Below are 144,179 nucleotides of genomic sequence, written 5' to 3' on the forward strand. Positions count from 1 at the left end.
GGTTTAACCTTCTGTCAAATACTCAAAGAAGTCACAGACTGACGCTGTTGAAACATGACATGGTTCTTGACTATATTTTAGCCAAACAAGGTGGCTTATGTTTGGCTATGAACTTGACGGGGGATGATTGTTATACTTTGATCCCCGATAGTTCCGATAATATCACTAGTGTTATAGGTGCATTGAAGAATATAAGGGATGCGTTTTTGTCGATCTGAAGGAGCTGGATGGTCAGCGAAGGCTTGGTTGCAGGATCAGTTAGGCCCAGTGGGAGCAGTGATAGTTCAGATTTTAGTAGCAGCTCTTGTAGCGCTGTGTGTGATGTTTTGCTTTTGTACTTTGTTATTGACTTTTGCGAAGGCTATGATATTGAGATGGGTTGGAGCTGTGATGCCTGGAGACAACACTCAGATGCCGTTGTTAACTGTTACTGATCTAGATGGAGATAAACAAGTGGGACTGGATGGAGTATTGATGGATAGATATCCATTTTGAATATCCGATCATTTTTCATGTCTTTACATATTATTGTGATATTTAGTATTTTCTTATGAATCAAAGGGGGGATATGGAATGTGATTAATTTTATATATCATTTTATATATCATTTTTATATTATTGTTGACATTGATGTTTTAATTTGCATGTGTTGTTTTGCAAAAGATACTGGTTGGTGTTTTCTTTTCTTCCAGAAGCATATGGGGGATGTGTAGAGTGGGATTCAAATACTCAAACATGGACAATATGAATGGACTGGAGGAAGTGGAACAAGGAAGGTGTGGAAATGTTCAGATTCCATCATCAACGTTGCATTAAAAGTCGACACTGCTGAGGAGATGCAGTGTAGTGGACTACATTCCAGTGTCTGCAATGATATATAGACATATTTGTATGTGTAATACATAATTTGTGTCATATTCTTTCTGTATTAATTTTTGAAGAATTATGTTTTCTGTTGTTGGGTACATGTGGGGACCTCAGATGTTTTTGTTTTTTTCGTGGATGCTTAGGGATATTGGGTCTAGGCAGGGACAGAGAGAATCCACAGGAGGGTCCGATGGGTCGACCAGCCTGAATGTGAACAAGTTTGATTGTACTTTGTTTTCTGAGGTTTTCATGTGTTTTCAATTGCATCATAGTTTAAAATGCATTGATAAAGATTTATAAATTGATCTGGAGTACTTAGGTGGTCGCCTGGGGCAGAGGGGCCGTGAGAGAATTTTACTGTCTTTATTGATTGATGGATATTTGGAAAGAAAGCTGCCAGACAGGTTTTTCGCTCTTACACTCCATAATGATTTGTTTACACTTCATAAAAATGTGTTCACACTACATACATTTTGTTTTATTGTTAAAGTTACACAAGATTTGTCATAATCCTATTCTTTTTGTTTTCAAGACTTAATTAGTCTCGAAGGGGGGAAATATGTAGTATCTAAACAGTTTATGATTTTGCTGACGTTTGCAAATGGTGTGTTAGAGGAACTTGGCTCTGCTTGCGGAAACATCTGGGAAACATTACTATAGGGGCCCCCTAAAACAGAGGAGAGTCTGCTATGTAGAGGCCAGGGATTGGCCTATTAAAACCACCCATATTATGCTACATAGGATATAAATACCATGTTTTTAAACAAAGGACGGAGAGAAGCACATATTAGAGATTGGGTCAGTTGTTCTCCAGATTTCTGCAAGAGTCTGTAAATTGATACTGTAATCTTTGATGTAATAAACCATTATAATCAAGGACAGTGTCAGCGGATTTCTTGTCATCACAGCATATCAGCATCGTTGTCTCGACACCACAAACGCTACCTGCCCCAATGCATAGTGCCAACTGTAAAGTTTGGTGGAGGAGGAATAATGGTCTGGGGCTGTTTTTCCTGGTTCAGGCTAGGCCCCTTAGTTCCAGTGAAGGGAAATCTTAACTCTACAGCATACAATGACATTCTAGAATATTCTGTGCTTCCAACTTTGTGGCAACAGTTTGGAGAAGGCCCTTCAGACACATGTAAGAAGCGGTGTGTTATGATGAGCCTCTGTTGGCTGTCATGGACAAAGTGGCATTTTTATATTATGGTCTGTCGTGGAAATTACCACCAGGGACACCTGAAGTCAATATTAAATTAATCATTCTTTATTATCAGCAAGCTGGAGAGGTTCCAAAAAACGTAATGCACCATAGTACACGTCGGTTGGGAGCTCCGCCGGGGCTGTCCCGTTAATTCTCTTATATACTGCTTACACAGACAAGTTATATTTGCATGATTTACATTATTCATTATTTATAATTAATTAATCATTAACTTTTAGTTCATGCATGTGACCGACCAATACCTCACGAGGCTTCTTCTCTCCAAGCTGAGACCTTGAAACTGAGATATCCCCTTCCGTTGTGATGAGTGTGATAGAAGGAGTCAGGCGCAGGAGGGTAAATCACTGAATACAGAGTTTATTCCATCGTACACAATTGCGCTGGATAGCGACAAACGAAAACAGGCACAGGGGAAACTATCTACTCTGGCAATACACGGTACGGGTAGCTCCAACAATATACAGGCACAGGGGAAATATCTACCCCGGCAATACAAGGTACGAGTAGCTCCACCGAGCTACACTACTCTCACAATAAACAATCACCCACAAGGACAAGGGGGGCAGAGGGAACACTTATACACGGACTAATGAGGGGATAAGAACCAGGTGTGTGTAATTGACAAGACAAGACAAATGGAATGATGATATATGGAGCGGCTGTGGCTAGTAAGCCAGTGACGACGAACGCCGAAGCCTGCCCGAACAAGGAGGGGATGCAGCCTCGGCGGAAGTCGTGACATCCGTTCTCAAAGCAATGTTCTGGGCGTACTGCCAAATTGCTTATACTGATAGTGAGGATTCCTCCCAGGCACGATCAATCAGTCACTTGCATGAACCCAGTCAAATTGGTTATTAGAAAATCACAAACAAAACATTTCTTCACATTCCCTCTTATCACTTTGTGATAATTATCGTAAAATGTTGAGGTAAGCATTAGATTATAGCTTCTATCAAAAGGAGGTTCTGTACTTCTATTAAATTAAGCGAAATCAACACACAAATCCAGACACATCATCCTTTCAAACCCTTCACTCTGGGTTGTACAATCTAAAATATACACAAGGGATCTGTAGACTCAAATTGTTTCCATAGCTCTTACCTATAAAACCAATGGACATATGCTTCATTACACATTTATGGATTCTGGCAATGACATTTCAGCTGGAGCTTTTGTCACCAGTGGCATGTTAATGACAGATCGGTATCTCAATGCATCTTTTGTCTAAATTACTATACATTTTGCAGTGTGCAGACCTCCACAATCAACCTGATACCCCAAATAAACAATTTTGGACAAGCCTAAATCAATTACGGGCACGGTTAACCATCCCCCTCCTCCCCGGCACTCATTCTTCTGGCGTTTCTTCATTTTCTTCTTCAGATAGTGTTTCAGTTCGTCCTCCCAATGGCACATATTCAAAGTGGATGGCCCTTGATAATGTCCCAATTCCAATATCTGGGGAATAATCTAATTTTCTCAAGCAGACAAATCTCTCACCTGAGCCGCCACCACCCTTTACGGTCCATTATGCCTTGTCCATTTTCCGACCAGTACACCAGCAGCATGAGAGATATGAGAGAAGTTTGGACGGGATCTCTCTCCATGCTCACTCCACATGGACTCATGTCACAATCCTGAGAGAAAAGGCATGAGAGAAAAGGCAGTTGATAGCTTCGACTGGATGCTGTGTACATGTTGCTGGCTCGGACTCCGGTAGAAGTGGTGAAGGACAGGGCCATAGTGAACGCCATTGTCGCCATTACTTCAGCCGGTTAGAGGGGGTGAGGCTCACACTGTCCTTGGTCGAATTATCCTTCCATGTATCTAGATACCATCTGTGGTCACCTTCGCCATAACCTCGAGAGAGGACAGACCAGAACAGCAGTTGAGTTTAGGGCATTTCTGATTCAGGAAATCCAGACAAACTATTCACTCTATGACAAATTATTACTTCTACCAATAATCTTAATACAAATGTCTAAGACAAATGTCAAAGAGAATAACAACACACAGTTGAAACCATTTTTGCAAATTGGCTCATACTCCCCTAACATCTTGGCGAACTCACCGCAGAGTTACAGGTCAGGGAGTTAGAGGGCTAATCCTGAGGGAGAAATCCCGACCATCCAGCAGATCCAATCTGGTGAGATTTGTATTGAAGCAAGACAAAAATAAAAAAATAAAAAATAAATAAATAACAACAACAATACACACAAAACAAACAATGCAAATAATTACAAAAAAACTAACAAAAAACAACAATACACAAACAAATAAAAAAACAACAACAATACACTTCTTCCCTTTTGACACGACTCACATCGTGATTCACGCGTCCCAAAAAAACAAACAACACTGCTGGTTAAATCAAAATAACAAATAAAATTAGAATTACAACCAGGGACGGCCTGTTCAATAGGGCGATATGGGCGACGCACTGCCAAACGGGAAAAGGAAGGGATTTTTTTCTAATCAATTATATCACGGCAACAGTACTAGTTATCAGTGTTCTAATCTGATCTGACTGCCACTAAATGTCAAATCAGGCTAAAGTCGTGCTTCAAATGGCCCCGCCCGTTTTTGGGGCGATTTCAGTCAGGTTGAAAATCGCCCAGAAGTCTCTCATAGCCTGTCATGTAAAATCTATTTTTTTCAAATTTCAAAGCTTTCAATACATTCTCTATGGGTGTCTGTGGGCTTGCACTTACGCGCTTTCGTCATACGTGACGTAACCATGAACGTAACTAAGAAAATAGCAGCTAGCAGCGTCTCTGTTGCGACCTGTAGTGTGGCGTTATTTTATGTTTTTAATTTGTAGACTTAGTTTACAAACATTCTGCCAACCATGGATTTTTACAGTGGTGGGTTTTGGACTGATCTTGTTGATCGTGTACATACCCGCTACGAACGGACTAAATAATGAAAACGCTGCTGGCAGCGGAATCCAATACAGCTGGGAGACTTGGCTGGATGACAGAGTCCCGGACAGAGAAGTGGAGCCGGCCGGCTTCACCCTGGTCAGAGCGGACCGCGATCCTGGTAAGAGAGCGACTCTGTACCCCCCGACATTGAACTGCTTTCTGTGTCACTGCGACCTTACTATCTGCCCCGTGAGTTCCCCCAATTGTTTGTTACCGTTGTGTACTGTTGATAATCACAAGTTTACTGGAGAACTGAGACCAAGTAGAGACTTTGGACAGGGTGGATATGGTATAATAAAGGCAGTTTATTCAGAGGTAAAGATATCTGGAATCGCGTGCACGGACCCGTTCGTCAAACTCTTAGGGAGCTATCTGAAGAGAGCCCCGAAAACATTGTGTGCAGACATTTTATACAATAAATGATGTAGGTTGAATCTAGTAGTTCTGATCTTCTGATTGGTCCTGATGAGTTGGGCGAGGTCCCCTCCACTGTTGCATTGGCTCTGAGTCGGGTTCTCTGTCTTCAAATGTTCAGCCTAAAGAGAGGGGATTTTTGTGTGTGTGTGTGTGTGTGTTTAACAGTGATGATGTGTGTGTGTGTGTGTGTGTTATCAGTGATGATGTGTGTGTGTGTGTGTGTGTGTGTGTGTGTCCTCAGAGCAAGAACTCGTGAGTTGGAAGAACTGAGAGACCTATGGCGTGGGTGTTGTCCTTGGCCACCTGCTGACAAGGCTGACAAGATAGGACTCTTTTGTCCATTGTTATAGGATAGGAACAGCATTGATTGAAAACAAACGCCCAACACAAAATGGGTCATGCACAAGATTTTAGTCAGACCAAGCTATAACATTATATATTTACTACGACAGTACATTCAACCAAAAGCTAATATAACAAAGGCATCAGAGATTATTTATAATCTGTCACAGAAACTGGAATCCATCTCCCCAGATCAGTCAATAAATGCTTCTGGTATTGACTTATATGCTGCCCCTGTCTTCATGTTGTTGCTGGACATATATTTTTTAAAATGTGTGTAGGTCACCTAAATCATCAGAAAAATTGCCCCTCCTGAGAATTTTTTCAGGAGCCGCCACTGATTACAACCCTTGATAATTCCATCTTAAAATAATTGTATCGCATAAGGTAATTCAAGAAATAGTGAAATAGACTAGAGACAAGTGCCCCTCATTCAGCGGCAGAGATCTCTCTCTGTCCTTCTCGTGGTCCGAATCACACATAGGACTATTGTGAAACTTATATTAGTGTTTACATGTTACATTTAAATCTCACCCAATGTCTCTAGCCTTTCTAGTGAGGGTGATCAGGTCTCACCAGAAAGTCAGAACAAAGGTCAGAGGTCATTCCACCCCATTAAGTGAGTATTTCTTTCCCTTTTCTTTCCCTGTACCTCAGACTCATTATTTAAAGACATTTCAAACATTGCAAACAGTTTGTGTACCAGGTTTACATTGGGTTTTTCCAGTACATTTCTTATCAAGAGAATGTACATGTGTGCAATCAAAACTTAGACAATAGATACTTCCGAAAATGTAATGTGTGTACCCCTTAAGGTGCATCCTTTCTAACCCATTAAAAACCCACTAAAACCAAAATAAATAAAAATCACACAATAAACACAGTATTAACACCACTAACAAATATTCATAACAGGTGGGTTGTGTGTGGGTGCTGGTGTGTGTGGTAAAACGTAGGGTAAAAATAAACAAAATGGCCAGGCCTTACTTAATTTGGGAGCTCCCATAACAGCCGGATCTGGGTACCTTTATACTGTATAGTACACAGTCTCAATAACTGCTCTCCTAAGGCACCCGCCTCAGGAAGCCTTTCAAAGGGAGAGATACAGAATCATTGGTAAACTTGGTAGTGGACATTCATCAGTCGTGGAAGAAAAAAAATAAACATGTACTTAGTTTTCACTATGCTATTTTTCAGTCAGTCCTAAAAATTCTTAATCTTAATCGAGCTTACTGCATCTTGGGCAGAAAGTCTTGATAAAACCATGCGTATACAGAATCATACTTTAGCACCTTCTAAAGTAAACAATCCTAGAGCCCCTTTCTTGTAATCTTGTCATTTTTACCTGTTGCATTGATATATGTCCTGTACTGACATTGTATGGTTTAAAAACAAAACAAAACAAACATGATCACTTTCTGCTTATTGGAAGGCATTGTTTTCATTTTAGTCTACCCTAACAATGTTACTGTTAATATGTATTACCAATTTCTGTTGGATATTCACTTTCTGCTTCACACTTATTAAATGTATATTATTTTAAGATTAACATGCAATGCGCCGAAATTTATAAAATACATCGGCCAACTCAGAAGGGAAGAGAAAATCTTTCTGGGATCAACATGTATTATAACTGGGCTGTCACTGTCTATCAGTTCATTGTAGATGAAGTGCTCTGTCCATAATGAGTCTGGCACCTGAGACAGGATAGACTGGGCCTTAAGTTTAGTTAATGTTCAACATTAATTGGTTTTATTTAACAGGGAATGGGTTTCGTTTCAAAATGTATTACCGGGGTGGAGGAAATCCCATAAGCGTTTACAGTTTTATTGGTTAGGGATAAGTCAGGTCCTGTATCTTTACCAAAAGTAGATATGCGCCAATCTTTCTCTGAGACTTTATTTCCCAGACCCTTTAGACAGTCATACAATGCTTTAACCTTATCTTTATCAAATGATCCATAAAGGGACCGCCCTGAACTTCTCAGAATACGTTTTACACCACTTACGTACGTCTACGTGTGGGTGTGCAAGTTGTATATTATTTAAATAATAATAATTTCTTCCATTGTTATCTCTAGTAACCCATTACACTCTTCTTCACAAATTCCTCCTTAACACTAGAGTCCTATTCATACAGGGGTTTAAATATTTACACTAGTGTTCTATTTAACATCGTATTCAGGAATAGTACTCTCTCCTTTCATATCTTCACATACAGATTCCCTATATAACGTTATAAATCAACTTAGGTATTTACATCCACACCACCAGCAATGATCACAGCGCAGCCAGCCCGAGACGTACACATATTATGTTCTCAAGAACATATCTGTGTCCGGGGGCATCAATTAACAGCCCTTAACATTTACATTTACATTTACATTACATTTACATTACATTTTAGTCATTTAGCAGACGCTCTTATCCAGAGCGACTTACAGGAGCAATTAGGGTTAAGTGCCTTGCTCAAGGGCACATTTACGTCATTTAGCAGACGCTCTTATCCAGAGCGACTCACAAATTGGTGCATTCACCCTATAGCCAGTGGGATAACCACTTTACAATTTTTTTTTTGGGGGGGGGGGGGGGGGGGTAGAAGGATTACTTTATCCTATCCCAGGTATTCCTTAAAGAGGTGGGGTTTCAAATGTCTCCGGAAGGTGGTGAGTGACTCCGCTGTCCTGGCGTCGTGAGGGAGCTTGTTCCACCATTGGGGTAACCATCTTAGCTGTTACCAACTCAAACTTTTCAATGGCTTGTCCTGTCAGTGTTCACTACCTGTATATCGACGGGCGGTGGTGGACAGAACCCCTAGATAACATCATAGATCGAAAAACTCAGCTCACACAGAACTGGTTGGGGTATTCATTCAGACACGCACCTCTTTCACACCGGAGCTAGTCCCCTGACAGCTCTCATTCACTCAGTACTTAATAGTAATAATATCTCTTATTATCTAAATTTCAAACCTCTTAATATCCACATTTCAATCCTCTTATTATCCCAAATGTAAAACCTTTGTTGAACTCATCTTACCACTTATTATCCAAATTTCAATCTCTTAACACTAATAATGTATTTTATAATCCAAATTTCAATCAGCTTAATATCCACATTTCGATCCTTTTATTATCCAAATTTCAAATCAGCTTAACACGTCCTTTCCACACTCACACAACTCTCACATCCACATTCACTTAGTACTATTCCCAAACACACTAAGTAGTCCCAGACTACAGTAGTCCCAGACCACAGTGGTCCCAGACCACATAGACAATTCCCAGAAATGCCTATAGACTTGCCGCTACTTCCTATACATATAAAACAACACCCTGTGCTCAAAAACACCTAGTGCTATTACTAGTAGTCCCAAACTACGATGGGTGGTACAAAATCCAATGGGGTTTCCCCGCACAGGTTCGAATCCTTTTCGTGACGCCAAATTGTTGTGGAAATTACCACCAGGTACACCTGAAGTCAATATTAAATTAATAATGATTTATTATCAGCAAGCTGGAGAGGTTCCAAAAAACGTAATGCACCATAGTACACGTTGGTCGGGAGCTCAGTCGGGGCTGTCCCATTAGTTATCTTATATACTGCTTACACAGACAAGTTATATTTGCATGATTTACATTATAAATTTTCATTATTAATTCATCATTAACTTTTGGTTCATGCATGTGACCGACCAATACCTCACAAGGCTTCTTCTCTCCAAGCTGAGACCTTGAAACTGAGATATCCCTTTCCGCTCTCAAAGCAATGTTCTGGGTGTACTGCCAAATTGCTTATACTGGTAGTGAGGATTACTCTCATGCACGATCAATCAGTCACTTGCATGAACACTGTTGAATTGGTTATTAGAAAAGCACAAACATAACATTTTCCTTCACAGGACAAAATTAGGTCCATACAGAAATGTTTTGTCGAGATCAGTGTGGAAGAACTTGACTGGCCTGCACAGAGCCCTGACCTCAACCCCATCGAACATGTTTGGGATGAATTGGAACGCTGACTGTGAGCCAGGCCTAATCGCCCAACATCAGTGCCCAACCTCACTAATGCTCTTGTGGCTGAATAGAAGCAAGTCCCCGCAGCAATGTTCCAACATCTAGTGGAAAGCCTTCCCAGAAGACTGGAGGCTGTTATAGCAGCAAAGGGGGGACCAACTCAATATTAATGCCCATGATTTTGGAATGAGATGTTCGAAGAGCAGGTGTCCACATACTTTTGTAGTGTATCATTCTAATAAATAGGGAGAAAGCTAGAGGCATGTTTTAAGTGGTAGCCATTTTCTTCCGGTCAGTGGCTGGCATAGTTCAATGTCAACTAGAAAACTGTATAGATGTAAGATCTTAAATTTGATCACCCTGTTGCAGGAGTACTTTCCAGGAAATGTAGAACTTGTTTTGTATTTGAGGTTTTAAAAGGCTTCTGAAGTTTGTAATTTCCACATTGAAATTTCAGATTTGTTGCTTCAGGATTATTTTCCTGCTGTAGCAAACTGGCTCAAATTAAGATCCTACATCTGTAGTTTAGGTGCAGAGCTGGGGTCAGGAGAATAAAAACTATTGTTGACTCTGAATATGATGTTGGTATTTGGAACAGTGTGGATAAGAGTTATCGTTGTAAAGATGAACACAGTGAATTATTTAATGATAGAGTTTTATAAAGAGGGGAATGAGGAGGCATTGTTGCTGTCTGAGTGCTGATACTGTACTTTCCCTCAGTACAATAATCTCTGTGGTGCTAAACATTGTTACTGTCCTCTCTCCATCACCACAGCAACCGGCCCGGCAACCAGACTGCTAACAAAATCAAATTCAACTTAGCTTCTGTGACACATTACTCTTTTGATTAGGAGTTGGATGACTTGTGACTTGTGTTTGCTGAGGTTGTGCCTGCTTGTCTTCCGCTGTCATTGATATGATGCTTATATGTTGGTTTTCAGCGCATGTACTCTGCACGTGCACACACTCCTAATTTCCTCCTGGCCACGTGTCAATGGGTTCATAACAGGGTCTTGATGTGAATAAACAACCCCTACATTCATTACTCCTCATATTGTTATGGATCAAATTGTCCACACGCCTTCAATCTTTACTGTCCCTCCTCCAATCCCACACTGTTTCCAGTGCCCTCCTGGCCCCCCCGAGGCACCCCAGGCCCCAGTCACGTGGCTGTCTCCACTGACTGGCTGAAGGTTTAATCTCACTAAAAGGCTCCACACCCTCTATCTGGACCACTCTTATCAGCAAAGCCATTAGGTCTAGGATCACTACCGCTCTTATTTCCTATCACTATGTCATATCAGAGGAAGGATTAGGATTACAATAGATTATTCATAGATATTGATATTGTTTTGAAAATACGTAGTTTTGTTATTTGGTGAAATTATCATGTGTTGTATTAGGTTCTGTCTGCTTCCTGTGTCTTACCCATATTAATCCAACATATTTTGGTGTTTGAGGAGGAGTTGAGGCCAAGTGACAGCTGTGGTGTACTGGGAGTCAGTGTGTGCGTGTCAGCAGGAGTGAGTGGGAGACTGGGGGAATCACGTCTAGGTAAAACACACCATTGCATTACACTTCATTACACCCAATAGAGTAACTGACTGCACAACCTTTCAGTCTGTTATCATAAAACCATTCAGGTCAGGAGTTTTACTTTCATATCTAGACTGAACGGGTGAAATATCAATGATTCATAGAAACTCAATCTATACACAATAATGTAACCTAACCTCTGAGAGAGATGTACCATTTTTGTTTCTTTAATAATTGATGCTAAAGCAGGTTTTGAATCTCTGTGCAGCTAAAAGCCGCTGGATTGTTAAGTTGTCACTGTGTATTACGAGATAAACTGCAGAGCAGAGGAAGGAGTGCAGTGTAAACATTTCCCACTCTATAGAGAGCTACTGTTGCCAGTCAGTGCATGAGAAGAGTGTACAGTAAAAGTGTACATTTGAAGTAGGTTAAAACGTTTTCACACATGCTCGACCAGTGATTACCAGTGACAGTTGTCCATCCATGACCTCCGACATGAGAGCCAGAAAGCCATTGAATCACCTAACCATAACAATAGGCAGATTCTGAAACCTGACCAGAGATAGCCAGCCACTCCCAAAATGTGTATAGTTGCTTATCTCATACTCAGAAGACTGAGTGAGATCAGTTGGAATAAGTCCACCTGGGAATATAAATGTCAGACAGGAGAGTGCTGCTGTCTGTCGCTCTTCCTGGACTGCATGAATCATAGTCTTCCTCACACACACACACACACACACACACACACACACACACACACACACACACACACACACACACACACACACACACACACACACACACACACACACACACACACACACACACACACACACACACACACACACACACACAGCTCAGTTCACTGAATCCTCCAGTGGGGACACAGGCCATAAGCCTCCATCAAAGAGCCCTAGATGAAAGCCCAAATCAAAGCACCTGGGTTGTGATTTGTGATTAGCGCTTGGGTCAATGTTTGGATTTGATCAAAGCCAGAGCCTGTTTGTGTGGATGTCTCTGGTCTGCTGTGGACTCTGCTCATAGGTCTGCCTTATGATGTGTACTGAGAGGATTTTGGGGCCATGGCAACTAACTCTGCCTGGCTGACTTTGTTTAGCGTACTTATTAATGTTGTTTCCTTTTCATTACCAAGTAATTCATGTTTGCCTGTGGTTTGTTCATGTCTGGTCTGGGTACATAACTTTAATCATACTTTAATCATACCCTGTTATTAGAACAATACTAACATTGTCATAAAGTATTTGCACGGAAATTCAAAGTATCTATGCGTATTCACTACTGTATATTTAAAGTTAGGAGTTCACCCAGTTTATTATATCATCAGTGCCTATAAATGTGCTGCTGAATGTTGGTATCCACTCTGTAAACACATCCTAGTCTTTCTGCTGCTCAATGTATGAAACTGTCCTCTTGATGTGATTTTAACCTTGTGCCCTCTCATAGCCTGCATACTGACATTGGGTAGAAAGCTGAGGCGTTTTGATAATTATGTATTTATTTGTAATTTTTTCCCACATATATATTATTGCTGCAATTCCGGAGCCATTCCAATATTCGCTCCCCATATCCCCATAACAGGCTGCTATGTTCATATCTGATATATCATTTTTCATCTTAACGCATGCTGATTATTACATGTCACAGGAGCAGGATGCAAATAAATTAAACAGTCTATTTTTTAAATTACATGTCATGACACAATCTATCCATTCTATGAATACTTCAGTAACATGCCTTTTTCAAAGTCCATAGGAGAAATAAACATACAGTTTCCATTAGAGAACAAAATCTTTACGAAGAGCACATTAATATGATATATTCTTAAAGCTGGCAATCTATGATTAATCTCCAGCTCCACCCAAATCCCAGCGCCCAACCTGACGCACGCCATGCCCCCCCCCCCCCACCCATGCCTCATAGGTCAAAAAGAAGACTTTATGCAATTATTATTACATTAAACTATTTACAGTAACTTGGAAACATGGCACCAAATTTGGTAATAAAGAAAACAACTTGTGGGTTACACGTTAAAATATTATGTGAGTAAATACTTCTGTTTCATGTGTAATGGAAAAAGAAGGGCTTGTTGGAATTCCATTAATTCCTTTAGTGCTTCATACTGTAGTCAGTCCATTAAAATAATGCATAATTTTACATTTTAGTCATTTAGCAGACGCTCTTATTCAGAGCGACTTACAGTTAGTGAGTGCATACATTTTTCATACTGGCCCCCGGTGGGAATCGAACCCACAACCCTGGCGTTGCAAGCACCATGCTCTACCAACTGAGCTACAGGAGGGCTACATAATACAGCGCGAGAGGAGGGTGTGCTAGTGGGGGAGCGGGGATGGGGAGAGGAGGTTTCCAGTTTGTGCTGAGGTATAGTTTAGTGTTGATTTTTGATTTTTTTTTTTAAGGTGCATCTCCTCTGCTTGGCTCCTTACAGTGGAGCTGCCGCAGGGAAGGAAAATAACTGAAAGAAAGATTTCATTCCCTCAGCAACTCAACTTTGCCCATCATCCCTGCTCTGACTCTGCAGAACAAAGACATACATACTACCTTATCTCTCGCACACACACATGCGCATGCATGCACAGGCATACGTTCTTGCATATGCACACATACTTAAAGAAATGAAGGGACTATGTTTGACCTCTCGCAAAGGCAAAGGATATAATTTTTTAGGTGAGACTTATTTCTTAATTAACTATCCTTATTTCATAGTCTTACAGTAATTAGTCCTATGTCCTCTTTTTACAGTGTGTTCTCTTGGAAGGCACCCAGTGTCACCTAGGATTCAGAGCACAACTCCCCCAACAGTTCAAATCTAACTTTAGTTACAGCAACAAAACTGCCCTTGACATACTTTCTCTCTCTTGTAGAGTCCAAAAAGCTCTTCTCTCCAATAATCCTCCAATATGACCATGTGAAGTCCCTCTGCGCTCCTGAATAATGTTGCAGTGTACATAGAGTTAGTGCCCCTCAGGGTGTGGGGAGCTGGGCTGAGTGTTTGTCCTCCCCAGAAAAAGCTTGCTTGTTCCAGAGGTCCAGGTCCCCCCATGTGGAGGAACCTCTGTCAGACGTAGGCTGACTCACTGGACTGAGTCCTGCCCAGGTTGGGGGCCTGGGACAGATGCGGCACGTCCTTCTTACGCACCTCACAGATGGACTTTCTGCGGGCCTGAACACCCCTGACGGCCGTCTTGATCTTCCTCCAGCCCAGGTGGTTGAGCTCGGCCAGGTTGAGCAGCACACAGATGCCGCTCACCGCAAACATGAAGATCAGGAACACCGTCTTCTCTGTGGGGCGTGACACGTAGCACTCCACCTCCTTCACACAGGGGTAGCGATCACACTCAAACATCCCTGGTACGTTGAAGCCATACAGGAAGTACTGGCCGGCTAGGAAGCCGATCTCCAGCACGTTACGGAACACCACCTGGATGACGTAGAAGCGGGAGATGCCCTCCTGCCGCCGCACCTTGGCACTCTTGGCCTGTGTGAGCCCTCGGGACACATTGGGGATCTCCTTGACCTCCAGATCCTGCTCCTCCTTGCCACTGTCGGGGTTCTGCACCAGGATGCCATTGATGTTGCGCAGCTTGCGGGCGTGGTGATCGCCTCCACGACTGTGGTGACTTGCGTGACCGTGGTCTATATAGGGGTGCAGGATGGAGTAACTGCGGTCACGCTGCTTGGCGGACTGGTGTACGGAGTAGGTGATGAAGCACAGGCTGGGCGTGCACACCAAGATGATCTGGAAGACCCAGAATCGGATGTGGGATATAGGGAAGGCCTTGTCGTAGCAGGCCTGGTTGCAACCCGGCTGCATAGTGTTGCAGATGAACATTATCTGCTCGTCCTCATAGACCTTTTCACCCACTATACCTACTATCAAAATACGGAAGATCACTACTACTGTCAGCAGGATCCTGGAGAGAAAGAAAGAGGGGGTAAGGAAGGGGGGAAGAAGAAGAAGACATAATTTCAGTTGTGTGTTAACAGGAGTGTAAAATGTCCCTGTAAGAAATGTGTCACAGAGCAGAACAAAGAATCATTGTAAGTACTGTGATATTGACAGTATACTGTATGATGTTACTGGTCTATTATAATTCATTAAAATTGCCTCGGCACTGTGTTCGCATGTTGGCTTTGGCTTTTGTCATGCGTGAGTTAGAGTAACATCATTTGTCTTAAGCCAATAAAGGCTGTGATTATGTACCTCAGCAAATCAATAGAGACAAAAGCAGCTCTCACACCAAGAACAAGTTTTATCAGATGTGTGTAGTAGTCTGTGTGTGTGTGTGTGTGTGTGTGTGTGTGTATGTGTGTGTGTGTGCGTGTGTGTGTGTGTGTGTGCTTACGTGTGGATGAATCCCTCAGCTGCTGCAGTGTGTATGAAGGGGTGGAGTTGTTGCGCTCTAAATAGCATGCTCACGTGAACACACTACTGACTGTGCACACACTGCTTGAATCAACGCTGTTTCAATGTAATTCGTCAACATATTGTGACGTGTAATCAATGTGGACAATACATTGGATTTAAAAAAAGTCATCAGTATGGAAGCTGATCAAGGTCTAAATGTGTTGATAGCACAGCGGAAATTAGCACAGTTGTTTCCAAAGTAAGGCAGGGTACATAGAGGTAGGCATCTGGATGTTCTCACTGAAGTGCATTACCCCTGATATATCAGTATGAGTCACTGTTCAGACAGAAATCATTGGATTGTGCCTTCACATTTTATTTAAATATACCTCTTTATTTAGGTTGATAGCATGACTTTGAAACAATGATGTTGATTTAAACATACCATTTTACTACCAACATTTGAAAAAGGAAAATAAAATATTTCTAATCAAATCTAAAATTCAACATAATTTAATACCAGTTGAGGTATACCAAACCTTTTTTGATATACACAGTGGGCCGTTTATACAGTGCCTTGCAAAAGTATTCATCCCCCTTGGCGTTTTTCCTATTTTGTTGCATTACAACCTGTAATTTAAATGGATTTTTATTTGGATTTCATGTTTTGGACATACACAGAATAGTCCAAATTGGTGGAGTGAAATGAAAAAAATAACTTGTTTCAAAGAATTCTAAAAAATAATTAACGGAAAAGTGGTGTGTGCATATGTATTCACCCCCTTTGCTACGAAGCCCCTAAGAAAGATCTGGTGCAACCAATTACCTTCAGAAGTCACACAATTAGTTAAATAAAGTCCACCTGTGTGCAATCTAAGTGTCACATGATCTCTGTTCTGAAAGGAGAGTCTGCAACACCACTAAGCAAGGGGCACCACCAAGCAAGCAGCACCATGAAGACCAAGGAGCTCTCCAAACAGGTCAGGGACAAGGTTGTGGAGAAGTACAGATCAGGGTTGGGTTCTAAAAAAATCCAACATCCCACGGAGCACCATTAAATCCATTACAAAAAAATGGAAAGAATATGGCACCACAACAAACCTGCCAAGAGAGGGCCGCCCACCAAAACTCACGGACCAGGCAAGGAGGGCATTAATCAGAGAGGCAACAAAGAGATCAAAGATAATCCTGTAGCTCAGTTGGTAGAGCATGGCGCGTGCAACGCCAGGGTTGTGGGTTTGTTTCCCACGGGGGGCCAGTATGAAAATGTATGCACTTACTAACTGTAAGTTGCTCTGGATGAGAGCGTCTGCTAAATGACTAAAATGTAAAATGTAAGGAGCTGCAAAGCTCAACAGCGGAGATTGGAGTATCTGTCCATAGGACCACTTTAAGCCGTACACTCCACAGAGCTGGGCTTTACGGAAGAGTGGCCAGCAAAAAGCCATTGCTTGAAGAAAAAAATAAGCAAACACGTTTGGTGTTCGCCAAAAGCCATGTGGGAGACTCCCCAAACATATGGAAGAAGGTACTCTGATCAGATGAGACTAAAATTGAGCTTTTTGGCCATCAAGGAAAACGCTAAGTCTGGCGCAAACCCAACACCTCTCATCACCCCGAGAACACCATCCCCACAATGAAGCATGGTGGTGGCAGCATCATGCTGTGGGGATGTTTTTAATCGGCAGGGACTGGGAAACTGGTCACAATTGAAGGAATGATGGATGGCACTAAATACAGGGAAATTCTTGAGGGAAACCTGTTTCAGTCTTCCAGAGATTTGAGACTGGGACAGAGGTACACCTTCCAGCAGGACAATGACCCTAAGTATACTGCTAAAGCAACACTCGAGTGGTTTAAGGGGAAACATTTAAATATCTTGGAATGGCCTAGTCAAAGCCCAGACCTCAATCCAATTGAGAATCTGTGGTATGACTTAAAGATTGCTGGAGCAGTTTTGCCTTGAAAAATGGGCAAAAATCCCAGTGGCTAGATGTGCCAAGCTTATAGAGACATACCCCAAGAGACTTGCAGCTGTAATTGCTGCAAAAGGTGGCTCTACAAAGTATTGATTTTGGGGGGGTGAATAGTTATGCACGCTCAAGTTCTGTTTTTTTGTCTTATTTCTTGTTTGTTTCATAATAAAAAATATTTTGCATCTTCAAAGTGGTAGGCATGTTGTGTAAATCAAATGATACAAACCCCTAAAAAAAATGCATTTTAATTCCAGGTTGTAAGGCAACAAAATAGGAAAAATGCCAAGGGGGGTGAATACTTTCGCAAGCCACTGTAGCATGTTTTAACCACTCCTACAGTGAGGGAAAAAAGTATTTGTTCCCTGCTGATTTTGTACGTTTGCCCACTGACAAAGACATGATCAGTCTATAATTTTAATGGTAGGTTTATTTGAACAGAATAACAACAAAAAAATCCAGAAAAACGCATGTCAAAAATGTTATAAATTGATTTGCATTTTAATGAGGAAAATAAGTATTTGACCCCTCTGCAAAACATGACTTAGTTAGGCTGAGGGAAGGAGGTTCTCACCCAAGATTTGACGGTACATGGCCCCGTCCATCGTCCCTTTGATGCGGTGAAGTTGTCCTGTCCCCTTAGCAGAAAAACACCCCCAAAGCATAATGTTTCCACCTCCATGTTTCCACCTCCATGTTTGACAGTGCGGATGGTGTTCTTGGGGTCATAGGCAGCATTCCTATGACCCCACTTATTTTCCACCATAATTTGCAAATCAATTCATAAAAAATCCTACAATGTGATTTTCTGGAAAAAAAATTCTCAATTTGTCTGTCATAGTTGACGTGTACCTATGATGAAAATTACAGGCCTCTCTCAACTTTTTAAGTGGGAGAACTTGCACAATTGGTGGCTGACTAAATTCTTTTTTTCCCCACTGTATAAGCTGGAAGTAGAGACCTAAGCGTTGTTGTTCACTAGTTTACTCCAATTAGTGTACCCCACCTCTTTAAGGAATACCTGGGATAGGATAAAGTAATCCTTCTACCCCCCCCCCCCCCCCAAAAAAAAAAAGAAGAAAAAAAAAGAAAATATTGTAAAGTGGTTATCCCACTGGCTATATGGTGAATGCACCAATTTGTAAGTCGCTCTGGATAAGAGTATCTGCTAAATTACGTACATGTAAATGTAAATTAGGGGAGGGGTGGCAGGGTTAGAAAGTAATAAAGGAAAATATATATTTTAGAAATGTCCTTGTTTTCAAAAGAAAATCAATTGTTTGTCCATTAAAATAACATTAAATTGATCAGAAATACAGTGTAGACATTGTTAATGTTGTAAATGGCTATTGTAGCTGGAAACAGCTGATTTTAATGGAATATCTACATAGGCGTACAGAGGCCCATTATCAGCAACCATCAGTCCTGTGTTCCAATGGCACGTTGTGTTTGCTAATCCAAGTTTATCATTTTAAAAGGCGAATTGATCATTAGAAAACCCTTTTGCAATTATGTTAACACAGCTGAAAACTGTTGTGCTGATTAAAGAAGCAATAAAACTGGCCTTCTTGAGACTAGTTGAGTATCTGGAGCATCAGCAATTGTGGGTTCGATTACAGGCTCAAAATGGCCATAAACAAATAACTTTCTTCTGAAACTCATCAGTCTATTCTTGTTCTGAGAAATGAAGGCTATTCCATGCGAGAAATTGCCAAGAAACGGAAGATCTCGTACAATGCTGTGTACTACTCCCTTCACAGAACAGCGCAAACTGGCTCTAACCAGAATAGAAAGAGGAGTGGGAGGCCCCGGTGCACAACTGAGCAAGAGGACAAATACATTAGAGTGTCTAGTTTGAGAAACAGACGCCTCACAGGTCCTCAACTGGCAGCTTCATTAAATAGTACCCGCAAAACACCCGTCTCAACGTCAACAGTGAAGAGGCGACTCCAGGATGCTGACCTTCTAGGCAGAGTCGCAAAGAAAAAGCCACATCTCAGACTGGCCAATAAAAAGAAAAGATTAAGATGGGCAGTCTGAGATATGGCTTTTTCTTTGCAACTTTGCCTAGCAGGCCGGAGTCGCCTCTTCACTGTTGACGTTGAACGGATTATCTCCACATGTGTAGTTCCCACCATAAAGCATGGAGGAGGAGGTGTTATGGTGTGGGGGTGCTTTGTTGGTGACACCATCTGTGATTTATTTAGAATTCAAGGCACACTTAACCAGCATGGCTACCACAGCATTTTGCAGCGATACGCCATCCCATCTGGTTTGGGCTTAATTCGACTATCATTTGTTTTTCAACAGGACAATGACCCAACACACCAGATTAAGTGAATGTATTTAAGTTGAAGTTTTACCCTAATTTCAATGTTTACAACTTTAGATGAAAACAGTACTGGTTGATGACTTTTTTCAAATCCAATGTATTTTCCACGTTGATTCCATTTCACAATACGTTGACAAATTACGTTGAAACAATGTTGATTCAACCAGTGTGTGCCCAGTGGTTATGCCTGATACGGTTCAGGTGGAAGAGGAAATAGAGGGGATTTCACACTCATCAACACTCCTTAGCTGAATGAGAACAAACAGTCACAGAAAAACGATTCAGAGTTACACATACAAATGTGTGTGTGTTTGTTTGCATGTATGCATGTGTTTATGTGTGTGTTGCTGTGTGTGAGTGGATAGAGAGAAGGAGAGTCTCAGTCATTGCTGTGAATAATGAACATGTGGGTCCCTGCATGAATATCCATTATGTTGCTGGCTGAGCGTACCCCCCCCCCCCCCCCATCGCCTATCCAGCCAGCATTTCCATTCATTTTTCAAACATTAGACAGATAAGAGATGAGCTCTCTCCCTCTCAGCTCTGCCTTTGGAGACATGAGCTGAGAGCCTAATCCCACACCCCCTCAATCTACCCAGAACTACTACATCCACACACAGACACACAAGATCTAAACACCATTATATTGTAGGCTACAGTACTTTATCAATGCTTCCTCACCTAAAAATTGTTTATGTACTGCAATATGCACCACTGGCATCAGTGGATATGTAAACCAAATGACATCAGCTATGTATAAAATTCACTGCTAGTGCTGCCCTGGAGCAATGCTCCGCCCCTCCTGCTTTTTCTCCCTCCCTTTCTGTGTATTGATTATTTAGCACACAATATTGGTTTGACTGATGGGGAAGTGTTCAATGGGACATTGATTGAGTGTGTGCACTTTATTTGGACCACTAGCCTGTAGAGTTCCTCAGAAGATGCAGACTTCCATGTCCACTGTAGCTAAGCAGCTTAGATAGACTCCATTTACGTGCCATAGGCAGCTACCAGTGGCTGTTCAATTAACTGTAGCATTGCTGAACACATGTGCTGTCTTTTTCCCCCTCTCTCTCTCTCTCTGTCCCTCCCTCCCCCTCCATCTCTCCTGTTCTTTCTCTTCTAGTTTTTTAATAGCGCAGTGTCAAAGGAGATCCCGGTGTGTCTTTAAAATTAGCCCCACACCCACTCTTCATGGTTGGTTACCACAGCAACCACCTACTGAACCAGTCAGAGCGGAGGCTCAGAGAGAGAGAAGAGAGAGCAAGAGATGGCAGGATCATCAGGGTCGAAGGAGTAAGAGAAACAATAATTGTGTGTGAGGGGGTGGGAAGTGACATAAACCTAGATAAAGGTAAGAGACAGGCAGATGTAAAATTAGAAAGACATGCTGAAGCAGACGGAAAGAGAGGCAGAGGTGATGGAACAGATTCCTAGCCGTGCAGCAGAGCAGAGGCAGACAGGGTATAACATGTGTTACTGTGGTACAGATTAAATAGAGCAGCATGCTGCTGTAGGACTGTTCTCACACCACCTGGGCCTTGTGCGTGTGTGTGTGTTTGCGTAAGCGCATGTTTGTGTGTGTATGTGTGTTTGCATATGTATGTGTATGTGTGTGTACTTGAATGTGTGTGTAAGTGTGTGTAAGTGTGTGTGTGTATATTCCATGTGTATCCCTTGTTTGTGCAAGATGGCATGTGCGTCTGGCCGTTTGGAGCAGCTGTGAGTGTGTACGCTACACTGCCTCTCATTGTGTTTGAAAATAAAATAAAAGAGATCTTTATGCCTTTGGTATTTCAGAGGTGAAATGCATGCCATGTACATGCACATTGTCACACACTCCCGCTCTTACAGTACACAAGTGTATGCAGGGAATAACACAAGCAAACACACAATACACACGCAGACACACAGCCATACATACAATACACACACATTCGTTTTCTCATGTACAGTTGAAGTCGGAAGTTTACATACACTTAGGTTGGAGTCATTAAAACTCGTTATTCAACCACTCCACACATTTCTTGTTAACAAACTATAGTTTTGGCAAGTCAGTTAGGACATCTACCTTGTGCATGACACAAGTAATTTTTCCAACAATTGTTTACAGACCGATTATTTCACTTATAATTCACTGTATCACAATTCCAGTGGGTCAGAAGTTTACATTACCTTTAAGCAGCTTGGAAAATTCCAGAAAAGGATGTCATGGCTTTAGAAGCTTCTGATAGGCTAATTGACATAATTTGAGTCAATTGGAGGTGTACCTGTGGATGTATTTCAAGGCCTACCTTCAAACTCAGTGCCTCTTTGCTTGACATTATAGGAAAATCCAAGACCTCCGAAAAAAATTGTAGACCTCCACAAGTTTGGTTCATCCTTGGGAGCAATTTCCAAACGCCTGAAGGTACCACGTTTATCTGTACAAACAATAGTACGCAAGTATAAACACCATGGGACCACGCAGCCGTCATACCGCTCAGGAAGGAGACGAGTTCTGTCTCCTAGAGATGAACGTACTTTGGTGCGAAAAGTGCAAATCAATCGCAGAACAACAGCAAATGACCTTGTGAAGATGCTGGAGGAAACAGGTACAAAAGTATCTATATCCACAGTAAAACAAGTCCTATATCGACATAACCTGAAAGACCGCTCAGCAAGGAAGAAGCCACTGCTCCAAAACCGCCATAAAAAAACCAGACTACGGTTTGTAACTGCACATGGGGACAAAGATCGTACTTTTTGGAGAAATGTCCTCTGGTCTGATGAAACAAAAATATAACTGTTTGGCCATAATGACCATCGTTATGTTTGGAGGAAAAAGGGGGTTGCTTGCAAGCCGAAGAACACCATCCCAACTGTGAAGCATGGGGGTGGCAGCATCACGCTGTGGGGGTGCTTTCCTGCAAGAGGGACTGGTGCACTTCACAAAATAGATGGCATCATGAGGAAGGAAAATTATGTGGATATATTGAAGCAACATCTCAAGACATCAGTCAAGAAGTTTTATTTTTTTTATTTTTAGGGGGTAGATCAGCTTTAATATTTCAGATAGATTGTAATTGTCTGCATCACTTCCAATCCCCCATATGTTTTTTATCTCGCAAATATATATATATATATATATATATATATATACATACATACACATTACATTTACATTTTACATTTAGCAGATGCTCTTATCCAGAGAGACTTACAGTTAGTGAGTGCATACATTTTTCATACTGGCCCCCCGTGGGAATCGAACCCACAACCCTGGCGTTGCAAACACCATGCTCTATCAACTGAGCTACACGTATATATATATATATATATATATATACAGTGGGGAGAACAAGTATTTGAAACACTGCCGATTTTGCAGGTTTTCCTACTTACAAAGCATGTAGAGGTCTGTAATTTTTATCATAGGTACACTTCAACTGTGAGAGACGGAATCTACAGAAAATAACATTGTATGATTTTTAAGTAATTAATTTGCATTTTATTGCATGACATAAGTATTTGATACATCAGAAAAGCAGAACTTAATATTTGGTACAGAAACCTTTGTTTGCAATTACAGATATCATACGTTTCCTGTAGGTCTTGACCAGGTTTGCACACACTGCAGCAGGGATTTTGGCCCACTCCTCCATACAGACCTTCTCCAGATCCTTCAGGTTTCGGGGCTGTCGCTGGGCAATACGGACTTTCAGCTCCCTCCAAAGATGTTCTATTGGGTGCAGGTCTGGAGACTGGCTAGGCCACTCCAGGACCTTGAGATGCTTCTTACGGAGCCACTCCTTAGTTGCCCTGGCTGTGTGTTTCAGGTCGTTGTCATGCTGGAAGACCCAGCCACGACCCATCTTCAATGCTCTTACTGAGGGAAGGAGGTTATTGGCCAAGATCTCGCGATACATGGCCCCATCCATCCTCCCCTCAATACGGTGCAGTCGTCCTGTCCCCTTTGCAAAAAGCATCCCCAAAGAATGATGTTTCCACCTCCATTATTCACGGTTGGGATGGTGTTCTTGGGGTTGTACTCATCCTTCTTCTTCCTCCAAACACGACGAGTGGAGTTTAGACCAAAAAGCTATATTTTTGTCTCATCAGACCACATGACCTTCTCCCATTCCTCCTCTGGATCATCCAGATGGTCATTTGCAAACTTCAGACGGGCTTGGACATGCGCTGGCTTGAGCAGGGGGACCTTGCGTGCGCTGCAGGATTTTAATCCATGACGGCGTAGTGTGTTACTAATGGTTTTCTTTGAGACTGTGGTCCCAGCTCTCTTCAGGTCATTGACCAGGTCCTGCCGTGTAGTTCTGGGCTGATCCCTCACCTTCCTCATGATCATTGATGCCCCACGAGGTGAGATCTTGCATGGAGCCCCAGACCGATGGTGATTGACCGCCATCTTGAACTTCTTCCATTTTCTAATAATTGCGCCAACAGTTGTTGCCTTCTCACCAAGCTGCTTGCCTATTGTCCTGTAGCCCATCCCAGCCTTGTGCAGGTCTACATTTTATCCCTGATGTCCTTACACAGCTCTCTGGTCTTGGCCATTGTGGAGAGGTTGGAGTCTGTTTGATTGAGTGTGTGGACAGGTGTCTTTTATACAGGTAACGAGTTCAAACAGGTGCAGTTAATACAGGTAATGAGTGGAGAACAGGAGGGCTTCTTAAAGAAAAACTAACAGGTCTGTGAGAGCCGGAATTCTTACTGGTTGGTAGGTGATCAAATACTTATGTCATGCAATAAAATGCAAATTAATTACTTAAAAATCATACAATGTGATTTTCTGGATTTTTGTTTTAGATTCCGTCTCTCACAGTTGAAGTGTACCTATGATAAAAATTACAGACCTCTACATGCTTTGTAAGTAGGAAAACCTGCAAAATCGGCAGTGTATCAAATACTTGTTCTCCCCACTGTATATACATACATCCATACACAGACACATATCCTTTTTTAAATTATATTTCCCTTCATTACTTTTCAACCCCACCACCCCTTCCCCAATTAGAGTAAACTAGTGAACAACAACGCTTAGGCCTCTACTTCCAGCCCATACATACTATATACATTTTATGGACACAGTCAAATTCTACAATAATTATATTTTGTTTGTTTTTACTCCTGAACTTCCTCCGATCATTTTCATGACGTCCATCTGGTTTGCTTCTATATGCCATATTTTTCTAACTGTGCTCTTTCACAAAAGCTCTCAACCTATAACCTATATACGTATTATGGGCACAGTATGCTTTACATGAGTTATCTTGTTGTTATTAGTTGTTGTTATTAGTCCCATCCTTCAGCTCCATTCAACACCTCCCATCTATCTCTTAACACCAACCATATTGGACTTCTATTTGCTATATACAGTGGGGGAAAAAAGTATTTAGTCAGCCACCAATTGTGCAAGTTCTCCAACTTAAGATGAGAGAGGCCTGTAATTTTCATCATAGGTACACGTCAACTATGACAGACAAAATGAGAAAAACAAATCCAGAAAATCACATTGTAGGATTTTTAATGAATTTATTTGCAAATGATGGTGGAAAATAAGTATTTGGTCACCTACAAACAAGCAAGATTTCTGGCTCTCACAGACCTGTAACTTCTTCTTTAAGAGGCTCCTCTGTCCTCCACTCGTTACCTGTATTAATGGCACCTGTTTGAACTTGTTATCAGTATAAAAGACACCTGTCCACAACCTCAAACAGTCACACTCCAAACTCCACTATGGCCAAGACCATAGAGCTGTCAAAGGACACCAGAAACAAAATTGTAGACCTGCACCAGGCTGGGAAGACTGAATCTGCAATAGGTAAGCAGCTTGGTTTGAAGAAATCAACTGTGGGAGCCATTATTAGGAAATGGAAGACATACAAGACCACTGATAATCTCCCTCGATCTGGGGCTCCACGCAAGATCTCACCCTGTGGGGTCAAAATGATCACAAGAACGGTGAGCAAAAATCCCAGAACCACACGGGGGGACCTAGTGAATGACCTGCAGAGAGCTGGGACCAAAGTAACAAAGCCTACCATCAGTAACACACTACGCCGCCAGGGACTCAAATCCTGCAGTGCAAGACGTGTCCCCCTGCTTAAGCCAGTACATGTCCAGGCCCGTCTGAAGTTTGCTAGAGTGCATTTGGATGATCCAGAAGAGGATTGGGAGAATGTCATATGGTCAGATGAAACCAAAATAGAACATTTTGGTAAAAACTCAACTCGTCGTGTTTGGAGGACAAAGAATGCTGAGTTGCATCCAAAGAACACCATACCTACTGTGAAGCATGGGGGTGGAAACATCATGCTTTGGGGCTGTTTTTCTGCAAAGGGACCAGGACGACTGATCCGTGTAAAGGAAAGAATGAATGGGGCCATGTATCGTGAGATTTTGAGTGAAAACCTCCTTCCATCAGCAAGGGCATTGAAGGTGAAACGTGGCTGGGTCTTTCAGCATGACAATGATCCCAAACACAACGCCCGGGCAACGAAGGAGTGGCTTCGTAAGAAGCATTTCAAGGTCCTGGAGTGGCCTAGCCAGTCTCCAGATCTCAACCCCATAGAAAATCTTTGGAGGGAGTTGAAAGTCCGTGTTGCCCAGCGACAGCTCCAAAACATCACTGCTCTAGAGGAGATCTGCATGGAGGAATGGGCCAAAATACCAGCAACAGTGTGTGAAAACCTTGTGAAGACTTACAGAAAACGTTTGACCTGTGTCATTGCCAACAAAGGGTATATAACAAAGTATTGAGAAACTTTTGTTTTTGACCAAATACTAATTTTCCACCATAATTTGCAAATAAATTCATAAAAAATCCTACAATGTGATTTTCTGGATTTTTTTTCTCATTTTGTCTGTCATAGTTGACGTGTACCTATTATGAAAATTACAGGCCTCTCTCATCTTTTTAAGTGGGAGAACTTGCACAATTGGTGACTGACTAAATACTTTTTTCCCCACTGTATTTTTCAACTGTACTGTGATGTTTTACAAATGTTCTGAACCTTTCTATTCTCATTGTTTCTACAGATCGTGAATTGAAAATAAACATTTTTGCTAAAAGTACTATTATATTATTGATCGATTGACTATGACTTTTCAGATCACCCAGTAGTGCTATCTGCAGGGTTAGTTCCAGGTAAATATTGCAATCCTTTAGCCATTCCTGGACCTGTGTCCAAAAACAAGCTACAAATGGACAGTACCAAAACAAATGATCTAATGATTTTGTCTCTTCGCAGCAAAATCTGCAGAGCTGGGAAGATTGTATCCCCCATATAAATAACATTCTATTGGTAGCAAGAATTTTATATAAATAATTTAAATTGAATAATTATACGTTTTGAATCCGGCGTCGTTTTGCGTATCAATTCATAAACACTATGCCATGGAATCGGTACGTCAAAAATCTCTTCCCAACTATTTTGCAATCTATATGGGACGGCTGTCAATCCTTTGGTCCTTAAATTAAACTGGTATACTTTTTTATTTATCACAATTTTCTTTAACCAATTATATTCTTTAATGCAAGGCCGACAAGTTCCTTACTTTTTCCCCCTTCCACTTTCCTTTTCCGTTTTTGCGGTAATGCTGCAATTATTTGGTTGTAATTTTGGGTAGAGCAGACATTTCCATATGTTTTTGTTAGCTGCATGTGCGACATAACTCCACCAGTCCTACCGATAATACCATTTACGAAGATTATACTTTTTTTTTAATTTTGTCAAAAAAAAACGTTATCATTTAGTATATTTGAGTTTAACCACAATATTTGTTGCATTATTTGTTCTATCGTTTCTGGAGGATTAAATTGAAATTGCAACCAACTTTCTATGGCTTGTTTTAGAAATAGTGATATTTGGGAGATTATTTCCTTTTCAAATAACTTAAAGTGAGAGGTTGTAATCTGAATAAAGGGAAAAAGGCCATTCTTGAACATTGGGTGAGACAATCTTACTAATTTGCTAGAGAACCAGTTCGGATTTAAGTATAACATTTGTATGACTTAAGCTTTTAGTGATAGGTCTGATGCTTTAATATTTAATAATTTCTGTCCTCCGAATTCATATTCATTATATAAATAGGCCCGTTTAATTTTGTCTGGCTTGCCGTTCCAAATAAAATTGAATATTTTTTTTCTCATATAATTAAAAAAACTGTTCGCTAGGTGTAGGCAAGACCATAAGCAAATAGGTAAACTGGGATAATACTAAAGAGTTAATCAGGGTGATTTTTCCACAAATTGACAGGTATTTACCTTTCCATGGTAGCAAGATCTTATCTATTTTTGCTAACTTTCTATTAAAATGTATTGGAGTGAGATCATTTATTTAATTTGGGATATGTATTCCGAGTATATCCACATCACCATCAGACCATTTTATTGGTAAACTACATGGTAATGTAAAGATTTTATTTTTTAGTGATCCAATATGTAATATAGTACATTTACCATAATTTGGTTGTAATCCAGAGAGGTTAGAAAATGTATCTAAATCCTCTATGAGGCTGTGGAGGGATTCAAGTTGTGGATTTAAAAGAAAACATGAATCAACAGCGTACAATGACACCTTTGTTTTTAAGCCCTGGATTTCTAATCCCTTGATATTATTGTTGGATCTGATTTTAATAGCTAACATCTCGATAGCAATAATAAATAGATATGCCGATAGTGAACAACCTTGTTTCACACCTCTTGACAGTTTAAAACTTTCTGAGAAATAGCCATTATTTACTATTTTACACCTAGGGTTGCTATACATGATTTTAACCCAATTTATAAGAGATTGTCCAAAATTGAAATGCTCCAGGCATTTATATATAAACCCCAGTCTTACTTTATCAAATGCCTTTTCGAAGTCTGCTATGAATAGTAGGCCTGGTTTCCCAGATTTTTCATAGTGTTCTATTGTTTCCAGTACTTGCCTTATATTATCTCCAATGTATCGCCCATGTAAAAAACCTGTCTGATTAGAATTAATAATGACCGACAATACCTTTTTAATTCTCTGCGCTATACATTTTGCTCAAATTTTTGCATCAGAACACTGAAGTGTAAGGGGCCTCCAATTTTTTTAATGGACTGGATCTTTATATTTTCCACTTGTATCCTGTTTCAGTAATAATGAAATCAGACCTTCTTCTTGAGTGTCTGATAATCTACCATTTACATAGGAGTGGTTAAAACATGCTAATAACGGTCCTCTGAGTATATCAAAAAAGGTTTGGTATACCTCGACTGGTATGCCATCCAACCCTGTCAAGAAGTTAATGGTTGATCGCAAATGGGTCTTCCAAATGTACAATGACCCCAAGCATACTTCCAAAGTTGTGGCAAAATGGCTTAAGGACAACAAAGTCAAGGTATTGGAGTGGCCATCACAAAGCCCTGACCTCAATCCTATAGAACATTTGTAGGCAGAACTGAAAATGCGTGTGCGAGCAACGAGGCCTACAAACCTGACTCAGTTACACCAGCTCTGTCAGGAGGAATGGGCCAAAATTCACCCAACTTATTGTGGGAAGCTTGTGGAAGGCTACCCGAAACGTTTGACCCAAGTTAAACTATTTAAAGGCAATGCTACCAAATACTAATTGAGTGTATGTAAACTTCTGACCCACTGGGAATGTGATGAAAGAAATAAAAGCTGAAATAAATAATTATCTATACTATTATTCTGACATTTCACATTCTTAAAATAAAGTGGTGATCCTAACTGACCTAAGACAGGGAATTTTTCCTAGGATTAAATGTCAGGAATTGTGAAAAACTGAGTTTAAATGTATTTGGCTAAGATGTATGTAAACTTCCGACTTCAACTGTAAGTGTTTGTCTCCTTGATGGTTTGACTGGACTTGGAGGTTAGTCTCTATGAAGTGAGGGGTATTGATGTTTCTTCTCAGCAAGGCATTTGACAGACACTGCTAGATGAGGAGCAATTGGTGTCCTGTTCCAAAAAGCCAATGGCAAAGACCCTTATTATACCTCCTGTATCTCTGGGCTTTGAAATGTGAGAATGTATACAGCTGTGGCAGCTGATTGTCCTGCCAATGTATTGAATGTATAATAGAACAAGACAACCTTCTGTAGGGGATAGTGAGGTAAGTTGAGCCATTTTAACATTCAGCATCACTCCGTCAAGGGAAATATAGTATTATTTCTAACAAAGACATCTACATATATTTCAGGATGTTGTGTATCCCTGGGAAATAATCAGAATTCATGGAAACATTACAGTTTAGAAAACATCCAGTTTCCAAAAAAAGTGGTCTCTTGGGGTAGGTTGAGCCACGGGACAGGGTAAGTTATGCTGCCTACACATTTCTGTACTGATTGAAATATTACCATGTCTATCTTTATTTCCCAAACACAATTCAACACAATCACAATAGGTTCTTTGTTATTTAATAATTGAAAGCATATTTTAACACCGGCTTAACACCTAACAAACACTGTACTTTTTTTTTACACCTTTAACATAGGCCAGGCCCTGTTGTTACCTCATATCCCAGCCATAATGCCTTGCATTACGCCTAGGAAGAAAACACTTACATTTACTGAACTTGGCATTGGCTCAACCATTGGCTCAACTTACCCCAATGCAAACATTTTGACTATATTAGCCCACACAGCTACAAGGATGCACTAGGTTTAGGACCTCATATTGAAGCTTATAGAGACCCCAACTGATGTATAGAACAATCTTAAAATCGTAAAAAACTATCTACTTTGGTTTAGATACAAGCATCATGAAACCTCTAGCTCAATAAATTCATTTGACTTGGTGAAAATCCGTTTTCTGCACTGTCAAGTCTTCGCAGAAATGCTCTGAGTGAGTTTGTGTTGCAGCAGTTCCCTTGGTGCAGCCTGGTCACTATGAGTGATTGTCATGATTGTTCAAACACCTGCTGTGTGCTGCATCAGTGAAGCGGGCCCTGCCCAGGCATGCGTCTCCACACCTACACAACACTACACAAGCTGTCTGTTCACACTCCCACTGCATAGGACTATATGGTTTCTAACTCCTAACCTACCTATAATCAACATGACGCATGTGTTCATTATGCCTCGTTAGGGGTCATCAGAGACATTACTGTAACAAACCATGTTAAGTTTGGCATTGATATCTTTAAAAAATAAGGAAACTATTAACAATGAACTTTTTTGACTATGTAACGCTAATGCTTAAAATAATTGTAAAAAATCTTCTTCTCATGGACTAAAAGTCAGATTCACTACAAATTTGGTCTTTGCACTCATCACAATAGTCCCTGAAGAGTTTGAGAAAATAATATTGATGCATTCAAAGATGGCCATACTATACTAGTTGATGCGTATTAGCACATACGCTAATATGCTAAAATAGGCTAAGAATACTTCAAAACTCTTCTCATGAACCATATATAAATAGTTGCTGCATTCAAATATGGCTGCACTGTACCTGTAGATGCATGTTAGCTTATATGCTAATGCTACACATACTTGTAAAATCTTCATCTCATGAACCATAAGTCAAATTGACTCCAAATGTGATATATAGACTCAATTAATTAGCCACTACATGGCACCATATCACACCAGGGCTATAAGAACTGAACCTATGGACATGGGGCCATGAAATTTGGAATGTAAACCTTATGTATATGTCCTTAGAAGCTGTGTGAATATAAAGTCACTGCAACCTTAGATGGCTGCACCAGACCAGTTGGTGGCACTATAGATGTCATTGGCACCAGTGGCATAGGATACTAGAGCAATAACTATTGACCGAGTGGACTTTGTCTCATGCAAATGAATGTGAGATTTAAATTGTGCAGATGAACGATGGGAAATATAGTGAAAATAACATTGAAAATATTTCACAAATCTGAAACATAAACCATTAGTCAAATTGACCCCAGAATTGATATATAAACTCAATACATTAAGTAATGACTTTAAAAATGATTACCTGGTGCATTCAAAGATAACCACACTACAGCACTAAACTAAACTTCACTTGTGTCATCCTTGTGGTATTGAGAGATAACCATAGTAATGCTTTCACTGATTGCACATAAAGGAAGATAGTTCCTACATGATAGAATGCTTGCTTTGTTATCCAACTGATCTTGTGTCCTTTCTGTCATCCTGTGAACCCCGTTCATTGCTGCTTACAGCTATATTGTTTAATATATTATTGTATTGAATAGGGTTGGATATTTCCATGTTTTGTATTTCCTTAGAAAGGCACAGGTCATTAAGTTTCCCTCCCATCTATTAGACTCTGCAGAATTCCCAGGGTTGCTTTTCCTGCAATGTTTGACTAGGGATATGTGATGGTGGTGCACAGTGTGAGTTTTACTGCAGTACTGAACTGTTGGTTTATGCAAGTGTTGGACTGTCTGTGTGTAGGTGTGAGATGGTTGGGATTCCGTGTGTGTGTGTGTGTGGTATTCTGCTGTGGAACAGGATAATGAGCATTGAGTAGATTGCTGCATTAGCAAAAAGCAGTGGAAGAAGGTCATCTACAAACATCAGAGTTGTTAAACCATGCAGAGAGAGAAAAGCCTATACATTAGAGCAATTTAAGGCAGGAAGGCCCTTGGGCCCTCACCAGCAGAATATCCAATGCCCACTGCAGATGATCAAAAATATTTTATTCTATCATTAGAAGTTCGCTGCTTTTTTGGAAGCTCTTCAATCAAGCCAAAGGCGTAATGTACACGAGGCCATTGATTGGTCCAGAAGATCAAGGATGGGGATCCAGGCCCCACATCTACACAGCGCTGTCCTACGGCATCAAAGCTCCGGCCTCAGATCACTCACAGCAAGACAGGCTGAAAAATTATCATGTCTTACATCAGTCAATCTAACACTGGCTGCGTTTACACAGGCAGCCCAATTCTGATCTTTTTTTCACTAATAGTGCACTTTTGACCAATCAGATCAGCTCTTAAAAAGATCTGATGTGAAAAGATCTAATGTCATTGGTCAAAATACCAATCAGTGGAATAAATATCAGAATTTGGCTGCCTTTGTAAATGCAGCCACTGAGTGCCCTACAGTGTGTCCTAAACCCTGTACATGCGTCCTTTGTTCTGATTGTGTCCACATCCTGATTGTGCCCACATTTGTAAACAGGTGTAGACGATCAAAAGACACATAGTGACCTAATTATGATCAGATCTTCCTGACGACCTCCGGAGGTAGTGAGGCACGCATTGTGTCTGGATATCTCACAAGTGTAGACAGATCTGGACAGTGAGTATGGTAACATGCACACAATAATGAGATTATTGTGGATAGTCAGATTAATATAATAGTTCGATTTAATACATTTACATGCTTTGCAAGAAGAATGATTTCCCTAAAAATCTTGTTTACATGGACACATCTGAAATCAGGCTCCCTGATGGCACTCTGATAAATGCAGAAAATCATCAATCAAAATAAAAGTTATACCACAGCAACCATGTTATTTTTAGGAAACATATTTGAGTTCGGACATAGAATTAGTTTTCACATACACACTTTATAAGACGCATACATTCAGTTGTTCTGAACTCACTTCACTCACGCTAAAGAGGGAGGCTCGCTCATCTGGTTCTAGCACATGTGCAGATCAAATACACCGCTGGAATGTCAATTAAGGTGTTTACATGTCCTAATAATTCAAAAGATTGCTCAGAAAACTACGTCTTAATCGGCATATGCTTACTTCGATTTTGACCTTACGCTGATTTAAGATAAGCAGAGTAAGGTGTTTACATGACTATTGCATAATCTGCCTACTGTCATAATCAGTTTAATATCAAATTATTACTGTGCATGTAAACGTACTCAGTGAAACCATTTGAATCATCATTATTCCGCATTAAAATCATTTACAGATGGCACCATTGACTTATGTCATCAATGTGTCTTAAAATTAATACATAAATATTATTTTAGAAATAATATCTGTCAAATAGTAGTCCCCTGTAGCTCAGTTGGTAGAGCATGGCGCTTGCAACGCCAGGTTTGTGGGTTCATTTCCCACGGGGGGCCAGTATGAAAATGTATGCACTCACTAACTGTAAGTTGCTCTGGATAAGAGTGTCTGCTAAATGACTAAAATGTAAATGTAAATAATTTCCATACAGGGAGGGACCAGGAATTTTGGTCTCAATGCGGACACAGTGGACGGATGAGAGACACATTTTAATACCATGTGTAGATGCATATCTGAAAATGTGGCACAATCAGAATATAGACAAGTTCAGGACCAAGGATGCATGTTAGCGCCAGGTATAAACGAAGCTCTAGAAAGCCACAGGATCGACGTAAGTGACGAAATCATACTTTTCAAGGTTTAACATCTTCAGATCTGCATATGTATTGCATTTGATCAGTGCTCATAATGAGTATACACAGCAACCAGTGTGCTTATACACAGTTGTGAGTTACTATAGAAACAGCCTGTCCAGATGAATGTACCAGTGATGAAGGCGTTCTTGGCTGGTATGCAATGTGATGTGAACCACCCTGCAGCCTCTAGCGATCCACCACAGCCAGGTCTCTAACTGGAGACCCAATTTGCTCATCCAGCTAAAGAGCATGTCTGATTGCAGCCCAAGTGGATAATTGAGTCTCAAAAGCTATCTTTGGATTTAGGATGATGTCATAATCATAAATCGGAGCAGGCTACTAGAGCTCTTAAAGTTATGCTGAAAGGTAGAAACAGCCAGTACACTGAGCATAGAGCCGGTGTCTGTTGAAATATCTGCAATGTGAAAATGGTTTATACTTGAAATGGTGTGTTGGTAGTATTGTATGGCCTTGAAGGCTTTATAGCCAATGCATTTTATGCATAGCCTCTAAATGCTCTGTAGCTGTCCTGTATTGCTTCTACAGTATACTTCAGTTTAGCTGATGTGTAGGCTGTCTAACCTGTGTGTTTATAGCTCCAGTGTTAGGTCCTATGGTAGCTCCTGTAGTAGCTGGTGAGTTGGCTGGACATGCAGGCCCTGGCTCTCCCAGAGGCTCTCACACACATTCATCCACACAGCAGCTGTTGCTGTCAGCCTCCAGGGGCAACACCGGCCCTGAGCACTGACACCAGATGAACTGAGAAAACACACATCACACAAATGCGCGCGCACACACACGATGCTCACAGACTCATGTATACACAAGGTCATGATCTCACATGCTATGTATACATACACTGTACATATCAAACACATACTAGCACTCACAAATAGGCATGCATACAGACAGAACTAGCAGTAACATATACATTATGGACAGTGCACTAACACCAAGGGCACAAAAACAGAGAGCTGTCACATAATGTTCAGCCACACATACTGGACACCCAGAGTGAAAATGTAATGTAATCTCATATGGAGCATATCTCCATAATAAGACACAGCTAATTTCATAATGAACGAATCTCTCTCTCTCTCTCTCTCTCTCTCTCTCTCTCTCTCTCTCTCTCTCTCTCTCCTCTCTCTCTCTCTCTCTCTCTCTCTCTCTCTCTCTCTCTCTCTCTCTCTCTCTCTCTCTCTCTCTCTCTCTCTCTCTCTCTCTCTCTCTCTCTCTCTCTCTCTCTCTCTCTCTCTCTCTCTCTCTCTCTCTCTCTCTCTCTCTCTCTCTCTCTCTCTCTCTCTCTCTCTCTCTCTCTCTCTCTCTCTCTCTCTCTCTCTCTCTCTCTCTCTCTCTCTCTCTCTCTCTCTCTCTCTCTCTCTCTCTCTCTCTCTCTCTCTCTCTCTCTCTCTCTCTCTCTCTCTCTCTCTCTCTCTCTCTCTCTCTCTCTCTCTCTATATATATATATATATATATATATATATATATATAAACACAACTTTTACTCCACTACATTCCTAAAGAAAATTATGTACTTTTTACTCCATACATTTTCCCTGACACCAGAAAGTACTCGTTACACTTATCAAGAGAACATCACTGGTCATCCCTACTGCATCTGATCAGGCGCCTACTGCATCCGATCAGGCGGACTCACTAAACACAAATTATGTCTTGAGTGTTCCCCTGGCTCTGTAAAAAAATATATATATAAGTAATGTGAAATGATTTATACTTTTACTTTTGATATGTAAGTATATTTTAGCAATAACATTTACTTTTGATAGTTAAGTATATTTAAAAAAAAATACTTTTAGACTTTTACTCAAGTAGTATTTTACTGGGTGACTTTCACTTTTAATTGAGTCATTTTATATTAAGGTATCTTTACTTTTACTCAAGTATGACAATTGGGTACTTTTTCCACCACTGCATGCCACTGATCATGATAACAACCTGTGCTGCCAACTCAGATCGTCTGCACATAGAACCATCCCCTCTTTTTCTCCCTCTCTTCCCTCCTTCCTATGTGTATTCATGCTCCAAACCCCTCTCTTTCCTCAGCCTCTGCAGCTTTATCCCTTCCTCCCCATCCATCCATCTCCTCATTTCCATTGTTTCATCTCTCCCTGATCTCCTAGTCCTCCATTATCCCCTCTCTCCCCTCCTCTCTGGCACTGACCCCACAACAGCATTGCAGTGTAGAAAATGATGCATCAACACACTTCCTTTCTCTTTTACCTGCAAGGTGTTTAACTCTGATTTAATACAGGAACCCCCAGGCTTATTTCTCCCTTACAAAGCATTACAGCTTTGTAAGGGAGATCACAGGTGTGTGTGTTTGTGTATCTCAAATGGAAGCAGAGAAAGAGGGGGAGTGTGTGAGGAGAAAGGTTATAGAGGACAGTTAGGACAAACACACAGAGAGAGTATACACCACAGTGACTGCAGGAGGAAGCAAGAGACTTGATTTGAAGTCAGAAGATAATCTAGTCAGCAGGATTATACCAGAACGGTCATATATACATGCATTCTAATCAGACCACTGCTAATTAAATATCCTTCCACATAACACAAGTGACCTGACCCTGAAGTATAATGAGTCTACCAGAAACACTTCTCTGAAATAGCAGTCTGACCACATGAAACACAACTTCACAGCCTTACACCAACACATTACAGTAGCCTAAATAATCATCCTTTATACTAGCTCGACGACACACTAAAATATTTCCGCTGCTCTGTCGTTCGCTACATACAGTACTTGAAATGAGACCGCCATCATTGAAGTCATTTGTGGTGACGAGGGGCACGAGGGGCGTTGTACAAAACAAAGTCATCAGCGATAGGATCATCTCTAACCAATCAGAGTATCAAGGCCAATTACGAATTCTCAAAACGCTGCTGTACCCACATGTGTTCTGGCTCTGGCCCAGCCCATCGGTTTCTGCACCAATCAGATGGCCCCGAATGTGTTCGCATTCAGTGAAGGGTTGGGGAGGTACTCAGATCCAGACTCATTGCGGAGAAGAAACGAACGTCCGTGGGCATAGCGTTTGCCTAGAGCAAGGAGTCTGGGTAGCCAGGCAACCTGTATACACTATGAATGTATCTAAACACTTAGTCCCGTAGCTGCAATAGCTATAAGCATCTAAGTTCACACAGACAGGCATAATGGACCACCACAGAGATATCAGTTACTGCTAATGTCTAGAGGCCAAACAGACAGTTCTGTTGGCCAAACAGATTGAACATGGCCCAAACACTAAGGGATCATTTACAACACACCCTCATGTCCTCCCAAGCAGCATCGACCGACCTGCAGGAGCAACCAGAAGAATCTAACTAGGCTACTGAGGGACAAAATGTACAAACTTCCAGCCATCAAATAGGAGACCAAAATCTGTGGTGCACTATAGGGCCAACCATTTCACATTACCACTTTAGTTATTTACATTTTACATTTTAGTCATTTAGCAGACGCTCTTAAAAGAAGTGAAGTGTAAGTGAGTGTTAGTTCACAAAAGCAGGGGGTGGGGTGGGGGGGGGGGGGGGTGAGAAGGTGATGTGCTGTGGGATTATTTAACATACTCTTTCAGATGTTTTCGGAAGATGGGCAAAAGCACTGTGCAAAGTGAAAAAATTACCATAAACCTCATAATAATCTGGCAACATGATTTCATTTGAAACTTTTCTTAAACAATTTGTGTTATGAAGAGGCTATTTATGTATTGCTCAGTTTAGTAAACTCAAGTTAAATAATCACCTCCAATTTGATTATTTAGGTGATTATGTAACTGAAGTTTAGTAAATTGAGCAATACATAATTCATAATGCGCATTGTTGAAGAAAAATTTCTAATTAAATTATGCTTCCAGATTATAATGAGGTTTATGGTAATGTTTGCACTTTGCACAGTGCTTTTGCGCTACAAAAATGTCCTCTTAGTCTCTCTATGTAGCCTAGGGGAGAGTGGGGTACAGTGGGGTAAAAAAAGTATTTAGTCAGCCACCAATTGTGCAAGTTCTCCCACTTAAAAAGATGAGAGAGGCCTGTAATTTTCATCATAGGTACACGTCGACTATGACAGACAAAATGAGAAAAAAAAATCCAGAAGATCACATTGTAGGATTTTTTATGAATTGATTTGCAAATTATGGTGGAAAATAAGTATTTGGTCAATAACAAAAGTCTCTCAATACTTTGTTATATACCCCTTGTTGGCAATGACACAGGTCAAACGTTTTCTGTAAGTCTTCACAAGGTTTTCACACACTGTTGCTGGTATTTTGGCCCATTCCTCCATGCAGATCTCCTGTAGAGCAGTGATGTTTTGGGGCTGTCGCTGGGCAACACAGACTTTCAACTCCCTCCAAAGATTTTCTATGGGGTTGAGATCTGAAGACTGGATTGGCCACTCCAGGACCTTGAAATGCTTCTTACGAAGCCACTCCTTCGTTGCCCGGGCGGTGTGTTTGGGATCATTGTCATGCTGAAAGACCCAGCCACGTTTCATCTTCAATGCCCTTGCTGATGGAAGGAGGTTTTCACTCAAAATCTCACGATACATGGCCCCATTCATTCTTTCCTTTACACGGATCAGTCGTCCTGGTCCCTTTGCAGAAAAACAGCCCCAAAGCATGATGTTTCCACCCCCATGCTTCACAGTAGGTATGGTGTTCTTTGGATGCAACTCAGCATTCTTTGTCCTCCAAACACGACGAGTTGAGTTTTTACCAAAAAGTTCTATGTTGGTTTCATCTGACCATCTGACATTCTCCCAATCCTCTTCTGGATCATCCAAATGCACTCTAGCAAACTTCAGACGGGCCTGGACATGTACTGGCTTAAGCAGGGGGACACGTCTGGCACTGCAGGATTTGAGTCCCTGGCGGCGTAGTGTGTTACTGATGGTAGGCTTTGTTACTTTGGTCCCAGCTCTCTGCAGGTCATTCACTAGGTCCCCCCGTGTGGTTCTGGGATTTTTGCTCACCGTTCTTGTGATCATTTTGACCCCACGGGGTGAGATCTTGCGTCGAGATCGAGGGAGATTATCAGTGGTCTTGTATGTCTTCCATTTCCTAATAATTTCTTCAAACCAAGCTGCTTACCTATTGCAGATTCAGTCTTCCCAGCCTGGTGCAGGTCTACAATTTTGTTTCTGGTGTCCTTTGACAGCTCTTTGGTCTTGGCCATAGTGGAGTTTGGAGTGTGACTGTTTGAGGTTGTGGACAGGTGTCTTTTATGCTGATAACAAGTTCAAACAGGTGCCATTAATACAGGTAACGAGTGGAGGACAGAGGAGCCTCTTAAAGAAGAAGTTACAGGTCTGTGAGAGCCAGAAATGTTGCTTGCTTGTAGGTGACCAAATATTAATTTTCCACCATCATTTGAAAATAAATTCATTAAAAATCCTACAATGTGATTTTCTGGATTTTTTTCTCTCAATTTGTCTGTCATAGTTGACGTGTACCTATGATGAAAATTACAGGTCTCTCTCATCTTTTTAAGTGGGAGAACTTGCACAATTGGTGGCTGACTAAATACTTTTTTTCCCCACTGTATGTTGAGAATTTTTTTACATTCAGCATCACTACATCAAGGGAAATATAGTATTCTTTCTAACAAAGATAACTACATATATTTCAGGATGTTGTGTATCCTTGGAAATAATCAGAATTCATAATAACAGTTTTGAAAACTTAGCTTAGCTTAGCAAAAAAAGTGGTCTCTTGGCACAACTTACCTCGGGTATGGGGTAAATAGAGCATAGGGACAGGGTAAATAGAGCATAGGGACAGGGTAAATAGAGCATAGGGACAGGGTAAATAGAGAATAGGGACAGGGTAAATAGAGAATAGGGACAGGGTAAATAGAGCATAGGGACAGGGTAAATAGAGCATAGGGACAGGGTAAATAGAGCATAGGGACGGGGTAAATAGAGCATAGGGACAGGGTAAATAGAGCATAGGGACAGGGTAAATAGAGCATAGGGACAGGGTAAATAGAGCATAGGGACAGGGTAAATAGAGCATAGGGACAGGGTAAATAGAGAATAGAGACAGGGTAAATAGAGAATAGGGACAGGGTAAATAGAGCATAGGGACAGGGTAAATAGAGCATAGGGACAGGGTAAATAGAGCATAGGGACAGGGTAAACTTTTTAAACACTTTGTACTTTTTAAAAACACCTTCAACATAAGATCAGGCCCTGGTGTAACCTCATATCCCAGCGATAATGCCTTGCATTACACCTGGGAAGAAAACACTTCAATTGTGGCCTAGAGGGGGGGCGAACCCAACTGTGGAAGGCATTTTTCATAATTTGAACTTGACTAATCACATGAATGCAAGGTATCTTCAAAATACTATCCATATTATGCATAAAACAGACAAAATGTAATCATCATTTGTATAGGGTATATTGATTAGCCATAGGCTCAACTTTCCCCTGGACAGATGGCACAATTTACCTTAAAGCTACCATTTTTACTAAATTAGCCCACAAAGCTACAAGGATGCACTTTCATGCTAGGTTTAGGACCTCATATTGTACCTTATTGAGACCCCAACTGATGTTTAAAACATTATTTGAACTATCTACTTTGGTTTAGATACAAGCATCATTAAACTTATAACACAGTAAATTAATTTGACTTTGTGAAAATCAGTTTTTTGGACCTAACTTGCTTACCACTTTTTCCATGTGGTTTCTTCCTTCACAGACTCCATGAAATGACGACCTCTTCCTAAATATTTGGTCACATGATTTTGTGTATGGTTTCCTAGAAACAAGGGGTGCCTCAACTAACCCTTTGGCACGACTTACACCACTCTCCTCTACTGTATATAGCCACATACTCTGATAGACATTATGTACACACACATACACAGACACACACAGAGAAGGATGGGAGAGGAGGTCAGGCGTTGCCCTAGCTGCAGGGGACTACCTGGGGTTGAGGTTAATGAGCACAGCAGTGTAGTTGGCCTCCATGCTAACACAAGTAGCCAAGCTCTGTAGCCAAGCTCCCCAGCTCAACACGGAAGGACAGAGAGAGAGAGTACACTAGATTTATTCTCTACTGCACTGTACTGCAATCTGTGTGTGATTATTCCATACATAGGGCGAGTGCAGTTTACCAGTAACTCACATTGTGGTTAATGGGTGGAAAATCACACTTTGAATTTGACTAATCATACAGGCGAGAGACAATGAAGCAGATTTTTTACACCCCAGAAGATATTACATGTTTGTCCTCAATACATGTCTCCACTGCTAATAAGACTCCAATCTGCTCATGCATGACCTTCTACCACTACACTGCAGTAACTAGAGAACACACAAAACCAGACTTCAGTAGACAGCCTCAATTTACACAAGAAGCAATCTCGTCCTTGCCAAGTTCAGAATAATTTCTTCCACCTTCAACTCCATCTCCGCTCTCTTCCACACCTCCATTTCTGTCCTCTGTCTTGGTCTGTCTCTCTCTCTCCTCTTCTACTAGAGATCCCCCATTGCCCCTCCATCAATACCAGGGCCAATAGTTGGAATCAACACAGGAGCTCGGCTGAATTAACCCTAATGCCTAGTAATACCAGCTATGTATTATGTGCAATTAGCTTATCCCTTAACTAATGATGGGCACCAGAAGGGCAGGGAGGGCCAGTGAGGGGAGGGGAGGCTGAGACTAGAGGCTACTGATGGGACACACACACACTTTCAATCAGAAAAACACAATCATCACACAAACATACAAAAATTAAGAAGAAAAAAAACTTTTACACACACATACACACTGGTGATGAGTGGCAAGAAAGTCTTACCTCCCAATCATGGTAGAATGTTGCTGGACAGCAGCCTCGAGAAGCCGCTCCAGAATGGTCCACTCCCCCATGGTCATCGAAAGACAGGTTCAGCCTACAGAGGAACAGGGGCTCCGGGGCTCTCCTCCTCTTCCTTCCCCTCCTCCTCCCCCTCCTCCTGGGCTCAGCGCTCCTGACAGTCCCCAGCCGGGGGGGGCGCATCCACCCCCGTCCTGCACCAGCTTCTCCTGACCCCTACTCGTTGACCTGGCCGATGGTTCTCTGTGGGAGTGAACGTGTGTGTCCTCCCTCGGTCCGGTCCTGTTCTTCTCTTCCTGGCAGAGGAGCGGTGCCGTCTCTCTCTCTCTCTCTCTCTCTCTCTCTCTCTCTCTCTCTCTCTCTCCCTCCCTCCCTCCGCAGTGAAGCTTGTCCTCCCCGTGCCGCACCACTCAGATCTATGCTATAGCTCACTGTATCTGACAGCCATGATCTCGCTCTCTCTCTCTCCCTCCTCCTTTATATCTCCCTCCTCCCCCTTTTTCTCCCCCTCACTCTCTCTATTCCCTGCCCTCTCTCTCTCTGTCCTCCACCCTACACCCAGGTCTCTCCTGGTACCTCAGATGCACTCCTTCCCATCGGTGCGAAGCTCTTGTCCTTGCACTGTGTTCAGTACCTTCCCTGTAACCTTCCTCCTCAAACCCAGCACACTGTACCCAGCTGACCCTTCTTCTGCTCACCTCCATGCAGAGCCGTAGACACACTCACACACAAAAACTCGATGACCGACTGTCACGGCCCAGGATCCTAGCTGCATTTACGACACTAGAATGTAAAGACACATTTGCACATAAAGCTCCTGCCATGCACAGTATTGCTTACTGAATTTCCTTGTCATGAGAAACGGTGGCTCCTCCCCCAATCACTACAAGAAACTGTAAAAAGCCCGCCGGCACATACACATACACACTGACACACACACTCCCTCAGTAACAAATCAACTGCCTTGTTGCATACACTGAGGCAGTGGTGCTGCAGACCTGCTGTCCTGTATCGTCCCTCTGGCTAATTTCAGCAGAGTCCTCCGCCTGGAGTCATGTCTGCCGCAGAGAGCAGGGATGAGTGGCTATCCTCCTGTAAAACTATTTCTGGACTCCATCATCTCGCTCCTCTCCTTTCACTCTCTCACTAGCTCTGCTCTTTTTCTCTCCTCGCTTCCTCCTTCCCCCTCTCCTTGTGTTTGTGTGTTGAGCTTAGTCTCTCTGTGATTACTTATTTCTCTCTAGGTCTCACTCCTTGTTCCTCACTATACTTTCTGCGCTCTCGCTCGCTCTCTGGTTCGCTCTATCAATGTCACACTCCGTAAGCATGCCACACTCCCCCCCCATACCTGCTCACTCTCTTTCCCTCTCTCTACCCTCTTTCCTTCTCTAGTAAATGTGCTTGGATTGCTACTTCACTTGTGCTTGCAAGAATTCCTCCCTCCCTTGTGCCGTTCTCTCCTCCTGTACTATTGGAATAAGCAATTCTACCGCCACCTCTCCTTCCCTGCTTTTTTTGGCAATCCTCTGTCTCAGTGTGGAGTCTTGGCAGAGCTATCTTTCTCTCTCACTGTCGCTCTGTCTCTAATCACCCTCTTGTACACATGGTCGCTCTCTTTTTTTCTCTCACTCTCGTTCTTTCTGTTACACATCACCCGGCTCTGGCTTTTGTTGAGAGGATTACAGGAGAGAATCATGGTTCTGCACCTCCTCCCTACCCCCCTACACCTATTTATCTCTGCCCTCACCTTCTCACCCTCTCCTCTTACTGTATTTTCCTCCCCCTCCTCCTCATTCACTTTATCACATTCTGTCCATTTCCCCTTCTCCATTCCACCCTCTTCTCTCTCTGGTGAGATGAGCACAGTACAGTATTCTGCCGTGACATTGAAATCTGCATTCATTAGATTAATATTATGGCGGTGTGAGACTGGCTTGGCACCTAAAACCCTCACAAACTTTTACAGATGCACAATTGAGAGCATCCTGTCGGGCTGTATCACCACCTGGTACGGCAACTGCACCGCCCGCAACCGCAGGGCTCTCCAGAGGGTGGTGCAGTCTGCCGAACGCATTACCGGGGGCAAACTACCCGCCCTACAAGACACCTACAGCACCCGATGTCACAGGAAGGCCAAAAAGATCATCAAGGACATCAACCACCCGAGCCACTGCCTGTTCACCCCCCATTCATCCAGAAGGTGAGGTCAGTACAGGTGCATTAAAGCTGGGAACGAGAGAATGAAAAACAGCTTCTATCTCAAGGCCGTTAGACTGTTAAATAGCCATCACTAGCACATTAGAGGCTGCTGCTGCCTATTGAAATCACTGGCCACTTTAAGAAATGGAACACTAGTCACTTTAATAATGTTTACATATCTTGCACTACTCATCTCATATGTATATACTGTATTCTATTCTATAATATTCTACCGTATCTTAGTCCATGCCGCTCTGTCATTGCTTGTCCATATATGTAATATTCTTAAATTCCATTCCTTACTAGATTTACATTTACATTTTTAGTCATTTAGCAGACGCTCTTATCCAGAGCGACTTACAGTTAGTGAGTGCATACATATTTTTTTTATTTTCATACTGGCCCCCCGTGGAAATCGAACCCACAACCCTGGCGTTGCAAACGCTATGCTCTACCAACTGAGCTACATCCCTGCCGGCCATTCCCTCCCCTACCCTGGATGACGCTGGGCCAATTGTGCGTCGCCCCATGGGTCTGTATTGGGTATATGTTGTGAAATGGTTAGATATTACTTGTTAGATATTACTGCACTGACAGACCTAGAAGCACAAGCTTTTCACTACACCCGCAATAACTTCTGCTAAACATGTGTATGTGACAAATAAAATTTGATTTATATACTGTAGGCTACCCCCACCCATAGACAGACACACACACACACACACACACAAACACACTCTACCACACCTGTGTATAGCCAACAGTAACAGCATAAAGGGGAAGACAGGGCAGACAGAGATATGGATTCTTGGGCCATAAGGTGAAAGAGAGGGATGTGAGAGTTAGGGAGAGAGGGAGGGAGGAGTGGGGGTTGGGGTTCAGGTTGCGTGCAGGTTTGTGAGAGGTGAGTAGGACACGTGCATGTGTGATGTCATGGTAACAGTGCATGCATTGTTATTGCATTCCCTTTTATAAAACCAGCCACGAATTCAGCAGGCAACCAGGCTAGAGGGAGCAAGTTCAGAACCACAGCCCTTACACAGCAACATCTGCAGTGACTCAAGGATTGACTTATCTAGCTCTTTGTACATGTGTATGTGTTTGTGTGTGAGAGCAGATAGGGAGGGAGGGAGCATTGTGTGTTCAGCATATTGGGCGAGGGGGCTCATCCTCATCCAGGACACATGGTTTATCAGTCCTGTGGCAGGCAGACAGAACGCAACAGCTCTGACTGAGGCGCATCAGTGGAATATGTTTGGGCCTGGGTTAGTAGTTAGTGACAGAGAGAGGTTCTGGAGAGCTGTTGTCAGCTGGCTGGGGCTAGGACTGAATGAGCATAAAGCTCTATGGCGCATGAGAGAGAGACGCAGGTGTGTTATCAGTGACCTGGAACAGCCAGCTTAAACACAGACACATACGCATACACACACAGGCACAAGCAAACAATGAAATACACACACAATATTATTCATACAGCAATGCATTTATGAATTGCATTAATGAATTAACAGGAAAATGACATCTTAGATTAACGGATATTCCAAAAAGACTATTTTAAAGCTGGAATTCTTATGATTTTCTTGTCACAAAGATGCTGATCATTAATAATAGATGTTGCTATTCCCTTGTCATAATCCTGTATTGATCATCCATATTTTGGGCTTCAAGCTTGAATGTTGATTATGAATCAAATAGGATGAAAAGAACTCTGACATTTAATAACCCAAAGTGTGAAGTCAGGAAGAATTATCCAGCTACCCCTACAGTACTCTAGAGAACACTGTTCACGACCTCAATGTAAGCAATTTAGAATCTATGTCATGAATAGAATAGGGGTCACTTAACAAAAATAATAATGATTGTGTATGAACTACGTAGGTCAATGTGTCTCTGAAGGGAGGGGGGATGCAAGGATTGGTGTGCAGCAGACCTCAGGGGTGTGTAGGTAATGTTAATCAGGGAGCAGACTCCTCTAAACACTATCGTTCTCCTGTGGATTTTTCTGCACATGGGCCCCTGTCCAGTCTTTGGAGAGGCTGCCATCTAGTGGCTGTACAGGCTCTCAGCAGGACAGTAAAGGGATGAGCTCCAGTTGATTAATACATCAGTATCAACTCAGCTACCCTTTCAACTTTAGGTGAGTTAAACCAAACCCAATAAGAAAATGCCAAGTAAAATAAACTGTGATAGCTGGGAGGCTGTAATCACCAACTGATATGAGAGCAGACAAATGGTGGTCTTGTAGCTTACTGGACATTGAGGTTGTCAGAAAGTGGATGCAGTGTTGATGGTGAGTGGAGACAGGCAAGATTAGAGTATACATTCTGACATTACCCAGTAACTTCCCCTTGAAACAGGATGGAGCCTGCCCTGACATCTAATCCCTTGTCGGGGTGCCTTGTAAGGATCCGACGGCGAGCGAGTAAACTGCCTCTTCCATCAATCCTATTAGCCAATGTTCAATCATTTGAAAATAAGGTAGACGACCTAAGATTACGGTTATCCTTCCAACGGGACATTAAAAACTGTAATATCTTATCTTTCACCGAGTCGTGGCTGAACGATGACATTGATAACATACAGCTGGCGGGATATACGCTACATCGTCAGGATAGAACGGCTGACTTCGTTAAGACAAGGGGTGGCGGTCTGTGTATATTTGTAAACAACAGCTGGTGCAAAAAATCTAATACTAAGGAAGTCTCAAGGTTTTGCTCACCTGAGGTATAGTATCTCATGATAAGCTGTAGACCACACTATTTACCAAGAGATTTTTCTTCTATATTTTTCGTAGTTGTCTATATACCACCACAAACCAATGCTGGCACAAGACTGCACTCAATGAGCTGTATAAGGCCATAAGTAAATAGGAAAACGCTCATCCAGAGGCAGCGCTCCTAGTGGCCGGGGACTTTAATGCAGGGAAACATCAATCCGTTCTACCCAATTTCTACCAGCATGTTAATTGTGCAACCAGAAGAAGAAAATAAAAAAACTCTAGACGACCTTTACTCCACACACAGAGACGCATACAAAGCTCTCCCCCGCCCTCCATTTGGCAAATCTGACCATAACTCTATCCTTCTGATTCCTGGTTATAAGCAAAAACTAAGCGGGAAGCACCAGTGACTCGGTTAATAACAAAGTGGTCAGATGACGCAGATGCTAAGCTACAGGACTGTTTTGCTAGCACAGACTGGAATATGTTCTGGGATTCTTCAGAAAGCATTGAGGAGTACGCAACATCAGTCACTGGCTTCATCAATAAGTGCATCGATGACGTCGTCCCCACAGTGACCGTACGTACATACCCCAACCAGAAGCCATGGATTACAGGAAACATCCGCACTGAGCTAAAGGGTAGAGCTGCCGCTTTCAAGGAGCGGGACTCTAACCCGGATGTTTATAAGAAATCCCGCTTTGCCCTCCGACGAACCATCAAACAGGCAAAGAGTCAATACAGGACTAAGATTGAATCGTACTACACCGGCTCTGACACTCGTCGGATGTGGCAGGGCTTGAAAACTATTACAGACTACAAAGGGAAGCACAGCTGCGAGCTGCCCGGTGACACAAGCCTACCAGATGAGCTAAATTACCTATGCTCGCTTCGAGGCAAGCAACAATGAAGTATGCATGAGAGCACCAGCTGTTCCGGATGACTATGTGATCACGCTCTCCGTAGCCGATGTGAGTAAGACTTTTAAGCAGGTCAACATTCACAAGGCCGCAGGGCCAGACGGATTACCAGGACGTGTACGGCGAGCATGTGCTGACCAACGGGCAAGTGTCTTCACTGACATTTTCAACATGTCCCTGACTGAGTCTGTAATACCAACATGTTTCAAGCAGACCACCATAGTCCCTGTGCCCAAGGAGACTAAGATAACCTGCCTAAATGACTACCGACCTGTAGCACTCACGTCTGTAGCCATGAAGTGCTTTGAAAGGCTGGTCATGGCTCACATCAACACCATTATCCCAGAAACCCTAGACCCACTCCAATTTGCATACCGCCCCAACAGATCCACAGATGATGCAATCTCTATTGCACTCCACACTGCCCTTTCCCACCTGGACATGAGGAACACCTACGTGAGAATGATATTCATTGACTACAGCTCAGCGTTCAACACCATAGCGCCCTCAAAGCTCATCACTAAGCTAAGGATCCTGGGACTAAACACCTCCCTCTGCAACTGGATCCTGGACTTCCTGACGGGCCACCCCCAGGTGGTAAGGGTAGGTAACAACACATCTGCCACGCTGATCCTCAACACGGGGGCCCCTCAGGGGTGCGTGCTCAGTTCCCTCCTGTACTCCCTGTTCACCCATGACTGCATGGCCAGGCACGACTCCAACACCATCATTAAGTTTGCCGACGACACAACAGTGGTAGGCCTGATCACCGACAACGATGAGACAGCCTATAGGGAGGAGGTCAGAGACCTGGCCGTGTGGTGCCAGGATAACAACCTCTCCCTCAACGTGATCAAGACAAAGGAGATGATTGTGGACTATAGGGGAAAAAAAGAGGACTGAGCACGCCCCCATTCTCATCGACGGGGCTGTAGTGGAACAGGTTGAGAGCTTCAAGTTCCTTGGTGTCCACATCACCAATGAATTATCATGGTCCAAACACACCAAGACAGTCGTGAAGAGGGCACGACAAAGCCTATTCCCCCTCAGGAGACTGAAAACATTTGGCATGGGTCCTCAGATCCTCAAAAAGTTCTACAGCTGCACCATCGAGAGCATCCTGACTGGGTGCATCACCGCCTGGTATGGCAACTGCTCGGCCAGGCGGTGTCAGAGGAAGGCCCTCAAAATTGTCAAAGACTCCAGCCACCCTAGTCATAGACTGTTCTCTCTGCTACCGCACGGCAAGCGGTACCGGAGCGCCAAGTCTAGGTCCAAAAGGCTTCTCAACAGCTTCTACCCCCAAGCCATAAGACTCCTGAACAGCTAATCATGGCTACCCGGACAATTTGCACTGTCCCCCCACCCCCACCCCGTCCCCCTTTTTTACTCTCCTGCTACTCTGTTGATTATTTATGCATAGTCACTTTAACTCTACCCACATGTACATATTACCGCAATTACCTCGACTAGCCGGTGCCCCCGCACATTGACTCTGCACCGGTACCCCCCTGTATATAGCCTCCCTACTGTTATTTTACTGCTGCTCTTTAGTTATTTGCTTTTATTTTTTTTGCTTAACACTTTTTTTGTTTTACTTTGCATTGTTGGTTAAGGGCTTGTAAGTAAGCATTTCACTGTAATGTCTACACCTGTTGTATTCGGCGCATGTGGCAAATCAAATTTGATTTAATCATACCTGACAGAAGGCCAATACTTTGTCCTTCACCTTGTCTGAATTTACAGCACCAGAAAACACTCCCTCTAAGGACGACAGCTAGTTTTGGCCATGTGTCATAGACTGCTTAAACATTGCCCCATATGACCCAAATATGTTGTGGGGAAATGATTTACAGACTTAAAACATTCAATTAAAATATTTTCCACACTGACAAAACACCAAGTTCACAGGAAATAACCAGACTAGTCCCTCTTTCCAGATTGTCTTGTCTAGCATTTATCAATTTATTATTCAACTATCAAAAAAATGACATTTCAGTTAGTAAATGCAGACCTTTCTTAGGGATGTTGATAAGACACTGATGAATTCTAGCAGTGCAAATTATGAGCTTCAGTGCACAGCGACGTGGCGGCGCATAGCAGTGACAGTTTATCTCTAACATCCAGTTAAAACCATTCCAAAGAAAAAAGGTTACGAACTAAGACACTACAAAAAGAAAGTGGACTTTCCTCCAGAAAAATACACACAAAAACATTGCACTGTTTTTTTCTTCAGTTAAATCAGCATTTTGGGGTGGAGTAGAGGGGTAGTGATGTCACCAGAAGAGCTGGGGGACATGTTCAAAAATCAGGTGGTTGACAAAATACTCTATTAGCCGTTTAGGGATCATCCCAACAACAATAGTATTAACAGTAATAAAAATGAAGAAACAATCTATTAGAAATAAATATTACAAGTCATTATTATAATTCTCATTAACAAAAGATCAAAACCAAACAAAAACAAGCAAAGAAAACAAAAAAACTCTAAAGTGTCGATACTATAACATTAAACCAAACCTAACAAAGCTAGGAAAACTCAAAACCATGGAAGCCCTCTACAATTAACACTTTTAAAAGGCATGTCAGCATATATTATGAAGTTGGGTTTGTGTTGAATTTGATACTTTTTTCAACATACAAAAATCTTTTCAGAAACACTACTGTTCTCCAAAGCAATATATTTTCATCTATGATCATTGGACTCTTTAGAAAAAAGTAAAGACCTAACCAAGAGATAATAGAAAATGGCAGCCAAGGTGAAGATAGCATTTATTCATTTGTGAGGACAAGGGGACAAATTAAGGACGGTCGTGTAGTGCTAGTGAGACTGCCCTTGTGTTGTATTGTGTCATGTTATTGTGGTGAGACTAGTTCTTGTGGTTTCCCTACATTGTGTCGTCATGCCATGTTTCTGTGGAGTGACACAGTATGGCTGATCTGTGCTGGGACTGGCATTAGAAAGGGAGGTTGTTATGCTCAACTTTCACCTGTCACCCAGTGAGTGATATTGATTGGGGGCTGCTGAGCTGTAATAATCTATTCAGGACCCACTTATGGCAGAAACATTCCACTCAGTATCTATGGGTCTAGGTCCCTCACAGGCTGCCATCATAGATTAGTCCCCTGTAGCTCAGTTGGTAGAGCATGGCACTTGCAACGCCAGGGTTGTGGGTTCGTTTCCCACAGGGGGCCAGTATGAAAATGTATGCACTCACTAACTGTAAGTCGCTCTGGATAAGAGCGTCTGCTAAATGACTAAAACGTAAATGTAAAATTGTGCAACCAAACATTTCCGTATTACAGAAAAACAGGATACAGTCTTTGAAAAAACAACAACTATTGCCCAAGTAGAGTGAAAGTTCAACTGAAATAAAATAGCATTCACATCCATACTGTGCTTGTTAAGCTTAAGGTCATCTCAGTGAGAGAGCGGGTTACCACAACGACAAGGATGATGGACAGGTAGTGTTCTTCTCTTTCAGGCTGGGGAGAAGGAGTCAGGATTCAAGGGGTTCAGACAGAGCGGAAGAGCAGTGAAGCAGAGAGAAAAGGTACAGTATAGAGAGACATAGGGGGGATTGAATAAGCCAGGGTGAGAAGGATCAAGAACAACAAAGCGCAGGAGAGAGAGAAACAGAGTGATAAAGAGAGTCTTGAGTTAGCAGGAGCAGCCTCCTTCGCTGATGGGCTGTTCTGGGGGCTTCTCCAGCTTTATGTCAATCACTGGGGGAGGAGGGATTAAGGACCAACTCAAAGAGCTCAGACAGGAACACGAAGTATTTTCAAACACTTTGCATCTTCTCAATATGTTTCAATAAGTTTACAAGCTAGCCAATAGTTGTCTGTAAATGTTTGAATACAATCTGTATTGCCACTGAGTACAATCTACTATTGCCACTGAAAAACATGCATAGTCAGTCACACACGTGTTTCTGTGTAGAGTAAGGATACTGTCTTCTCTGCTCTTGTCCTGTGTGCTCTCCATGCCAGGGAGGGCAGCAGCCACACGTCGGAACAGCTGCAGGAGAGAGAACAGACCTTGTCTGTCAGAGTCAGAACACTCCAACCTTCCTGCCTTGACATCAGGCCTGCAGCTTTGTGTGCTCTCAGTCTTCTTAGCACATTGTCATTGGTAGGGCTGGCACAATTACCATGGAACTGACGGTTATGAATGAAGACTGTCATGAAAATAAAATAACTAAGAAATATATTTATTTGTCGAATGAACAGCTGGCTGAAGACGGGACGGCCGGGCATTTGCACGGTTGAGTCGGTTTCTGCTGTAACATGGACTCTACAACGTTGCTCCTTGCTGAAACAAGCAAGGTGTTGTAAAGTCTTAGGTTGCCTAGGCATCACACCCACTCCCTGCAGCCTAGGTTGAAGATGAAAAAAGACAAAAGGATTCTAATATCCCACAATGGGACAAGCTATGCTAGTTTATTTGCCACATGGAATAATAACTTGTCCTAACCTTTGTATTTTTTAGGGGGTAGATCAGCTTTAATATTTCAGATAGATTGTAACTTCCATCAATGTAATTGTCTGCATCACTTCCAATCCCCCATGTGTTTGTTTTCCTTGCATACATACATATATATACACATATATATATATATATATATATATACACATATACATATATATACACATATACATATATATACACATATACATATATACATATATATATATATACATACATACATACATACATACACACACACACATATACATATGGGTATGTATATATGTATATGTTTATATATATATGTATACATACACACACACATACACATATACATACAGTGGGGGAAAAAAGTATTTAGTCAGCCACCAATTGTGCAAGTTCTCCCACTTAAAAAGATGAGAGAGGCCTGTAATTTTCATCATAGGTACACGTCAACTATGACAGACAAATTGAGAAAAAGAATCCCAGAAAATCACCTTGTAGGATTTTTAATTAATTAATTTGCAAATTATGGTGGAAAATAAGTATTTGGTCAATAACAAAAGTTTCTCAATACTTTGTTATATACCCTTTGTTGGCAATGACACAGGTCAAACGTTTTCTGTAAGCCTTCACAAGGTTTTCACACACTGTTGCTGGTATTTTGGCCCATTCCTCCATGCAGCTCTCCTCTAGAGCAGTGATGTTTTGGGGCTGTCGCTGGGCAACACGGACTTTCAACTCCCTCCAAAGATTTTCTATGGGGTTGAGATCTGGAGACTGGCTAGGCCACTCCAGGACCTTGAAATGCTTCTTACGAAGCCACTCCTTCGTTGCCCGGGCGGTGTGTTTGGGATCATTGTCATGCTGAAAGACCCAGCCACGTTTCATCTTCAATGCCCTTGCTGATGGAAGGAGGTTTTCACTCAAAATCTCACGATACATGGCCCCATTCATTCTTTCCTTTACACGGATCAGTCGTCCAGAAAAACAGCCCCGAAGCATGGATGTTTCCACCCCCATGCTTCACAGTAGGTATGGTGTTCTTTGGATGCAACTCAGCATTCTTTGTCCTCCAAACACGACGAGTTGAGTTTTTACCAAAAAGTTATATTTTGGTTTCATCTGACCATATGACATTCTCCCAATCCTCTTCTGGATCATCCAAATGCACTCTAGCAAACTTCAGACGGGCCTGGACATGTACTGGCTTAAGCAGGGGGACACGTCTGGCACTGCAGGATTTGAGTCCCTGGCGGCGTAGTGTGTTACTGATGGTAGGCTTTGTTACTTTGGTCCCAGCTCTCTGCAGGTCATTCACTAGGTCCCACCGTGTGGTTCTGGGATTTTTGCTCACCGTTCTTGTGATCATTTTAACCCCACGGGGTGAGATCTTGCGTGGAGCCCCAGATCGAGGGAGATTATCAGTGGTCTTGTATGTCTTCCATTTCCTAATAATGGCTCCCACAGTTGATTTCTTCAAACCAAGCTGCTTACCTATTGCAGATTCAGTCTTCCCAGCCTGGTGCAGGTCTACAATTTTGTTTCTGGTGTCCTTTGACAGCTCTTTGGTCTTGGCCATAGTGGAGTGTGGAGTGTGACTGTTTGAGGTTGTGGACAGGTGTCTTTTATACTGATAACAAGTTCAAACAGGTGCCATTAATACAGGTAACGAGTGGAGGACAGAGGAGCCTCTTAAAGAAGAAGTTACAGGTCTGTGAGAGCCAGAAATCTTGCTTGTTTGTAGGTGACCAAATACTTACTTTCCACCATCATTTGCAAATAAATTCATTAAAAATCCTACAATGTGATTTTCTGGGAAAGAAAATCTCAATTTGTCTGTCATAGTTGACGTGTACCTATGATGAAAATGACAGGCCTCTCTCATCTTTTTAAGTGGGAGAACTTGCACAATTGGTGGCTGACTAAATACTTTTTTCCCCCACTGTATATTTGAGTTTAACCACAATATTTGTTGCATTTTTATTTTTTTGTGATCCAATACATAATATAGTACATTTACCATTATTTGGTTGTAATCCAGAGAGGTTAGAAAATGTTCTAGATCCTCTATGAGGCTGTGGAGGGATTCAAGTTGTGGATTTAAAAGAAAACATGAATTAACAGCGTACAATGACACCTTTGTTTTTAAGCCCTGGATTTCTAATCCCTTGATATTATTGTTGGATCTGATTTTAATAGCTAACATCTCGATGGCAATAATAAATAGATATGCCGATAGTGGACCACCTTGTTTCACTCCGACAGTTTAAAACTTTCTGAGAAATAGCCATTATTTACTATTTTACACCTAGGGTTGCTATACATGATTTTAACCCAATTTATAAGAGATTGTCCAAAATTGAAATGCTCCAGGCATTTATATATAAACCCCAGTCGTACTTTATCAAGTGCCTTTTCAAAGTCTGCTATGAATAGTAGGCCTGGTTTCCCAGATTTTTCATAGTGTTCTATTGTTTCCGGTACTTGCCTTATATTATCTCCAATGTATCGCCCATGTAAAAAAACTGTCTGATTAGAATGAATAATGTCCGACAATACCTTTTTAATTCTATGCGCCATACATTTTGCTCGAATTTTTGCATCACAACACTGAAGTGTAAGGGGCATCCAATTTTTTTTACGGACTGGATCTTCATATTTTCCACTTGTATCCTGTTTCAGTAATAATGAAATCAGACCTTCTTCTTGAGTGTCTGATAATCTACCATTTACATAGGAGTGGTTAAAACATGCTAATAAAGGTCCTCTGAGTATATCAAAAAAGGTTTAGTATACCTCGACTGGTATGCCATCCAACCCTGGAGTTTTCCCAGAATTAAAGTATTTAATTGCATCCAGAAGTTCCTCCTCTGTAATTTCACCTTCACATGAGTCTTTCTGTATGGCTGTTAATTTTACATTATCAATAGAAAAAACATCTCTACAATTTGCTTCAGTTAGAGGAGATGGTGGCGACTGAAACGAAAACATATGCTTAAAGTACTTTGTTTCCTCCTTCAAAATATAATTTGGTGAATCATGGGTGACTCCGTCATTTGTAACCAGTTTCAATAAATTCTTTTTGGTAGCATTCCTATGTTGAAGATAAAAAATGTTTTTAAAAATTGTCCTCTGTAGCTCAATTGGTAGAGCATGGCGCTTGTAACGCCAGGGTAGTGGGTTCGATCCCTGGGACCACCCATACGTAAAAATGTATGCACACATAACTGTAAGTCGCTTTGGATAAAAGCGTCTGCTAAATGGCATATTATTATTATAAAAAAATAATTTGATGCATTTTTCCCCATATTCCATCCAGTTTGCTTTATTTTGATAATATATTACACTTGATCTTTCTTGAATAAGTTTCTCCATTTCTTTTAGTTTTTCCTCTAATTTATTCTGAGCCTCTATGTTTCAGTTTTTATTGCTATCTATCTGTTCTGTTAGACTTGTCCTAACCTTTGTTATCTTCAACCTAGCCTGCAGCAGCAGCACATGCAGTCAGGAGTGGAGTAGAGGAGAAAATGTGAATTGTTTTGCTATTCCAAGCGGTTATTACGATGACGGCTGTCATTTGGCTGAACAATTAGTCATCCAAAATTCCATGACCGTCACAACCCTGGTCATTAGAGGCATTGAATTAAATACATGTCAATTGGTTTAAGGTGGACAGCAGTAAACATATACATTTCCTCCTCAGGGTTAAATACCATCCCATACCTGCTGGAAAGGAGTTTAAGATCATGCAGATCTAATTATTTAAATATAATCCTTTGATACTGGTCGGAGAAATCACTTCAAATCAAACCTGGGGTGAGGATTTATTTTATTTTTTAAACATGTACAGTGGAGAGAACAAGTATTTGATACACTGCCGATTTTTGCAGGTTTTCCCACTTACAAAGCATGTAGAGGTCTGTAATTTCCAGAAATCCAGAAAATCACATTGTATGATTTTTAAGCAATTAATTTGCATTTTATTGCAAGACATAAGTATTTGATACATCAGAAAAGCAGAACTTAATATTTGGTACAGAAAACTTTGTTTGCAATTACAGAGATCATACATTTCCTGTAGGTCTTGACCAGGTTTGCACACACACTGCAGCAGGGATTTTGGCCCACTCCTCCATACAGACCTTCTCCAGATCCTTCAGGTTTCGGGGCTGTCGCTGGGCAATACGGACTTTCAGCTCCCTCCAAAGATTTTCTATTGGGTTCAGGCCTGGAGACTGGCTAGGCCACTCCAGGACCTCGAGATGCTTCTTATGGAGCCACTCCTTAGTTGCCCTGGCTGTGTGTTTCGGGTTGTTGTCATGCTGGAAGACCCAGCCTCGACCCATCTTCAATGCTCTTACTGAGGGAAGGAGGTTGTTGGCCAAGATCTCGCGATACATGGCCCCATCCATCCTCCCCTCAATACGGTGCAGTCGTCCTGTCCTCTTTGCAGAAAAGCATCCCCAAAGAATGATGTTTCCACCTCCATTCTTCACGGTTGGGATGGTGTTCTTGGTGTTGTACTCATCCTTCTTCTTCCTCCAAACACGGCGAGTGGAGTGTAGACCAAAAAGCTCTATTTTTGTCTCATCAGACCACATGACCTTCTCCCATTCCTCCTCTGGATCATCCAGATGGTCATTGGCAAACTTCAGACGGGCCTGAACATGCGCTGGCTTGAGCAGGGGGACCTTGCGTGCGCTGCAGGATTTTAATCCATGACGGCGTAGTGTGTTACTAATGGTTTTCTTTGAGACTGTGGTCCCAGCTCTCTTCAGGTCATTGACCAGGTCCTGCCGTGTAGTTCTGGGCTGATCCCTCACCTTCCTCATGATCATTGATGCCACACGAGGTGAGATCTTGCATGGAGCCCCAGACCGAGGGTGATTGACCGTCATCTTGAACTTCTTCCATTTTCTAATAATTGCGCCAACAGTTGTTGCCTTCTCACCAAGCTGCTTGCCTATTGTCCTGTAGCCCATCCCAGCCTTGTGCAGGTCTACAATTTTATCCCTGATGTCCTTACACAGCTCTCTGGTCTTGGCCATTGTGGAGAGGTTGGAGTCTGTTTGATTGAGTGTGTGGACAGGTGTCTTTTATACAGGTAACGAGTTCAAACAGGTGCAGTTAATACAGGTAATGAGTGGAGAACAGGAGGGCTTCTTAAAGAAAAACGAACAGGTCTGTGAGAGCCGGAATTCTTACTGGTTGGTAGGTGATCAAATACTTATGTCATGCAATAAAATGCAAATTAATTACTTAAAAATCATACAATGTGATTTTCTGGATTTTTGTTTTAGATTCCGTCTCTCACAGTTGAAGTGTACCTATGATAAAAATTACAGACCTCTACATGCTTTGTAAGTAGGAAAACCTGCAAAATCAGCAGTGTATCAAATACTTGTTCTCCCCACTGTATATCCCATCCACCAGACCTAAGGCCAAAGTGGATGGTCTGTCCCAGTGTGCCTGGGGGAACATTCTGGTCTTTAGTTATTATGGTCAACATGGGATGGATGGGCAAGAGTTCTGAGACTAATCCAAGGATCCCATTTAGTGTAAAGCAAGCCAGCGTTAAGAGAGCATGAGCACTGCACACTTCACACACACACCCATGCTGCGCTCTACCTGTTTGACATTGTAGCCTGTCTTTGCACTTGTTTCAATAAACAAAACATTCAGCTCTTTGGCTCGCTGTTCCCCTTCCTCTGTGGTTATCTGTCTGCAATGTCCCACAACAACAGACACACACAGGTACCCACACATACGTACAAAAACACATGAACGAGAAAAAACAAAAGAAAAGTGAAGATCATGAAGTGAATGATGAACATGCCGTGTTTCCTCCTGCTATCGCTGCTGCAACCTCTGCTCCGTCTAAAAGTGCCCACACAGCCAGACTCTCTCTAAAACACCTCAGAGCACCAACTTAGCTCCAGGTTCAATACACCACATAGGATTCAAATGAAAGGCTCTTAAATCTAAAACGGTCAATCAATGGGTATTATAGAATGTGCCTGTGCAAGCGGTTTCACAAATTCTAATGACCTTACATATTCCATATAAGGTTTGGGCTTAACTAGACCTTCCCATCCATCATTATTGTAGCATTTGACCCTAAACCTCTGACTGTGATGAGTGCCCTTTTCAAGAGTGAGCGGAGGCAGTAGCAGCATGGACGGAGAGCACGACTCAGCCACACACACACACACACACTCACCTGCTTGACGTTGTATCCTGCTTTAGCACTAGTCTCAATAAACATTACATTTAGCTCTTTGGCCTTCCTCTCACCCTCTTCAATAGCAACTTGCCTGTGGTAGATAAGAGGGTTAAACACGCAGAACAGCAGCTTACGGTCAGTTCATAGAGAATCTACAGCATGTCAATAATTTGACATGCTGTAGACAGCATCAATCAATCACAAAAAAAATTGGTATAGTACAAAGAAGTTGTTTTAAGGCATAAAAGCAGAGGGTTATAGTGGCAAACCATGTGTTAAAATAAAAAGGGCGGTTTCGTTATCACAATTGTTTGAACACACAAATGGATAAGACATGACTCAAGAGACATGCAATGATCTGTTGAATCTCTGAATACTTAAAATAATTCTAGCCCATGCTGAGCTCTAAAGGCTGTCTCGGTTTGTGGACTATTCAACCCCAGCCAGATCTGTCTCTAGAGAGCCTGTACCAAGAGACAAGGCTTATAAGTCCCTGCTCTGCTGTCCCTAAACGGCAGTGTTTCTCTCGCTAAACACAGGAGGGCCTAAAGGTCTCAGTCAGGAACTCACTGTGGCGCCAGTCTTAATCACTCTACAGTAACAATCAGTCAAATCATTAGTATGCTCTAATGGAGAGAGCCCTCCAGGACCTGGTCTGAGGAGGACTGAAGAGCTCCACAGGCTTACTGACACTCTACACTGACATCACCCTTCCGTTATTATGTCACACCTTTTGTCTGCAAGGTCAGTCTTGTTTCCCACCAGCATGATGATGACATCACTTCCTCTCTCCGTTCTGACATCATCAATCCATTTTGTGGTTTGCTGGAAAGAGTTGACGTCTGATGCAAGAGGAGAGAGGGATGGGGAGTTCAATGTTAATCTCCATGTTGTGACAAGTACTGAATTATGGTAATGAGCAGAAGGACAGAAAGACAGTGCAAATATAGAGACAGTGACAACAAATAATGTATCATTAAACTAAGTAAATCCAGCTCCCATTTCCTTTCTATTTATCCATCTAGGCTACTCTTATTATTTAGCCATATCCTTGTATTCTACCTTACTGTCTATCCTCTCGTCTGTCAAGCTAGATGTGGTGTCTGTTTTTCTGAAGAGACAGACTTCCTCCTCCAGTTAAATAGCCCTGCTGCAGCTCCATGTCTCCTTACACAGTATCTCCCCCCTAACGGTCCTCACAGACACACATGGTAGGGGAGACGTGAAAAAGGTGACATCTCTGAACATTACATTGAAAGCCTGCAATTCCCGAAATATGTTATTTCATATTGTGGCAAAATAGGCCTCTGAAGCAACATCAAAGCTGCCAATATCAATTATTTTGAATGAAACCAATAAGAGATTCCATTCTTTTGTACATGTGTGACAACAGAACTAGGAAGTCATAGGTGGCCATAATGGAAAAAAACAGACATTAAGAACGATAGGCACAGAGAACTCAAGATAAAAAGGAAAGCTTGAAAAGAGATGAGGTTGCTCTGTTGGGGGAAAACAAGATGATAAATCTGCCATTCATGTATTCATGACCACAAATCTAGGAAACCACTAGACTATTGATTAATTCAATAGTTCTTTAGTATTATAGATTTAACCGACTGATATTGTAGCCTAATTGGGTTGCATGTAATATCCTACCGAATGCTTTGCGCTCCTAGTATCAATAAACAGATTAGTCTAATCTTTTTCTATTTATTACAGAAACAGAGAAGCTTTCACAGACAACAATTATGCAAAAAGTTAACTTTAAAAAATTAAGAATGTGTCCAATTGGACTCGCATACAAAAAAAGAGTGGGAGGAAAACATCAACAAACAAGAAAAGGGGACAAAAAGGGAGAAAAGATATCTGGAAGGATGAAAAGGAGGATGGGAAAACAGAAAAAAATAAGAGGGACTTGAGCCAGCGGTGAAAAATGAGGACATCTTTCTGTTTTGGTCGGCATCCTTCCATCACTTTTCCATCAATAGGGGCCGCACTCACTTGTGATGTCATAGACTACCACGGCCACGGTGGAGTCTCGTATGTAGCTAGGAATCAGACTCCGGAAGCGCTCCTGGCCGGCTGTGTCCCAAAGCTGCAGTCTCACCTGAGCAGCATGTTAGCACCAGCACACAGGGAGAGAAGGAGAAGGGGAGAGATGGAGGAGAGGGGCAAGAGGGGAGGAGAGGAAGAGGTGGTGGTAAGAGAGGGGAGAACTGGACGAGGGTTGAGGAGGGGTGGGGAGGGTCACGCACGCACGTCGAGTGGGCGGGGCGCGGAGGGGAGTACCTACTTGTGATGTCGTATACTACAACAGCGGCGGCGGAGTCTCTGATGTAACTGGGGATGAGGCTACGGAAACGCTCCTGCCCAGCCGTATCCCACAGCTGCAACCTGATCTGTGGCGGATGGGAGGAGAAATAAAGGAAAAGGAAAAAGAAAGGATGAAAAGAAAATGAGAGAAAACGAGCGCAAAAAAACATGAGGTAAGAAACCATAAAGAGTAAAGAAATAAAACTGAATCAACTTATGAGAGAAAGCGAGAAAGCGAGGGCTGCATGCAGGGAGTGTGTGACCATAGGAGGAGTGGTGAGGGCCAGGGGAATCATGGGTACTAGGCCTCATTTCTGAAACCTTCTTCCCTCGTTCAAGCTGAAACGTTCTTCACTCGTTCAAGCTTGATGTTTAATTTCAACATGAGAATGAAGAGAATATGAGCAGATGGGAAAAAGGGAAGAAAAGCATGAGTTTGTCTGGAGGAGAGAAAGCTAGCAGGAAGGAAGATACAAGGTAGGCTCCAATCCCAGGCCCGGACGACTCTCCGGCTTCTTTAAGGTTCTAGTGTGTGAACTTGGGCCAGGAAAAGACACCGTTAGAGCAGACAGAATCAGGTCACAGGATACCCAGGATCCCCAAAGTCCCAGAAACCACCAGTGGCAAGGATACAGTACGGACTCAGAGACCTGTGTGATTGGGTGGGGGGGGTGTGCGTGCGTGCCAGTGAATGGGTACATCTTTTAATTTCAATGAGACTGGATTGAAGGGAGACATTTTCAAAATCACCATAATGAAATGTAACATTACTCAGTAAAATGATAACATAATGCCACAGTCATGACTAACACAGACTCACTTAAATATGAACCAATTCCACTCATAATCAGTATATTATGACAAATCAGCATATTAGCACTTCATGGAATTTAAAAAAGAGAAAGTAAAACTTACTGTTCTGTCTTCGAGGTACATGGTTTTTGACAAAAAATCTATTCCTATTGTGGCCTGGAAATGTAAAAGAATGAAGAGAATGAGACAATGTTCTCCTAACAATTATGATGGTAGATTGATAAGGAAAGGCTTTAGTACTGTAGTTAAACTAAACTGAAATGAAGGAACAAACATATTGCCTATACACTTAAAAAAAAGTTAAACTCATTATTATTAAGTAACTGGTTCCACAGCGTTTACTCAACTTTTCGATCAAAGTGTTAGCTGAACTTAACTTATTTAGTTGGGCCAAAATTAGCTCCAACTTTGAAAAAAAGTAGGCAAAAATTCAGTCAACTTTAAATGATGTTTGCGCTCAACTCATGTTCCTTCAACTAGAAATTATTATTTGGGCATCTTCACTAAACAAGGCTGTGGAACTAGTTACACACGGTGCTTTTGACAGGCTACAATGTTTTCAACTTCCATATTTGACAGACGCTGACATTCATGATTACATTGTGCATATTCATTTTTAAAAATATGATTATATTTTTTTTATACCCCCTTTTCTCCCCAATTTCGTGATATCCAAATTGGTAGTTACAGTCTTGTCCCGTCGCTGCAACTCCCGTACGGACTCGGGAGAGGCAAAGGTCGAGAGCCATGCATCCTCCGAAACACGACCCTGCAAAGCCACACTGCTTCTTGACACACTGCTCGCTTAACCTGGAAGGCAGCCGCACCAATGTGTCGGAGGAAACACCGTACAACTGGCAACAGTGTCAGCGTGCATGCGTCCAGCCCGCCACAGGAGTCGCTAGAGTATGATGGGACAAGGACATCCCGGCTGCCCAAACCCTCCCCTAACCCGGACGACGCTGGGACAATTGTGCGTCGCATCATGGGTCTCCCGGTCGCGGCCGGCTGTGACACAGCCCAGGATCGAGCCGGGATCTGTAGTGAGCGCATATTAATTTATACAGTAATTATTATTCGACATGTCCTCACCTGGGATTTGAACTCTCTTGGTTCACGGCGTACCGATCTTCCTGCTACACCACCATGTATGTGTCAATGACTGATTTCACCTATATTTGCTACACTTTGCAATTCAAAGTAAATCTCGGCTCTGTTAAAAATACATTCAAGTAAAACTATTTTATTTATCATAGTGATTAAGGAGTAACATTAAAACAGAGTAATATGCCACACAACATTAGACAACTATACAGAAAACCCCCAAATTGCTGAAATGAGCAAATCAAATCAATGATGAGAGAATAGTCAGATTAACTGATAATAGACACAGACATGGTGGCGTAGCAGGAAGATTGGAATGCTGTGAAGTGAAAGGGTCATCCACCCCTGAGCAAATTAGGGTTAAGCTCAAGGGCACAGATTTTTCACCTTGTCGGCTCAGACATGTTGAATAACAATTACTGTATAAAATGAACATGCACAATGTAATCATGCATGTCAACATGTGTCAAATATTTAAGTTGAAAACATTGTATGTCAAAAGCATTGTGTGTGTAACTAGTTCCACATACTTTTTTAGTGAAGGTGCCCAAATAAGAGACAAAGTGGAGTCGCAATTCAACGGCTCAGACACGAGATGTATGTGGCAGGGACTCCAGACAATCATGGATTACAAAGGGAAAACCAGCCACGTCGCGGACACCAACATCTTGCTGCCGGACAAGCTAAACACCTTCTTCGCCCGTTTTGAGGATAACACAGTGGGCTCTTGGACTGTGGGCTCTCGTTCTCCATTGCCAATGTGAGTAAGACATTTAAGCTTGTTAACCCTCGCAAGGCTGCCGGCCCAGACGGCATCCCTAGTCGCGTCCTCAGAGCATGCGCAGACCAGCTGCCTGGAGTGTTTACGGACATATTCAATCTCTCCCTATCCCAGTCTGCTGTTCCCACTTGCTTCAAGATGGCCACCATTGATCCTGTACCCAAGAAAGCAAAGGTGACGGAACTAAATAACTATCGCCCCGTAGCACTCACTTATGTCATATCACCTCCACCTTACCTGACACCCTAGACCCACTTCAATTTCCATAACGTCCCAATAGATCCACAGCTGATGCAATTGCCATCGCATTACAGTTCAGCCTTCAACACCATAGTACCCTTCAAGCTCATCATTAAGCTTGGGGCCCTGGGTCTGAACTCCACCCTGTGCAACTGGTTCCTGGACTTCCTGACGGGCCGCCCCAAGGTGGTGAAGGTAGGAAACACCTCCACTACGCTGATCCTCAACAAAGGGGCCCCACAAGGGTACTCCCTGTTCACCCATGACTACGTGGCCACGCACGCCTCCAACTCAATGATCAAGTTTGCAGACGACGCAACAGTAGTAAGCCTGATTACCAACAATGACGAGACAGCCTACAGGGAGGAGGTGAGGGCCCTGGCGGAGTGGTGCCAGGAAAATAAGCTCTCCCTCAACATCAACAAAACAAGCAGCTGATCGTGGACTTCAGGAGACAGCAGAGGGAGCACACCCCCATCCACATCGACGGGAACGCAGTGGAGAAGGTGAAAAGCTTCAAGATCCTCGGCGTACAAACCACTGACAATCTGAAATGGTCCACCCACACAGACAGCGTGGTGAAGGCACAACAGCGCCTCTTCAACCTCAGGAGGCTGAAGAAATGTTGCTTGGCCCTCACAAACTTTTACAGATGGACCATTGAGAGCATCATGTCGGGCTGTATCACCGCCTGGTACGGCAACTGCACGACCCACAACCGCAAGGCTCTCCAGAGGCTGGTGCAGTCAGCACAACGCATCACCAGGGGCACATAGCCTACCCTCCAGGAAACCTAAAGCACCCGATGTCACAGGATAGCCAAAAAGATCATCAAGGATATCAACCACCCGAGCCACAGCCTGTTCACACCGCTATCATCCAGAAGGCGAGGTCAGCACAGGCGCATCAAAGCTGGGATCGAGAGACTGAAAAACAGCTTCTATCTCAAGGCCATCACTGTTAAATAGCCATCACTAGCCGGCCTCCACCCAGTACCCTGCCCTGAACTTAGTCACTAGCCGGCTACCACCCGGTTACTCAACCCTGCACCTCAGAGGCTGCTGCCCTATGTACATAGACATGGAATCACTGGTCACTTTAATAATGGAACAATAGTGACTTTAATAATGTTTACATACTGTTTTACTCATTTCATATGTATATACTGCATTCTAGTCAATGCCACTCAGACATTGCTTGTGTTAATATTGATATATTTCTAGTTTTTTTTCCTCATTTCTTTTAAATGTGTGTATTTGTATTGTTGTGAATTGTTAGATCCTACTGCACTGTTGGAGCTAGGAACACAAGCATTTCGCTACACCCACAATATCATCTGCTAAATATATACAGTACCAGTCAAAGGTTTGGACACACCTACTCATTCAAGGGTTTTTATTTATTTTTACTCTTTTTTTACATTGTATAATAATAGTGAAGAGATCAAAACTATGACATAACACATATGGAATCATGTAGTAACCAAAAAAGTGTTAAACAAATCAAAATATATTTTAGATTCTTCAAAGTAGCCACCCTTTGCCTTGATGACAGCTTTGCACATTCTTGACATTCTCTCAACTGTATATATTTAGCAGATTATATTGTGGGTGTAGCGAAATGCTTGTGTTCCTAGCTCCAACAGTGCAGTAGGATCTAACAATTCACAACAATACAAATACACACATTTAAAAGAAATGAGGAAAAAAAACAAGAGATATCAATATTAAGACAAGCAATGTCTGAGTGGCATTGACTAGCATGCAGTATATACATATGAAATGAGTAAAACAGTATGTAAACATTATTAAAGTCACTATTGTTCCATTATTAAAGTGACCAGTGATTCCATGTCTATGTACATAGGGCAGCAGCCTCTGAGGTGCAGGGTTGAGTAACCGGGTGGTAGCCGGCTAGTGACTAAGTTCAGGGCAGGGTACTGGGTGGAGGCCGGCTAGTGATGGCTATTTAACAGTGATGGCCTTGGAGATAGAAGCTGTTTTTCAGTTTCTCGATCCCAGCTTTGATGCGCCTGTGCTGACCTCGCCTTCTGGATGATAGCGGTGTGAACAGGCTGTGGCTCGGGTGGTTGATATCCTTGATGTTCTTTTTGGCTAACCACCAGTGCAGAGCTTGCTCAGGAATGGCAGCAGGCAGGTGTGAGTGCATCTGCACGCACAGTGAGGCGAAGACTTTTGGAGGATGGCCTGGAGTCAAGAAGGGCAGCGAGGAAGCCACTTCTCTCCAGGAAAAACATCAGGGACAGACTGATATTCTGCAAAAGGTACAGGGATTGGACTGCTGAGGACTGGGGTAAAACATTCTCTGATGAATCCCCTTTCTGATTGTTTGGGGCATCCAGAAAAATGCTTGTCGGGAGAAGACAAGGTGAGCGCTACGATCAGTCCTGTGTCATGCCAACAGTAAAGCATCCTGAGACCATTCATGTGTGGGGTTGCTTCTCAGCCAAGGGAGTGAGCTCACTCACCATTTTGCCTAAGAACACAGCCATGAATAAAGAGTGGTACCAACACATCCTCCGAGAGCAACTTCTCCCAACCATCCAAGAACAGTTTGGTGATGAACAATGCCTTTTCCAGCATAAGTTGGAGCCAAGTTTTGGCCAACTAAACATTTTAAGTTCAGGTAACACTTACCAAACAGTTGAATAAAAATAAAATAAAAAGGCTGTGGAACCAGTTACTTAATAATAATAAATTAGTTGAAACTATAATTTTTTTTTACAGTGCAGTCAAGCCCAGCACTAACACACCTGACTCAAATGGCTATTCATAAAGACCGACTAGCTGAATCAAGTGTGTTAGTGTTGGTCTGGAGTAAAAGCCTGCTGACGCTGTAGTAGGACCAGGACTAGGGTCAGGCATTGAGACCAATGACGTCATAAACCTAGCCCTAACTATCATATCCAGATTAAATTGTGTCTGTAGTCTAGCCTCACCTGATAGGTGTTGTCGAAGCTGTCGTACATGAACCTGGTAATCAATGAAGTCTTCCCCACTGAAAAACAAGACAGACGCATGTTATGACCAACATTTTTATGACCCCATTAATCTGTTTAATAAAACATGTATTACAGTCTTGAAGGGCAAGTAACACACCAGTAGGACTGGCAGATAGCACTGACAAAACAGACACGTCTCATTTTACATAGCTAACACAGAAATAGAATGAATCATTCAATTTCTATGAACCAACATGTTATAGCCTGATTTGGTGCAGCAATTCTCCAGCAACTCCTCAGTCAATTTGCAGGCCACAGCTCAGCACAACTGTATGACTTCACTCCACCAACCAACCATCAAGAGGCCTGGAGTAAGAGTCCATGAGGAGCTGTCTGTTGAGTCTGCAGGCTCACCATTACAAACCCAACACCACAATATAAACTGCAAATCAACTAGTGATTTCAGAGTGAAATAACATCTGTAAAAATTATAAGAAATTATTTAGGGTTTTTGAATTGACTTGGAAAAAACCCTCTAAGGAATGCTGGGAGATTCTCAGTGGCAGTGTCGGCCCAGACTTGGCTCTCTGCCGCCAACACTCCCTCTTCCCCACCCTGCACTGGCATGTGACAACACTCATGGGAAATTAGAGGGGGATTAAAAACAGGGAAAAGAGGCAGAGGAAAAGCAAGAAGAATGGACAGCATTTTGTTTCATTGCTCCAGACTACCACATTGTGGAATGCACAAGTATTAATTTCCAGTACAACCTGCCCCTCCCTCCTCCTTTCTACCCCTTCCCTGTATGTCTCACCCGGACCCTCTATCATATTACCGCTGTGTCACTGTTGCACCTGGCTGGGTAGGCCTCAAGTCATGGATCCTGAGCAGAGCTCTCAATAACACAGCCTCAGAGCAGTGTTCAGAATCACAGTACACACAGCAATCTGTACCATCGATATCCCACTACACTAAACAACACTGGGACGAATGTGTGCAGGATTTGCGCACTAGGGACAGGTAGTAGTGTAGATTTTGCTACATTTAATGGGCCTACTAGCTAGGGGAGATTGGGAAACTGTGGCTCAGCCTGACCTTATGGTCCTGTCATTCATTCAGATGATGAGACACACCATTACACAAGGTTAGGTTAACCATGTTAGAGGGCCAGATGGGGAGCCTGCCCATTGTGTGACCTCTAAAACACACCAAGGACAAGCCTAGCAGCGAGCCCCCCGTGTAGCTCAGTTGGTAGAGCATGGCGGTTTGCAACGCCAGGGTTGGGGGTTCGATTCCCACCGGGGGGCCAGTATGAAAAATGTATGCACTCACTAACTGTAAGTCGCTCTGGATAAGAGCATCTGCTAAATGACTAAAATGTAAATGTAATGTGTGGCCCTATGGCCAGGGTGGGAAATTAAAATGTTGGTTCACCAGCCACTGTGGCAGGTAGATAAAAACAAAAACATCTACCAGACACTCATTTTTTACCAGCCCAAAAAAAAATTCCAACAAAAAAAAAACAACTACGGATGAGCATGCTTTATGTTTTTCTAAAACCATAAATGTATCACTAGTAAGATGTAAAATGGGGTATATAGCTTCATTTAATTTAATTTTTGTGACCTGCGTCTTTTAACCAATGTTAAAAGAAAATAGATGTAGAACTGTTTCTGTTTTTACTTTTCTATCTACAACTGAACATCAAGAACCAACAAAGTGCCTACTCCACCACAAAAGACTGATATGGCTTATTTATTATTATAGTTCAGGGGTCTATGCTGAGATTTCTATATATTTTTTTTACAAGTAGTACTTCTAAGTAGAAATGTAGAAGCACACAAATAAATCTAGGAGAACATTTAAAGTATGAGTGTTATAATGATAAATGACTAAAAGTTAATCAAATCAAAAAGTTTAGGAGTGATCCATGCTCAAATCAAGCACAATCATTAGGTGAGACAAAAATGTTCAGGTGCTGCTTTAAGAGACGGGCCGTTACCGTGGTAACTTGGGCACTCCCTTGTTTGATTTGATATGGAGAAAAAAAATCTCAGACGGCGATGTCTTCCTAGCAGCAGACAGTTGCAGCAAACTCAAACGAACATAAAAAAACAACCTAGCGTGTGAACACAATATATAACTGACCAAGAAACACAAGGACAAAGTCACACTTTAGTAGTCTTTCTTGTCAATTCGACCAACTTCTACATGTGACCTTTGGATTAAAAAAAATAATAATTCCCAAATGCTCTGTGTGACCACCCGCCAACATGGCTGGTGAAAAATACATTCTTACCCGCAAATTACAAAATGTACCCGCATTTGGCAGGTGTTAATTTCCAACCCTGCTTATGGCTGCCTTTCTTCTGTGGGCAGTGCAATGAAACTGGAGACTTCTCCTTGAATGCATGAGAATGGAGCAGCTCTTGTGCCATTGAGTGATGAAAAGAAGGAATCAGGGCACAAGGGGAAGGAGATACGTGGCACCAATCCCCAGCATGGGCTAAGTATGGAAGGGAAGATAAGAGTGACATTCTTGTGACATAGGAATGCCAGACGGCAAAGGCTCCCACTACATGTAAATCATTCTGTGGAGCAACTGTAACTCTGACCAGTATATGAACATGACATGATGTGACTGAGAATACCTTGTAGCTGCCACAGGGAGAAATGGAGGGAGAGAAGCAGAGAAACAAAAATGGCTGGATTCCCAATCGAACAGTACAGCTTTTCCCATTGCCCATATCAAATGTTCCTGAACATTAGAAGGTAGGACTTGACCCCATTATGGCCCACCTGTAGCATTCCTGACAGGAATCCCTTTGGGGTAGTTGGAGTTCAAGACTGCCCCCTTCCCTGTTTTTGTCAGTGCTGCTGGTAGGGAGGACGGTATGCACTATGCAGGGCAGACTAGCTGGTCGAGAGAGACCCCACCAAAGACTGAGGGGAATAGCCAGTTGACAGAAGCAGACATACTCAGAGGAAAACATGTCTACTTCAGGAGTCAATATGAAGATGAACCACATGATACTGCTGCAGACGACACTAGGACTAAAACTGGTACATTGACATCATCCACTGCATGTATGTGAGCCCGGACTGCCCTGGTGACTTGGTCTACTCCAGTTCAAAGTGTGGTCAGACAAAAGGACGTGCCCGTTTTCCTGAGTACTATGACACTTAAGGATTCCACATCCTTTGGTTCGGCTGGCGAATCGAACGAGTGTGCTCCCATACCAACGACCTTCGCTTCACAAACTCTGAAAAAGCGGCAATAGTACCGTTTGTCCATCTTGAGAGGCTGTAGCCAGTATACACTTCCTCAAAATAGTCAGCATTAATCTAAGATAACTCAAGAAATCTGTCATTGACATTTTTGTATCCAACTAGTATGTTTGGTGCAGTATTTCTCAAGTGCAAAAATTTGCATAAAACGAGTCGTCTATCGTTGAATGACAAACACTTAATTGAAGAATCCCTACTGTTGAGCAATCACCGACAAAGGGGCATAGACTTTGGCTTGCGAACTTTGGCTTGCCTGGAGAAATGTATTTCTGTGCACAAACAGACAAAAAAACTTGAAGGCCAATACATCATAATAAACTCAGCAAAAAAAGAAACGTCCCTTTTTCAGGACCCGGTCTTTCAAAGATAATTCGTAAAAATCCAAATAACTTCACAGATCTTCATTGTAAAGGGTTTAAACACTGTTTCCCATGCTTGTTCAATTAACCATAAACAATTAATGAACATGCACCTGTGGAACAGTCGTTAAGACACTAACAGCTTACAGAGTGTAGGCAATTAAGGTCACAGTTATGAAAACTTAGGACACTAAAGAGGCCTTTCTACTGACTCTGAAAACACCAAAAGAAAGATGCCCAGGGTCCCTGCTCATCTGCGTGAACGTGCCTTAGGCATGCTGCAAGGAGGCATGAGGACTGCAGATGTGGTCGGATTCGCGTTTATCGTCGAAGGAATAAGCGTTACACCGAGGCCTGTACTCTGGAGCGGGATCGATTTGGAGGTGGAGGGTCCGTCACGGTCTGGGGCGGTGTGTCACAGCATCATCGGACTGAGCTTGTTGTCATTGCAGGCAATCTCAACGCTGTGCGTTACGGGGAAGACATCCTCCTCCCTCATGTGGTACCCTTCCTGCAGGCTCATCCTGACATGACCCTCCAGCATGACAATGCCACCAGCCATACTGCTAGTTCTGTGCTTGATTTCCTGCAAGACAGGAATGTCAGTGTTCTGCCATGGCCAGCGAAGAGGCCGGATCTCAATCCCATTGAGCATGTCTGGGACCTGTTGGATCGGAGGGTGAGGGCTAGGGCCATTCCCCCCAGAAATGTCTGGGAACCTGCAGGTGCCTTGGTGGAAGAGTGGGGTAACATCTCACAGCAAGAACTGGCAAATCTGGTGCAGTCCATGAGGAAGAGATGCACTGCAGTACTTAATGCAGCTGGTGACCACACCAGATACTGACTGTTACTTTTGATTTTGACACCCCCCTTTGTTCAGGCACACATTATTCAATTTCTGTTAGTCACATGTCTGTGGAACTTGTTCAGTTTATGTCTCAGTTGCTGAATCTTGTTATGTTCATACCAATATTTACACATGTTAAGTTTGCTGAAAATAAACGCAGCTGACAGTGAGAGGATGGTTCTTTTTTTGCTGAGTTTATATGCACTATGCAGAAATCGCTCCATCAATTCCTGGTTGCTAAAATAAAAAGTTCACCTAATTTCATTTTGTGACAGAACCACCACAGTGCATTCGTAAAGTATTCAGACCCCTTGACTTTTTCCACTTTGTTACATTACAACCTTACAAAAAAAAATTAAACACACACACACACAATACCCCATAATGACAAAGCGAAAAGTTATTTTTACTTTTTGCAAATATTACAAATACAAAAATACCTTATTTACATAAATATTCAGACCCTTTGCTATGAGATTATAAATTGAGCTCCGGGTCATCCTGTTTCCATTGATTGGTGTCCACCTGTGGTAAATTCAATTGACTGGACATGATTTGGAAAGGCACACACACACACACACCTGTCTGTATAAAAAGGTCCAAAAGTTGACAGTATCTGTCAGAGCAAAAGCCATGAGGTCTAAGGAATTGTCTGTAGAGCTCAGAGACAGGCTTGTGTCGAGGAACAGATCTGCAGCATCGAAGGTCCAAGAACAGTGGCCTCCATCGTTCTTAACTGGAAGAAGTTTGGAACCACCAAGACTCTTCCTAAAGCTGGCCGCCCGGCCAAACTGTGCAATCGGGGGAGAAGGGCCTTGGTCAGGAAGGTGACCAACGACCAGATGGTCACTCTGACAGAGCTCCAGAGTTCCTCTGTGGAGATGGGAGAACCTTCCAGGAGGAGAACCATATCTGCAGCACTCCACCAATCAGGCCTTTATGGTAGAGTGGCCAGACGGAAGCCACTCCTCAGTAAAAGGCACATGACAGCCCGCTTGGAGTTTGCCAAAAGGCACCTAAAGACTCTCAGACAATGAGAAACAAGATTCGCTGGTCTGATGAAACCAAGATTGAAATCTTTGGCCTGAATGCCAAGCGTCACTTCTGGAGAAAACCTGGCACCATCCCTACGGTGAAGCATGGTGGTGGCAGCATCATGCTGTGGGGATGTTTTTCAGTGGCAGGGAGACTAGTCAGGATCGAGGGAGAGATGAACGGAGAAAAGTACAGAGAGATCCTTGATGAAAACCTGCTCCAGAGCGCTCAGGACCTCAGAATGGGGCGAAGGTTCACCTTCCAACAGGACAGCGGCCCTAAGCACAGTCAAGACAACGCAGGAGTGGCTTCGGGACAAGTCTCTGAGTAGCCCAGCCAGAGCCTGGACTTGAACATCTCTGGAGAGACCTGAAAATACCTTTGCAGCGATGCTTGAGAGGAGCTGCAGAGAAGAATGGGAGAAACTCCCCAAATACAGGTGTGCCAAGCTTGTAGCGTCATAACCAAGAAGACTCAAGGCTGTAATCGCTGCCAAAGGTTCTTCAACAAAGTACTGAGTAAAGGGTCTGAATGCTTGTGAAAATGTGATATGTTAATTTTTTTTTATAAATTTGCAAACACACACAAAAAAACTGTTTTTGCTCTGTCATTATGGGGTATTCTGTGTAGATTGATGGACAAAAACAATTTCATCCATTTTAGAATAAGGCTGTAACGTAACAAAATGTGGAAAAAGTCAAGGGGTCTGAATACTTTCCGAATACACAGTGTAGCAAATCATTGGACCATCTAAACCGTTGTGAAATATATTTTCCATAAGCAAAAATATTTACATTTTCAGCTGGTGTACAAAATCGAAAGTAAAAGACGCAAAAACTTAACGGGAAGCATAGAAATAAAACAGAACAGATCTACCGCTTCTTAGACTTGCTTTCAATGAGAATGACAGATCTATAACTCACATTACCATGTGAATTTGGCCAGGTCGCCCAAAAAGTTACATATTGCAGCTTTAACGATGATAGCCTATTGAATCTCTCAGAGAAGATTACTGTTTCGGATGGGAAGAATGTGGATGCCTTTACTCTCCTGTACAAATCTGTACAGAAAAACAGCTGGACACACTAGGAAGCTGCTACTGACACTTCAGTGTGAGAACGAGACTTGCAAAGAGGGCTAGTTCCACCCATTCCCCTTCTCTATAGTGAGCCCTTCTTCTGACCCACTGAATGTTGTTAATCTCAGCCCAAAGAGAGGATACGAGAGCAGAGGGAGGGTGGAAGACAAATGACACAGAGAGGAATGTGTAAAAAATGTGTGAGTTGGCCTCAATTCTCCTCAGCTTTTAAACTCTCCCCTCTCTCTCTCACACCTTTTTTAATTATTCATATGCACTGCTGGCAATCTATGTACCTAAGAAGGTGAGTGAGTGTCTGTGTGCCCTACCTCTTTTTAAACAGGTGAAATATCTTCCTTAGAAGACCGATCCTCAAACTCACATATCCTCTTCTCCTTTCCTCCCAAACCCCTCATCCTTTCCAGACCCCTCCAGAACTAGCATGTGCACCCCTCCTCTCCAAACCTCCACCTCCCATTTCCATCATGGTAGGACCCCAACCCCCCCCCACCCCACCCGGACATGAGCCTCCTGTCAGCTCTATCCCCCTATACCCGTTCCCACTCCTATTGTTCTGTAGTCAGTGCCAGTGGGCAGACAAAGGCGGTCTGCAGATGGGAAAGTTCAAAAGAATGTTTAATGAGCCAAAATGTAGAGGCCCACCACATCCTAAATACAAAATTGCATTGAATTAATAGAAACACAAGAGAGTTGTCTAGCAAGGGAGTTGTTTGTTTAACATTATTTTTACTTACCATGTAAAGTCACTTAAAAATCTATACTCAGCTTAATGGGAGTCTGTGGACATTACATATCAGACAAAAACCTATGAGTGTGAAGTGTGTTTGTGTGTGTTTCCCAGCGGTGAGGGATTTATACTGACTAGGCCTGTGTGTGCACATGAAAAGGCAGCAGGTACTTTCTCACTCTGATCCAGTGTTACTCTCACACCAGTGCAGAAAACCCTACTTACATAAATGTCTGTGGGGTGAGGTCAGTAGGGGCAGGACGATATCAGTATCCCGATACTCGTTAGTATCATGGCAAAGAAACAAAACACGAAGCAGATTTAACTTCTTTAGCACTGGTTCTAGTGGCATGCATTTAAAATGCGTGGCTTTCTCGTTGCTTTTCTTTTGCAAAATAACTATAGCAGCTGTATTTCGCTCCAGTAGCTGGCATATTCTGTCCGTTCATAATTCACCTGTGTGAACATGGCGGTTCTCAAAACCTGACAACAGAAAGAGTTGGCCAATACTATCCAAGAGATTGTTTGTGAGGAAATTACCTCAGCCCTCGAATTGCAATTAAAACCGATAAATGAATCCCTTGCACTTCCCACTTCTAAAGTGGATACAGTGCATTCGGAAAGTATTCAGACACCTCTACTTTTTTCCACATTTTGATACGTTACAGCCTTATTCTAAAATGGATTAAATTGTCCCCCACCCCAATCTACACACAATACCCCATTATGACAAAGAAAAAACATTTTTAGTTATTTATGTAGATGTATTAAAAATAAAAAACGGAAATCACATTTACATAAGTATTCAGACCCTTTACTCAGTACTTTGTTGAAGAACCTTTGGCAGGGATTACAGCCTCGAGACTTCTTGGGTATGACGCTACAAGCTTGGCACACCTGTACACTACCGGTCAAAAGTTTTAGAACACCTACTCATTCAAAAGGTTTTTTCTTTAATTTTACTATTTTCTACATTGTAGAATAATAGTGAAGACATCAAAACTATGAAAACATGTAGTAACCAAAAAAAGTGTTAAACAAATCAAAATATATTTTATATTTGAGATTCTTCAAATAGCCACCCTTTGCCTTGATGACAGCTTTGCACACTTTCTACAATGTAGAAAATAGTAAAAATAAAGAAAAAACCTTGAATGAGTAGGTGTTCTAAAACTTTTCACCGGTAGTGTATTTGGGGAGTGTCTCCCATTCTTCTCTGCAGATCCTCTCACGCTGTCAGGTTGGATGGGGAGAATCGCTGCACAGCTATTTTCAGGTGTCTCCAGAGATGTTCGATCGGGTTCAAGTCCAGGAATTGGCTGGCCCACTCAAGGACATTCAGAGATTCTTGTCCCGAAGCCACTCCTGCGTTGTCTTGGCTTTGTGCTTAGGGTCGATGGCCTGTTGGAAGGTGAACCTTCACCCCAGTCTGAGGTCCTGAGCGCTCTGGAGCAGGTTTTCATCAAGGATTTCTCTGCGCCATTAATCTTTCCCTCGATCCTGACTAGTCTCCCTGCCGCTGAAAAACATCTCCACAGCATGATGCTGCCACCACCACCATGCTTCACCGTAGGGATGGTGCCAGGTTTCCTCCAGACGTGACGCTTGGCATTAAGGCCAAAGAGTTCAATCTTGGTTTCATCAGACCAGCGAATCTTATTTCTCATCGTCAGAGTCCTTTAGATGCCTTTTGGCAAACTGCAAGCGGGCTGTCATGTGCCTTTTACTGAGGAGTGGCTTCCGTCTGGCCACTCTACCATAAAGGCCTGATTGGTGGAGTGCTGCAGAGATGGCTGTCCTTCTGGAAGGTTCTCCCATCTCCACAGAGGAACTCTGGAGCGCTTTCAGAGTGACCACCGGGTTCTTGGTCACCTCCCTGACCAAGGCCCTTCTCCGCCGATTGCTCAGTTTGGCTGGGCGGCCAACACATGGAAGAATCTTGGTGGTTCAAAACTTCTTCCATTTAAGAAATGGTGGAGGCCACTGTGTTCTTGGGGACCTTCAATGCTGCAGAAATGTTTTGGCACCCTTCCCCAGATCTGTGCCTCGACACAATCCTGTCTCGGAGCTCTACAGACAATTCCTTCAACCTCATGGCTTGGTTTTTGCTCTGACACGCACTGTCAACTGTGGGACCTAATATAGACAGGTGTGTCAAGGGGTCTGAATACTTTCCGAATGTACTGTACCTACTCAACTAAAAGTGGAAAGTTTGGGGACAGTGGCCAGTGTGACAGAGGGGCGACTCCATGACCTGGAAACAGCGCGAAATAAGCTAGAAGGGGAAATCGATCTCCCAACATTTTAAAACAGATTCACAAAAGAAAAAAAATCCTGTTAATTCAATGTGCGGGTCACGGTGTATGATTGTACGAATCCACAGTTCTTAAATTGTTCACCTCGCAGCGGATTCAGGGGATCTGACCTATGCAGAGATGAGGAGCAGCATCTCCTCAGACCTGAGTGCCCAACAGCTGAAACAGAGAGCGACCTACAACAATGTGAGATCCCAGCTACGCAAGCTAAACCGGAGATGCGGCTTCATCCACCCGGCAAAACTCATCTTGACCTTCCAGAATACAACATGTTTTCCACTGCCAAGGAGGCTCAAGACTTATTTGATTAGCACATCAAGCCCAACACACAATGGGACGAGTCGACAGATTTAGGCTAACCCCAATTTGGCTGGCTCAATATTCAGGTATGCTATCCACGCCAGAGTATGTGAGCGGAATTGAGCAGTTGGAAATCCAGCTCATCGCGCCGGCGCTCCACGTCCTTTCCAACCTCTCTGCTAAAAAACGCTCCTTGCTTAAAGGGGGGGGAAACTGCCACTCCAAATTCACGCCATTCATTAAAATCACGATTTAACCAACACCCATCTATTTTTGTGACTACCTGGACCTACCATTTAGGTTTGAAGTATTGAAACCAAACCATATGATTTGAATAGGCTGTGACTTACTTAGAATTAAATACAAATTAAACGAAAAATGCCTTATTAGGCTCCATCTACAGTGCCTTTGAATTCATTTTTAGAAACATGAGTTTGGCCAGAGTCTGTGGCTTCAGGCTCATGCCTAGCAAGCAGGTCAGCAGCGGAGAATACCCTCTCAGCGCTTGCAGAGCCACTGGGGATGCCAAACACCCTTCGGGCCCCTCTTGCCAGGCTGGGCAGGGATGCGTAGTCTTTATTTTTTTCTGTAGGACGGCCTAAAGGATTTTAGGTAAAGTAACCCTATCAAAATGGAAAGCTCTTTGAAAGAGGTAATATGCCAGGCCTATTGGGCCAAAATCAATGATGGCATATTGTAAAGATAATAGAACGAAAATTTAACTTTTAAGATCAGATTTTGTGTTTATAAAGACTTTGCTACAATGACACAGTTAGCTAGCTACCCACCTCCTTCCTTTCTGTTAGCATGTGCACCTAGTAAGTACACCATCATGCTTTCGGGATACCCGTCTTTTTTGATTCCACAATTATTCTTTAGTTGTGGACTCTACATCCCCACACACCACACAGCGCTTGATCCTCATCTTTGTAAGTTACAATGATTTTTCACCAGTGTGTTTTATCAGTTTCTTTATGAAAAAATTTAGCGTACTAGATGAAAGTCGCTAAAGCAAGGGGCTATAGCAACACACAAGTAGACTAAAAATGCATGCTGGGCAGGGCATGCACTGAGCTTGTGACGTGAGCACTACTGGAGCAAAATTGGAGCTGGCGAGAAGGCCGACGCTTCAGCCTTTGGGAAACTCGCTCCACCCTCCAGTCAAATTGGACATGCTCCACTCCTCGCTCCACTCACATACTCTGATCCACGCACAATCACGCAGCGTAGCCAATGGCTGTGATGCTGCCCTCAGCACAAAACAATGAGAGAACCCCCTCATTTGGGTAAAAGGTACACAATTGTTATTAGTGAACACTGGACTTCATTATTATATTGCCTATGTTCCAGGACATTTAGACAATGACTCCACGCCAACTAAAGAGGAATGGACAATATATAGTGCATTCAGAAAGTATTCAGAGCCCTTCCCCTTTTCCACTTTGTTACATTACAGCCTTATTCTAAAATTGATTAAATCAATAAAAATCTCAATCTACACACAATACCCCATAATGACAAAGCGAAAACAGGTTTAAAAAATGTTTGCAAATGTCCTACAAATAAAAAACAGAAATACCTTATTTACATAAGTATTCAGACCCTTTGCTATGAGACTCAAAATTGATTGGACATGATTTGGAAAGGCACACACCTGTCTATATAAAAGGTCCCACAGTTGACAGTGCATGTCAGAGCAAAAACCAAGCCATGAGGTTGAAGGAATTGTACATAGAGCTCAGAGACAGGATTGTGTCGAGATCTGGGGAAGGGCGCCAATACATTTCTGCAGCATTGAAGGTCCCCAAGAACACAGTGGCCTCCATCATTCTTAAAATGGAAGAAGTTTGGAACCACCAAGACTCTTCCTAGAGCTGGCCGCCCAGCCAAACTGAGCAATTGGGGCCTTGGTCTGGGAGGTGACCAAGAACCCAATGGCCACTCTAACAGAGCTCCTCTGTGCAAATGGGAGAACCTTCCAGAAGGACAACCATCTCTGCAGCACTCCACCAATCAGGCCTTTATGGTAGAGTGGCCAGACGGAAGCCACTCCTCAGTAAAAGGCACATGACATCCTGCATGGAGTTTGCCAAAAGGCACCTAAAGGACTCTCAGACCATGAGAAACAAGATGCTCTGGTCTGGTGAAACCGAGATTGAACTATTTGGCCTGAATGCCAAGCGTCACGTCTGGAGGAAACCTGGCACCATCCCTACGGTGAAGCATGGTGGTGGCAGCATCATGCTGTGGGGATGTTTTTCAGTGGCAGGGACTGGGAGACTAGTCAGGATCGAGGGAAAGATGAACAGAGCAAAGTACAGAGAGGTCCTTGATGAAAACCTGCTCCAGAGCGCTCAGGACCTCAGACTGGGGCAAAGGTTCACCTTCCAACAGGACAACAACCCTAAGCACACAGACAAGACAACGCAGGAGTGGCTTCGGGCCAAGTCTCTGAATGTCCTTGAGTGGCCCAGCCAGAGCCCGGACTTGAACACAATCTAACATCTCTGGAGAGATCTGAAAATAGCTATGCAGCAACGCTCCCCATCCAACCTGACAGAGCTTGAGAGGATCTGCAGAGAAGAATGGGAGAAACTCCTCAAATACAGGTGTGCCAAGCGTGTAGCGTCATACCCAAGAAAACTCTAGGCTGTAATCACTGCCAAAGGTGCTTCAACAAAGTACTGTACAGTAAAGGGTCTGAATACTTACGTAAATGTGATTTCAGTTTAATAATTTTAATATATTTGCAAACATTTCTAAAAACCTGTTTTTGCTTTGTCATTATGGGGTATTGTGTGTAGATGAGGGGGGGGGGGGCAATTTAATCAATTTTAGAATAAGGCTGTAACGTTAGAAAATATAAAACAAGTTAAGGGGTCTGAATGCTTTCCGGATGCACTGTATTGAAGTGCCATACAGACTGAGGTTGCTTCCTTGTGGGGCTACAGCACATTGCATCCCTATGGGCTAAACTGTTTAGGATAGATGGCTTCCCCCCCTCCCCCATGTTTAAGGTAATTTAGTCCATATTGCTAATAATAATAATAATAATGATATTTGACTGTTCAGGCTAGCATTTATTTTATTTAGCTAACTTTTTCCCCCATTTCTATAATTGTTTGCCCTTCATTACCCACCCTAATTATTTAAGTCTGTAAACTTAAATGTAAAGGTCTGAAGGGGTAAATGGTTACTTATTTTATGTCTTACTATTATTTATTTCTCAATACCTTATGACCATAAAAAAATAAGTTTTTAAAGACATTTCATAGGTAAGGCTGCCACTCACGGTTATGCTGCAACCCTGTAATGATAGTGCAGGGCGGGGGGAACTGGGTAGGGAGGGCTGCTGTTTGTGGGTGAGGACAGGGGACTGGGGGGAACCTAAGGGGATAAATCAGGGGACGATGGTGGGAAGGGGACTGATAAGCAACCTTGGTTGATGGGTGGGATGGGAAAGGCATGCTTTATTTGGGTTGGGGAGGATGTGGACTGAGGGGGTGAATGGTTTGGGTTATCTTTGTATGCATTTATTTGATTTGTTTTTGTACCTGTAACCCCCCCTCTGAAAAAGATAAATGACAAAACTGAATAAAAAAAAGTTGGTCACAAAAAAGGAAAACAGCCCTAATGATGGAAACAAACATGTCATCCAGTCACAAATATTGCGATACTGGCATCATCACAGCCCTAGAGGTCAAGCTTAATTCCTCTGGGGCAGAAAGCAAACTAAATCACAGCCGTATATCCTCCACATTACTACTCCCCTCCCCCAATCTCAACAGAAACACATCACACAGGTTTGTCAGCAGTACAAGCAAACACATAAATCTAATTGAAGTGTAGCATGGGTTCTGGTTAGAGGAGGGGGATGTTTGTTGCTGACAGTGGTATATAGGATAGACCACTTTATAGCCTTGCCTATGATGAGAGGAACAGATTGACGTACAGCCCGCCTCCATACCATCCCACCCCCTCAGCAGTGCTGTGATCAGGCTGGTCACCCAGGCATCATTCCAGTCCTTGGCTCTCCCTCAATGCAGTATCATACATATCCATCATACTACTGCATTTGCATTCTAAAGCCCCAAACCCCACTCTTTCCTGCTCAATTAGATCTTTCTCTCCTTGTGTCTCAAAGAATTGTGATTGAAACAGGGAGCCCATCCACTAACTAGAGGTCTGAGAAACCAACTAAGTGGTGAGAGCTCCAGAGGGCTGAAACCTGTTGTCATCTTGAATGGAGTCAGGGAAGACACAGAGATGTGATAAGCACTGTGGTGCAGGTTCTGTTGACAAATCCACAGGTGCAGGCTAACAAAAGGCCTCTGAAAACCACAGGCCTCAAATCAGGGTGGTTCTGTCTGCAATCTATGTTGTAGGAAAGTTGGGTTACGAGTATCGCTGATCCATCCAGCATATACAATAGCGCAACTGATTCTCAGAATCAGAGATAGACAAGTGGTTTTATAAGAATGGTGTTGCTTTTTAAAGGAGATATACAATTGCCACCACATCATGAGAACAGAGAGCTGTTAAAATGTACAATATGAAGTCCCCACTCCCCCACATGAGAGAAAAAGACAGTACTGGCTGGCAGGCATGAGTCTATAAATCAACCATATACCCTTGATACTTGGTTTGACATCCAATGCGACGTCTTTCTTGGCATAGAGGCCGTCTTTGGCAAGAGTGACGACTGAGATGGTTAGCACCGAAAACTTTACAGCTGCTCTGAACACAAAAGACAAATCTGAAATCTCTGACTGATTGAATAAACACACCATAGCAAACCCTAGCTATATAGGGGCTAGTTATTGTACAGTCGTAGTATGTAGCATCTAGCTAGGTTAGTGGTTCATGTTTTGATTTATTTTAGTTAACGTTACAAGCCGTGTGTGAACTAGCAACAACTCGTCTCCCAACAACAGCTTGTTAGTTTAGTTAACTAGCTAGTTAGGCTAGCAAGTTTCCGGACCTGTGTCGAAAACATTAGTTAGGATAGCAAACTGGCTTAAACTGCCAACTAGTTACCTAACTAACCATAAATTAGTTAGCAACGTAAACATTTTATATCACAGAAAGATGCAATATCACTGATCGGTAATCGTAGCTAGATAATACTGAGACCATGGCGATTCAATTATGGCAGTCGGTGGATATCGATTTAAAAGGGACTCGCCCAGGATGAACAGGGCTGGCATTAGCTGGCTAGCCAGCTAAAAGCTAAGTTTGCTAGCAAGCTATTGACCACATAACTAGCTATTTAGCTAATGTCTAGTTTCAAAATATATACCATCTTCAACCTAGGCTAACGTTACCCAACACAGTTTTCAATGTACACTTACCGCTCTGCTCGCCAAGAAAGACCAATTTAAATTTCCTTAGAGGGTTTCCAAAATCTCCTGCCGCGGACATGACTGCAGTATTGCTAGGCAGGCAAAGGCAAGTTGTAGACTGTGGAGAAACACACTAGGGCCCTACTTTATTGAGCTAGCTAAATCGCTAGCTAGCCAGTTCATTAGCTACCTAGCATTAAGTAATGCTCCTAAAGTGCAGTTTCTTGGCCAGACCGGCAGTGGGTGAGTTTAATAGCTAAATGACTCACTGGCTAGCTAAACCGCAGCACTCCAACCACTGTGCTGTGAGCAGCATTTGCGTGAGCAACAATAGTGGAATCGGCGGTTTGTCTTCAAAATAAAAGACCCCAATTGAAACATACAAACAGATGTAAAAAAAATAGTAGAATCATGCCAGAATTGGCCTAGATAATGCGTAAACTCTACATAGTTGTGTTCTGTGGCTGTCACTGAGTAGGCTGATAGACCATTTCATGGATATACAATCCATAGGTTAGGCTGTACAGTGCATATAAGTATGCCCCCAATTAAATTCTGAATTCAAATACGTCCACTGCTATTTCAAAAGATTATTACATGTTTTTGTCAAATTAGCTAATAATTCTCATTTGTTGAATTTACATAACAACATTCCAACCTTGTTTAGCATTATCTAGTCCAGTTGTGGCATCATTCAACTATTTTTATCTGATTGCATCAGTTTCAATAGAGCGGCAGGTAGCTTAGTGGGTACCGAAAGGTTGCTGGTTCTAATCCCCGAGCCGACTAGGTGAAAATCTGTTGATGTGCCCTTAAGCAAGGCACTTAACCCTAATTGCTCCTGTAAATCGCTCTGGATAAGAGCGTCTGCTAAAAAAAAATTAAAAAAAAGTATTACTTTTATTTTGAAGGCGAACCGCCTACTCCACTACTGTTGCTCACGCTAATGTTGTTCACAGCACACTGGTAGAACGCCCACTCGCTAGCTGTTTGTCACAACCTAATCTTTACGATGACTGACACAAGGCTCCACCAATACAATGCAATTGTGGCATCCGATGCAGTGGCGTAAATTATGTCATTATGGCCCACAAGCGTTGAAATATATTGTAATGACCCAGCTGGGTCATAAAGGAAAAAGAGATGGACACCAGGTGTGCAGGGCAGAACACAGGTTTATTCCTAAACTGGGCTATTGTTCAGGCCACAGCCCACGCCGCTAAATTCCGAACGTACACAAATATACCATGTCAAGTTAAGGGTCACCCTCATAGGAGCAGATCAGGTTCCCGAACAGAAGAGAGAGAAATGAGACAGTAACATGCATTTAAAAACCCCGCGGGATTACCCATCATACCCCCCCAACCTTTCCGTCTGTCCTGGCATATTTAACCCCCGCTAGCACCCATGAGAACAATAACACACCCACGAACACAGAACACAATACCGGGTCGTTACAATATGCTATACCCGATAATATATTTCTTAATGGGATCTGTACATTAAAACGTGGCTTGCCGCTTTTGTGTTTTGTTCTCGTGTCCTAAATTAGCATATTTCATTCAATTCCATACATTATTTGGGTCAGAGAGGAAGAGGCGACATTTTTGCATGGGAATGTATATACACATCCGAGCATGTCTCTGTCACAGATTACAGGGAGGTTGGTGCAGTGGCTCTTGTCGTGTTCAAAACAACTGAAACTCGTAAATCTCCGACTTCAGTGCATTCAAGTCAACTGCGAACTCGAAAAAAACGCGCTCCGACATGAAAAAAACAACATTTTGAATGGTTATCCAACTCGAAATTCCAAGCCGGAAACTCGGGCATCTTTCTAGAGCTCCGACCTCCAGATTATTGATGTCATGATTGACCTCGTTTTTTTCCAAGTTCCCATTTGTCGTGAAAGCACGATAAGGTCCTGTCCAGTGGTGTAAAGTACTTAAGTAAAAATACTTTAAAGTACTACTTAAGTATTTTGGGGGGGGGGTATCTGTAATTGACAATTAATATTTTTGACAACTTTTTTACTTCACTACATTCCTATTTCAATTTCAAATTATTTATACTTTTACTTTTGATACTTAGGCCTAAGTATATTTAAAACCAAATACTTTTAGACTTTTACTCAAGTAATATTTTACTGGGTGACTTTCACTTTTACTTGAGTCATTTTCTATCAAAGGTATCTTTACTTTTACTCAAGTATGACTATTGGGTACTTTTTCCACCATGGGTCCTGTCCATGGTTCTGTCAAAAGGTTGCTTGATGAGGACACCACTGTTCCAGAGCCAGCGGTCTGTGTTACGGAGTCTAGTTGTTAGGTAATCGACTAGCTGGGCTGTTCCCCGGACTCCGTGTGTAGGGACTTGTACAATGCTTGAACAAGGCTATTGAACTTGACATTTGTATCTGTCTTTATTATTTTATCCAATGTGGGAATCTATTTTCTCATAACTGATGGGATGACTAACTTAGAAAGAATGCATTAATGATTAAAGCATAAAAGGTCTGTACTGTACTGATATAAATTGTTTCACCTAACAAGCTGTGATTAATGTGAGAAAATGTTTTAGGGAGTAGGGGAGGATAAGAACTTGTCTCAAAATACTAGACTACACTGCTTCTTTGTGATCTGTGAACCGTCCAAGGACATGGGTACTGCAAAAAAGTGATGACTCTACAGGTTGTTATGATAAAAACGTATGCCTGGCAACAGGGATGCGCCAAGGGACTGGGACCAGCCGGTGCGCCAACGGATAGGTTGGGCAAGTCTAAACCACGCCCAACCTCTACCCTGATAGGCCCAGCAGAGAGCGGGAACTAAAAACTGTCCGAGTATTTGAAGAAGAACCTGTAACAATGGATTAGTTCTCTGTCTGCCCTGCGTGGTATTTCAGTGAGCCCGTATACGAACCTTCATACTTATCATACATACATTTTGCATATAATAAATTTAGCTTGGATTGAAGATCTCTTGATTCTTATTCCAATACCAGATTTGAATTACGCAATTTCTAACACCAACATATCATACTCAAACATGGTATCAGAAGTGGCTCGAAAACCACACGTTTGTTATTTTTGTAGCTACGTACAGTATAGGCGCAGTTACGTTCCATATGCGAACACACGCCGTTTCCTACTGCTAACGTTAGTCACAACACTAATCAACTCGTTGTTAGCTGGCTAGCTAGCATCACTACCTACCTCGATGGCTGAAGGCAAAGAGATCTCATATTCCATGGTTCTCACAGGGGACTGGAATACTAATTGGGACAACTTCAGGGACGAATTCGAGGACTACGCGCTGGCGACCGGTCTACATTAGAAACCCAACGAGGTCCAAGCGGCAACTCTGAGGACCTTAATCGGCAGCGAATGCAGGCACATCTACCGGCACAATCTCACCCTCACAGCACGACAACAGTGTGATGCAAAGGCTATACTGAATGCATTGGAGAATTACTTCAAACCCGCCAGGAACGTCATTTACGAGCGGTTCGTTTTTGGAAGCTGCAACGTTGTAACCTGTTTGAGAGAAAGATTGAAAGATGGGCGATTGAAAGATGAACTGATTCGTGACAAAATACACTGCTCAAAAAAATAAAAGGGAACACTTTAACAACACAATGTAACTCCAAGTCAATCACACTTCTGTGAAATCAAACTGTCCACTTAGGAAGCAACACTGATTGACAATACATTTCACATGCTGTTGTGCAAATGGAATAGACAACAGGTGGAAATTATAGGCAATTAGCAAGACACCCCCAATAAAGAAGTGGTTCTGCAGGTGGTGACCACAGACCACTTCTCTGTTCCTATGCTTCCTGGCTGATGTTTTGGTCACTTTTGAATGCTGGCGGTGCTTTAACTCTAGTGGTAGCATGAGACGGAGTCTACAACCCACACAAGTGGCTCAGGTAGTGCAGCTCATCCAGGATGGCACATCAATGCGAGCTGTGGCAAGAAGGTTTGCTGTGTCTGTCAGCATAGTGTTCAGAGCATGGAGGCACTACCAGGAGACAGGCCAGTACATCAGGAGACGTGGAGGAGGCCATAGGAGGGCAACAACCCAGCAGCAGGACCGCTACCTCCGCCTTTGTGCAAGGAGGAGCAGGAGGAGCACTGCCAGAGCCCTGCAAAATGACCTCCAGCAGGCCACAAATGTGCATGTGTCTGCTCAAACGATCAGAAACAGACTCCATGAGGGTGGTATGAGGGCCCGACGTCCACAGGTGGGGGTTGTGCTTACAGCCCAACACCGTGCAGGACGTTTGGCATTTGCCAGAGAACACCAAGATTGGCAAATTCGCCACTGGCGCCCTGTGCTCTTCACAGATGAAAGCAGGTTCACACTGAGCACATGTGACAGACGTGACAGAGTCTGGAGACGCCGTGGAGAACGTTCTGCTGCCTGCAACATCCTCCTGCATGACCGGTTTGGCGGTGGGTCAGTCATGGTGTGGGGTGGCATTTCTTTGGGGGGCCGCACAGCCTCCATGTGCTCGCCAGAGGTAGCCTGACTGCCATTAGGTACCGAGATGAGATCCTCAAACCCCTTGTGAGACCATATGCTGGTGCGGTTGGCCCTGGGTTCCTCCTAATGCAAGACAATGCTAGACCTCATGTGGCTGGAGTGTGTCAGCAGTTCCTGCAAGAGGAAGGCATTGATGCTATGGACTGGCCCGCCCGTTCCCCAGACCTGAATCCAATTGAGCACATCTGGGACATCATGTCTCGCTCCATCCACCAATGCCACGTTGCACCACAGACTGTCCAGGAGTTGGCGGATGCTTTAGTCCAGGTCTGGGAGGAGATCCCTCAGGAGACCATCCGCCACCTCATCAGGAGCATGCCCAGGCGTTGTAGTGAGGTCATACAGGCACGTGGAGGCCACACACACTACTGAGCCTCATTTTGACTTGTTTTAAGGACATTACATCAAAGTTGGATCAGCCTGTAGTGTGGTTTTCCACTTTGATTTTGAGGGTGACTCCAAATCCAGACCGCCATGGGTTGATACATTTGATTTCCATTGATCATTTTTGTGTGATTTTGTTGTCAGCACATTCAACTATGTAAAGAAAAACGTATTTAATAAGATTATTTCATTCATTCAGATCTAGGATGTGTTGTTTAAGTGTTCCCTTTATTTTTCTGAGCATTGTAGTACTGGGAATTGCAAATGAGGACACGCGTCGGGGTCTACTAAGAGAGAGAGAGGCTTAACATTAGTAACTGCCATTGAAATGTGCCGCACTGACATGAGAATGAGAGCAATGGAAATCGAAACCCCACGCACCGACGCTGAAACTGTTCACGCTGTTGCCAGTAGTGTTGCCAACTCCTCAGTAAGGAAAGTAGCTATTGGCTGTCCTAAAAGTCACTAAATGACGTCATCACCTAATTTGCATAATTGGCCATGTGCATGTAATTGTGATAGACGCTGTAGGAGAGAGGAATAATGTCGTGGGAGAGAAAAAAATCAGCAAAAAACACCCTACATTTACATCAGCCAGTGGCGGCTTCCCGCATGCGCGATTCAAGAACATCTCCTGCTCTGACTGGGCCGCCTGTGAGTGCTTTGGGACGGGGGTGGGGGTGGGGCCCACGGCAGCAACGTTGCTCGTTGAGAAGAGTAAGAACGATACGTGCATTCACGTCAGAGTCTCCAAAAGTCTCCAATAACACCAGAAAAAGTTGCTAGATTTGTTGCTAGTCGCTTTTTTGAAAATGTGCCGCTAGAGGGGTCTGAATACTCGCTAAACATAGCGACAAAGTCGCTAAGTTGGCAACACTGGTTGCCAGGCAGACATTCAGACAAAACCAATCAAGGCAGAGTAATTCACCACGAATGGTGAACACAGACAGCCCCATAGCATGCAAATACTGTGGAAATGCACACGCACAAGGCAAAGAGCACTGACCTGCCTACGGAAAACCATGCAGAGCTTGTGGAACTAATAATCACTTTGCAAAAGTGTGTCTCAAAAGCAAAAGAAGGGTGAGTGAGGGCAAGATTCACTGTGTTGATTTTGTCACTCAGTGTTCAGAACAGTGAAAGTGACATTTACATGCATGAATCCATTGGGGCTGTACACTCGAGGGAAGAAATGGTTTATGACACTACGATTACACAACAAGCAGCAGCAATGTCAACTGGATTCCGGTGCTACGTGCAACGTAATGAGCTACAAAGACAAAATCAATCTGGCACCTGACACATCTCTTGCCCAGCGATACTAGACTAAAGCTGTACTCAGGAGAGCTAATGAGCTCTATGGGCATCTTTGAGACCGAATATGTTTTTCGGGGACACAAACACAAGCTGGAGTTTGAGATCGTGAAAACCAGTCAACATCCTCTCCTCTCAGGCTCTACATGTGAACACCTGGGACTGATGCAGTTCACCGTACCAAATGACCTGCACATCGTGGAGCATGTCCAGCATGGACCCCTGTCCAAAGAACAACTACTCAGCAGATATGACGATGTATTCAACAGGCCCGTTGAATCAGTGCCTGGGGAGGTACACTTTGAATTGGATGAGAGCGTCACTCCAGTCCAGGGTGATCCTCGCAATGTGCCCATTGCAATGAAAGTGGCTGTGAAGGCCCAGCTGGACAAGTATGAGGCCGATGGCCACATGACATCTGTGACTGAATCAACTGACTGGATCAGCAATATGGTCATAGTGAAAAAAACAGAGAAGCTGAGGGTCTGCATCGACCCAAAGCATCTGAACCAAGCACTGAAACGCTCCCACTACATCATGCCGACACTGGAGGATGTCCTCTACAAGCTTCACAAGGCCAGGATTTTCACCTTGGTGGACGCCCGAGATGCATTCCTTCAATGCAAGCTGGACGAAGAAAGCAGCTTCATGACTACCTTCCGGACCCCCTGTGGTTGGAAACACTGGCTCAAGCTCCCGTTTGGTGTCTCAGTGGCGCCTGAGGTATACCAACGCAAGCAGCACGTGTTACTGGCTGGGCTCAAGGGTATTGAACCCATCTCTGATGATGTCCTGATAGTAGGCTGTGGTGACACAGACGAAGAAGCAGAACGCGACCACGATGTGAAGCTCCTGGCACTGATGGAGCGCTACCGATCAGTTAAGCTGCGCCTTGGCCTGAAGAAGCTGCAGTTCAAGATGAAAGACGTCCACTTCCATGGCCACATTCTCTCGGCCAAAGGCCTGAAGCCGGACCCAGACAAAGTCATAGCAATCCTCGACATGCCAAACCTGTCTGATGCAAAAGGAGTACAGCGTCTCATCGGCTTTGCAAACTATCTTTCAAAGTTCATGCCACACCTATCAGCACCTATCAGCAGCCTCTGCGCCGGTTGCTGGACAAAGACACACCATGGCACTGGCTACCCAAACACGAGGCCGCAGTGCAGGAGATGAAATATCTGGCTTCATCCATGCCAGTGTTGCACTACTATAACGTCACGAAGCCTGTCACAATCCAGAGCAACTCCATCCAAAGTGGACTTGGATGCTGCCTTATGCAGGAAGGCCAGCCCGTTGCATTTGCCTCGAGAGCGCTCACCCCCACCGAACAAATCTATGCACAAATTGAGAAAGAGTGCCTCAGCATCGTCTTCTCCTGCCAGCGCTTCCATCACTACTTATATGGTCGACAGCTGGTCACCGCTGAAACTGACCACAAACCACTCATTGCCATATTCAGTAAACCTCTCCTCAACGCGCCCAAGAGGCTTCAAAGCATGCTCTTTGTGGGGATCTATTTTCTTATAACTAGATGTGATGCCTAGCTTAGAAAGAATGCATTAATGATTAAACATAATAAGTTTGTACTGTACTGATATAAATTGTTTAACATAACAAGCTGTGATTCATGTGAGGAGCTGTTAGGGAGTAGGGGGAGATAAGGCTTGTGTCTCACATACACAAACACTGCCTCTTCGTTAAACCGCGCTCAAGGATGTGTACTGCAAAAGTGCTGACTCTCTGGACAAGTTGTGATGATAACAACTTATGCCTGGCAACAGTGAAGCGACAAGGGGCTGGGACCAGCCTGTGCGCCAACGATAGGCTGAGTAAGTCTAAACCACGCTCAGTCTCTACTCTGATAGGCCAGCAGGGAGCGGGAACTATCTCTGTCAGAGTATTTAGGGAAGAACTTATAACAATGGATTAGTTCTCTGTCTGCCCTGCGTGGTATTTCAGTGGACCCGTATATACGAACATCATATTTACCATTGAAGTGTTTTGCATTAATTAAAATACTAGTCTATTATAGAAGACGTGTATTGACCTCTTTTTGTTCCCAATACCAGATTTTAATTGACGCAACTTAACATCTTGTACATCCGCGACATACTGAGCAGGGCAACAGCACAATGTACAGGCAGAGGCACTACCTATCAGCGGCATGCCATCTGTTCACTACAGCAGGAACAACAAGATGTTCAACAGATCAATCAGGCAGACTACTTAAACGTCACAGATCACCACCTAGCCCATATCAGGCAACACACTGACAAGGACGAACAGCTAGTGAGGGAAAAAAGTATTTGATCCCCTGCTGATTTTGTACATTTGCCCACTGACAAAGAAATGATCAGTCTATAATTTTAATGGTATGTTTATTTGAACAGTGAGAGACAGAATAACAACAAAAAAATCCAGAAAAACGCATGTCAAAAATGTTATAAATTAATTTGCATTTTAATGAGGGAAATAAGTATTTGACCCCTCTGCAAAACATGACTTAGTACTTGGTGGCAAAACCCTTGTTGGCAATCACAGAGGTCAGACGTTTCTTGTAGTTGGCCACCAGGTTCTTTGCAGATCTTCTCCAAGTCATTAAGGTTTCGAGGCTGACGTTTGGCAACTCAAACCTTCAGCTCCCTCCACAGATTTTCTATGGGATTAAGGTCTGGAGACTGGCTAGACCACTCCAGGACCTTAATAAGCTTCTTCTTGAGCCACTCCTTTGTTACCTTGGCCGTGTGTTTTGGGTCATTGTCATGCTGGAATACCCATCCACGACCCATTTTCAATGCCCTGGCTGAGGGAAGGAGGTTCTCACCCAAGATTTGACGGTACATGGCCCTGTCCATCGTCCCTTTGATGCGGCGAAGTTGTCCTGTCCCCTCAGCAGAAAAACACCCCCAAAGCATAATGTTTCCACCTCCATGTTTGACGGTGGGGATGGTGTTCTTGGGGTCATAGGCAGCATTCCTCCTCCTCCAAACACGGCGAGTTGAGTTGATGCCAAAGAGCTCCATTTTGGTCTCTTGATACACTGCCGATTTTGCAGGTTTTCCTACTTACAAAGCATGTAGAGGTCTGTAATTTTTATCATAGGTACACTTCAACTGTGAGAGACGGATTCTAAAACAAAAATCCAGAAAATCACATTATATGATTTTTAAGTAATTCATTTGCATTTTATTGCATGACATAAGTATTTGATACATCAGAAAAGCAGAACTTAATATTTGGTACAGAAACCTTTGTTTGCAATTACAGAGATCATACGTTTCCTGTAGGTCTTGACCAGGTTTGCACACACTGCAGCAGGGATTTTGGCCCACTCCGCCATACAGACCTTCTCCAGATCCATCAGGTTTCGGGGCTGTCGCTGGGTAATACGGACTTTCAGCTCCCTCCAAAGATTTTCTATTGGGTTCAGATCTGGAGACTGGCTAGGCCACTCCAGGACCTTGAGATGCTTCTTACGGAGCCACTCCTTAGTTGCCCTGGCTGTGTGTTTCGGGTTGTTGTCATGCTGGAAGACCCAGCCACGACCCATCTTCAATGCTCTTACTGAGGGAAGGAGGTTGTTGGCCAAGATCTCGCGATACATGGCCCCATCCATCCTCCCCTCAATACGGTGCAGTCGTCCTGTCCCCTTTGCAGAAAAGCATCCCCAAAGAATGATGTTTCCACCTCCATGCTTCACGGTTGGGATTGTGTTCTTGGGGTTGTACTCATCCTTCTTCTTCCTCCAAACACGGCGAGTGGAGTTTAGACCAAAAAGCTATATTTTTGTCTCATCAGACCACATGACCTTCTCCCATTCCTCCTCTGGATCATCCAGATGGTCATTGGCAAACTTCAGATGGGCCTGGACATGCGCTGGCTTGAACAGGGGGACCTTGCGTGCGCTGCAGGATTTTAATCCATGACGGCGTAGTGTGTTACTAATGGTTTTCTTTGAGACTGTGGTCCCAGCTCTCTTCAGGTCATTGACCAGGTCCTGCCGTGTAGTTCTGGGCTGATCCCTCACCTTCTTCATGATCATTGATGCCCCACGAGGTGAGATCTTGCATGGAGCCCCAGACTGAGGGTGATTGACCGTCATCTTGAACTTCTTCCATTTTCTAATAATTGCGCCAACAGTTGTTGCCTTCTCACCAAGCTGCTTGCCTATTGTCCTGTAGCCCATCCCAGCCTTGTGCAGGTCTACAATTTTATTCCTGATGTCCTTACACAGCTCTCTGGTCTTGGCCATTGTGGAGAGGTTGGAGTCTGTTTGATTGAGTGTGTGGACAGGTGTCTTTTATACAGGTAACGAGTTCAAACAGGTGCAGTTAATACAGGTAATGAGTGGAGAACAGGAGGGCTTCTTAAAGAAAAATGAACAGGTCTGTGAGAGCTGGAATTCTTACTGATTGGTAGGTGATCAAATACTTATGTCATGCAATAAAATGCAAATGAATTACTTAAAAATCATACAATGTGAAATTCTGGATTTTTGTTTTAGATTCCGTCTCTCACAGTTGAAGTGTACCTATGATCAAAATTACAGACCTCAACATGCTTTGTAAGTAGGAAAACCTGCAAAATCGGCAGTGTATCAAATACTTGTTCTCCCCACTGTGCTTTCTTGAGCAGGGGGACCTTGCGGGCGCTGCAGGATTTCAGTCCTTCACGGCGTAGTGTGTTACCAATTGTTTTCTTGGTGACTATGGTCCCAGCTGCCTTGAGATCATTGACAAGATCCTCCCGTGTAGTTCTGGGCTGATTCCTCACCGTTCTCATGATCATTGCAACTCCACGAGGTGAGATCTTGCATGGAGCCCCAGACCGAGGGAGATTGACAGTTATTTTGTGTTTCTTCCATTTGCGAATAATCGCACCAACTTTTGTCACCTTCTCACCAAGTTGCTTGGCGATGGTCTTGTAGCCCATTCCAGCCTTGTGTAGGTCTACAATCTTGTCCCTGACATCCTTGGAGAGCTCTTTGGTCTTGGCCATGGTGGAGAGTTTGGAATCTGATTGATTGATATTTCTGGCTCCCAGGTGTCTTTTATACAGGTAACAAACTGAGATTAGGAGCACTCCCTTTAAGAGTGTGCTCCTAATCTCAGCTCGTTACCTGTATAAAAGACACCTGGGAGCCAGAAATATTTCTGAATGAGAGGGGTCAAATACTTATTTCCCTCATTAAAATGCAAATCAATTTATAACATTTTTGACATGCATTTTTCTGGATTTTTTTGTTGTTATTCTGTCTCTCACTGTTCAAATAAACCTACCATTAAAATTATAGACTGATCATTTCTTTGTCAGTGGACAAACGTACAAAATCAGCAGGGGATCAAATACTTTTTTCCCTCACTGTACAGTCACTGAAGTCCAGGTTCTCACAGGTTGGCCGTACCAGTTTGCAAGGCAAGGCCAGCCTGACAAGGTCATCATGGACAATGGCCCACAATTCACTGCACAGTTCAAGTGTTTCGCCTCAGAATGGGAGTTTGACCACGTGACCTCCTCTCCAAGGCACCCAAAGGCAAATGGCAAGGCAGAGTCAGCTGTCAAGATTACAAAAAACCTGTTAAGCAGGGCCTTGCGTGACAGCAACGACCCCTGGAAAGCCGTCTTACAGTGGAGGAACACACCCACCGAAAACATGGACAGCAGCCCAGCACAACGCCTTCTGTCCAGACGTCTGAAGACTACCATCACCGTAGCTAACAAGCTACTTGAGCCCTGCGTCATGGTTGGCTTCACAGACAACTGTGCCACTGAAAGCAGCTCGCTAAGTGCTTCTACGACCGGACTGCTCGAGACCTACCAGAGCTGGAGGTGGGTGAAACGATAATGATGAAACCGCTGCCGGGAGACCACACAGGACTTTGGAGGCTGGGCACGTGTCTACATTGAGTTGCACCATGTTCTTACCTGGTGGATGTTGGTGGCTCCCGGTATCATCGCAATCAGTTGGATCTGCGCGTAGCAGAGCAGACAACAAACCAGAACATGCCATACACTCACCTAGATGAGCTGGATCAAAGTCCAGGCCTAAGGGCGCAGAATTGAGACATGAGCCAACTGAAGGTGAGGCTTCTACCCCATCAAGCTCTCCAGCTCCTGGCCCTAATCCTACCCGTCAGAGCCCATACTTACTCACGGGTGGGTCGGCTGTGCAAGCCACCGGACAGGCTTACTCTGTAAGCAAGGGACTGTGTTAACTTGTCCTCTGTTTATATAAAAACAAAAAAAACAAAGAGGAAGATGACAACTGAAGTAAAAAGAAAATGTAATGCTTTTTCAATTGTTGTGCCGTTATGTTTGCACTTTCTATTGAAAAGGATCATGTTACGGAGTCTAGTTGATAGGTAATCGACTAGCTGGGCTGTACCCTGGACTCTGTGTGTCGGGACTTGTACAATGCTTGAACAAGGCTATTGAACTTGACATTTGTGTCTGTCTTTATTATTTTATCCAACATCATACTGAATCAGTCTGTTGTCGGACTTTGAACACAATGTCTTCATTCCCGTAAATACAAGCAAAGGTTCTTGCAAAGATGTCATGTTATATACTTGTTTTGCTGTATCAGACTCTCATACTTGTCTTTTACTGCCTTTGATTAATACATGAAAGAAAATGCAAATAAAACAGAAGCAAGGATCATTTGAAAGCGGAACTAAGATATTGTCCTTATTCCGATATTACATTTGAGTCAGGTAGACCAACCGGAAGCTTTTTCTCAGAACCTCGTGTACATGTGCAACAACTAGATACTGCTAAATTGTGAATCTAACATACTTTCGAGATTTATGACTTGATTACTTCAGCTTAAAATTTGAGCAATTAATCCTGTCATTCGCAAGGTAATGTCCCTTCTACCAAGAAATAGCATATTTGATACAGGTTGTAGTTAGCTGGCTAGCAAGAAGGAAGGTCAAACATGTCAGTATATCATATCAAAACACTTGTATGATAGATTGTTTGTTTTCTATCCAGTGACAGGCCTCATTGGCACTTCATTCACGTGCATTGGACCAAGCAGCATTGTTATTAAGGTAAGTTAGTTAAAAGCATAAGCCTATAAGCAGTCAATTGCTGGTTGTTCCAGGACACAATAATTACAAGGTCAGGTTTCATTCAATGGGGTGGTAGCACAGAGATAGATACTCAAGTGCCCAAAAGTCTGTTTTAGCATGGGCAGCGCCATTGAGGGATTTCATCATTTTGCAGTAGTCAACTGGGTGGGACTTCCTATGGGTTAAGGAAGGGATCAGCAGGAGGTCACCAGGAGGGATCAGCCAATGAATTATACCTGTGAGGAAACATTCCAAAACTGCAGGTGGCAGTAAATCACCAACCTTGGCTGTATACCTGTTCAAACACACACTCACAGAAGTATTAGAAGAAAATTGACTACTTCAAAATGGAGATGGCCTCAATCGCGCTGCCCGTGCACTCAGACTCCATAATGGGACAGATACAATGTCTAAGTCTATGGGTGGTAGCTAGCTACCTCTTGATGTCTGTTTCTTTTATTTTTAGGGCATCAGTATCAGTGAAACATCCGATTCAGGGTAAGTCCTCCCCCAATAACAATAATAAGTTACTATTATGTGTATACATTTAGACTTTATAGGAAAGCCTTAGGAAGTGATTATATTAGTGATGAGTAACCAAGGATTTCTGAAGGCTTCGGCCCTTTCACCAAATTGTGCCCAAAAAACAGTTAATTACTCTGAGCTTTTTTATCTGTTCACAATGCACATTAGTGACAACTGGTCAGCAATAAATAGCAGCGTGTGAATATCAGAACTGTTTTTTTTAACACTGTTTTCAATAAAACTGGCGCAGCAATAAGTCGTTGGCTTTAGTAGCCTATAATCAGGTGAAATATCAGGTTCGCAATCTTACATCATGCTTGCCTTTTTTGCCTTCAAGTTTACTCTTTTTCAAAAACTGAATCTATGGCATTATTTAGGATGCTTAAGACAAAGCTTTATACTATACTAAATAAAAACATTTGAACAACAGTGCAGAAAGTGTGGTTTCACAAAACAATTTGAAATAGTGTGCTTTCAACGTGATTCGACCTCATACCCTCAAGTCCCTCACTGTTCCCTACTCTACCTGCTAAACTACCAATCAGGTGAAACTTTTTATACAAAACCTAACTATATTTGTAAATCCGGTGTTTGAAAGCAGTTTTTAAATCTAGGAAAGCACTGGAACCACGACAAAATCAGTGGTATCTCACATTTTGCAACACACGGTTTGAAAAAGCACGTGATCAAACAAAGCTTCGGACATCATTGATGACTGACTTCTGATGAAGTGATACACGCATAAGAACACTGCTTCAAAGTTAGCTGCTTAGCGATTTCGAAGCATGCATCGGAGCTCCGGTATCAAACTTAACATCACTAAGATTATATCCTGAAAGTGATATTGGCACTTATATAATTACCTAAGTGTATCTAGGCTATCTGTTTGACTGGACAACTGTTTTCTACAGGGAGTCTGGCTTTTGCCAATGAGACAATACAGGACCATGCCTACCCATGGGATTGGCAAATATAAGCACCTGTTACCCAAAGAAGTGGAAAGACTGTCCTTAGTAGATCACTTGTATATACACTGCTCAAAAAAATAAAGGGAACACTAAAATAACACATCCTAGATCTGAATGAATGAAATAATCTTATTAAATACTTTTTTCTTTACATAGTTGAATGTGCTGAAAACAAAATCACACAAGGTCTGGATTTGGAGTCACCCTCAAAATTAAAATGGAAAACCACACTACAGGCTGATCCAACTTTGATGTAATGTCCTTAAAACAAGTCAAAATTAGGCTCAGTAGTGTGTGTGGCCTCCACGTGCCTGTATGACCTCCCTACAACGGCTGGGCATGCTCCTGATGAGGTGGCGGATGGTCTCCTGAGGGATCTCCTCCCAGACCTGGACTAAAGCATCCGCCAACTCCTGGACAGTCTGTGGTGCAACGTGGCGTTGGTGGATGGAGCGAGACATGATGTCCCAGATGTGCTCAATTGGATTCAGGTCTGGGGAACGGGCGGGCCAGTCCATAGCATCAATGCCTTCCTCTTGCAGGAACTGCTGACACACTCCAGCCACATGAGGTCTAGCATTGTCTTGCATTAGGAGGAACCCAGGGCCAACCGCACCAGCATATGGTCTCACAAGGGGTCTGAGGATCTCATCTCGGTACCTAATGGCAGTCAGGCTACCTCTGGCGAGCACATGGAGGGCTGTGCGGCCCCCCAAAGAAATGCCACCCCACACCATGACTGACCCACCACCAAACCGGTCATGCTGGAGGATGTTGCAGGCAGCAGAACGTTCTCCACGGCGTCTCCAGACTCTGTCACGTCTGTCACATGTGCTCAGTGTGAACCTGCTTTCATTTGTGAAGAGCACAGGGCGCCAGTGGCGAATTTGCCAATCTTGGTGTTCTCTGGCAAATGCCAAACGTCCTGCACGGTGTTGGGCTGTAAGCACAACCCCCACCTGTGGACGTCGGGCCCTCATACCACCCTCATGGAGTCTGTTTCTGACCGTTTGAGCAGACACATGCACATTTGTGGCCTGCTGGAGGTCATTTTGCAGGGCTCTGGCAGTGCTCCTCCTGCTCCTCCTTGCACAAAGGCGGAGGTAGCAGTCCTGCTGCTGGGTTGTTGCCCTCCTACGGCCTCCTCCACGTCTCCTGATGTACTGGCCTGTCTCCTGGTAGCGCCTCCATGCTCTGGACACTACGCTGACAGACACAGCAAACCTTCTTGCCACAGCTCGCATTGATGTGCCATCCTGGATGAGCTGCACTACCTGAGCCACTTGTGTGGGTTGTAGACTCCGTCTCATGCTACCACTAGAGTGAAAGCACCGCCAGCATTCAAAAGTGACCAAAACATCAGCCAGGAAGCATAGGAACTGAGAAGTGGTCTGTGGTCACCACCTGCAAAACCAGTCCTTTATTGGGGGTCTATTGCTAATTGCCTATAATTTCCACCTGTTGTCTATTCCATTTGCACAACAGCATGTGACATTTATTGTCAATCAGTGTTGCTTCCTAAGTGGACAGTTTGATTTCACAGAAGTGTGATTGACTTGGAGTTACATTGTGTTGTTTAAGTGTTCCCTTCATTTTTTTGAGCAGTGTACTTTCTAATACTGAAGCCACCAGCTTACACTCTTACCATATCAACTTTCTAATAAAACATATTTATGGTGCCTTCAGCCTAAGAAAAAGAGAGACAGCAGATGAAGCAGATCAAAACGGCAACAGATGCAGAGTATGGTACTCTGACCGTGAAAGTGTCTGGGTATGACATGATCCTAGTGGAACACTACTCCCAGTACATCTACAACCTCTGCAATCGGCTAGGTGTCAAAGTGGCTGAGCGATAGATTTCAAGACACTGTGTTACTGGCCTCACTCTGTGATTTTATGTCCCAAATATCCATGTCTGTTGCAAAGTTCATAATGCTTCAATAGGAGGCACATATTTGGCCCTCTTGCATAGCATGGAATTACATCATCCAAGGTCTTTGATTTATTAATTGATTGACAATTTGTCAAATACATACATAAGGGCGCTCCAGCCGGTGACGCCTCCACATACAATTGAAGAAAATCATCAAGGATAACACAATAAAGCTTAACAGCTTATTTCCATTGTGGTTCTTAACAAACCTTAAAGGAATGAACTATTCTCTTCTCATCTCAGCTATGCATTGCCCACTAAGAGCACAGAAGTCATGGTCATGCCGGAGCAAGGGACCAAGATGTATGTAGAAGCCATCCCCATGAGCGAATTGTTCAAGTAATAGTGTTTTGAGTGTTAATAATGTGTTCTCTGAACTTTTGGCAGTTGCACTGACATAACTTTTCACTCTAGAGCATTAATAAGTGTTTTGTATTGTGTTCACAGCTCAGCCAACTAAACACCACATTATGCCCCATCTTTATGGAGGTTCTGTTGAAGAATCAGCCAGAGGGGGTTCAACTCTCTGTAAAGCCAGTGAGCATCTTCCGTCTGTGTTGACCTCTGCATGACTTTTCTTTTGCACATGGATCATATCCTATATCTATGTAAACTTATTTTGTTAGTAATTGTTCAATGTCATAACACTTGCTTTTATGTTTCCCCCAGCACACAGAGGCAGATTACAAAAGCCTGTTTCAAGGCACGTCCAGAGCTAGGGGGACTGATGGCACAGATGACCTAGTGAGAGCAAAGACTGTCCACCCCACCCTTTTACCTCAACTGTCATCATACTTTTTCTGACATATACCTTTTCACCTTTGAAGCAGTGGATGCCTATGCATATTTTTTTCCATCGTATTTTATTTTAATCATGACATGTACATATAATAAATGAGTTGTGGGTGAATGTAGGACATATACATTGCTGTTGTAGCTTCAAATAAAATATTTATTCTAAAATCCAACTAGTTGGTGTCACGATCGTCGTAATGAGTGGACCAAGGCGCAGCGTGAAATGCGTACATCTTTTATTGAGTACTATTAACAATAACAAAACGAAACGAAACGTGAAGTCCTCGGTCATAAACACAAACCTACACGGAACAAGATCCCACAAATGACAAGTGCACAAAAGGCTGCCTAAGTATGGTTCCCAATCAGAGACAACGAGCAACAGCTGTCTCTAATTGGGAACCACCCTGGCCAACATAGAAACACATAAACTAGAATAAGAACATAGAAAACGAAACATAGAACTACACATCGAAACTGACACCCTGACTCAACATATAAGCGTCCCTAGAGCCAGGGCGTGACAGTACCCCCCCCCCCCCCAAAGGCGCGGACTGCGACCGCGCCAACTAAACCCAACAGGGGAGGGGCCGGGTGGGCATTCCGCCTCGGAGGCGGATCCGGCTCCGGGCGTGACTACCCCCCCGTAGCGCCCCTGGTCTGGTCCCGCTGGCTGGAGCTGGACTGGACATCGGTGGAGCGGATTGCTTAGGCTCCGGTGTGGAGCAGCTGACCGGTACCTGACCAGGCACCGGTGAAACAGGCACGGGCTGTGCCGGACTGACGATGCGCACCACAGGCTTGGTGCGGGGAGCAGGAACAGGCCGGACCGGGCTGGCGACGCGCACCACTGGCTTGGTGCGGGGAGCAGGAACAGGCCGGACCGGGCTGGCGACGCTCACCACTGGCTTGGTGCGGGGAGCAGGAACAGGCCGGACCGGGCTGGCGACGCGCACCACTGGCTTGGTGCGGGGAGCAGGAACAGGCCGGGCCGGGCTGGCGACGCGCACCACAGGCTTGGTGCGAGGGGCAGGAACAGGCCGGGCCGGGCAGGCGACGCGCACCACAGGCTTGGTGCGAGGGGCAGGAACAGGCCGGGCCGGGCTGGCGACGCGCACCACAGGCTTGGTGCGAGGGGCAGGAACAGGCCGGGCCGGGCTGGCGACGCGCACCCCAGGCTTGGTGCAAGGGGCAGGAACAGGCCGGGCTGGGCTGGCGACGCGCACCCCAGGCTTGGTGCGAGGGGCAGGAACAGGCCGGGCCGGGCTGGCGACGTGCACCACTGGCTTGGTGCGGGGAGCAGGAACAGGCCGGACCGGGCTGGCGACGCGCACCACAGGCTTGGTGCGAGGGACAGGAACAGGCCGGGCCGGGCAGGTGACGCGCACCACAGGCTTGGTGCGAGGGGCAGGAACAGGCCGGGCCGGGCTGGCGAAGCGCACCACAGGCTTGGTGCGAGGGGCAGGAACAGGCCGGGCCGGGCTGGCGAAGTGCACCACAGGCTTGGTGCGAGGGGCAGGAACAGGCCGGGCCGGCGACGCGCATCACAGGCTTGGTGCGAGGGACAGGAACAGGCCGGACCGTACTGGGAACACACACCACTGGCCTTGTGCGGGGATCAGGAACGGGCCGGACCGGACTGGTAACACACCCCAGTACCTCTCGCCGTGCCTCTACACTCTCCTTCCCTCTAATGACCAATGGCCCCCGTAACCTGGTAGCCTTCTCTCCTAGTCCACAATCTCGCCCTGTAGCTGCCTCCAGCAGCCCCGTCGTCCATGCCGTGTGCCCCCCCAAATTTTTTTTCTTGGGGTTGCCTCTCGCCTGTCCGACGACGGCCCGGTTGGCGCCGCTTCTCCTCTCCTGCCTGGGTCTCCCCCTTCATCGCCCTCCAGTAACGGACGGCCTCCTCCTCCGTTATCCTCCCCCAACCGAGGAGGACATCTACCAACGTTATCTCCGGCGTTTGCTCCTGGAAACGCTGCTTGGTCCTGTTTTGGTGGGATCTTCTGTCACGATCGTCGTAATGAGTGGACCAAGGCGCAGCGTGAAATGCGTACATCTTTTATTGAGTACTATTAACAATAACAAAACGAAACATGAAGTCCTCGGTCATAAACACAAACCTACACGGAACAAGATCCCACAAATGACAAGTGCACAAAAGGCTGCCTAAGTATGGTTCCCAATCAGAGACAACGAGCCACAGCTGTCTCTAATTGGGAACCACCTCGGCCAACATAGAAACACATAAACTAGAACAAGAACATAGAAAACGAAACATAGAACTACACATCGAAACTAACACCCTGGCTCAACATATAAGAGTCCCTAGAGCCAGGGCGTGACAGTTGGTTTATTCTTGGTGTATAAATTGCTTCATCGGATGCGAAAAGCAAGAGTAAGGTCAATCAGTGTACTGAAAACATGTATTTATCAATGGATTAACGGTGGTTTGACTGATTGCATAGATAAAGCACAACCAGAGGCAGACGTGTTTATGGCCTGGCTGACAGTATGCGTTGACAGAGTTAGAGGCGAAGCGGGCCAAAATCTGGTCATGTCTAGAAGTGATACAGATTTTGTAAAAGTTGTCATAGTCCCGTTTATTACGAGAGTTTGCGTGTTCTACAGCAGACAGGACTTGATTTCCACATAATCGCTAGCTAGCAGTACCATTGGGGAGCTCGCTACAACTCCCTAATAAATATACTTTCTACTGAGCACTACATTCCATGATGTAAATACAAACATGAATTGTTATCAGCCAGTAATATGGCATGAGAGAGAAAAAAAGAACAGTCATTGGCTGCTTAGATTTCATTTTTATTATTATTTTCCTTTAAAAACACCAAAAACATGTGGAACTCTTTATAAAAAAATACAAAAAAACAGTGGAACCTTCGCTCTCCTAATATAAAGTCGAACCCTCTCCACTACCCTCTTCTCCACTGCCTCCTGTCCCCTCTTCTGTCTCCTCTTCCATTTATTCCCCCTCCTTGTCTCACTGCTCCTCTTTTCCCTTCCAGTCCCCTCTATTTTTTCTCCTGAAAAGTAACAAAATATTGTCTGGATAGATATGTTAGACCTGGTGGAGATGTTTGAATAGGTGTAAGTATTATAATGGCTGATACAACCCTAACCCTTGTTTGATTGGTTAGTGTGTAGTCCTAGATTTGTTTTATCTGCTGTATGTAGTGTGGTGTTTTGTATGTTAGGATATGTTATGTATATTTAGATGTGTGTTAACTCCCACTGATGTTCCTTAACATTTTATTTACCTTACCTTGTTTTACCTTGTTCCCAGCATCTGGGTTCTTGTGCTTAAGACAGGAGAGGAAGAGGGTGAGATGGAATATATTTAGCATGTCTGGGTGAGGAGGGCAAAATAAAATATTCTTACCCATCATCTCTCTTCTCCTCTTTGTCCCGCTGCCAGATCCATCCATATAACCTCACTAACAGGTAATCTAACAGGTCAGTGAGGCGTGAGATTACTGTGTCCATGTACTCATTGTCCTGGAGGTGATATGTGAGCTCTGAGATGTCTCGCAGCAGGCTACCACACTGCTGGCATCTTTTGGTCTTAGTCTTGCTCAAATGGCTGGCAGGGGTGTCTTAAGTGGGAGGGGAGGCCTCTGGCAGGGGTGTCTTAAGTGGGAGGGGAGGCCTCTGGCAGGGGTGTCTTAAGTGGGAGGGGAGGCCTCTGGCAGGGGTGCGTCTCAGGCACACGTTGTCAAGGGAAATCAGAGGGTTGTCCCTGTATGTTTTGTTGAGTTGCTTCTAACCCTCCAACCTATTGAACACTGCGCAGAAGTGCTGACAGGGTTTCTAAGCCAATCCTTGCAGGTGTATGTTGGCATGTTGTTGCCAGGGCCAAAACTGGAGTACTTCACATTCAGCTCGAAGTTTCTTTAATCATAATAAATAAGAATACGAGATCAGGAAAATCATCAAAATGTTATTCATTTGACCTTACTTCTGATTGGTTTTTAGAAGAAAATAAATCCATGACCACTACAGAGAGCAGTTCACTGAGGCTGCAGTTTTTGTATCCCTCTAAGAATGAATGCTTGAGGGTCTCATTCTGCCTTTCAACACCATTGTTTGTGAAAATGGCCAACTTGAGAGATTCGCCCCTGAACACATTCACCCATCTCTTTTGACAGAGACATGACATTGTTGAAAATAACTACCAAAACAAATATGCAATATTCAACTGACAAGGCATCTAATCATACAAAATGCATAGTAAGAATTAATACATAGAGATAGACAATTTATGCCCACCTTGGCTTGAGGTAGCCATTTGATGCTGAACCACCTCCTGAGCTTCTCATTGGTCTCCCAAGCTGTTGTGTGGTTGAGGGCAAGGACACGCTTGTGAAACTCTTTCTCTATGGGATTGCCTGCAGAAGACTGAGGACTTCGTCCTGGCAGCTGACTCCATTGTCCTTCTTGTGTATCCATTCCACCCAGACTTTGGACTCTAAAGGGAATAATACATTGCATGACATTTAGCAGACACTTATGGAGAGTATGCACTCAACAAATGCAGTAAGAACATCAAGATCGTCTATGCAAAATAATGCTAACAAATGTAGTATACATACCGGTACTACATCATTACAGAAAAAAATTAGCTATTGCTATGCCAGAAACAGTCGGTATGAATTGTTATCCATAATAATGTGCCACATCTCACCTTGGAACACATACTCCAGGGCACCAATCTGACTCAGAGAAGTCCACCATGAAATGTGTTGGCTTCCAAGCAGGATTCCACTACTGGTAGACCTGAAGGGCCTCCTTGATGTCCACTGTAGCCTCTGTGTTACAAACACACCAACGCAGCATAGCTGATGAAAAGAGGCACAGAGTACATATATATACATATATATATATATGAGAGAGAGTCTAGGGGAGCACAAGGGATTCCAACAGATCATGTTGTTAGGACTGAAATTGCATCTGTATCACTTGCTGTATCACTTTGCTGTTTGTATTAAGGAAAACATTTCTACTTAAATTTTCAGAGCCTTGTTGACACTTGGACAGACAGGGGCTGTCACATTTGCTACCCTCCAAGCGAGGATACAACAAAACTGCTGTTCTGCCTGCAGACAGACCTGCTGGCAGCAAAGGCTTCTGATGCACTATGGGCAACAGATGTGCCTGTTGGATGCAACGTATCGCACCTGCAGGTACTCTGTGCCTCTTTTCGTCAGCTATGCTGCGTTGGTGTGTTTGTAACACAGAGGCTACAGTGGACATACATACATATACACATATATACACACACACACATATATACCCAGAGGGTAGAATCTCCTCCTTGTACGAGGGGGTGGATCCTCGTATCTGAACAGATCGGAAACAAAGATTTCTATGTGCCTCTTCACCTCGCTGACCTTTCTAGCCCCTGCCAAAGCTAGCTTTTGAATGGGCCCTTCAACCCTGGGGTCTACCGGCTCACGAAAGTCAACTGCCTATAATAGAATCAATGGAAACCAACCATTTTCATTGTTTAGTGATAGGACAGAGAAATTATCTTGGGAGAATCTCAATAGCGAAGGGGCATAAAGATGGCGGCCCCCATGTACTTACCACAAATGCCCGTTTACCGTATTGTACATTGCTCTCCATACAATTTTTTTTGTATCGGCATTAGCACAGTATAAATGATCCCAAATATCCAAGACCGCAGCAATTTCTAAAAGTTACATACAAGTACATTGTGCTGATTTACTGGCACATTCAACCATGTTGCACGCTGTAGTTTAATAACTCTGTAGGTAGAGCTAAAAACAATGTCTTTATATCTGAATTCCTCCATCTTTATGCACCTTCGCCAATGCATTGCCTTGATTCCTCGCGTCCTCTCTGCTCGTCTCCCTCTACCATCCTTCATTAACAAACCTTCTCCCACCATTTTTTACCGACTCAAGCTCACAGTCTTCCTCGCTCTCTCTCTTAGACCTCCTCTGCCTCTTTTTCCCTCCATTCCTCCTCCGTCATCCAAGTATACGTCTCCTTATGATAATACTGCACTTCTTCTGACATACATCTGTTTCTTGCTTTCTCAAGGGACGCCATTTACGAGGCTCCGCAAGTCCTCTGATCGGTTCGACTCCAAACTACGCCAATGATAAACATCCCCCTCAAAATGTGTACCCCTTCTAGCCATGAAAAATCTCTTCTCCAGCAGGTGGCGGTTTTTATATGGAGGTCATTAGAGTGTCGAATTTGGTTAACCCCCCAAAAGTGTATTTACAACGTGTGGTTTATTTGATCGAATAGAAAACGCGTAATGCTTAGGTTGTTACGACTGTACTGATATAATTAGGACACGTGACATCCCGGCAACTTTGAGAAAAAACATTTTATATCAGAGTTGTGCCTGTTCGCACGCTCTCATTGTCTAGAATCTTCCCACCTGATCTTGCCTCCTCCCGACTGCCTTCCATTTTTTAAGACACTTCTTCTCATTAGAGCGGCCATTTGAGTTGAGTATCTGGTCAACATAATGGATCATCTGTAGTTGTGACTACATTGGTTGCGACCTTTGATTTGGCGCCATCCATCGGCAACTCCCAATAAATACATTTGGAGCGTCCCTCATCCATGGCAACCAAATCCAGAAAGCTCAAACAACTGTCGTTTCCATGTTTTTATTTTGTTACCGTAAGAGCTAGTTAACAGTAACGTTGCTAGTTAGCTATCTATATTTGTTTAGCTTTTCTTAGTTTGGTTTTCATATATTACATGTTCATTTTATTTTGATCGACTATGGGGAGGGATTATTATGCGGCATTGGAGATAAACAGAAATGCAACAGATGCAGACATAAAAAAATCGTAAGTTTAGTTACTTTTTTAAATCTTTGTCTCAAAATGGCACAAGCTAAAACAATGTTTACATACATTACATTAGCTAGCCTACTAGATACGTTTTCATAAAAACAACAACAATGCCTAGCTATATTTTTTGTCCCTGTAGATACCGACGACTTGCCTTGAAGTACCATCCTCACACAAACAGCAAACCGGGTGCTTATGAAAAATTCAATCAACTTGCCGAGGCCTATGATGTTTTGAGTGACCGTAAGTAAACTTTACAACAATCAGCAGTGTAGCCAGTGCTTGGGAAAAGCTTCAGAGACGTCAAGTCACATAAAATGATAGGCCCACAATATTTATTTTTCAGCTCGAAAAAAGGCAACATATGACAAGTTTGGAGAAGAGGGTCTGAAAGGAGGTATCCCACTTGAGTCTGGGGAGAATAGAGCTTGGACATCAGCATACATCTACCATGGAAACCCAGACAAGACATTCAGGCAGTTTTTTGGAGGTGACAACCCATTCGCAGGTAGGAAAAAGGACATTCAGTATTTTCTTTATATACGTTTTACTTGTTTGATTTATCTAAATTATCTCCATAATAATGACAACTCTTCCTGTTCTTGCATGATAATGCTTCCCTCTTCAGACTTCCACACGAAAGATGGAAATGAAGTGGCCATTGGGTTTGGAGGCCTGCGAGGAAGAGGAGTGAAAACACAAGACTCCCCCATTGAAAGGGACCTTCACTTGGCCTTGGAAGACCTCTTCTATGGATGTACCAAAAAGATAAAAATATCTCGTAGGGTAAGATGGGATCATAATGCCTAATGAGTGTTGAGATGTCCCTCAATCAACATACCTATAGGCCTATATTGAGTAGTTAAAAAAAGAAAAGCTCAAACTTTAAACATTGTTATTCTGTTCAGATGCTGTACTGCTTACTTCAGGTAACCTACAGTGAGGAACATAAAACATTGAGTACAGTATTTGTATTGGGACTCTCAAGCAATTCCCACAGTATCGGATTCAGTGTAAATTTGCTCCACCTCTGAACCAGGTCATGAATGAAGATGGACACACATCCAGTATCAAGGACAAAATACTGACTATCATTGTAAAACCGGGATGGAATGAAAACACTAGGATAACATTCCCAAAGGAGGGTGATCAGGTAAGAGAATCGTCAGTGCTTAAATTACATCTTGTTGTGCTTTTTAGCTATGCGTTTTACAGGTGTCAGTTCCCTCGGGCTCAAACCTGCCACATTAATGTTTGTACACATAAACATCTAGTCGTGCGGGGAGTGTCTGTGTTTCTCTTCTATAGATATAACTTAGCCACCAGTGTTGGGGAGTAGTTAACTACATGTAGTTCAACTAGTAATTTACTACATTTTGTGGTAGCTTGGTGGTAGTTGAACACAATTCAAATCTAGGTATTGTTTTCAGTAGGTTATTACTTTTTTGCCATGTAGCTAACTACTGGAACTACATACTACTTTTTTGCAAAAAATAACATCTTGGCAATCATTTCCTTTCTTTTTCGGCATCAGACCTGCCTGATTCTCACTTGAAACATTATTTGTCTTTAATAGGCATTCTGTTAACATATGACCCCAAACTGATCTCTTCTTGCATCAAAGTTGTCTTTGAAATGTCAGATATACATATACTTTCACGAAGTAGTTTGGATGTAGTGAACTACTTTTTCAAAGTAACTTTAGTTAAGTAAACTATATTTTTTCTTAAGGGTAGCTTTAGTGTAGTTAACTTTTTCCAGTGTGAAGTAATTGGTAGCTTGGTAAACTACACTGAACAAAATAATATAAACGCAACATGTAAAGTGGTGGTCCCATGTTTCATGAGCTGAAATAAAGATCCCAGAAATTGTCCATACGCACAAAAAGCTTATTTCTCTCAAATGTTGTGCACAAATTTGTTTACATCCCTGTTAGTGAACATTTCTCCTTTGCCAAGAAAATCCATCCACCTGACAGGTGTGGCATATCAAGAGGCTGATTAAACAGCATGATCATTACACAGGTGCACCTTGTGCTGGGGACAATAAAAGGCCACTCTAAAATGTGCAGTTTTGTCACACAACACAATGCCACAGATGTCTCAAGTTTTGAGCGAGCGTGCAATTGGCATACTGACTGCAGGAATGTCCACCAGAGCTGTTGCCTGAGAATTGAATGTTAATTCCTCTACCATAAACCGCCTCCAAAGTCGTTTTAGAGAATTTGGCAGTAAGTCCAACCGGCCTCACAACCGCAGACCATGTGTAACCACACCAGCCCAGGACCTCCACATCCGGCTTCTTCAACTGCGGGATCGTCTGAGACCAGCCACCTGGACAGCTGACGAAATTGAGGAGTATTTCTGTCTGTAATAAAGTCCTTTTGTGGGGGAAAACTCATTCTGATTGGCTGGGCCTGGCTCCCCAGTGGGTGGCCCTGGCTCCCAAGTGGGTGGGCCTATGGCCTCCCAGGCCCACCCATGGCTGCACCCCTGCCCAGACATGTGAAATCCATAGATTAGGGCCTAATGAATTTATTTCAATTCACTGATTTCGTTATATGAACTGTAACTCAGTAAAATCTTTGAAATTGTTGCTTGTTGTGTTTATATTTTTGTTCAGTGTACATAATAATATTAAATTGTCTTAAGAAGGAAATAAATTCCACAAATTAACTTTTAACAAGGCACACTTGTTAATTGAAATGCATTCCAGGTGACTACTTCATGAAGCTCGTTGAGAGAATGCCAAGAGTGTGCAAAGCTGTCATCAAGGCAAAGGGTGGCTACTTTGAAGAATCTCAAATATATTTTGATTTGTTTAACACTTTTTTGGTTACTACATGATTCCATATGTGTTATTTCATAGTTTTGATGTCTTCACTATTAGTCTACAATGTAGAAAATAGTAAAAAATAAAGAAAAACTCTTGAATGAGTAGGTGTGTCCAAACTTTTGACTGGTACTGTATATAAAATAAATAATACAATAAAATAACAATAACGAGGCTATGTACAGAGGGGTACCGGTACCGAGTCATTGTGTGGGGGTACAGGTTAGTCGGGGTTATTGAGGTAATACGTACATGTAAGAAGGGATAAAGTGACTATGCATAGAGGGGATGTAGCTCAGTTGGTAGAGCATGGCGTTTGCAACGCCAGGGTTGTGGGTTCGATAAAATAATGTATGCGCTAACTGTAAGTCGCTCTGGATAAGAGCGTCTGCTAAATGACTAAAATGTAAATGTAATAATAAACAGAGTAGCAGCAGTGTCAAAAAACAAGGGGGGGGGGATCAATGCAAATAGTCCAGGTAGTCATTTGATGAATTGTTCAGCAGTCTTATGGCTTGGGGGTAGAAGCTGTTAAGGAGCCTTTTGGACCTAGACTTGGTGCTCCGGTACCGCTTGCCATGCGGTAGCAGAGAGAACAGTCTATGACTTGGGTGGCTGGAGTCTTTGACAATCAGTCTGACAAAACCCATTCATAAACATCAATATCCTCATTCATAAACATTAATATCCTGCCAGGCAGAATTTAATCTATATTTGACCGGCATTTTAGCTATCGATGTGACGTTTGGTGGCGCCTAATCAGTCAGTTCAGTACCTGCCTGGCTGAGTGGCAGTGTGGGTGGGATGAGCGAGCTCACCTGGCAACCAGAGCGCAAAACACGTGAGGAAATAAAACTCGGTAGTCTGCCTGAAAAATTAATTCCAAGACCAATACATTTTTCTAATATCTTTCATATTAACATATTTGATCATTTTCTGTTCTACTCTCATTTTAATTCAAGTACTTTTCAAGTACCAACTTGAGAAAATGTCTGATTATCAAGTTATTCCAGTACTTGAATTTCAGAGTGCCAAATTAAAGTATTTTAAGCACCTCAAGCAACTTGTGGGAACCCTGTTATGGTATGGGCAGGCATAAGCTACAACAACGAACACAATTGCATTTTATCAATGGCAATTTGAATGCACAGAGAGACTGTGACGGGATCCTGAGGCCCACTGTCGTGCCATTCACTCGCCGCCATCACCTCATGTTTCAGCATGATAATGCAGGATCCCATGTCGCAAGGATCTATACACAATTCCAGGAAGCTGAAAATGTCCCAGTTCTTCCAGACTTGTCACTCACTGAGCATGTTTGGGATGCTCTGGATCGATGTGTACGACAGCGTGTTCCAGTTCCCGCCAATATCCAGCAACTTCGCACAGCTATTGAAGAGGAGTGGCACAACATTCCACAGACCCCAATCAACAGCCTGATTAACTCTATGCAAAGGAGTTGAGGCAAGTGGCGGTCACACCAGATACTGACTGGTTTTCTGATCCACGCCCTACCTTTTTTTATTTTAAGGAATCTGTGACCAACAGATGCATATCTGTATTCCCAGTCATGTGAAATCCATAGATTAGGGCCTAATTTATTTATTTCAATTGACTGATTGCCTTATATGAACTGTAACTCAGTAAAATCTTTGAAGTTGTTGCATGTTGTGTTTATATTTTTGTTCAGTGTACATTTTCAGAGTACCCTCCCCAACACTTTTTGCCACGTTGTGCTCATTCAAGTCTTTGACCTGGTTGTTTCCCCCAGGGACCCAACAGTATTCCTGCAGATATTGTGTTCATTGTGCGGCAGAAGAGTCATCCCCGGTTTGCAAGGCAACACAATGACCTGGTCTTTACAGCCCAGATCTCTCTGGAGAAGGTGAGAAGGTCAAAGTCTGACCCTGGAGGGAAAGTCCAGAGAGAATGTTTCACTCAATAGTCTGCTTTGTTTAACTCTCTTCAAATCCCTGCGAAGAGTCACCTGGTGCTTTATCCAGGTCAAAATGGGTCACTAAAGAATAATTTATTGCAGATCTACTGTGCAACGATTGTGTTCTGACTTGGTTATTAAGCAAGGGCATTCTGATACCAGTTGTGGTTTAATATTACACTTTAGTTGGCAAATGTTGAGTAGCATATCGAAATATGTCTCCCATGTTGAGTAGAATATCTATATTTCTTCCCAAATACTTTAGCCATCAAATCTGCATTGAGATCTTTCACCCCACAATTAGTATATTCCTCCTCCTCCCACAGGCTTTGACTGGATTCACTGTTGATGTGGAGACACTAGATGACAGGATACTCAATATCCCCATCAATGACATTGTGCAGTGAGTAGTGCTTTTACTATTACCGTATGGGTGGTAACTTCTTGACTTTGTTTATGATTGTAAGACAATTTCACTACATTAGTGTAATAGAAATAGAATGAATAGAACAGGCATCCACATTCAGGTCAATTATGGCATACTGTATGGACTGGCAGCCATTGAGTGTACCCATGCCTAAGACAATTCCATGCGGAAGCGTTCAAAAATAAACAAATTAATGAGACCAGTGCCGTTGCTGGATTCTACAGGATTAGCAATGAAAACGTGACCAGCAATAAAGTTGAGTCAACTCAACTGTCTGACATTACAAAAAAATGCCATTCCATGAGCCACATCAGTTATCATTGAAATGAACATTCTACATTACCATGGCAATCCAGAATTAGTTGATAGAACATTCCAAATTACCATGGAAATTGCATCACAATACCAGGCAGCCATTGCGAGTGTTCCAGTCAAATTGCCAGGGTTAGAGCTTCCAAGCCCGTTCCATTTGTGATTAGTGGACGCTACTACAGACTCGCAACCACCCTGCTGGTTTTAAGAGACCATAAAACAGTATGTGATCATGGTTTAGTAAAATAATTCTTACAGGACGTCATTCGTACATGATTTGACAAAAGTGCAAGTGAAGGTTCTGAATGGGATATCCCTGTATGTCAAGAGTTTCAATGACTTATGCTAAAATTCTCACTTCCCCACCCAGTCCCAAATACAGCAAAGTGGTGTCTGGAGAAGGCATGCCTCTGTCCCAGGATCCCCCCCAGAGAGGAGATCTCATCATCCAGTTTGACATACATTTCCCTCAAAAGCTCTCAGCCGAGAAGAAACGCCTGATCAACCAAGCCCTAGCTTTCTGAATAAAACAGCCATTAAATAAAGCCTGATTTCAAACCTGATTGGAAATCGCCTTCCTTGGACCCCTATTTTGAGAATGGTGTTCTTTACCAGTAGGTATAGGTGAGATTCTTGTGAAGTTACTTGCATAAAAGAAGTCAATTAAAAATATCAATTTTATTGTCAGAAGTTAGAGCTTAAAAAGACAATAGAAAGAACAGCTTTTCAGTCTCAGGAACACACTTGAGTGAAAGGTGAATGAAGGAACATACTTGAGTGAAAAATGGTTTAAAAATGGAAACTACAAGGGCCACAAAAAGGTATGTTCATTTTTTGTTGTTGAATAAAAGCAACCACATCAGCACAGAATCACCCTCCACTGCAGCCAATTGCCAGGTCTACAGAGGAGTGGTGTAGTTTTGGCGGCCAGCCATCATGGCACGTTTCAGCTGCTCATATGTAACAAACATCACCACGTTCCACGAGCCCAGTCGGAGGAAAGAGGGCATGAACCTGTAGGGAGAGAATTGAGACAACTCAGATCCAGGCAAAAGTTTCAATAAACCGGAGAAAGAAAACTAATTACCAGGTTGTTAGACATTCATGAATGTTACAAAGCAAGCAGCAACAGCGAACAAACCGCTAAAGCACTGATTGAGGTGTACGCGAGCCCGGCAAAATCATCCATCTGTTGCAACCTAATCCAGAAGACTACTCCCTAGCAACTAAAACACTTATTCATAACACATGGTTTACCCTTTGTAGAAGGCAATGGGTCCCTCCTTGGTCACCATGGCAATAGCACAGTTGAGGGCGTTGCTGTACTGGCCGAGGGCAGAGTTCATATATCTCGTCTTCACCACATCCACAGGAGAGGCAATCACAGTGGTGCAGAATCCTGCACCGAATGCAGATGTGAAGTGGCAGGGGAGGTCATCTGTAGGGTGAATGGGAAGGGTTAAGGAGAGGCATCACAATACCAGAGGGAAGCATGTGGCAAGGCAATGGCTCACCAGTCAGGGGTGTGTTTCTAATAAGTACGTCCTTGATTAGGTCATATGTAACCAGTTCAGTGCAGTTCACGATAGCATTGCGGGCAATGTTTGGGCCAGTACCTGCAAGGTGGGGATGGAAACGTTAGCAATACCACAGACAAAAACATTAGACAAAGGCACAAATGATCCGTGTGATCAAGCAAACAACCACCTCTCCACAGGCCACGCATGCCCTCTTCCTTGGCGATGGTCTTGTAGGCCTCCATGGTGCCATGGTAACGCCGGTTTGGCCCAGAGGAACTAGCCTGTGCCTGGAAGCGCACCTTCACCACATCTGTGGGTTGGGCTAATGCGACTGCCATGGCTCCAGTGGTACAGCCCGCCAGCAGGCGACTGCCAATCCCTACATCTGTAGAGAGAAATGGGCAGTCAGAACAGTGGGAGTAACATTCAATAGAGAATTAGTATCGATTTAAAAGGTTGAGGTTGGCATACAGTATGTGACGTGTACTCACGGTCAGAGCCTTTGGTGTAGAATGACTTGACAGAGTCGTAGAGGCCAATGCGGACAGAGGCAAAGCTCATCTGCCTCTGGAGCCCTGCCACCAGCCCGCTGTAGAGGCTCCTGGCCCCCTCTGTACGCACCATGGTGGTGATGGTACCAAACACGCCCCGATACCGCACTGCTGTGCCATGACTAGCTGCCGCACCTTTCCCCTCTCCCTGGATCTGTGCAGAACAAAAGGGGCATGGAGAGACTTAACAGACACTGGGGAGGGAGCACTGGCGGATGTGGGAGGAGAATCCAGCCACAAGTGTCCACGATGCTAGGTCCAGGGCCTGCCGATTCCTAGGGCTTAACCATCACCTCCTGGACCGCTTAGTTGGGGGAAGGAAGTCAAGAGGGACAAAATTGAAAGAAATAGAAGGCGCAAGTCAGTTTTAATGTTGGCAAAATAAAATAAGGTGAATACAATTAACCAAAAATGAAAGGGGTCATCTTGGGTCAGTGATGGATTTGGGTATCATATTGTGGACCAACCAAGTTTCCAAATGTGGACCCATGACAGTAATAATGAGTTAAAGAGACAATATGATTGATACAGCAGTAATCTCTCAAGCATCCCTTAATCCCTTTTAGTATGATGGCTCATCACATTTGACCTGTCAAATGAGTTCTTTCACGTGATTTCATATGAGAAACGATGACCAGTTGCAACCACCCTGGGTCCCCAACGGCTGAAGAGGGCAATGCTTGGATTCTCCATTTAATGATGCTACAATAGAGGACCCCACCAGTTCATTTCAACAAAGAGCACATGCTCCTTAGGCTTACCTGTAGCCGGACTTTGGCTGTGTCCAATGGAAAGGTGAATAGGTCAGCAATGCAGGCCGCTGTTCCAGCACCGATAAACTTCACAGCAGCGGTTGGGGGCACGTCCGTAGGTCTGAATCCAACCATTTTATCAAGATGAATGGAATGTGAATATTTAAGAAGACTGATGAGGTGAAGACGAGACAGGGAAGGGAGCCAATTCTGAAAAGGGAGGGACAACACATTAATAATTTTACAAATAAATGGCAATAGTCATCATTTCACTGACATGTTGCTATATCACAATTGTATGTTGGCACAACAAGTGACTAGACTATTGGAGCCTACCGTTGACCTAAGAACATACTGTCCTCAAGGGGCCCAAGCATGTGGAGGAGGGGCAGCAAACTGTTGTTTCAACAGACCTAGCTCTGTGGTCTACTCAATTTGCGGAACTGTTATGAGACAGTGGATCCGCCTGTTGCCATTGGCGGATCCGCCTGTTGCCATGTCAGTAGTGCTTGACTAAGCAAATGATTCAAGTCAACAAAGGGAGAGCTGTACCGTTTATGCGATGCTAAACAGATACAATGAGCAAACTATTCAGCCAACACTGTGCGTGCAGGGATAAAATGTAGCGACCGGAAAACTAAAGTATGAACGCCACAACTTCAAAATAACAGACAAGCCTATATTAAAATGTTGAATTATAATACAATTAACGTTGAAGACATTTAAACTTCCTATTTACCTTCTAAAAATGTGGCTTTTACATCTGGAGGTCGGGCGAAAGAAATAGCTTTATACAACCGTTTTTTTAAAGCAATGTTGCACTTGAAGTTGCCACAATGTCTCGTTAGCATAATCCAGTTCCTGTAAAGTATGAATACTTTACCTTCACTTAAGACACCCGGACGGTGAAGGCAGAGATCAGGATTCTCTAAAGGTGTGTCTCTGGTCGAAATTACTTTGAACTATGATTTGGTTGCCTTTTTCTTCCATAGAAAAACGTTCTAAAACGATGTATCCAAGAAACATACTACACATTCTGAAAAACAAGACGGCAACAGGCTTAGTCAACATCTGTAGCCAACACCAACCAGTATACAAGAACATAAAAACACGGTATCACAGCATAACCAGTAACATCAATTATTTAACTTTACATTACATTCTCCATCACTAAACCTTTGACAGGTCGTCTGTAGGCCTATGAACATATGTTTACCGTAAATAGAAGAGTGAAAAGTTGGATCAGGAAAAAACTATGTGAAATCCTTTTGTGTTGATGCCTCGTTATAACACGTGAATTCCTAACCTATAGAGTGAATCCTCGAGTCATACAGCGGTAAAAGAACAGCAGTAGGTTTTTTATAACCCCTTAAACCCTGTTACGTCATGAGAGGGCAGCTGTGTTTGTTCTCAGCACATGCTGGTTGGCGGATACGAGCCAAACTGGCCCTGCCCTGGTCTCGCGTTCACCTTCTAGCTGCTTGTGATTGGCCCATTCAATTGCCACACCTCCACCATTCCACACCACTTCCACCAATACATGTAATGGGTTAATTGCATAATATTTAATTAAATGTTAAATTGTTTATTATAAACTGGGTGGTTCGAGCAATGAATGCTGATTGGCTGACAGTCGTGGTATATCAGATCGTAGTATAGCACCAGTATGACCCGAATTTTTTTTTTACTGCTCTAATTATGTTGGTAACCAGTTTATGATAGCAATAAGGCACCTCTGGGGTTTGTGGTACAGTGCATTCGGAAAGTATTCAGACCCCTTCACCTTTTCCACATTTTGTTACGTTACAGCCTTATTCTAAAATTGATTAAGTTGTATGTTTTTCCTCATCAATCTACACACAATACCCCATAATGACAAAGCAAAAACAGGTTTTTAGAATTTTTTGCTAACAAAAAATTAACTGAAATATTACATATACATAAGTATTCAGACCGTTTACTTAGTACTTTGTTGAAGCACATTTGGCAGAGATTACAGCGTAGAGTCTTCTTGGGTATGACACTACAAGCTTGGCACACCTGTATTTGGGGAGTTTCTTCCATTCTTCTCTGCAGATCCTCTCAAGCTCTGTCAGGTTGGATGGGGAGCGTCGCTGCACAACTATTTTCAGGTCTCTCCAGAGATGTTTGATCGGGTTCAAGTCTGGGCTCTGGCTGGGCCACTCAATGACATTCAGAGACTTGTCCCGAAGCCACTCCTGCGTTGTCTTGGCTGTGTGCTAAGGGTCGTTGTCCAGTTGGAAGGTGAACATTCGCCCCCAGTCTGAGGTCCTGAGCGCTCTGGAGCAGGTTTTCATCAAGGATCTCTCTGTACTTTGCTCCGTTCATCTTTCCCTTGATCCTGACTAGTCTCCCAGTCCCTGCCTCTGAAAAATATCCCCACAGCATGATGCTGCCACCAACATGCTTCACCATAGGGATGGTGCCAGGTTTCCTCCAGACGTGAAGCTTGGCATTCAGGCCAAAGAGTTCAATCTTGGTTTCATCAGACCAGAGAATCTTGTTTCTCATGGTCTGAGAGTTAGGTGCATTTTGGCAAATTCCAAGCGAATGTCATGTGCCTTTTACTTCCGTCTGGCTACCATAAAGGCCTGATTGGTGGAGTGCTGCAGAGATGGTTGTCCTTCTGGAAGATTCTCCCATCTCCACAGAATAACTCTGGAGCTCTGTCAGAGTGACCATCGGGTTCTTGGTCACCTCCCTGACCAAGGCCCTTGTCCCCCGATTGCTCAGTTTGGCCGGGCGGCCAGCTCTAGGAAGAGTCTTGGTGGTTCCAAACTTCTTCAATTAAAGAATGATGGAGGCCACTGTGTTCTTGGGACCTTCAATGCTGAAGAAATTGTTTGGTACCCTTCCCCAGATCTGTGCCTCGACACAATCCTGTCTCGGAGCTCTGCGGACAATTCCTGGCTTGGTTTTTGCTCTGACATGCACTGTCAACTGTGGGACCTTATATTGACAGATGTGTGCCTTTCCAAATCATGTCCAATCAATTGAACTTACCACAGGTGGACTCCAATCAAGTTGTAGAAATATCTCAAGGCTTATCAACGAAAACAGGATGCACCGGAGCTCAATTTTGTGTCTCATAGCAAAGGGTCTGAATACTTATGTAAATCGGGTATTTCAGTTTTTTGTTTTTAATACATTTTCTAAAATTTATAAAAAGCTGTTTTTGCTTTGTCATGGGGTATTGTGTGTAGATTGATGAGGAATATGTTTTATTTAATCCATTTTAGAATAAGGCTTTAATGTAACAAAATGTGGAAAAAGTCAAGTGGTCTGAATACTTTCTGAATGCACTGTACATGGTCAATATACCACTGCTAAGGGCTGTATGTATCCAGGCTCTCCGCGTTGCATCGTGCATGAGAATAGCCCTTAGCCGTGGTATATTGGCCATATACTACACCCCATCAGGCCTTATTGCTTAAATATAAACCAGTTAATGAACAAACAATGTGCTGTATATGCTCATATAGGCTATGCAGGTATAAAGGCAGTGACTGTATTCTCAATACCATAGGCTATAAAATAAAATTGTATTGGTCCCGTACACATATTTTGCAAATTTTTATCGCAGGTGCAGTGAAACGCTTATGTTTCTAGCTCCAACAGTGCAGTAATACCTAACAATACAAAACAATACACACAAATAAAATGAAAATTCAAGAAACAAATTAAGAAATATCAGAATGAGCAATGTCAAAGTCCGGAATATATACAGTACCAGTCAAAAGTTTGGACACACTTACTCATTCAAGGGTTTTTCTGTATTCTTACTATTTGCTACATTGTAGAAAAATAGTAAAGACATCAAAACTATGAAATAACACATATGTTATCATGTAGTAACCAAAAAAGTGTTAAACAAATCAAAATGTTTTTTATATTTGAGATTCTTCAAAGTAGCCACCCTTTGCCTTGATGACAGCTTTGCACACTCTTGGCATTCTCTCAACCAGCTTTATGAGGTAGTCACCTGTAATGCATTTCAATTAACAGGTGTGCCTCGTTAAAACTTAATTTGTGGAATTTCTTTCCTTCTTAATGCGTTTGAGCCAATCAGTTGTGTTGTGACAAGGTAGGGTGGGTATACAGAAGATAGCCCTATTTGGAAAAAGACCAAGTCCATATTATGGCTAGAACAGCTCAAATAAGCAAAGAGAAATGACAGTCCATCATTACTTGAAGACATGAAGGTCAGTCAATCTGGAAAATTTCAAGAACTGAACGTTTCTTAAAGTGCAGTTGCAAAAACCATCAAGCAATTTGATGAAACTGGCTCTCATGAGGACCGCCACAGGAAAGGAAGACCCAGTTACCTCTGCTGCAGAGGATAAATTCATTAGAATAACGCACCTCAGATTGCAGCCCAAATAAATGCTTCACAGAGTTCAAGTAACAGACACATCTCAACATCAACTGTTCAGAGGAGACTGCGTGCACAATTTGTGATTTTTGGTTCCAACCGCCGTGTCTTTGTGAGTTGCAGAGAAGGTGAATGGATGATCTCTGTATGTGTGGTTCCCACCATAAAGCATGGAGGAGGTGTGATGGTGTAGGGGTGCTTTGCTGGTGACACTGTCTGTGATTTATTTAGTATTCAAGGCACACTTAACCAGCATGGCTACCACAGCATTCTGCAGCGATACGCCATCCCATCTGGTTTGTGCTTAGTGAGACTATCATTTGTTTTTCAACAGGACAATGACCCAACACACCTCCAGGCTGTGTAAGGGCTATTTGACCAAGAAGGATAATGATGGAGTGCTGCATCAGATGACCTGGCCTCCACAATCACCCGACCTCAACCCAATTGAGATGGTTTGGGATGAGTCGGACCACAGAGTGAAGGGAAAGCAGCCAACAAGTGCTCAGCAAATGTGGGAACTCCTTCAAGACTGTTGGAAAAGCATTCCAGGTGAAGCTGGTTGAGAGAATGCTAAGAGTGTGCAAAGCTGTCATCAAGGCAAAAGGTGGCTACTTTGAAGAATCTAAAATCTAAAATATATTTTGATTTGTTTAACACTTTTTTGATTCCATATGTGTTATTTCATAGTTTTGATGTCTTCACTATTATTCTACAATGTAGAAAATAGTAGAAATAAAGAAAAACCCTTGAATGAGTAGGTGTGTCCAAAGTTTTGACTGGTACTGTATATATATATATATATATATATATATATATATATATATATATATATATATATATATATATATATAGGCTATATAATGGTGTGTATCTACAGTATGGACAGTATACAGTGCATTCAGAAAGTATTCAGACCCCTTCCCTTTAAAAAAACAAAAACAGAAATATCTTATTTACATAAGTATTCAGACCCTTTGCTATGAGACTCGAAATTGAGCTCAGGTGCATCCTGTTTCCATTGATAATCCTTGAGATGTTTCTACAACTTGATTGGAGTGCAGCTGTGGTAAATTCAATTGATTGGACATGATTTGGAAAGGCACACGCCTGTCTATATAAGGTCCCACAGTTGACAGTGCATGTCAGAGCAAAAACCAAGCCATGAGGTCGAAGGAATTGTACGTAGAGCTCAGAGACAGGATTGTGTCGAGGCACAGATCTGGGGAAGGGTGCCAATAAATTTCTGCAGCATTGAAGGTCCCCAAGAACACAGTGGCCTCCATCATTCTTAAATGGAAGAAGCTTGGAACCACCAAGACTCTTCCTAGAGCTGGCCGCCCAGCCAAATTGAGCAATGGGGGAGAAGGGCCTTGGTCAGGGAGGTGACCAAGAACTCAATGGTCACTCTGACAGAGCTCCAGAGTTCCTCTGTGGAGATGGGAGAACCTTCCAGAAGGACAACCATCTCTGCAGCACTCCACCAATCACGCCTTTATGGTAGAGTGGCCAGCGGAAGCCTCTCCTCAGAAAAGGGCACATAACAGCCTGCTTGGAGTTTGCCAAAATGCACCTAAAAGGACTCTCAGACCATCAGAAACAAGATTCTCTGGTCTGATGAAACCAAGATTGAACTCTTTGCCCTGAATACCAAGCGTCACATCTGGAGGAAACCTGGCACCATCCCTACGGTAAAGCATGTTGGTGGCAGCATCATGCTGTGGGGATGTTTTTCAGCGGCAGGGACTGGGAGACTAGTCAAGGGAAAGATGAACGGTGCAAAGTACAGAGAGATCCTTGATGAAAACCTGCTCCAGAGCGCTCAGGACCTCAGACTGGGGCAAAGGTTCACCTTCCAACAGGACAGCGACCCTAAGCACACAACTAAGACAACGCAGGAGTGGCTTTGGGAAAAGTCTCTGAATGTCCTTGAGTGGCCCAGCCAGAACCCGGACTTGAACCTGATCGAACATCTCTGGAGAGACCTGAAAATAGCTGTGCAGCGACGCTGCCCATCCAACCTGACAGAGCTTGAGAGGATCTGCAGAGAAGAATGGGGAAAAACTCCCCAAATACAGGTGTGCCAAGCTTGTAGTGTCATACCCAAGAAGACTCTAGGCTGTAATCGCTGCCAAAGGTGCTTCAACAAAGTACTGAGTACAGGGTCTGAATATTTGTAATACAATTGCAAAAAATTCTAAAAACCTTTTGTCATTATGGGGTATATGTAGATTGATGAGGAAATAAAAACAATTTAATACATTTTTTCTCTCATCCATCTACACACAATACCCCATAATGACAAAGTGAAAACAATGTTTTTAGACATTTTTGCAAATATATTGAAAATGAAATACAGAAATATATAATTTACATAAGTATTCACACCCCTGAGTCAATACATGTTAGAATCACCTTTTGCAGCGATTACAGCTGTGAGTCTTTCTGAGTAAGTCTCTAAGAGCTTTGCACACATGGATTGTACAATATTTCCCCATTATTCTTTTCAAAATTTTCCAGCTCTGTCAAATTGTTTGTTGATCATTGCTAGACAACCATTTTCAAGTCTTGCCATAGATTTTTAAGCAGATTTAAGTCAAAACTATCTTGGCCATTTAGGAACATTCACTGTCTTCTTGGTAAGCAACTCAGTGTAGATTTGGCCTTGTGTTTTAGGTTATTGTCCTGCTGAAAGGTGAATTCATCTCCCAGTGTCTGGTGGAAAGCAGACTGAACCAGGTTTTCCTCTAGGATTTTGCCTGTGCTTAACTCCATTCAGTTAATTTTTTATCCTGAAAAACTCCCCAGTCCTTAACGATTACAAGCATACCCATAACATGATGCAGCCACCACTATGCTTGAAAACATGAAGAGTGGTACTCAGTGATGTGTTGTATTGGATTTGCCCCAAACATAACCCTTTGTATTGAGGACAAAAAGTGAATTGCTTTGCCACTTTTTTTGCAGTATTACTTTAGTCCAATAATGGTGAAATCCCTGAGTGGTTTCCTTCCTCTCTGGCAACTGAGTTAGGAAGGAGGCTTGTATCTTTGTAGTGACAGGGTGTATTGATACACCATCCAAAGTGTAATTAATAACTTCACCATGCTCAAAGGGATATTCAATGTCTGCTTTTTTATTTTTACCCATCTACCAATAGGTGCCCTTCTTTGCGAGGCATTGAAAAACCTCCCTGGTCTTTGTGGTTGAATCTGTGTTTGAAATTCACTGCTCAAGTGAGGAACCTTACAGATAATTGTATGTCTGGGGTACAAAGATGAGGTAGTCATAAAACAAATTATGTTAAACACTATTATTGTACACAGAGTGAGTCCATGCAACTTATTATGTGACTTGTTAAGCAGATATTTACTCCTGAACTTATTTAGGCTTGCCATAACAAAGGGGTTGAATACTTATTGACTCATGACATTTCAACTTTTCATTTTTAATTCGTAAAAACGTAATCCCACTGACATGAGGGGTATTGTGTGTAGGCCAGTGACAAAACATCTCAATTTAATCAATTTTAAATTCAGGCTGTAACACAACAAAATGTGGACCAAGTCAAGGGGTGTGAATACTTTCTGAAGGGTGAGCCTTGACTAGAATACTGATATATACATATGAAGTGGGTAAGTGGCCAGTGTTCAATGACTATGTACAGTACATAGGGCAGTAGTCTCTAAAGGTGCAGATATATACCATCTATAACAACACAATTCCACATGCCACTTTATTGTCAGGATTGTTCATTGTTTTATTCCCAAAGTCAAGTCTAGAACTCAGGATTGCCCATCTTAATCTTTTCTTTTTATTGGCCAGTCTGAGATATGGCTTTTTTTTTGCAACTCTGCCTAGAAGGTCAGCATCCCGGAGTCGCCTCTTCACTGTTGACGTTGAGACTGGTGTTTTGCGGGTACTATTTAATGAAGCTGCCAGTTGAGGACCTGTGAGGCGTCTGTTTCTCAAACTAGACACTCTAATGTATTTGTCCTCTTGCTCAGTTGTGCACCGGGGCCTCCCACTCCTCTTTCTATTCTGGTTAGAGCCAGTTTGTGCTGTTCTGTGAAGGGAGTAGTACACAGCGTTGTACGAGATCTTCAGTTTCTTGGCAATTTCTCGCATGGAATAGCCTTCATTTCTCAGAACAAGAATAGACTGACGAGTTTCAGAAGAAAGTTATTTGTTTCCGGCCATTTTGATTCTGTAATAGAACCCACAATTGCTGATGCTCCAGATACTCAACTAGTCTCAAGAAGGCCAGTTTTATTGCGTCTTTAATCAGCACAACAGTTTTCAGCTGTGCTAACATAAATTGCAAAAGGGTTTTCTAATGATCAATTAGCCTTTTAAAATGATAAACTTGGATTAGCAAACACAACGTGCCATTGGAACACAGGACTGATGGTTGCTGATAATGGGCCTCTTACGCCTATGTAGATATTCCATTCAAAATCAGCCGTGTCCAGCTACAATAGCCGTTTCCAACATGAACAATGTCTACACTGTATTTCTGATCAATTTTATGTTATTTTAATGGACAAAAAAATTGCTTTTCTTTCGAAAACAAGGACATTTCTAAGTGACCCCAAACTTTTGAACTGTAGTGTATGTTATTTTAACATCCCACTGGGCACAAACTGGTTGAATCAACATTGTTTCCACTTCATTTCAACCCCAAAAAAATCTATGTGATGACGTTGAATCAATGTGGAAAACTGATTCGATATGAAAAAAGTAATCGACATAAGGACATTTCGTATGTTTTACATAAATCCAATGACATGGTGACATTTGTATTTTATTTCACATTAGTTGACAACTCAACCAAATGTAAATTCAAACTAGAAGTTGAACTGATGCCTGTGCCCAGTGGGATGTCTTGGTTGTTTTGAAGTTGGACAAGACGGGCATGCTATGAAAGTAATTCAATTTATGAATCTGATCAAGCTGTAGCAAATATGTGTGGATGTACTAACTTTCAACTTAATGTACCCTTAAGTCTAGTCACATGATTGGAGCACTGACCACCACCACCTCCACACATGGTTAATCATTAAGCCTCTGGCTTTATCAGCAGCCACAGGGGTCCCGGGCTGAGAAGGACCTTCACTGGGAATCAATCAGCTTCCTCAACAGACAAGCTGCCTCGGGATAATAAGGAAAATGTGACACACTCACAACGACGCACGGCTGAAATGATCAAGGTCCCTGAGAGGATAAATAAGTATTACTTTAAAACATGAAATTATATTTAAAAAACAACAGTGCTATAGAACTTTAAGCACTTGACTCTGTTCCTGGCTTTACTTGCCTCTTACCAGTCTCTCGAATATTATTGGAAGAAATTATTTGGGTCACCAAGTCAATAGGGGTCTGCAGTTTGCAAGCTCACATAGGACACTTTTGTATGCATATGCCACTCTAAAAGACAGGATATAGATTGCAAACATGCTCCATTTTGTAAAAGAAAGCAGGTGTGTATCGATTAAACTCTGCCCCACTGCCACTCCCAGGTTGCTTTTCTTTAGTGGTCAAAATTGAATTTTCCAGAGAGAGGATTAATCCCATTAGATAAGGAGTTGTGAGTTAGAGAAGTATAGCACCAACCTACCATTTAGAATTGAGTTTGACAGAAAAAAACAACCCAATTGGGGAAAAAAGGGCAGCTTTATTTATATCTATATTTTAGGTAAACTGAATCTATTCCATTTGCATTGCAATATCATTCATAACCTGATTATGAGGTCTCGACCAGCGACAAACCAAGCTTTCACATCTAAATGAAAAAAACGCCACATGTAAACAAATACATAGAAATATAAACTGCTTCATCATAAGCGCAAAACATAATCATAAGTGTAGAACTGTAAACATTTCTTTACACAAAGGAAAATAATTAGGGAGAATAAGAGGAAAGGTCTATGGCTCTGCTCTTCTATTGAAAAGTGGCCATCATTTCACAGGCCATTTGCTGCCAGACCAGTTCTTGTTTTGTCACCACTCCTCTTGCTTCTGTGCTTGCTGACTGAGATTGCTACTCACCTTTCCAAAGGCCCCGCACCCCTTCATCTCGGGTGATGGTCCGGTAGGCATCCATGGTGCCGTTGTATCTCTTTACCCCGTCAGCCAGACATACTTGAGCCTGGAAACGCACCTTGACCACGTCTGTGGGCTGAGCAAACATCACAGCCATTGCTCCAGTGGTGCAGCCTGCCATGAGCCGAGTAATGATTCTAGCGCCTGAAGAGAGGTGTGCACAGTCAGTTATGGGTCCCCAATAAATGAAGTGTATGTTAGAGGTCAACACAAGTGAGGTTATAAGGTTATAAATGAGAGCCACGAGTGTAGAACTGCTTCATGGAGTCGTAGAGGCCGATACGGACGGAGGCGAAGCTCATCTGCCTATGAAGCCCAGCCCCCAGCCCGTTGTAGAGGCTACGGGCCCCTTCCATACACACCATGGTGGTGATGGTACCAAACACGCCCGATACATTTACATTACTGATACCTCACAGCCTGGGCCCCATGCCCCAACTGAGCCTCCCCTTGAATCTGGAATACAAAGTAGATGCTGACACCTGACTGGGGGATGTTCACCACGAATTGCGCTTACTCATATTCAATCTACATTTGAATTGATTTGTGCAGATCTAATGATCAGTTTTAACCAAGGCCACCTAGCCTCTCATCCATCCTCTCCCCTTACCTGTAGTCTGACTTTGGCCGTAGCCAAGGGGAAGGTCACAAGGTCAGCGATGCAGCCTGCTGTGCCTGCACCAACAAACTTGACAGCCATTGTTGGCGCCAGATCTGTGGGTTTCATTCCAACCATAGCTGTGCCGGAGATGGGTAGCTTGAGTTCAACACAATCAACTCAACAGTAGAACGACGAGGATCAATCTGCTAAGCAACTCTGTCTTTACCTGAGGGGTCAGGACACAGAGAAAATGATTTGATAATCTACTATCACATCACACAGAGCTCTTTTCATAAAGACAGGACAGGTGACAGCTTGTATTTCAACATTCCAATACATTGCATATGAATTTGCACATATACTTGTATGGTTAAGATTCCTTCTGCTTAATATAAGGAATTTGATGTATAGCATTTACTTTTACTCAAGTATGACAATTTAGTATTTTTTCCACCTTTGCTGAAAATAATACCACTCATTACTATTGGTTACTCCAACAGTTTCTGCTAGTCTTACCATAGGTACCATTTCTCCTGGTATTACCATCAAGTAGTCCTACTGTTGCTACTTCTTTTTAAATTGAAACCAATTTTAACTGAACAAGATGACATAGGTGACTTGTAAAACAAATTGTCAAAAAAAAACAGCTTTAAGTGTCGGATATAAAACTCAAGTGTATGCTAAAAGTGTTAATGCTCTTCTTCTTTCATATATGAATGCAGTTAATCTATATATTTACCTGTTGACATTTTGTAGGAAAATTGTAATCCAATATATGACAGCAATTTATTTTATTTTATTGTCCTTAATTTGTTACTCCTGTTTGTGTTTTGTCCTTGCTGTTTGAGGGTGGTGAACATTTGCCAAAGGGCTCCTTAATTTATAGTCACATCTTGCGCGCTGCAGCTCAGGACTGCCGTAAAGTTGCGTAGTGGGTCACATCATAATGCTATGTTTATCTCAAATCAAGTGTTTACGGTAGGATAACAAGTTCTGGTCGGATTTACTGGGCTGTTATTCACTTGCCTGGCTACTCAAACTCCTTGCTCCGGCCAAACGCTACGCCACGCCCACTTATGTTAGTTTCTTCTCCGGTTCTATTAACCCCGTGTAGGCGTGTTTTGCAGAAGCTGGAAGTTGATTTCATTCGATTTGGAACCGGGCTGTCTCTCGGGCGTGAGCCAGGTGCCCCGCTCTGTCCAACGGCGAACTCGGCTCAACACAAAAATGTAGTAATTAGTAGGATTCTGTGTTTTCCCATACAAAAGTGATTGCTTTTGATAAAATATATATATCTAAAAAAATCTGCCTTCCCAATGATACTATTTTGAAAATTCAAACATTTATTTTATGGAGAAGAGATGTATGTTTCTGGATGATGCATGATGCTGCCTTGTTGACAACATGCAGATTACTGTTCATTTGAGAAAGGCGCTCTTCCCCTCCCCGCTTTTGCCGATGACATGATGGCCATTACCCGGTTCAACCCAAGCCAGCGTAAAAGAGCTCCCTCGTTGAGTCTGGATCTGAGTACTTCCCAGATGATTTCTAGAATGGAAATCTATTCTAGACAGTCTGATTGGTCAGAGAAACCGATAGGTTGGGCCAGAGCCAGAAAACGCGTGGGTAATGCTGCGTTTAAAAAAAGTATTAATTAGCTTTGATACTCTGATTGGTTAGAGATGATCCAAACGCTGATTACTTTGTTTTGTACAACACCGCTCATTTTGACATCACCACAAACAACTTTAAATATGGCCGTCTCAGACTGAAGTATGTAGTGAAAGATACAGCAGCGGAATAATTCTGTTTGAGTAGTCAGGCAAGTTGTTTACTGTATCTGCACTTTCAAAAATGCTGACCAGAAGTTATTACTAAACTTGTGAAGTTGTTCATATTACTAGTGAAGGTCTTCATTCTAAACATGTGATGTTGTTCATTATGCACTTGGGCCATTTCAGACATGCTCTCCACAGGTTACTAAGCAGAGTAGGATAGAAGTCAGTCAATTTCAGCCTGTATGAGACCATGTTTTTTATCTACTTTTACATTCAGTGAATTTCATATAATTTAATTTGTCTCACTAAAAGATAATAATAGGCCTACAAGATCCACATTTAGTATTCCAGAAACAATATGCTATGAAACATCAAATTATTAAAACCATTATAATATTATTTCTTTCAAACACAGATCGAACTGCTGTTCACTGAGCTCTTGAAATAGACTTACACTTGGTTTAAAATAGGCTATAGACTTTTTTTCAATTTAGAAAAATTATAGAATCTGTGATATTGTTTTTTAATAAGATGGGCATGTACAGTATTTATGTTCGTAAACAGCCGCATGCTTAATTATTTCTTTCACACGTGACGAACATAACAATGACACATCATCTGTCATCTCTTCAACACAGATAATTAATTGACATATTACCTAGTATCCCGCTTACATTTAAGCACACTCACATGTTATTGGTCACAGAATATAAAATAGGTGAGAGTCTAGCCAATCAGGCTGAGGGGCTTGTCTGGATTCCCCAAATTCTCTTACTTTTTTTTCAATAGGTCAGTGAGTGAAGAACTCTCACTACTCTTAGTCCTAGACTGGAATGTGTAAGAGGGTCTGGATGAATGAATTTCGTTTTCCTTGATGGGACCATAACTGAATATCATCAATGATATTCAAGAAATACCTGTAGCTCCAAATTGTGAATAATGCACATTATGTGGCAGTGGCGGACCAATAGATAATTTCACATATCCTTTCTCATTGGTTGTTGTCCACATTTGTTTCTCTCATGCCAATCTCAGTTTTGTAAGCTCCTTCATTGCAGAACCATCAATGTAATGCTCACAGTGTGTTCTGACTAATCTGAGATGGATCATAGCCACTAATTATGGGCCAGGGCCAGCACATCCCTGATAAAAATCTGATATACAATAATACATCATTGATAATTAGTGGCTCTCATCCAGAGCCTTTTATCATATGCACCAGTCTCACAGATTTGGGGTGATTTTGTAGGCCTGGTATTTCAAAATAACAGTATGTACTGAGACTCTTTCTTACTCCCCTCAACCCACCCTTGAACCCCCTATTAAACTTAAATGTTCTCTTCCAAGTGAGGGAACCTCAATGCTCCACAGCCAATCCATACACTGGGCTGAGGTGGGAGGGTTTTCAGGGCATCTGTATGCAATCAATCAGAGCACTTACCATCTGTCTAAGAACCACGTCATAAAGGACTTTAGAGCTGCCAGAGTTCACTCAGTTCCTCTTCAAAAGTTTGAACCGGACACTAAAGATGTATGGACTGAGGGAAATTATTGTTTTACAAAGCGAGTATACCTGATACCACCTCAAACGAACTTGAATGGTCACAAAGTGTGAACACTGAAAGAGTGGACTGATTTATTTGAGTGAAGTCAACCCCAGACTCTGAAGGGCTGTCCTAGGCAGTGGCGGCTGGCCGATAGAGGGCGCTAGGGCGCCGCCCCCTTAAATAAAATTATTTTAAAAAATAAAATAAAAAATAAATAAAAATAATAATAATAATAATAAAAACATCAGTATGTCAATATTTGTGTGTTTGAAATATGGAATGCACACAGTAATATGTGTAAGATATGATAGAAAATCATATTCGCAATCGCAACCTTTCCTCTGCCTGTCAAACGCCTCGTCAGCTCTGGGCGATACAGAAAGTGCCCCGAGGAGGCGGGTCTACATAGCAGTTAAGCCAATTGCTAATTTAAGATATGAATGTATGACATAAAATGTAGCTAATCAGCGATTTTAATTCGAATCCAAGGAGGGCGATTATTTTATCGCCCCAAGCTCGCCCCTGATAAAATAAGGACCGGGCTCCAGTGGCGCCATTTTTACTAGACGACAATGGCGAGCGCAAACGTTACTCCTCCAAGACCCAACCCTAACTCGGTGAAATCTCTCCTCCAAGATCCGTTTGAGAGGAGAACTTTGTCAGAGAAAGTTCGGGTGAAAGAGCTGGGCCCAGATCAACCTGACCTCTCAATCAGACAGCAGGCTAGCGAGAAAGGGAAGCAGTATATGCGCGGCTTCTCCCGTAGCTGGTACACCAGGAAGGCTTGGCTAGCTGGGTGCACTGATGCTAATGCTTTATTTTGCTTTCCGTGCTTGCTTTTTAAAATGACGGGGTCAGATTCAGCATGGACAGGTACCGGAGTGAGGGATATGAAGCACCTGTCAGAGAAGGTAAAGAAACATGAGAACACCAGGGCACACATGGACAACTCTGTAAAGCTAGCTGTATTAGGAAGGGTGAACATTGCTACGCAGCTGGATGACGGCCACAGGATTGCGGTGAGGAAACACAATGAGGAGGTGGATAAAAACAGGCACATTCTATCCAAAATTATCGATTGTGTGAAGTTCTGTGGGGCTTTTGAGTTGGCCTTGCGTGGGCACGAGGAGACTGACTCCTCGGACAACCCCGGCATTTTCCGGGGCTTAGTGGATTTTGTTGCCTCCCTCGACAGTGTGCTGGAGGAGCACCTGAAGACAGCTACCGTTTTTAAGGGCACGTCAAAGACGATACAGAACGAGCTGTTGGAATGTATGCTGTCAGTGCTTAAGGATTACATCCTGGAGGAAGTAAAGAGTGCTGATTTTATCGCCATTCAAGCTGACGAGACGACTGACGTTTCCACCCACTAACGTGTTTCCAGACCATCAGAGACTCTGGGAACTTTGATGCCCCGACTGTCAGAGAGGCGGGGGGCTTTGTGAGGATGCTCGAAGACGAGGCTTTCTGTTTTTTCCTGGCACTGTTCCACAAGATCATGCCAAATGTGGACATGCTTTTCAGCCAGCTGCAGAAGAGGAACATCGACCCTGTCTTCATTAAAGCACTTGTCCAGAGGTTCACAGACAGCATGCTAACAATCAGGTAAATAACTATATTTACTATTGGCTGATAAAGATGTTGTTAGAAAGATGAATAGTTCACTTACAACAGTTTAAAAGCCTAAATGTGTCTGGTCATCAAAGTGAGTGATTATCATAGAGCCGTCACAATTATATTTGTTTTAGTATTTTAAAAGGAAAGAGAAGACACAATCAGACGTTGATAATAATGCAGGAAAGTACTACACAGTTTGTAATAATTATTCAGGTGTCCACCAGGTCAATTTCTAGAAGAGGCCTAGTTGTTATTGAAGATTAACTTTATTGCTAAGTGCACAGCAGAACAAAATGATGTTGCATCCCTCTCACAAATGTAATAGAAAAAGGCTTTAAAACGTAATAACATCAGTTAATTATGTACATCACAGGTTAAAAGCAGTTACTAGACATAGTTTGTGTGTATATACACACTATCTGTCTGTCTGTCTGTCTGTCTGTCTGTCTGTCTATATATATATATAAAATTCCTGTACAAATAAGATGACAGACACACACACACAGAGCAGCTCTGGCCGCATGTTTCTTTGTATATAGTTGACCTTAGCATAAAAAATCCAGTTATATATGGTACTCTAGAAAGTCTTAATAGTGTCTTTGCTAATATTACTGTATATATGTTGTTTTGTATCAATTAATTGTTGCAGTTCTGGAGCACATTAACAATTAGTCACATTTAGTATGATCATAAAATACTGTATGCTATTCTTCCAGTCAAAGGTTTGAGTTCATCCACTTGATATCCATTTCTATATTATACATCCTTTTATACAGTGTAAGATTTCCTATAAACTTTATAATAATTTCATGTTATTGTCCACTTTCCACTCTGTTCTGACAGCATGCCTGTTGCGTTGCCTGTTTACTACCAATGGTGAAAAGTTCACTTTAAATGCAAATGAAAGGCTTGGGTTTGTGTAATATGTTTTTGTGTAAGAATGCCTCAACTTTTTAATATTGGCATTAAATAATTACTGAATGTTTCACTGAGCACTGCTGTCCTGCAGTTTGTGTTAAAATATATCGCGATGGTTACAGGAAAAAAAAAGTATGGCACAGCCCCACCGAGAATATTTTTCACCAGCCGCCACTGTTCCTAGGCCAGCACAATGGATGCTTGACCTTTCTTTGGGACTCAAATAGAAGTGCAAATTAATGTTACAAAGGCTTTGCCAATTACTCATTATACTGTGTGAAATAGTTCATCTGTCTATGGACTGTTTCCAAATTTCAAATCCAAGGAAATCAGCTGCTTAGAAAAAGAAATTCTGCTCAGTGTGTGTGCGTGCATGCGTGTGTGAAAAGGAGGCTGGAGCTCAGTGTATGTGGAAGAAGTATGTAAAAATTATATGTATCAATAACACACTGACTCAACAGCCACCCAAAAGCATTGGAACACACCACTACACCATAGCTCTGCCTTTGTTCAAGCTCCACAAGGCACTTCCACAGAAATCACTGGCATGCAGTTTGGGCATACTTTGACACATTACAGGGGGAGGAGAGACGGAGCTGCTAATGCCACCTGTCTGTCTTCTTTCTCCAGCTGGAACCAGTTTCCCTGACACATCCTATGAACTTTATACACACACAGGTAAATAACCAAACTATCCTCTACCTCACCAGCCTGCCCTGCCCTCACTTCTCTTCCCGTCTGAAACTTAAAATGATTCCAAGATTCCAAAAGTTCCAAGATGGCGCAGTAGTGCAGTTCTGTTTTTGTCGTGTGTCTGTAAATAGCCTGTAAATACCCTGTTTTTTTGTATTTTTCGTACATATTTCCCTATCAGACTTTTCATCCTTCTACAAAATATACTTTCCTGCAACCCGCCTCACTCAATGTGGAACGGATTCTATTATTGACTTACCTTTTATCTAGAATCTCCAGTTGAAACTAGCTAGCCAGCTAACTAGCTACTTGCTATTAGCCACAGTTAGCGGTATTTCACCCAGAACATTGGATTTTTTTTCTGCGGGATTAATTTAATCACTGGACATTAATCACCGGATATTCGGCCAGTCTGCACAGCGCGTTATCGACCCAGAACATATCAGTTTTTCTGCCGGAATCACTGAATCACTGGACCTTCAACTCCGGTTTCATCGCTACCAACTAGCTGCAACAAAATGGACGCTGTGGTCTGGCTAATCATCCTGAGCTAGGCCCATCTCCCGGCTATCTATCTCTCTGTCAACCGGACGGGACCACCTAGTGTTGACACGGAGCCCCGCCGATCCTACACGACTGGTCTGCCGACGAAATCGTCTGATGTGGTTACGACGTCGACCACGAAGATTCCATCTGCTAGCCCCGGCCCGCTAGCACACGCTAGCCGTGGCCTCTTACTCGCTAGTGCTTTAGCAGCCTCCGAACTATCCTATTGCTGTTCACCGGACCTTTGATAACTCAGCTACACAGCTGATGTCTGCTGGACTGTTCCTTTTTACGGTACTACATCCTGTTTATGTTTAGCCTCAGCCCAAACATGCTTAGCTTATTGTTGTTTCGGTTATTTCTAATTCTATTTCACTGTAGATCCCCCAGCCCAGCTAAACCTGCCTTAGATAGCTCCTTTGTCCCACCCCCCATACACGCGGAGACCGACTCAATTGATGCCTCCAATGATGCTATCTCTTTCATTGTTACCCAACGCTTAGGTTTACCTCCACTTTACTCATATCCTTCCATATCCTTGTCTGTACATAATGCCCTGAATCTTTTCTACAACACCCGGAAATCTGCCCCCTTTATTCTATGTACCCAACGCACTAGAAGACCAGTTCTTAAAGCCTTTAGCCGTATCCTTATTCTAGTCCTCCTCTGTTCCTCTGGTGATGTAGAGGCTAACCCAGGCCCTGCAGCCCTCAGTATCACTCCTACTCCCCAGGCGCTATCATTTGCTGACTTCTGTAATCGCAAAAGTCTTGGTTTCTTGCACATAAATATCAGAAGTCTACTTCCTAAGTTTGAGTTATTCACTGCGTTAGCACACTCCGCCAACCCTGATGTTCTAGCAGTGTCTGAATCCTGGCTCAGGAAGGCCACCAAAAATTCTGAAATTTCCATCCCCAACTATAACATTTTCCGTCTAGATAGAACTGCCAAAGGGGGTGGAGTTGCAATCTACTGTAGAGATAGCCTGCAGAGCTCTATCATACTATCCAGGTCTGTGCCCAAACTGTTTGAGCTTCTACTTCTAAAAATCCACCTTTCCAGAAATAAGTCTCTCACTGTTGCCGCTTGCTACAGACCCCCCTCAGCCCCCAGCTGTGCCCTGGACACCATATGTGAATTGATTGCCCCCCATTTATCCTCAGAGTTCGTACTGCTTGGTGACCTAAATTGGGATATGCTTAATACCCCGGCCATCCTACAATCCAAACTAGATGCCCTCAACCTCACGCAAATTATCAACGAACCTACCAGGTACAACCCTAAATCCGTAAACATGGGTACCCTCATAGATATCATCCTGACTAACATACCCTCTAAATACACCTCAGCTGTCTTCAACCAGGATCTCAGCCATCACTGCCTTATTGCCTGCGTCCGTAACGGGTCCGCGGTCAAACGACCACCCCTCATCACTGTCAAACGCTCCCTAAAACACTTTAGCGAGCAGGCCTTCCTAATTGACCTGGCCCAGGTATCCTGGATGGATATAGATCTCATTCCGTCAGTAGAGGATGCCTGGTTGTTCCTTAAAAGTAATTTCCTCTCAATCTTAAATAAACATGCCCCATTCAAAAAATACAGAACTAAGAACCGATATAGCCCCTGGTTCTCCTCAGACTTGACTGCCCTTGACCAGCACAAAAACATCCTGTGGCGTACTGCATTAGCATCAAATAGCCCCCGCGATATGCAACTTTTCAGGGAAGTTAGGAACCAATATACACAAGCAGTCAGGAAAGCAAAGGCTAACTTTTTCAAACAGAAATTTGCATCCTGTAGCACTAACTGCAAAAAGTTTTGGGACACTGTAAAGTCCATGGAGAATAAGAGCACTTCCTCCCAGCTGCCCACTGCACTGAGGCTAGGAAACACTAGCACCACCGATAAATCTACAATAATCGAGAATTTCAACAAGCATTTTGCTACAGCTGGCCATGCTTTCCATCTGGCTACCACTACCCCGGCCACCAGCTCTGCACCCTCCGCTGCAACTTGCCCATGCCCCCCCCGCTTCTCCTTCACACAAATTCAGACAGCTGATGTTTTGAAAGCGCTGCAAAATCTGGACCCCTACAAATCAGCTGGGCTAGACAATCTGGACCCTTTCTTTCTAAAACTAGCCGCCGAAATTGTCGCAACCCCTATTACTAGTCTGTTCAACCTCTCTTTCATAACGTCTGAGATCCCCAGAGATTGGAAAGCTGCCGCGGTCATCCCCCTCTTCAAAGGGGGTGACACTCTAGATCCAAACTGCTACAGACCTATATCCATCCTGCCCTGCCTTTCGAAAGTATTTGAAAGCCAAGTTAACAAACAGATCACTGACCATTTCGAATACCACCGTACCTTCTCCGCTATGCAATCCGGTTTCCGAGCTGGTCATGGGTGCACTTCAGCCACGCTCAAGGTCCTAAACGATATTATAACCGCGATTGATAATAGACAGTACTGTGCAGCCGTCTTCATCGACCTGGCCAAGGCTTTCGACTCTGTCAACCACCGCATTCTTATTGGCAGACTAAATAGCCTTGGTTTCTCAAATGACTGCCTCGCCTGGTTCACCAACTACTTCTCGGATAGAGTTCAGTGTGTCAAATCGGAGGGCCTGTTGTCTGGACCTATGGCAGTCTCTATGGGGGTGCCACAGGGTTCAATTCTTGGGCCGACACTTTTCTCCGTGTACATCAATGATGTCGCTCTTGCTGCTGGTGACTCTCAGATCCACCTCTACGCAGACGACACCATTTTGTATACATCTGGCCCTTCATTGGACACTGTGTTAACAAACCTCCAAACGAGCTTCAATGCCATACAACACTCCTTCAGTAGCCTCCAACTGCTCTTAAACACTAGTAAAACTAAATGCATGCTTTTCAATCGAACGCTGCTGGCACCCGCCCACCTGACTAGAATCACCACTCTCGACGGGTCTGACCTAGAGTATGTGGACAACTACAAATACCTAGGTGTCTGGTTAGACTGTAAACTCTCCTTCCAGACTCACATAAAGAATCTCCAATCCAAAGTTAAATCTAGAATCGGCTTCCTATTTCGCAACAAAGCCTCCTTCACTCATGCTGCCAAACATGCCCTCGTAAAACTGACTATCCTACCGATCCTTGACTTCGGCGATGTCATTTACAAAATAGCCTCCAACACTCTACTTAGCAAATTGGATGTAGTCTATCACAGTGCCATCCGTTTTGTCTCCAAAGCCCCATACACTACCCACCACTGTGACCTGTACGCTCTTGTTGGCTGGTCCTCACTACATGTTCGTCGTCAAACCCACTGGCTCCAGGCCATCTATAAATCACTGCTAGGCAAATCCCCGCCTTATCTTAGCTCATTGGTCACCATAGCAGCACCCACCCGTAGTCTGCGCTCCAGCAGGTATATCTCACTGGTCATTCCCAAAGCCAACACCTCCTTTGGCCGCCATTCCTTCCAGTTCTCTGCTGCCAATGACTGGAACGAATTGCAAAAATCTCTGAAGCTGGAGACTCTTATCTCCCTCAATAACTTTAAACATCAGTTGTCAGAGCACCTTACCGATCACTGCAACTGTACACAGCCCATCTGAAATTAGCCCACCCAACTACCTCATCCCTATATTGTTATTTATTTTGCTCTTTTGCACCCCAGTATCTCTATTTGCACATAATCTCTTGCACATCTAGCATTCCAGTGTTAATACTATTGTAACTATTTTGCACTATAGCCTATTTATTGCCTTACCTCCATAACTTGCTACATTTGCACACACTGTATATATATTTTCTGTTGTATTTTTGACTTTATGTTTTTTACCCCATATGTAACTCTTTGTTGTTTTTATTGCACTGCTTTGCTTTATCTTGGCCAGGTCGCAGTTGTAAATGAGAATCTGTTCTCAACTGGCTTACCTGGTTAAATAAAGGTGAAATATTTTTATTTTATTTATTCCAGGTATGGCTGCCTTACACAGCCACCAGACGCCTCGCTCCCATCCTCCCCCAGTGTACTATGTTCTCTGGTTCAGGGCGGTGAAATAGATCATTCATATTCACTATAAATAAATCAGTCAGTACATCCCTATGAGGTTAGTAGAGCACACTGACCTGACAGAAAACTGACGTGTGAGTGACAGATCTCTGGACGTGTGTGGCTGTGTGAGGGTGTGTGTTTGTGTGTGAGGCCTCCTTTGACCATAATGCATTTCTCAGATAGTATGATTAGCCCGCCCAATTAGCCCGCCCAACTACCTCATCCCTATATTGTTATTTATTTTGCTCACGTCCAGAGATCTGTCACTCAGTATCTCTATTTGCACATCATCTCTTGCACATCTATCATTCCAGTGTTAATACTAATTGTAATTATTTTGCACTATAGCCTATTTATTGCCTTACCTCCATAACTTGCTACATTTGCACACACTGTATATATATTTATTTCTGTTGTATTTTTGACTTTGTTTTGTTTTAACCCATATGTAACTCTGTGTTGTTGTTTTTATCGCACTGCTTTGCTTTATCTTGGCCAGGTCGCAGTTGTAAATGAGAACTTGTTCTCAACTGGCTTACCTGGTTAAATAAAGGTGAAATAAATTTTAAAAAATATATATATATACTGTACATGTACACCTGCTCCCTCTATGAACATAATAGATCAGAACATGACCTGTGGTCTATATTTCAGCTAATGGGTTTTAGCAAAGGTCCACAAACCCCCTAATGCAAACTGCAAAGTAAGATATTGTCCGTCCAAATACTTTCAAAACCTATGTCACCAAAGTGTACATACAGTTGCAGCCAAATATATTGGCACACTTGCACTTTTCTTAAATAATTCACTATTTCTTCTCAACTATGTTGAAATTGAAAAAATATTTTGTTCTCCACACCTTGTTATTGGATTTTCAATATTGCAGCACCAATTTAATTTTTTTAAACTTCAGTTTACAATTTTAATGGATAAAATAAAGACAAATTGCATGGACAAAATTATTGGCACCCTGGAGCTAGTACTTGGTTTCACAGCCTTTGACCAAGATTTGTTGTCGCCATCAATTATGTTTGCTCCACCTACTGGCAATTTGGCCCACTTTTCAGCTGCAACCTGCTCTAATTCTTAAATGTTTTAGGGGTGCCCTCAACCAACTGTCCAGAACAGTCCAGCATTCGTCTTGAACCATTCCAGGGTGCTTTTGATGTGTATTTAGTGTTGTTGTCCTGCTGGAAGAACCACAACCTTCAACATAGACCCAGTTTTTGGAGACTGGGTTGAACATTGCACTCCAAAAAACCTTGATAATCTACTGATTTCATGATGTCTTGCACACTTTCGAGGCCCCCAGTACCAGGGGCAGCAAACCAACCCTACAGCATTATCGACCTTCCCTCATGTTTGATTGTAGGGAGGGTGTTATTTTCTTTGAATGCTTCATTTGGTCGTTGGTAAACATAGGAAAACCCACTACTGAAGGAGACACAATAAATCCTGTTTGAACTTCTCAAAAGCCCACCTAAACAATCCTAAATCCAGTTGAAAATTATCTGTGGACCAATGAAACTAAATTAGAGCTCTTTGATGAAATGGTTCAAGAAGAAACGCTGGACTGTTCTGGAGTGGCCAGCAAATAGTCCAGATCTGAATCACATCCAAAACCTATGGCGAAATCTGAAAACAGCAGTTGGTGGAGGGCATCCCTCAAACATTGAAGCAGTTTGCTGCTAAAGAGTGGGCCGAATTGCCAGTAGAAAGGTGCAGCAAGCTCATTGATGGCTACAATAAGTGTTTGTCTGCAGTTATCTTGGCCAAAGGCTGTGCAACCAAGTACTAGCTCTGGGGTGCCAATATTTCTGTCCATGCCATTTGTCTTTATTTTCTAAATTAAAATTGTAAACTTAAGTTTACAAAAATACAATTCGTTCTGCAATGTTGAAAATCAAATTACAAGGTGTTTTTCAATGTAAACTTTTTTGAGAAGAAATAGGGAATACTTTAACAAAAGTGTAAGGGTGACAATATATTTGGCCACAACTGTATGCTGTAAGTTGTTTACTGAGAGGGGTGAGTTAGGGCCTCATGGAAACATCTTAAATATCTGGGATCAGGTTTCAGGCCACTGGCCCTCCAGCAAAGCTCTCACACCTGTAACACCTTTCTATTGGCACAACAAACAAAAGAGCGGAAAAAAAGGGAATTGAGTTTGTCGGCAATTGCCTTGGAGGGATGTCTGCAAAGTTGACAAGGCTAGAGGCTGGAGAGCACCTAATAGGTTGGGGTTGAATAGGAAGGTCAAAGGTCACCATTTTATTCACAGTTGTACCAGACTACATTCCCGTGGTCAGACTTTTTCCATGCACGAGGCAATATGCTCAAGCACGTAGCCTGTGGGTTATGGTATGTGCTTTCTGCCAAGTCACTTTATTGAGTTGCACCTGCCCAGCCCCCAGCCCTCTCCGCCCAGCTAACAACAAATGTTCCCACAACTTTAGAGAACGTTCCCTTAAAGGAAAAGTTCACCCATTTTCAATGTTATATTGTTTTTGTGCATCTCTGAGTGATGTTCTATTGATTCCCCAGGTCATTTCATGTTTTGATGTGTATCTGAGTTATTGGCATTCAAGCAGGCAGAAATCCAGCCGGTATTACGTAGCACTGTGATAAAGTCGCTCTCACTACACTGGAAGTTAATAGGAATACGACTTTTAGATCGCGAAAACGTCTATCATACATGTCAGATTTCAATACTGGCCGATGTCATAACTCGGGAGGATGTCTTCTCTCGAATGAGCCATTGATCATATATTTGCAATATTCCTACCTCGAGAGATCTGTAATTTAACGGAGGGTCTAGCACATTTTTCCTATTTGTCTGCCTCTTTAGTCCAGGGTGCACTGCATGGTGCCGGTGCCAGAGATATTATAGAAAGGAGATAGGAATCCAATGAATGAAGGAACGTATAACACCCCACCCAGCAGATTGACCAATTGCGTTCACGTTGTCATGCTGCATCACGCGGTTGCTAAGCTAATCGTCACGCAATCTGTTCCAGTGATGTGCAAGGACTCCATGAGACCATTCCCTTAACATCAAACAGAACTTTTCTCAGAATATAAGATATTAATGTTGTAGACACTTTTCATGGGAACATTGTAGGAACATTCCCGTGTCCAGTTTTCTGAGGGTTAGGACAATATTTCATCAACGTCCCACCAAACATACACAGAACATGGTTGCCATGTTCTCAGAATATACACTGAACAAAACTATAAATGGAACATGCAACAATTTCAAAGATTTTACTGAGTTACAGTTCATATAAGGAAATCAGTCAATTTAAATAAATTCATTACACCCAAATCTATGGATTTCACATGACTGGGACTATAGATATGCATCTGTTGGTCACAGATACCTTAAAAGAAGGTAGGGGTGTGGATCAGAAAACCAGTCAGTATCTGGTGTGACCACCATTTGTCTCATGCAGCGCGACACATTTCCTTCGCATAGAGTTGATCAGGCTGTTGATTTTGGCCTGTGGAATGTTGTCCCACTCCTCTTCAATGGCTGTGCGAAGTTGCTGGATATTGGCGGGAACTGGAACATGCTGTCATACACGTCGATCAAGAGTATCCCAAACATGCTCAATGGGGGACATGTCTGGTGAGTATGTAGGCCATGGAAGAACTGGGACATTTTCAGCTTCCAGGAATTGTGTACAGATTATTGTGACATGGGGCCGTGTATTATCATGCTGAAACACGAGGCGATGGCTATGGATGAATGGCACTGCAATGTGCCTCAGGATCTCGTCAGGGTATCTCTGTGCATTCAAATTGCCATCGATAAAATGCAATTGTGTACATTGTCTGTAGCTTATGCCTACCCATACCATAACCCCACCGCCACCATGGGTCTCTCTGTTTACAACGTTGACATCAGCAAACCGCTCGCCCACACGACGCCATACACAATGTCTGCCATCTGCCTGGTACAGTTGAAACCTGTTACTAATGAGAGGATTACTAGAAGGAATAGCCACATGTCCTTGTATGGGTATACTAGTGAGAGCATCACAGGATCCCAGTACAGAGATACAGTATTAAACATAGACATTGTTTAACTCAAAGCAACACACACACACACACACAAACAAGCAGAAAGGATAGCCAGAGGGTGTTATCATACTGGGAGGACCGGAGGAGACGAGGATGCGAAATGGAGAGATGTGAGTCGCTCCTAAGTGGGTGTTGTTGGGGAGTGGTAGGGGAGGAGTAGGGGTACAGTGACATGGATGGCGAGATGAGGTACATCATACGAGGTTATGTGAGGGAGAGGGACATATAGTTTTCACCCCAGACGTTCCAGTCTTCCTTCTAAAGGATACATCACCTGTTACAGATGAGAGTAAACTGATCCATACCCACCATAAATCTTCAGGTCCAGTGTTTTTCCCATAATTCTCAGCAATGACTCAGCAGATCAAGTATTATTCAATTCCTGTGAAATCGATTCCATTGGTTAACAGCATCATCTGTTTATTTCTCCCCTTGGTTCATAGGAAAGGCAAAAGAAAGATTGAAATTACACAATTGTGTATTACACAATTGCAGCCCCTCAAGAGACGAAAACAGGAACACTGTTTTGGACTGAACAAACTGGAACAAACATCAATCATTAGAATTAAATTGAGTCAAGCAAAGACCAATTTCATCGAAATATGATATTTTCTTGTTGCATAAATAAAGGCTGAGACAAAACAAACATCCATACATTTGCAGTGATGTCATGTAAACACTATGAACGTAGACACATAATAGTCTGGGGTGGACAATACTACGGGAAAGGGGATACCTAATCAGTTGATCAACTGAATGCATTCAGCCGAAATGTATCTTCTGCATTTAAACTTAACCCAACCCCTCTGTATCAGCGCGGTATGGGAGGATGCCTTAATCAACGTCATCGGTGCATTTGTTGGGAGTAAACTGCCTTGCTCAAGGGCAGAACATCAGATTTTTCCACCTTTCCAGCTCAGAGATATGAAGCAGCGACTTTTCGGTTACTGGCCCAACACTCTTAACCGCTAGGCTACCTTTCGCCCCAGTACTGTCTGTTGAAACCAAATCCTATCCTCTCGTAACAATAGACCCCTTTCTGTGTTTGCAAACATTGCCGCATGAGGGCGATGCGCGCAAGTTGGTGACAGAACAAGGGGGAGTTCTTATAGAACGGCAGCAAAATAATCCTCTATTTACATGTTGCTTATGAGTGCATTTCACACTACTTTTGGATTATAATTTTATTTGAAGGCTCGTATGAATGTCCTGCTTAATATAATGTGTGTCATCATCGCAAATCAACTGCATTATACTTTAAAAAACACTTAAACTTCAACCAGTAAAATGGCTCTTTGGCTAGCTTTTGCTACAGCCTATATCAAAGAGCGTTAGCATTCTAGCTAACAACTGCTGCATCCAAAATAGTTATTTTGCAAAGATCACAACCAAATACAATCTTAGTGACTGTTCAAGCAACAATCAAAAGATAATTGTAAGCGTATGAGAACCCAAAAATGTATTTTGCTTAGAAGTAAAAAAATAAAAAAAGTACATCTAGTGGGGAAGGGAGCAACAGTCATCAAATTGTTAAAAGGTTTTAAAAACAATTATAATAAATGCAACAGTTGCACAATGGATGAAGATACTCCAAACTTTTGTTGTTGTTTTTTACATCAGATATTGACTGAATTATAGCACATAAAACATTTTACTGGCACTGACAAATAATTAATGGAGTTCTGGGATTTTTGTGGGAATTCAGGTATTCAATTTATTGTAAAATGTCACTTTATTTCTTAGAATGCACTATATACAGTGGGGTCTGAAATTATTGACACCCTTTATAAAGGAGCAATAATGACCGTATAAAATAAATAATTCAAATACTGAGCTATATTGTATGTTCACATTTTCTGGGAAATTATATGATTTTATACTAAAATCTCAAAAAGTTAGTGGTCAAAATTATTGACAACCCTAAAGATTCTTATAAATAAAGTAATCAAAAGTTTAGAATTTGGTCCCATATTCCTGGCATAGAATGACTAAATCAAGCTTGTGACTCTACAAACTTGTTGGATGCATTTGCAGTTTTTTTTTTGTGTGTTTCAGATCATTTTGTGCCCAATAGAAAGTAATGGTAAATAATGTATTGTGTCATTCTGGAGTCACTTTTATTATAAATAAGAATAGAATATGTTTCTAAACACATTCATATGGACGCTACCATGATTACGGATAATCCTGAATGAATCGTGAATAATAATAAGTTACAGAGGGTCAAAGATCATACTCAAGACATGCTAAACTCTCACCATTACCAACAACATGGGAGGTTAGCATGTCTCTCATTGAATGACAACAAACACTTAATTGAAGAAACCTGTCCATAGTTCCCATTCCTACTAGGAGTAGTTCTGTTAACCAATCACAGACGAAAGGGCGTAGACTTTGGCTACTGAACTTCGACTTGCCTCAAGAAAAAAAATGGGGTGCACAAACAGCCAAAAAAAACCCTGCCGAAGACCAAAACAACCAAACCCGTCACAACACTTTGTCATAGTATATCCGCAAACTGTTTCCACTGGGAAGCATATGGTAAGCTTAAAGCTGCAATATGTAACTTTTTGGGCGACCCAACCAAATTCATATAGATATATGTTATAGATCTGTCATTCTCATTGAAAGCAAGTCTAAGAAGCAGTAGATCTGTTCTATGTGCGCTATTTCTATGCTTCCCGTTCTTAAGCTTTAAGTGTTTTACTTTTGGTTTTGTACACTAGCTTCAAACAGCTGAAAATACAATGTTTTTGGTTATGAAAAATATATTTCACAACGGTTTAGATCAGTGCCGTTTAAGATGAGGGAGGATGATACATTTTTTTATGAACATGGCCTTATTTCTTTTACAGCATATTGGACGACTGTCATTCATATTC

At 42.8% G+C, this 144,179-nt stretch overlaps 4 protein-coding genes and 2 pseudogenes across 10 annotated transcripts; 2 read left to right on the top strand and 4 right to left on the bottom strand.

The window, feature by feature from the left end:
• Nucleotides 1-14,423: 14,423 nt before the first annotated feature.
• On the bottom strand, nt 14,424-42,260 carry LOC311135974 (gap junction delta-2 protein-like; the record flags this gene model as incomplete). The annotated part of the gene is made up of 2 exons (XM_084170018.1): nt 14,424-15,279; nt 42,184-42,260. 2 exons carry the CDS (start codon nt 42,258-42,260, stop codon nt 14,424-14,426), a joined length of 933 nt encoding a protein of 310 aa, XP_084026144.1.
• A 7,678-nt stretch (nt 42,261-49,938) lies between these two features.
• On the bottom strand, nt 49,939-82,545 carry rab6a (RAB6A, member RAS oncogene family). Of its 4 annotated transcripts, none has more exons than XM_084170734.1 (8): nt 82,253-82,488; nt 66,929-66,987; nt 61,947-62,000; nt 61,012-61,117; nt 59,449-59,560; nt 58,716-58,809; nt 51,994-52,060; nt 49,939-51,765 (listed from the first exon to the last, which is right to left on the bottom strand). In XM_084170734.1, exons 1-8 carry the CDS (start codon nt 82,320-82,322, stop codon nt 51,701-51,703), a joined length of 627 nt encoding a protein of 208 aa, XP_084026860.1. In that variant the 5' UTR covers nt 82,323-82,488; the 3' UTR covers nt 49,939-51,700. The 4 variants fall into 4 exon arrangements, with proteins under 4 accessions (XP_084026860.1, XP_084026863.1, XP_084026861.1 ...); XM_084170737.1 differs by lacking the exon at nt 58,716-58,809 and adding an exon at nt 58,124-58,217 and having other exon boundaries at nt 49,976-51,765; nt 82,253-82,545; XM_084170735.1 differs by lacking the exon at nt 61,012-61,117 and adding an exon at nt 60,720-60,825 and having other exon boundaries at nt 49,976-51,765.
• An 11,383-nt stretch (nt 82,546-93,928) lies between these two features.
• On the top strand, nt 93,929-99,732 carry LOC311136323 (large ribosomal subunit protein mL48-like; annotated as a pseudogene). The gene is made up of 9 exons: nt 93,929-94,274; nt 95,326-95,348; nt 95,488-95,540; nt 96,028-96,059; nt 96,998-97,090; nt 98,741-98,906; nt 99,231-99,326; nt 99,435-99,524; nt 99,657-99,732. The product of its transcript is annotated as a large ribosomal subunit protein mL48-like (transcript).
• A 6,839-nt stretch (nt 99,733-106,571) lies between these two features.
• dnajb13 (DnaJ heat shock protein family (Hsp40) member B13) lies at nt 106,572-112,710 on the top strand (the record flags this gene model as incomplete). The annotated part of the gene is made up of 8 exons (XM_084169916.1): nt 106,572-106,639; nt 106,782-106,885; nt 106,989-107,150; nt 107,271-107,428; nt 107,682-107,795; nt 111,246-111,359; nt 111,737-111,813; nt 112,520-112,710. The coding sequence occupies 8 exons, from the start codon at nt 106,572-106,574 to the stop codon at nt 112,671-112,673; spliced, it is 951 nt and encodes a 316-aa protein (XP_084026042.1). The 3' UTR covers nt 112,674-112,710.
• A 98-nt stretch (nt 112,711-112,808) lies between these two features.
• Nucleotides 112,809-116,328, bottom strand: LOC311136508 (dicarboxylate carrier UCP2-like). Of its 2 annotated transcripts, none has more exons than XM_084170657.1 (8): nt 116,189-116,328; nt 115,856-116,008; nt 114,982-115,182; nt 114,161-114,374; nt 113,857-114,054; nt 113,664-113,765; nt 113,407-113,587; nt 112,809-113,163 (listed from the first exon to the last, which is right to left on the bottom strand). In XM_084170657.1, the coding sequence occupies exons 3-8, from the start codon at nt 115,105-115,107 to the stop codon at nt 113,049-113,051; spliced, it is 936 nt and encodes a 311-aa protein (XP_084026783.1). In that variant the 5' UTR covers nt 115,108-115,182; nt 115,856-116,008; nt 116,189-116,328; the 3' UTR covers nt 112,809-113,048. The 2 variants fall into 2 exon arrangements, with proteins under 2 accessions (XP_084026783.1, XP_084026784.1); XM_084170658.1 differs by having other exon boundaries at nt 115,712-116,008.
• Nucleotides 116,329-125,405: 9,077 nt separating this feature from the next.
• On the bottom strand, nt 125,406-126,203 carry LOC311136324 (dicarboxylate carrier UCP2-like; annotated as a pseudogene). Its single transcript has 3 exons — nt 126,078-126,203; nt 125,699-125,923; nt 125,406-125,604 (listed from the first exon to the last, which is right to left on the bottom strand). The product of its transcript is annotated as a dicarboxylate carrier UCP2-like (transcript).
• Between the last annotated feature and the right edge of the window lie 17,976 nt (nt 126,204-144,179).

This window comes from Coregonus lavaretus (assembly GCF_964263955.1).
Source record: "Coregonus lavaretus genome assembly, chromosome: 10".
Taxonomy (NCBI): domain Eukaryota; kingdom Metazoa; phylum Chordata; class Actinopteri; order Salmoniformes; family Salmonidae; genus Coregonus; species Coregonus lavaretus.

What these genes read in the sequence shown, in the direction of transcription:
- LOC311136508 (XM_084170657.1), bottom strand. Translation starts at nt 115,107, where the DNA reads ATGGTTGGATTCAGACCTACGGACGTGCCCCCAACCGCTGCTGTGAAG. An exon ending in CATGCGTGGCCTGTGGAGAG is followed by an intron (nt 113,766 to 113,856) that starts GTGGTTGTTTGC and finishes CCCACCTTGCAG; the next exon opens with GTACTGGCCCAAACATTGCC. An exon ending in CCCATTGCCTTCTACAAAGG is followed by an intron (nt 113,164 to 113,406) that starts GTAAACCATGTG and finishes CTCTCCCTACAG; the next exon opens with GTTCATGCCCTCTTTCCTCC.
- rab6a (XM_084170734.1), bottom strand. Translation starts at nt 82,322, where the DNA reads ATGTCCGCGGCAGGAGATTTTGGAAACCCTCTAAGGAAATTTAAATTG. An exon ending in GCTTCGACAACACCTATCAG is followed by an intron (nt 62,001 to 66,928) that starts GTGAGGCTAGAC and finishes TTACATTTCCAG; the next exon opens with GCCACAATAGGAATAGATTT. An exon ending in GGACAAGAGCAGAGAAGACA is followed by an intron (nt 51,766 to 51,993) that starts GTATCCTTACTC and finishes CTCCTCCCCCAG; the next exon opens with TGATTGACATAAAGCTGGAG.